This window comes from Magnolia sinica, chromosome 16, assembly GCF_029962835.1.
Source record: "Magnolia sinica isolate HGM2019 chromosome 16, MsV1, whole genome shotgun sequence".
In the NCBI taxonomy this organism is placed as follows: domain Eukaryota; kingdom Viridiplantae; phylum Streptophyta; class Magnoliopsida; order Magnoliales; family Magnoliaceae; genus Magnolia; species Magnolia sinica.
The window spans coordinates 72,697,142-72,825,129 of record NC_080588.1 but is presented as its reverse complement, the minus strand read 5'-3'; the positions used below and the strand labels follow the sequence as shown (position 1 = coordinate 72,825,129).

At 40.4% G+C, this 127,988-nt stretch overlaps 7 protein-coding genes, 1 long non-coding RNA gene and 4 other non-coding genes across 14 annotated transcripts; 5 read left to right on the top strand and 7 right to left on the bottom strand.

Moving 5' to 3' along the window:
• Positions 1 to 10,647: 10,647 nt before the first annotated feature.
• On the top strand, positions 10,648 to 11,190 carry LOC131228938 (SKP1-like protein 1A). The gene has a single exon (XM_058224772.1). It carries the CDS (start codon positions 10,648 to 10,650, stop codon positions 11,188 to 11,190), a length of 543 nt encoding a protein of 180 aa, XP_058080755.1.
• Positions 11,191 to 35,176: 23,986 nt separating this feature from the next.
• LOC131229535 (BURP domain-containing protein BNM2A-like) lies at positions 35,177 to 36,057 on the bottom strand. Its single transcript, XM_058225524.1, has one exon. The coding sequence runs from the start codon at positions 36,019 to 36,021 to the stop codon at positions 35,224 to 35,226; it is 798 nt and encodes a 265-aa protein (XP_058081507.1). The 5' UTR covers positions 36,022 to 36,057; the 3' UTR covers positions 35,177 to 35,223.
• Positions 36,058 to 44,081: 8,024 nt separating this feature from the next.
• LOC131229182 (uncharacterized) lies at positions 44,082 to 50,228 on the top strand. The gene is made up of 3 exons (XM_058225071.1): positions 44,082 to 44,421; positions 44,519 to 44,734; positions 49,838 to 50,228. Exons 1-3 carry the CDS (start codon positions 44,194 to 44,196, stop codon positions 49,904 to 49,906), a joined length of 513 nt encoding a protein of 170 aa, XP_058081054.1. The 5' UTR covers positions 44,082 to 44,193; the 3' UTR covers positions 49,907 to 50,228.
• Positions 50,229 to 59,447: 9,219 nt separating this feature from the next.
• On the top strand, positions 59,448 to 61,034 carry LOC131229730 (uncharacterized). The gene has a single exon (XM_058225728.1). The coding sequence runs from the start codon at positions 59,609 to 59,611 to the stop codon at positions 60,626 to 60,628; it is 1,020 nt and encodes a 339-aa protein (XP_058081711.1). The 5' UTR covers positions 59,448 to 59,608; the 3' UTR covers positions 60,629 to 61,034.
• A 9,282-nt stretch (positions 61,035 to 70,316) lies between these two features.
• On the top strand, positions 70,317 to 71,174 carry LOC131228937 (uncharacterized). The gene has a single exon (XM_058224771.1). The coding sequence runs from the start codon at positions 70,317 to 70,319 to the stop codon at positions 71,172 to 71,174; it is 858 nt and encodes a 285-aa protein (XP_058080754.1).
• An 8,411-nt stretch (positions 71,175 to 79,585) lies between these two features.
• On the bottom strand, positions 79,586 to 79,669 carry LOC131230138 (small nucleolar RNA R16). Its single transcript, XR_009163861.1, has one exon. It is a non-coding gene; the product is annotated as a small nucleolar RNA R16 (small nucleolar RNA).
• Positions 79,670 to 80,537: 868 nt separating this feature from the next.
• On the bottom strand, positions 80,538 to 80,622 carry LOC131230140 (small nucleolar RNA R16). Its single transcript, XR_009163863.1, has one exon. It is a non-coding gene; the product is annotated as a small nucleolar RNA R16 (small nucleolar RNA).
• A 4,842-nt stretch (positions 80,623 to 85,464) lies between these two features.
• Positions 85,465 to 90,397, bottom strand: LOC131229337 (uncharacterized). 2 transcript variants are annotated; one of them, XR_009163265.1, is made up of 2 exons: positions 89,079 to 90,397; positions 85,465 to 86,665 (listed from the first exon to the last, which is right to left on the bottom strand). It is a non-coding gene; the product is annotated as an uncharacterized LOC131229337 (long non-coding RNA). The 2 variants fall into 2 exon arrangements; XR_009163266.1 differs by having other exon boundaries at positions 85,465 to 86,338.
• LOC131230136 (small nucleolar RNA R16) lies at positions 89,299 to 89,382 on the bottom strand. The gene has a single exon (XR_009163860.1). It is a non-coding gene; the product is annotated as a small nucleolar RNA R16 (small nucleolar RNA).
• On the bottom strand, positions 90,253 to 90,337 carry LOC131230139 (small nucleolar RNA R16). The gene has a single exon (XR_009163862.1). It is a non-coding gene; the product is annotated as a small nucleolar RNA R16 (small nucleolar RNA).
• A 6,886-nt stretch (positions 90,398 to 97,283) lies between the features above and the next one.
• On the bottom strand, positions 97,284 to 103,004 carry LOC131229564 (probable polyol transporter 6). Of its 2 annotated transcripts, none has more exons than XM_058225568.1 (2): positions 102,724 to 103,004; positions 97,284 to 98,676 (listed from the first exon to the last, which is right to left on the bottom strand). In XM_058225568.1, the coding sequence occupies exons 1-2, from the start codon at positions 102,878 to 102,880 to the stop codon at positions 97,397 to 97,399; spliced, it is 1,437 nt and encodes a 478-aa protein (XP_058081551.1). In that variant the 5' UTR covers positions 102,881 to 103,004; the 3' UTR covers positions 97,284 to 97,396. The 2 variants fall into 2 exon arrangements, with proteins under 2 accessions (XP_058081551.1, XP_058081550.1); XM_058225567.1 differs by having other exon boundaries at positions 97,284 to 98,796; positions 102,724 to 103,000.
• Positions 103,005 to 120,410: 17,406 nt separating this feature from the next.
• Positions 120,411 to 123,712, top strand: LOC131228962 (probable polyol transporter 6). The gene is made up of 2 exons (XM_058224802.1): positions 120,411 to 120,569; positions 122,227 to 123,712. Exons 1-2 carry the CDS (start codon positions 120,425 to 120,427, stop codon positions 123,624 to 123,626), a joined length of 1,545 nt encoding a protein of 514 aa, XP_058080785.1. The 5' UTR covers positions 120,411 to 120,424; the 3' UTR covers positions 123,627 to 123,712.
• The last annotated feature ends 4,276 nt before the right edge of the window (positions 123,713 to 127,988 follow it).

Here is a 127,988-nt window from a genome sequence, read left to right as displayed (position 1 = left end):
ATGTTTCCGTTGATAGTACGAGTAGAATGATTCATGAAGGGGATGCAGTGTGAGTGGAAGAAATTGATGAAATTCTACCGTATGGAAAGATGCCTTATTGTGTTTTCTATATGGTGTGTTGATGATATATGCTGCTATTACAGAGTTTATTTGGTCGTTGAGAAAGTAAACAATGATAGTTTAATCTGTGGAATTGTAATGGTGGTGAGTTTTATGTAGACATGGCTTTAGGATTTCATTTAATTTATTAATTTATTTATTTTGGTATTTGTCTCTATTGAAATGCATGAAGTATGTTATATTTAGGAGTTGAAGTTTTTTTAAAATTTTCAATGGAATGTTGGGGGACATTATTTTATTAGTAATAACTTCCTTTTGATTAATATAGTCCGTGGTTCGTAAATTTGTCTTTTTCTGCCACTTGAAATATTTTATTATTTTTTTACATTCTTTTGTCAATAAGAAGTAATTTGGAGTATGCGTTATTACTCATGGTCATAATATAAACATGTTACACGATATGATGGTTTTGGACGATGCAACTCTCGAAAGTGAACTTATACAACAAAGCCGTATACTTCTCAGCCAAATGTTCATTAGTAATTCGAGATTATTTACTCTTTTATAGGGTAATTTGATTAAACCATCGCCTCTCATTCATCAAATTAGAAGGATGCAGAGGTTGTCACGAAGGTTGCGCTTAGTTGTCCTACCTAAGCGAGTCAGGCCGACACATTCGGCTTAGAATAGTGAGCTTTGTGAAGCCCACACGTGTGCAAATAAAGCTCATGTGCACGCCACACACTTGCCATCACTTCACGATTTATCCAAGATCCATTCTATTCATCCAAGCGAAATCACTATATTGATGCTCTATAACAAGAATTAGTTTGATCCATTATTCATGTGGGCCATAATTCATAAAACAAACGCACATCTCTTAAAAACTCTGCTGAAGTTTTCTAACTCATCCAACTGTTTCCAAAATTGGGGCCCATATGATTTGACCCTCTCACTTTTAATAAATACAAACACAAGGTTGGACCAACATGATGGATGGATTAAATCTCATACTTATTTGCAGGCTAGCAAATGTATGCCGTGTGCATAAGCTTTACTGTAAACGGCCATGCTATTAATAAAGCATTTCAAAGCTCGCGGCGTAGATATCTGAGAGGGATATATTAGGATTACGTGATGTAGTAAACAGAACTGACTTTCGTACTGGTTGGTGCTTGAAAGCTCTGTGAGTCCCATGATTAGGGGTGTACATCGAGTTGAATCGAGTTGAGCTGGCCTCAGCTCGACTCGGCTCGGTCACTGGTTGACTTTAGCTCAAACTCGGGTCGGTTCGGTCAGTAGCTCGGGCCAGCTCGGGCGGAGTTCGAGCCAAGATCAAGCCGAGTTCACCTGAACTACATTTCCACAAACACTTGAACTGCAACTTCAAAATCCCACTGTTTTACAAATAGAGGCAATGGTTTTACATGTGTTTTATCAAATACCTTCTAAGTAATATAAAAACCAAGAAAAACAAAGAGAAGAAAGAGAAAAGGGATATTTGTTTCATGTACATACCTTCCTTGCCACTAGCCACATTCTGTTGAGTCATTTTATCAAACAGTTAGTGAGCAACATCAATGACAAAGTAACTGAGTCACCAAACTGGTTTGATCCGAGTTCGATTCGATCTGAGTCGAGTCAAGCTAGGGACTGCTCGAACTCGGGTCGAACTCATTTTCGAGCTCAAAAAATCAGCTTGACTCGGCTTGAACTCAGCTTCGAATTGAGTCGAATCAAGCTTTTTCGAGTCGAGTCGAGCGAGCTAACCGAGCTAGCTCGGTTCATATACACCCCTAATCATGATGTATGTATTTTATCAACGCCATCCATCCATTTTTCTAGCTCATTATAAAGGATGATAGTAAAAGCCATGCAGATCCAAATCTCATATACACCAGCTGTAGGAAACAGTGGTGAATGGTGATTGAACCCCACAACTGAAAGTTTCTTGGGGACTCAGAAAGTTTTTGATCAATCTTATATTTCTGCCTTCAAGTACGTGTGATGTAATATACAGTTTGAATGGCAAATAAAATTTTTTAATGGTTGGTGTTCAATCCCCACCTTTTCCTATGATGTGGTCCACCTGAGATTTATAGGCTAATTCCATAAAATCAGCTGTCAAAATCGATGGACAGCATGGATGAAAGACACATAGTATTTCCAAGGAGCTTTTCAAACACCAACCACGTGCTGTGTCCGACACTAGGCAATCCGGTACGAGAGGGGCGCAGATTAGATATTGACCGGTTGAATAGCGAGACTAGATACGGAAGTGATGTCACCAAGTTCTGTGGGCCCACCATGATATATATTTTGTATCCACACCTTCCATCCATTTGGAGAGATCATTTTAGGGCAATATCCAAAGAATGAGTTAAATCCCATGCTCCAGTGAACCCTAGCATAGAAAACAGTGGGGACAATAACACTCATCATTAAAAACTTCTAAAGGCCACAAAAGTTTTAGATCAAGCTAATATTTGTGTTTTCCCTTATTTCATGTCTTTTTTAACTTTTGAACAGGTTGGATTTCAAATAAACATTATGGTGGGCCTTAGGATAGTTTCAATGGTGGGAATCAATCTTCCCATTGTTCTCTGTGGTAGGGTCCACTACAGATTTTTATTTGGCTCATTCTCTGGTTCTTGTCCTAAAATGATATCTCAAAATGGATGGACGGTATGGATACAACACATACATCATAGCAGGCCCACAGATCTTAGTGACGTCACTTCAGTATCCCACTTACTAGTTGCTGCTCACTCTGGCAGTGTCTAATCCGTGTCAGTCCGAGAGAGCCAAAGCCAATCATAAATAGACGAATGCGGATGGTCAAATGTTGAATGTGCAGGAAATTGGACGCGGATTAGCCACTGCAGCAATAATCGCTACTGAAGTGACGGCACCAAGTTTTGTAGCCCCATGTTAACGTATGTTTTATATCACGGCGTCTACCCACCTGTGGATATCATTTTAGGGCAAGAGCTAACGAATAAGTCAAATCGAAATTCCTAATGGACCACAGCACAGAAAACAGTGGGAAGAGTGCGCTTACCATTAAAAACTACTGACACCAATATAAGTTTTCAATCAAGCTAATACTTGTGTTACACCTTAATCCATAACTCAAGTGGTAGACTAAGTGAAAGATACCTCATTTCAACAGTGAGGTCTTGGTATTGATCCCTGGTGGGGTGGCTAACAGTCAAGTGTCAAGTGATTGTGTACAAACAAGCTAACGAAATAAAAAAAATAAAAAAAAGTTAATAATTGTGTTTTCCCTTCTTTCATGTCTTAGTAAACTTGTGAACAGTTTGGCTTACAAATAAACATCAGGGCAGGCCTTGGAGTTATAGCTTCTCATTAGTCCACGTCATTTCTGATGGTTCTGGCTAACAAGGTATAACCGATGTGTCACTCTCCCAATTAGATTGCTAACTACACAACACATCTTACATCTTGTGAAACTTTTGCAGATCCCACCATAAGTCTTGTGTTGGATCTATACTCTCCATCAATTTTTCTAAATAATTCTAAAGCACGGAGCCCAAAAATCAAATACATCCAAAGCTTAAGTAGATCACACCTTAGAAAGCAGTGGGGATTGAATAAACTACCATGAAGACTTTCTTAGAGCTAACCATGAGACTTGTTTTCCATTTGGCATGTTCATAAGATCACTCGTACTAAATAAAGCACATATTATCTTAACTAGAGTCTTATGTGGGCCAATAAGTTTTCAACGGTATCATCAATTCCTACGGAATTCAAGAGCATTGTCTACTTTAGATCTGTGGATGTACTTTTTATTGTTTGAAAAAAATTTGGTATGATAAATACATTATAGGCAAACGCGGATCGGCTATTGACCGGAAACTGGCTACTGAAGTGATGTCACCAAGTGCGGGTCTCACAATGATATATGTGTTGTATCCACACTGTCCATCCATTTGGAAATATCATTTTAGCTTGCATAACTGGAAGAATGAGGCAGATGCAAAGCTATAGTAGACCACACCGTGGAAATTGGTAGAGAGAGTGACACCCACCGTTAAAACCTTCTTAAGGTCCACCGTGATGTTTATTTGAGATCTAACCTATTCATAACTTAAAACAGACATTAATGAAGGAAAAAAACAAATATCAACTTGATCAAAAACTTTTGTGGCCCTTGGAAGTTTTTAATGATGGGCGTAATTCTCTCCACTGTTTTCTATAGTGGGGTCCGCTTGAGCTTTGGATTTGACTCGTTCTTTGGATCATGCTCTAAAATATACTCTCCAATTGCATGGACGGTGTGATTACAAAACATACATCACTGTGGGACCTATAGAACTTGGTGATGGAACGTGTCTCGCGACTCAACCTGTCAATAGCTAATCCGCGTCCATTATAGTGGGGCTCACCTAAATTTCACTCTTCAATAAAATCCCTTGTTTGCTGCGTGTTGCAGGAAGTAAATTAATCCGCATCTATTATAGTCGGGCTCACCAAAATTTCACACCTCAATAAATTCCCTTGCTTGCTGTGTGTTGCAGTGAAGTAGATTAGGTGAGACTCCGACCTCGCCCTTACTGTGGGGCCCAACTTGATGTGTTTATTATATATCCACTACATTCATCTCTTTTTAAGAGCATTTTAGAGCATCATACCAAATATTAAAAAAGATCCAAGTATCAGGTATACCATGCTTTAGGAAACAGTGTTGATTGAATATCGTACCATTAAAAACTTCTTAGGGCTCACCTTAATGTTTCTAGCTTTTATTTACCATCGCATCTGTTGATAAATTCATAAAATCATGGATTAAGAGAAAAAACAAATATCATCTTGGTCCAAAACTTTCGTAGTCCATTAAAAGTGAATCACCATTGTATCCTATGGTATGGTACACCTGATAATTGAATCTGCTTCAAATATATATTTTTTTAAAAATAACGCCTTAAAATGATTGTAAAAATGGATGGACGGTGTGTATATAAAATATACACGTCGAGGTGCGCACTAAAGTATAGGTAACTCAACGTCTTGGGTGAGGCCGGGGTCTCACCTAATCCGTGTGCGGTGCACCATATTCCGGGTCGAGAGAGAAAACCGGAAGTGTTTGACATGTGGAACTTATGTGGGCTACTTCATGAGATATGTATCCTATCTACACGGTCCATCCATTTTTTCATATCATTTTATGTAATTTTACAAAAAGAGAGGAAGATCAAAGCCTCAAGTGGGCCACATTACAGAAACAGTGATAATCGGATGCCTTCTGTTGAAAACTTCTTAGGGGCTAAAGATGGCTATGATCAAGCTATTATTTGTGTTTTCCTTGGATGCCTTCTGTTGAAAACTTCTCAGGGGCCAAAGAAAGCTATGATCAAAGCTATTATTTGTGTTTTCCTTTCGTACGTGTCTGAGTGAACTTATGAAAATGTTAGATGGCAAATAAAGCTCACGGTGGACCTTAAGAAGGTTTCAACGGTAGTCGTTCAATCCCTCCTGCTTTCTGTGGTGTGGTCCACTTGAGCTTTGAATGTACCTAATTTTTGGGTTAGTGCTATATAAAGACTTTTAAAAATTGACGGACGGTGTGGATCAAAAACATAGATCATTGTTAGGTCCCGTGAAAAGTTATGTTGTGTGGTACCTGATCTAGAGATAGAAATCCGGCGCATCTTGATAGGCGGAGTTAGCCGCAATGACGTGGACCCATGAGAAGCGACGGCAGTTGAGAGATAGAGAAAAATGGGTGAAGAGTCCTCCACAGAGAAGGCGATTACTCTTGAAAGCTCCGACGGAGTAGTGTTCGAGCAAGAACAGACGGTCGCATCCCAAATGCCAGATGATCATGCAAATGGTAGAAGATAACTGCGCCAACGACATAACGGGAAGAGTCCTGGTCAAGGTTATAGAGTTGCAAGAAACACGCCGGATTGCCAGTACGTGGCTGACTGCATTAAGCATATGACTCCCAATGAAGTGCGTAAGATCTTCAATTAAATTTGGATTTAGATATTTATGATGATTTAAGTTTCTTGAGTTAGGGTTAGGCTTTTGCAATCTCTCTTATTTATTTATTTATGTATTTATTTATTGTTATTGAGTATGAACAAGTGAGGCCAGAGCTTTTATCTGATGGGACCCACCATCATAGTCCCTAAAACAATCCATATTGTACGATTGTGGACCGTCCATAAGCGGCCTGCAAATAGAAGGTTAATTAGAACAGCGTTGGACGCGGATTTCCTGCCCAGGAAGCTTAGGTGGGGCCACCTGTCCCATCCGTTTTTTGAGCTCATTTCAGGGAATGAGACCAAAAGTGAGCAGTATCCAAGACTAAGTAGGCCCTACTAAAGGAAAAAGTGGTTAGGAGAATTGCTACCGTTGGAACCTTCATGGGTGGCCAGTGATGCTTACGTGCCATCCGTACCATTCATAACGTCGTTACTACTAGGATGAACTGAAAACCAACATATTAGCATGATGCAAAACTTCTATATCCCCACTAATATTTCGACGGTGGATGTTCAATCATCACGTTTTCGGCACATTTGAGTATTGAATAGGGCCCTATTTTTGTTCTCATGCCCTGAAGTGAGCTCAAAAAGCAGGTGGACGTATGGATTTCTCACATACATCACAAAGGGCTTCGCCAAGTTTCCAAGCATAGGAACTTCATGCGACAGGCTTTTCTCAGGAAAACCGCGTCCAGGATACTGTGGTTGGGGAGGTTTCACTCCCTTATTGTGTCTTATGTCAGGATGATCCGATAGGATGAGATCTGTTGAACAGCTGTAGATGAATTTGAAATCTGAAGTTTTAATTTTTTTATTTATTTAAATTGTTGTTATTCAAATTCAAAGAGTCAAAGGTCAAGTCATCAATGAAGCATGATTATAATATCGCAGGTTCGTTAAGGCAGTAATGAACGATTTAGATCAGCTGCAATCCGTAGTGTAAATCCATATCCTATTAGAACCTCTCCACCCGTATCAAATTTCACATCCCGAGTGGGGGGAGAACATTTTAAGGATGTTGATCCCTTGTGGCCCACTTTTACAAGTTCATGTCCTGAGAAATAATATGATCCTTGGCTCCTCCTTACAGGTTTTTGACAGGCCACTTCATCTGTCGGCTTTGATATGACGATCTCACATGGGAAATCTCCCCTACACATCTTTTAGGCCTGAACTCCGCGGGGCCCACCCTATTGCGCACGCGGGCATCTGCTTAGTCCATCAGATGCACACCCAACCCGCCGCACCCTACCTAGTAACTCATCCGGATAGACCCGACTTGATCCGAAACCCGACTCTCTAACCCTATCCGCTGCACCATACCCCGATCGGGTCTCAAAATCTCTCTCCCTCTCTCATCCCCCTCATCTTCCAAGTCCGACCTCTCCCTCTCCCTCTCCCTCTCCCTCTCCCTCTCTCCCTATTTTCCAAGCCTGGCAACCACCCACCACCATCACCCTCATCCTCCTCCTCTCCAATCTCTTGGTCTCTCCCTCCCTCATCTCTCATGAATCCGACTCAGTGCAAACTTGACCCGACTCGGTACTTTCGACTGCATGGGACTCGGTCCGGATGAGTTTAGGCCAGACCGGACCTAGATCGAGTCAGGCATATTAGACTTGGTATCAAGCCGGATCGAGTTCAGGTTAGGCCTGTTTCAAAACCAGAGCAAGTCAAATTAGCCCTAACTCAGTGGAACTTGATTCAATGCCCAGCTCTATTTAGGTATAATTGCCTGGTGATCCACCTCAGTTTTGAATTAGACTGATTTTTGAAATAAAGCTAAAAAGGTCGTGTCCTACTTGCCAGATGGTTAGGATATCATGCTAAGTCTTTTTTTTTTGAATGTGGGTTCCAACCCTATCATTCCATGGCATGCATGTTACAGATCTGGTGGGCCATTTATCAGGTGCTGAATGCTGTGAACGGAAAGAAAGTCCGCTTAATTAGTAGGAAGACTGTGAATAATAACAATAGACGGTTAAAAGAAGTCCAAATATCAAAATTCAATATACACGTGCGGCTCACCAACGAATGTGCTGCCCTGAATTTTGTCACATGGTATGTCTGCAGTGCGCAACTACCTGATGAATGGCCCAGATTTCTAACATGTGTTTGGTAGGATGCAGGTAGGAACCGGTTTTGCATTCTAGCTGCAACGCGGGTCCCACTGTTTCCTACGGTACGGTCCACTAGTGCTTTGGATGTGCTTAAATTTCGGGATGCCCAGCCCTTAAATGAGCTGAAAAACAGATGGACGGTATGGATAAACCACATACATTCATGGGTGGGCCTAAAAGAGTTTACTTACTGCAATAAAAGCGTTCGGAGTAACTCAGTACGCAATCCCATTTACTCAATGTCGGGATCACATTCGGACATGATTTTGAAACTGATGAACGGAGTGGATGCCACGCGGACGTACTTGTGGGCCCGACAGAGCTTTGGGTTACAGGATCTCCCTGCAACAGGTGTGACAGAAAAATCTCGTCGGAGCTTCAGCGTTTCCTTTCCCGAGTCATGAAGCGCCTGGGAGGGCGCGGCGGGAGATCCACCAAGGTCCGTGGATCCCTTCCTATGGGTCCCACTGTGATGTATGTGTCTTATATCAACACCGTCCATACGTTTCTCCGTATCATTTTGTCACATGGTATGTCTGCAGTGCGCAACTACCTGATGAATGGCCCAGATTTCTAACATGTGTGTGGTAGGATGCAGGTAGGAACCGGTTTTGCATTCTAGCTGCAACGCGGGTCCCACTGTTTCCTATGGTACAGTCCACTTGAGCTTTGGATGTGCTTAAATTTCGGGATGCCCAGCCCTTAAATGAGCTGAAAAACAGATGGACGGTATGGATAAACCACATACATTCAAATGAAAAGACCACATAAATATCAAATTGATCCAACTTTTTTGTGGTCCTAAGAGTTTTTGTTTCCTAGGGTGCACACCTGAAATTTGGATCAGCTGCCTTTTTGGGCTTTTAGCCTAAAATGATCCGGAAAAACGGATGAACAGCGTGGATATAATTACACATACATCAGAGTGGCTCCGCAGTCCACCGACCTATCCGGGTATCAGCGGATTTCGTGCGAAAGCCTTTTGCAGGAAGTTCCTGCGCTGGGAACCTAGGTTGGGTCACTACGATGATTTTGATAAATCTTCTCCGTCCATATATTTTGTGAGTTCATTTTAAGACATGAGACCAAAAAATGGACCGTACCCAATTCTCAAATGGGCCGAAAATGTGAGAATTGAATTTTGACAGTTGAAATATTCGTAGGTCACAGAAGTTTTGAATCATTCTAATATATATATTTTTCAGTTCATCCTAGAAGGAATGACATTATTAACGGTATGGATGGCATATAAACATCACTTTAGAATCCAGGAAGGTTTCAATGGCATGAATTTCCCTAACGACCTTTTCCTTTAGTACAGCCCACTTGGGTCGTGTATCCTGCTATATTTTGGTCTCATGGCCTAAAATGAGCTCACAAAACGAATAGACAGGATGGATTCAATACAACATCACGGTGTGCCCCACCTGGTTCCCGTGCAGGAACATCATGCGAAAGCCTTTAGCAGGGAATCCGCATCCGTCCCACTGGAGAATGGATTAGGTGAGATCCCGGCCTCACTCAGGACAGTGTGGCCCTTACCGTATAGTTACCGTGGGACCACCTTGATGTATGTATCATGCATTGACTCTGTCTATATGTTTTTTCAAATCTTTTCATGGCATTATTACAAAAATTATACAAATCTGAATATTGTGTGTACCAGGTTATAAGAAACAGTGGTGATTGACTGTCCTACCATTAAAAACTTCTTAGGGCGAAGCTTAATGTTTTTGTAGTGTTTATTTACCATCCAATCTGTTGATAAGATCACGTAATCCTGGATTAAGGTAAAAAAGCAAATACAAGTTTGGTACAAAACTTTTGTAGCCCATCAATGGTCAATCACCCCTGTTTCTTATGTTATGGCCTAACTGATATATAATTGGATCTGTTTCATTTTTGTAATAATGTCCTAAAATGATAGGGAAAAACGGATGGACGGAGTGGATACATAATACATAAATAAAGGTGGGCCCCACCGTAACCTCAGGGTAAGGGCCGCACCGTTTTGGGTGAGGCCGAGGTCTCACTTAATCCGCTCTCGTCCCACTTGGCTTAACAATTCAAGCAAGGTTTCCTACCGTTGAAACCTTCATGGGCTCCACTTTGATGTTTATATTCCATCCAAACCGTTCATAAGATCATTTCCACTGGGATGAAGTGAAGACAAAAAAAAAATTTAGTCTCGTGCGGCCCACTTGAGTGTTGGATCCACCTCATTTTTAATCACATTTAATAAAATGATCTATAAAAGCGGATGTACGGGGTGGATATCTGACAAACATCACGGTGGGCCACCAGCGCAGGAACTTCCTGCGAAAGGCTTTGACAGGAAATCCGCGTCCGCGATCCGATACGAGAAAGCGAAAACCAAGTATGAATATATAACAGCAGGAGTTACAGAAATAAAATTCTTTTAAGAGAAAGAGAGAGAGAGATAGAAAAGAATGGGTGAAGAGTCCGAGAAGGTGATTCTCCAAAGTTTCAATGGAGAAACGAAGAAGGTGACTCTACAAACCTCCCATGGAGAAGTGTTCGAGCTCGAACAGACGGTTGTATCCCAATCCCAATCGCAAATGATCAAGTACATGGTGGAAGATAACTGCGCCAACGATGTTATACCGCTCCCTACCGTAACGGCCAAAGTCCTGGTGAAGGTGATAGAGTACTGCAACAAACACGCCAAAGGCAGAGGACGAGGATCCGATGCCTCCTCCTCCTCCTCAGATCAGAAAGACAATAACGAGTTGAAAGGCTGGGATAAGCAGTTCGTGAGCGGCATGGACATCAACTTCGTTTTCGAGCTCGTCCTGGCTGCTAAGTACCTGGACATCAGTGGTCTGCTGGACCTAACTTGCCAGTACATCGCCGACCACATTAAGCATATGACCCCTGAGGAGGTACGCAAGGTCTTCAATATCAAGAATGATCATACTCCGGAGGAGGAAGCCAAGCTCCGCAAGGAGATTGAATGGGCCTTTGATTATTAGGATTTTCTATTTTCTATTTTTATGTTATTAGATGATACAGTAAAAAATAAATTAAAAAAAAAGATAAAGAAATTAGTAGAGTAGATTGCAATTCGTTGATTGTTTGATAGATACTTCCAATTTCTCTATTTTTAGTAATAAAAATATTGCAAATTCATACTATTTCGTTGTGAAAAGCATGCATCTGATATGAGTTTCTTTGTTTTTTGGTGGTTATTAACTGTTATTATTTTTCTTTTTTGAATTTTTGAATATTTACAGATAGGGTTATGCAATTGTTTGTAGTTGGTATTTGTCTTGAATTGTTTTCTACAATACAGTTGGGTGAGCACTTCGCTCTTGAGTCTGTACAAGTGGGGCCTGTGATTCGGTCATCTATAGCTTTTATCTGATGTCATAGCTCCCAAAACAATTCAGATTGTAAGATGGTGGACCATCGATCAGTGGCCTCCAAATAGATGGTTAAGATAGAAGTATAGCTATGGTTCACATTGGCGGAAAAGAAAGTGGATGTATAGGATCTTCAAGTCGGGTTCAGGTTTTAAGACGAACTAAAGACGAATTTGGAAATTTGAAAAAGTAATTTCTATTAATTGCTAATATCCAAATTCAAGATTCGAAGCATGATTGTAATATCGCAGGTTCGTTAAGGTAGTTCAGATTAGATGCAATCCAAGTGTAAATCCACAGCCTGGAGGACATAAATTTATGGGTATTGATCTCTTGTAGCTAGAGCTGTACATAAATCGACTTAACTTTTAGTCGCTTGACTCGATTGGGCTCACATCAAAACTACGTTCAAGCAAAGTTGAGCTGATTTTTGAGCTTGGAAAATTTTAAAGCCAATTTCAAACTCAAACTAGACCAAGCTCTACTCTGCTCGTAATTTGACTTGAACTTTATTCGGTCTGAATGGATTCAACTCGAATTGAGTTCACCTAATACAAATATTTTATAAATTTTATTTATTTAACTAATAACTTAAATATTATAATATATATTATATATTTTGTTATGGGAAAATTTAAGGCCAATCGCATCTAAGGAAGTCGTAGTACGATTAAGTGAACAACCTTGCCGAGTAGTAAGGCTCATCGAACTGACACTCAATTTGGCATGTCCAAACTGAGCTCAGACTCAGCCTCAACTCTTAGTGTCAACGTTAAATCTACCTATCAGTTTAGGCAGTAAGAGCTTGGCTCGGATAGATACGTGACTTGCGATCATACTAAGGAATCATCTCCAGTAACGCACGAGGAGTAACTGCCGGCACATGATCTCGGAATAACTGCCAATACTAGCATGCACGTCGTTCGTGATTAGAGGGCGAGATCGTGTCGAGAATGACGGACACGTTCACTTCAGTTGAAAGGTACAAGTAGAAATCAAATCCACAGGAACATGTATGCAAAATCTCTTATCCGAAACCTATGTATCCACACTATTTAGACCCAGATTCCTAGCCTGAGTTTGACATCGGAGGGTCCCCTGCTCTAGCTAGGGTCTCCTTTATCCTTCTCTTGTGCAAGAAGTATAGGACTCAACACAAGTGCTCGGAGCTCGGCGAGGGTGAATCAGATTTTTGCATCAACATATGTTAAAAACTCTAAAATCTAAACTTATATTCAACCTTTGAGATTGAGTTCAAGCTCAACTTGAACTTGGCTTAAGCTGACCCAAGCTTTTGACTGAGCCAAGCCAAGCACCAATCAATCTTAAAGACCGAACTGAGTCAGTCTTGGTCCCTAGTGGGGGTGGCTAACATGGAGTGTGTGTACTGACATGGGCGTGTACTGACAAGCTAACCCAAACAAAAAAGAAGAAGAAGAAGCTGGGTAGCCTGCTGGTGCTGGCTACGCTGAGCCGAATGGAGCCAAGCTCAACTGGTAAGTTTTAGGGCCGGGCTCCATGTGGCCCACCAGATTGTGTGTATGTGCATCTGCTCAGTCCATCAGGTGCAAAACTCGGTATTAGATCCTGGGGCCAACAATTAGCCCCATTCACCACTCTTGTGGGCCCCAACATAGGAGACAAATGGTGAGAGAACCCTAACCATAGGTTTGCGTTTGGGCCCAACATGGTTTTTTATACTCCATGGATCCAACCCGTTCATCAGGTGTGCATAGTTCATGAGGATGAACTGAGACTCCAAAAAATCAGACTGATCTGATATTCACGCGGGTCGCACAAAAGAAGTTTTAGGCGTGAATTTACATTGTTTCCCATTGTTTGGCCCTCTGGATCTGATTTTTGGGATGCAGGGTGGAAACGGGAAGAAAGACCTGATGGACGGAGTGGATGTCCATGCCTCATGCCTCCAGAACAACATGAGTGGACCCAATAGAACTTGTGTTCTACACAAGTGTTGTAGAGGATTCCGATCCTTGCAAACAATGGGTTAATAACCAAACACAACAATGGTCCACTTCAATGTACGGACAAGGGTGAAAGGTTAGATTTTTAGTTCCGTAAAAGCTTTCATGCACCGTCCAACCGCGTTTAAGTCCAACCCAGACCCCACACGTATCAACGAAATGGATGCAAGATCTAAGCCATCCATCAGGTGGATCCTACCGTCTAGATGATCCGGCTAAAAGCTAGCATGGTCGACCATCATGTTGGTCGCAATGTTAGACATCTTCGAAATCCTTCCATGATAAGGGACAGACCTAATGAACAGCTTGGATTTCATAGCTTTGATTAGGTTCCAAGGGATAGATGGCTGACTCTCGCAGCTATGGTATCCAAGGGATAGATCAAACTTTCCTTTATTGAGATCAAACACCAACGGTAAGACCACAAGTTAGAGTTCACCCAGCCAATAGCTTCCAGCCTGTTAAGTTAATGTAAAATCTAACTTTCCAATTGATTGTTCCCACCATGAGGATTTCCCAATGCAAATATCAACCTCTTGTAGTCATCATGTGGGCCACACAATAGAGTTTGTTTTTAGAAACTGATACATAGCAAATAGTGTGGTCCATTAGAAGATCAGATGTGGCTGATCTTTATCCAAGTTGATCCTCATGTTGAGTTTAACCTATTAGATGGGTTAGATATTGCACAAACATGCAAACATGAAAGGTTGGATGTTATCTTCTTGGTGGACCATAACTTATAGCACAACCAATTCGGATTTTGACCTTATTTCAACATCAACATACTCAATTCCACTCCATACTTATAAGCTCAGGCCCTGTCTGGTTGCCACTTAAACAATATTCATCTCATTTTAATTAATAGTAATTATGTATTAGAAATTTTGGTAGATCACCTTAATAACTTATTTAAACTATGATATCGGCTGGTGCCTTTTGGTTGCACCAAATTTCATGATTTTCACACTAAATTGGAGTAATTAATCATGGGATACCATGAAATTTTATGATATTTGATGCAATCAAATGTACCCTAATACATAATTACCGAGTTAACATGGATTTGTTAGTCCTAGTTTTTCCTTAATCATGGTAAATGGAAATGTTGGGCCTAGGCTCAAACTCCTTACGGAAGGACTCTTCTTCTTTTTATTTCGCCATCATCGCGGTAGACTAAAATGTTGAGCCTTGGCCCGAACTCTTTAGCGAAGGTCATGATAGGCAGAAATGTTGGGCTGAGGTTCAAAATCCTCAACAAAGTCGTCATTGTCTATCTTAACACAGATTTGTCATGATAAGAGGATTTGTTGGGCCGAGGTTTAAAATCCTTCACAAAATTATCTTTGTTTCCAGAATTGGAAGTAGACATTCCGTTAATTTTCTTGACAGCTGGGCCTTTACTTCGACGGTTGGGGACTTGGTCGATCTCCTTTGGTTCCAAAGAACCCTCTCCCCGCTTCATTCAAGAGTGAGAAAGCCCTCTCCTTCCCTTGATTCGTTAGTGTCCAACATTGGTTAGTCCCGAAAGAATTGAATGGATAAGTATTTCATGATTTTTTTTTTTTCGTGATGCTGTAATTGCTTTCTCTCCCTTCTTATTCCCACCCAACCCCCAATCGGTTGCTTTGGTCGGTATCCCTACAAGCCATCCTTCTTTGCACGCCCTGCTAAGTACCTTGTCGGATCCTCCCAGGATTAGGTGAGACCCCGGCGTCAACCAGGACAGTGCGGCCCTTACCGTGGGGTTACTGTAGGGCCCACCTTGATATATGTATTATGTATCCACTCTGTCCATATGTTTTTCCAGATCATTTTAGGATGTTATTCCAAAAATTATGCAGATTCAAATATCATGTGGACCTTATTATAACAAACAGTGGTAATTGACCTTCCTACCATTAAAAACTTCTTAGGGAGAAACTTAATGTTTTGTAGTGTTTATTTACTGTCAATCTATAGATCACATATTCATGGATGAAGGTAAAAAGAACAAATACTAGCTTGATCCAAAACTTTTGTAGCCCATTAATGGTCGATCACCACTGTTTCTTATGTAACTGATAATTGGATCTGTTTCATTTTTGTAATTATGTCCTAAAATGATATGGTAAAACGGAAGGACAAAGTAGATACATAATGCATACATCAATGTGGGCCCTACAGTAACCTAACGGTAAGGGTAACACCATATTGGGCGACGCGGATTTCCTGCTAAGTTACTGCACTGGGAACCTATGTAGGGCCCACCATGATGTTTTTGGTAAATCCACCATGTCCATACATTTTGTGAGCTCATTTTAGGACAAGATTCCAAAAATGATCTGAATCCAAGACTCAAGTGGGCCAAAAAGGGAAGAATTGAACGTCTACAGTTGAAATATTTGTGAGGCCACAGAAGTTTTGAATCAGGCTAATATTTTTATTTTCAGCTCATCCCATTAGTTCATCCCAATAGGAATGACATTATGAATGGTATGGATGTAATGTAAGCATCACTTTTGACCCTAGGAAGGTTTCAAAATCCAAGACTCAAGTGGGCCAAAAAGGGAAGAATTGAAATATTTGTGGGCCACGAAGTTTTGAATCAGGCTAGTATTTTTATTTTCAGTTCATCCCATTAGTTCATCTTAGTAGGAATGACATTATGAACTGTATGGATGGCATGTAAGAATCACTTTCGACCCTAGGAAGGTTTCAACTGTAGGAATTTTCCTACACACCTTTACTACGGCCCAAATGAGTCTTGGATCCGGCTTATTTTTGGCTTCTTGTCATAAAATGAGCTCAAAATAAGGATGGACGTGGTTGATTTATCAAAAAATTATGGTGGCCCCACCTAGGTTACCAGCGCAGGACCTTCCAGCGAACGCCTTTTGCAGGCAATCCACGTCTTGGGTGAGGACAGGGAGAACGGATTAGCCACTCCCCTGCCACCAGCCCCGTGGCTGATGGTTGGTGATCCGTGGGCTCCAACATGATGTTTCTGTTTCATCCATTCCATTCATCCATTTTTACAGATAATTTTATGGCTTGTGCCAAAAATGAGAGGAATATATATCTCAGGTGGACCACACTATAGGAAAACAATAGCGATTGGATATCCACCGTTAAAATCCTCCTCAGGCCCAATGTACAGTTTATTTGACATCCAATCTGTTGATTAGGTAACACAGACCTAGATGAAGGGAAAAAAAAACAAAGATCAGCTTGATTCAAAACTTTTATGGCCCCTAAAAAGTTTTTAATGGTTGACGTTCATTCACACTATTTCCTTTAATGTGGTCCACTTGAGATTGGGATATACCTAATTTTTGGTCTCATTTCATAAAATGATCTAGCAAAATAGATGGACGGCATGGATGAAACACATGGCACATGAGGGCGTGACTTTTGGTTAGGTGGACGGAAAGTAACAACTAATTCGGATAAAATCAGCCCGTGCATCAGGTGCGCCACCATTTTTTTAGATGAGGGCTCAAAAATACGTTGATTCAACGGTCAGGTGGGCCCACATGATGATTTGACCACATCTATTTTGGAAAGAAAAATGTACAAAGTCGGATCAACCTGATGGATGTATTAGATATCGTACCTATTTGCTATTAGCACATGTGTGGCATGTACTTGAGCATTACTGCACACGCGTGTGAGCTCACCAATGTCTTCAAAACTTGTGGAATAGATACATTAGGGAAGCGGACTGCGTGGTGTGCGACACACCACCGACCAAACTTCTGTGGGCCCACCTTGATGAATGTGTTATATCACACCGTACATCCATTTTGAGGGATCATTTCTTGCCAAGGTACATCAACACCCAAGCAGAATACCCAAGCATAACACAACATTTTTTTTTTTTTTTTTATATACACGCACACACACCCCACACACGCACGCCGTGGGATTTCACATGACACAACATAAAAAGTAGTGGGGATAACGACTTGAAACCTTTTTAAGGCCCACCCGGATGTTGATTTCCATTCAACCCGTTCACAAGGTCAGCCTCAGTGATGCTTATTTGTCATCCAATCTGTTCATGAGAGTAAAAAGACGGGGATAAAGGGAAAAAACAAATATCAGCTTGGTCTAAAACTTCTTTGGCCCACAATAATTTTTCAACGATAGATGTTATCACACTGTTTCGAGTGGTGTGCTCCACTTGAGGATTGGATACACTCCATTTTTTGGATAAGACCCTATAGTTATTTGTTAAAAAGGATGGACAGACGGGATAAATGACATGAATGACAGTTGGGCCCACTGAGTTTACTCAGTACTTGTAATCTGCTTCAGTGTTCACCAGCCAATTCGCTTCGAGTTTAAGGACTGGGCTTGTGTGAATTGCACTCACTTGTTGCGACCTATGTTATCATAGGGTTGCACTGATAGAGCATGACTATATGCAATAAATATTCATAAGAATCACTCCAGATCAGATTTATTCGGTTCGGATCGGTCCGGATTGGCCACGATCAGAACTCGATCTGATGAACAATCGGATTTGATTGGCCTTACTCGAACCGTACCGATCCAGGCCAACCGTTTGGTTCGGATCGGGTCAGATTGGGTTGGATCCTCTAGATCAGACAGAAATGCCCAACTCTCTGGACGGACTCGGATTACGTAGTGTATCACACATTATCGTTGATGCTAGAAAAGCTCTATGGGCCCATGTATATGTTTGATCCACACTGTCTATCCATTTTTCCAACTAATTTTATGGCATTATATTGAGGCAGATTCAAATCCTAGGTAGAACATGTCATAGGAATAAGTAGTGATTGAATGACACCATTAAAAACTTCTTAGCCGCTACAGATGTTTTTGATCAAGCTTTTGTTTTCCCTTTATCTATATGGAGAATAAATATTACAGTGACCTCTAGGAAGTTTTTAATGGTGAGCATTCAATTACCACTGTTTTCTGTAGTGTGGTCCACCTAAGATTTAAATCAACCACATTTTGGGCCGGCACCGACCAGTACCAATGTTGGGGAAGCGGATTGCATAGTAATTCAATACGCTCAGTGCACTAAGTAAGCTTTGTGAGGTCCACCATGATTTATGTATTTTATCTGCTCCGTCCATCAATTTTAATGGATAATTTTAGGGCTTGAGCCCAAAAATTAAGCATGTTCAACTTTCAAATGGATCACACCACATGAAACAGTTGAATTGAATGTTTAACAGGTTGGATGACAAATAAACATCACTGTGGGGCCTAGCAATGTTTCAATTGTGGAAATCATTATCCCCATTGTTTCTTATGGTATGATCCACTTGATCTTTGGATATACTTCAATTTTGGGCTCAACCCCTTATATAAGATTGGAAAATGGATGGATGGCGTGGATACATCACATACATTCAAGGTGAGCCCAATTAGGACTGTACATCGAGCCGAGCCGAGTCGAGGTGGGACAAGCTCGGCTTGACTCGTCCATGTTATCAGCGAGCTCGAGCTCACCCTCGAGCTCAACATTGAAGCTTGGCTTGTTTGTCAAAGCTTTCGAGTCAAGTTTGAGTCGAGCTAGTGGTTAAAGTCGAGTCAAGTTTATCTCGAGTTAAGTCAAGTTTACCTCGGTAGGGTAAAGGAAAGAAAAAGAGAGAATGGGGATGAATAAGATTTTTTAGTAAAAACTTTTAAGTTTTAACTTTTTTTTAAAAAAACTTATATATATATATATATATATATAATATTTAATAGTAATATAATATATATAATATATATTATTAAAATATATTACTCGAATCGAGTCGAGTTAAAATACACCATGGTCGAACTAGGCTTGAACTCAACTCGAGCTTTAGTAAACAAGCTTGACTCGCCTTGAGTCGCCTTTCAAGCCAAGTCAATCTGAGTTGAGTTAAGCCGAGTCGAGCGAGCTTTTTGAGCTAGCTTGACTTGTGTACCACCCTAAGCCCAATAGAGTTTACTCGGTACGATAAGAGCGTTCTGAGTTATCCGATTTCTAACGTTAGTGCTGTGTTCTGCTCATGGATTTCCTGTGAAAGCCTTTAGGAGGAAGTTCCTGCGCTGGGAACCAGGTGAGGCCCATTGTGATGTCAAAACTGAACCTGAACCGTATCCAAAGCTCAAATGAGCAATACTAAAGGAAAATGTGGTTAGGAAAATTCTTACATTATTCCTATTGGGCTGAACTGAAAACAAAAACATTACCATAAATAAAAACTTCCGTGGCCAGTGAATATTTCAATTGTGGGCATATAATTATTACACTTTGGGCTCACTTGCACTTCGGATATGGTTAATTTTTACATGTCTTAAAATAAACTCACAAAATGGATGGAAGGAGAAGATTTTTCACAAACATAACAGTGGGCCCCACCTAGGTTCCAGCACAGTAACTTCCTGCGAAAGCCTTTAGCAGAAAATCCGCCTCCTTCTGCCTTGCGTAAGCCGAGGATGCGGATTTCTTGCAGAAGCCTTTCGCAAGAAGTTCCTGTGGTAGGGTGTTAGGTGGGGCCTACCTTGATGTTTGTAAGAAATCTACCCCATCCATCCGCTTTGAGAAATCATGCGGGGTAAAATGATGGGAGAAAAAAACCCATGTGGGCATATGAGAAGGAAAATTGGGAAAGAGTTTCTCACCGTTGAAACCTTCCTGGGCTCCACTTTGACGTTTATGTTCCATCAAAACCGTTTATAAGGTCATTCCCATTGGGATGAAGTGAAAACACAAAAAAGAAAAATAAAAATTAGTCTCATACGGAACTTTTGTGACCGTAAAAATGTTTTAACGATGCTCACTGAATTTCTTCTTGTGCGGCGCCCTTGAGTGTTGGATCCAACTCAGTTTTGGCCACATGCCGTAAAATGATCTCTAAAAGCGGATGTACGGTTGGTTATCTCACAAACATCAAGGTGGGCCCCACCTAGCATCCTAGCACAGGAACTTCCTGCGAAAAGGCTTTCGCAGCAAATCCGCGTTCGCAATCCGATGCGAGAAAGCTAAAACCAATTTATTTATAAATACTGAGTAGCACGAGTCATAGAAATAAAATTCGTTTGAAAGAAAGAGAGAGAGATAGAAAAGAATGGGTGAAGAGTCGTCCTCCACAGATAAGGTGATTCGCCAAAGCTTCAATGGAGAAACGAAGAAGGTGACTCCAAACTTCCGATGGAGAAGTGTTCGAGCTCGAACAAACGGTCGCATCTCAATCGCAAATGATCAGGTACATGGTGGAAGACAACGTCGCCAACGACCTTATATCGCTCTCTGACATCACGGCCAGAGTCCTGGTGAAGGTGATAGAGTACTGTAACAAACACGCCAAAGGCAGAAGACGAGGAGATCCACCATCATAAGTGGTGCCTGGGATTCGGTCATCTGATGAGATCCACCATCATAACTCCCAAAACAATTCAGATTGTAAGAAGCTGGACCATCAATCAGTGGCCTTCAAATAGATGGTTAAGATATATGTATATATGCCCACACACACGAGAGTAGGGATTTCCTGCGAAAGCCTTTCACGGATGGTGGGTGGGACCCACCGCTATGTTTATGAGAAATCCACTCTGTCCATCCAATCTATGAGCTGATTTCATGACATGTGACAAAAAATCAGGAGAACATGATTTGAGGTTGTGAAAGCCATTTACAACTATACAGTCGTGAAAGCCCTTCACGGAAGGGGTGGTCCACCTCCGTTGTGTCCCACCATTACGCATTTAAAAAATCTACTCTAATTATCAAGTAAATGCTTTAGTTTTAGGTCCATGGGTGAAAAATCAACCCCAACCATGGTTCAAATGGACCATAAGAATGGAAATAGTATGAGGGTGACACTTACCCCGCATGTATCATGGAGGGGCCTGATTTTTAAGTTGCTGATCTGAATTTGTGTCATCTAATGGTTTGTTTGGATGACAAATAAACATTATGATGGGCTCTAGGAAGTTTTTAATGGTGGGCGTTCAACCACCAATGTTTCCTGTGGTGTGGTCCACTTGAGATTTGGATCTAGTTCATTTTTGGGTCAATGCCCTACAATGAGTTGGTAATATGGATGGACGGAATGGATATATAGCACATACATACTCAATTATGATAGAGACATCTTCGGTTAAGTCTTTTAATAACACAACTTTAGCCTCATGTGGAGCTAGGAATTTTCCTTGGAATGACTTATTTGAATTAAAGATTGCGCAGATTTTTGGGCCATACAATTAAAACAGGGTGACTCACATGATGATCGGGATGGATTTCACCAAAACATTACGGTCAGCCCCACTTCAGCTAACCCCACCTTAAGACCGTAGATAACGTTTGTGGACTAGTGTGCAGGAGACAACGACTTATATCTACCTGTTATCTTAGCCCTACGGATAAATTTCTAATAGTTACCTAATGGTCGGAGCAGATTTCACGTACCCATCACTATACGGCCCACTCTATTTAAGTTCCCAAGAGGATAGGGAGGTGGAGTGCACATCGGAGGGACGCGGATTAGATACGGTTGAGTAGCAAGACTCGCTACGGAAGTGTGATGTCACCTGCAGACCCACTATGATGTATGTGTTGTATACATGGTGTCCATCCATCTGGAGAAATTATTTTAAGCCATGAGACAGATCCAAAGCTTTAGTGGACCCCACCACAGAAAACAGCGGGAAGATTGATGACCACCATTGAAACCTTTTTAAGGATCATCATGATGTTTTTTCAAAATCTAACCGATTCAAAGGTAAAAAAAGACATTAAAGAAGGGAAAATACAAATAAAAGCTTGATCGAAAACTTTTGTAGCCGGTGACATTACTCTCTCCACTGTTTTCTGTGGTGGGGTTCATTGGATCGAGCTTTAGATGTGACTCATTCTTTAGATATTACCCTAAAATGATCTCTCCAGATGGATGGACGGGCCGGGTTGATATAAAACATATATCATGGTGTAGAATTTGGTGACGTCACTTCAGTAGCAGTCTCACTTTCGGTAGCCAATCTGCGCCCCCACATAAGGAGACGGATTGGCTACTCCCCCAGTCACCAGCTGGTGTTCGGTGCTTGTGGACTCCACAATGATGTATGTGTTTCATCCATGTCGTCCATCTATTTTTATAGATCATTTTATGTTTTGAGAGAAAAAATGAGGTATATCGAGATCTAAATTGGACCACATTACAGGAAACAGTGTTGAATGAACGTTGACCATTAAAATTGTTTTGGGGCCATAAAAACTTTGGATCAAGATGATATTTATTTTTTCCCTTTCATCTGGGTCTTTATGACCCAATCAATAGATTGGATGTAAAATAAACAGTACAGTAGGCCTTAGGAGGATTTTAATGGTGGATATCCAATCGTTATTGTTTTTATGTGGTGTGGTTCACCTGAGATTTATATCCCTATCACTTTTTGGATTGTGAGACCCGACCCAAGTTCGCATGTGTGTATATGTGTGTAAGTATACATTTCGTCCACCTTGGTCCCGCGGTCCTACCGGTCGAGTCCCGACGACCCGTGACCTTTGGACAGTGTTTGCGGTCATCCGTAAGTCCAGTTATGAAGACCTGACTCAGATCAAGTTGAGACCTATGCCATCGCGACCGCTTCGTCGTTGCGGTTCCGACGCCGTGTCTTGTGCGTCCATTCGGCGTGTAGATCATAAGTTGTGTGCATTTCATTTTCTTAACCCTTGATCATGATCATATGGCCAACCTAGGGGTGGTATGCATGAATTTCTAGGTAGGTCCCATCTCTTGGCACTATCTCCAACACACTACACAAACACACACTACCTAGGCCCTATCCCTACACCACCCATCCTCAAAACACCACCCACTAACCTAAAAAGCCTACTAACCCTACAACATTGTTTCTAACTCTCTATTGCTATGATTGCTCTTCTCTATCCAAGGCAAGAGAGAGATGATTGCTTGCCTTGAAATTCCCATTCTCTCTTTTTACCTCTCATTTTCTCTCTCTATCTCTCCCTCCCTCTCTCTCTCTCTCTCCCTCTCTCTTCTCTTCTTCTCTAGCAATTTTTTACCCAATTTTCAGCCCTTCATCCTTCCTTCTACCTCATAATCCAGCCCTTAGTTTAGCATCTTGACCATTAAACCTCTTTCCTTGGAGCTCGAAGACCATTTTGGAGGTGTTTGCTTGAAGACTTTATAGGTGGGTGTGCATGTAATTGTAAATTTAGATTTCTTTCATTTTTTTTTACTTGTTCTTCCCTTTTTCTTTCATGTTGAAGCTTGTGGGGCCATCAAATGATGGTGGTGGCCCCCAAGATTTCATGGATGGGGCTCATAGCCTATCTTACTTGCATGCATGTTCCATGCAAAAGGCTATTCTTTATGGACCCCTACATAGCTTTTTTTCTCTTTGATCAGGGATCTTTGGGTCATCTAGACCCTTGATCCTTGGTGGAGATTGCATCTCTACCATAGAGCTCAAGTAGAAATCCTATGATCATGTATAACTTGTGATAGTGGAATGTGTATACATGAGTGATGAGGGGAAAAGCCTCGATGTGGCGGAGACCCTTCCCTTGTGGCCGAATCCTTATTTTTCCTTTATAGATAAACTTCTTATCATGAGTGTGTGACCCACCTTGTGGACCACAAATATCCAGACCATCCATGGAGGGTGGACGTCCATGACAGTCCACCATTGGACATTAAAGCCCCCTAATCCACTTATATGGGGCACATGAAAGGGGTATTTTGTAATGGGAAGAGTCTGGATGTTTATGGGGCCCACTGGGGTGGTCCATACCATGATTTTCTTAGATTAAATCCCTTTTTAAATAGTGTTTATATTTATTGTTTTCAGTTATATGTTGCTGTCCAGAACTGTCTGGACAGATTTTTGGGTCATCTTGAGGCTAGATTTTTGGATATTTAGAGTGGTGTTTGGTCCCATGTAATATATGTTTCTTAAAGGTGTGGACCCTACCTATAAGCATGTCAAATTTCAGCCCCATCTGACTCCATTTGGTTATCCAAGAGGGTGGGCTAAGAGAGGTGGTTAGCTTGATTTTCTGCTGTGCAATCCAGCAATGTAGACTGTTGTAAACTGAAATTCATAAATTATTTTGATAATGGTGGGCCACTTTTGTGGACTCCATCTTGTTGTATACCTGATGAGGGACCTTGGGTCCAAATTTCAGGAATTTTGGAGGCCCAAAAGCCCACCCATTAGATGGCCCAAATTCAGGCCAGTCACATTTCAGCAATACTTCACACTAGACAGATTGTTTTATTTAAATTAATTAAAATATTTATAAATGTTTAAAAAATTTGAAATTTTTTGAACGTGTGGTCCACTCATGGTAGGACCTATCTACCAAGTTTCAGGTCCAATGGACCCCTGTGCACACCGTGACGAGGGCCGGACTGGCCCACCACGTTGGGACGTCCAGGTCTGTTCGATTTTTCTGGACAGACTATTTTGTTTAAATTAATTAAAATACTTAAAAAAATTCAAAAATCTTAAAATTTTGTGGGGGTGTGTCCCACATATGGAAGTGTGACCCCACAAAATTTCAGACCCAACGGACAATTGAGCTGGTCGTGGTGTGGCCGGGAGTGGCCCAATAGGTAGGGACTCCCAGGCTGGAGCGTCCAGCCTTGGCTGGCCCTCCAGCTTGCCTTGTGGGCCCACCTAGATGTGTTGCATATCCCACCACATTATGAGAATCTTAAAGGGAATAAATTATACCTTTAGTCCCTTAAATGTTGGGCTTAATAAATGCACTTTTGAGGCCCACCACAATTGGATTCAATTGGGTCTATGAATGTAGCTAGTTGTTAAACTTTTTAGGCCCAATTGGGCTGGAACTTTCTGGATAGGCCTATTGAATTCTTGGGCCATTTTTACCATACTATTGTGTTGGGTTAGTGGGCCGGATTACACACATAGATAGGCCCTTGGTTGCCCACCAAATCAACTTTATACTTGGGTCAGGTTGTAGGCCCAATATTACTTGACTAAGAGCATGACATTTGCCTATGTGGTTTGAGCAATGGGCTGCCCACTAGGCCACCAAAATATAAGGGATTAGTGGCCTTTATGTTGGGCTCTAACCTTTCCCCTATGGGCCCATAGTGGTATATATGGGTTGGGTTATATGTATTTTTCTTGGACTCATATTTTGGGTAGGCCTTGAGCTGCCTTTCTGAAGCCCAACATGAGTGTATGTGGTATGATTATGCCTGCCCATTTCTTATTTCTAATGTTGCGTGGGCCTTGGGCTTTGATCCGTGATCAATTAGAGATGAGCTACCTCTTGAGGACCAATTGTGGTTGGATGTCCACATTGGTGGCCCTAAGGTAGGTTCATGAGTTTCTATGAGTGGTTAAAGGCCCACCATAAACCCTTGCTAGGCTTGTTTCATCTATTTAGGTCCATACCATTGTTTTCTTTAGTCTCGTGGGCTACCCCAGGTAAATGGGCCCCCACTAGAGGTTGTATTCCTTATGAGAAATTGGTTAAGTACTTAGACCCTTTATAGTTAGGTAGAGAGTTCATCTTCACCTCATTAGCACCCCTAATCATCTTCATGACCCACTCTCATACGCATCATATGCATGCTTGGTTGAGGTATGATTGGTCATGGTTGTGCCATTGTGTAGGACATGTTGGAATCTCCTCGAGGGGTGGATTTTTTTCTTCTGGAGCACGATGGATGCTTGGGATTAATGCATGAGTGATTGTGTGATTCATGTATCCAGCATTTACAGAGCATGTGGATATCCGCCCTTGCTTCATCAGGGCCTTGCCTCCATAGGGATATTTGTGAATGACCATATGTGTGGACACCAGAAATATTAGTTGAGATACTGGGTGCATAGGATGCCCATGGGTGAAATTTTCAAAACTTTCATGATACCAAGGATTTGCTCCAACGCCGTGACCGGGTGGAATACATGAGTGCACGAGGGCCTTATACCGTTAGGCCGCGACTCCCACTGTCGTGTAGTCGGTTGGATATGGGTGTGGCCTTACCTACCTGGAGTGAGGAGGCATTGTTAAGCTGAGTCTGACCAGCTCGTAAATGGGTCCGCTACTGTCAGGCCTTGCTGGTGATTGGCTGTCCACAGGCGGGTAGTGAGGTCTCTTACGCTCGTTTAACTGTGTGGGGTCTGTAGAGCGGCAGTCATTCAGCAGTGTAATGGACCCAGTGATTTCCTTATGATTGAAAATGTACTTGACTTATGGTTTGGATATGAGCATTGGCATTACTTACATCGCATTAGCATTGGCTATACAAGCCCCTTCATGCATTGTCTTGGTATGGCGTCTAGTACTCATTGCATCATATTCATGGTAAGCCTGGGTAAGGCTAGTAATATTCTCATTGATCATGCTTCTCTCCTTGTATCTCCTACTATTCTTCTGTGCACCATTATTACACACCTACACACCCTCTAAGCTTCTATAAGCTTATGCACGATTGATGCGTGCAGGAGATTCTAGGCAGGCGTCGTAGCAGTAGAGCGTGGAGTAGAGCTGAGCATTTGAGGACTCCAGTGTTGCCGACCTTTCTCTCTTTTCCTTTTTATCTCATGTATGTCCTTTTGGACCTTATGGATGATTGTAAAAGTTCAAATTTATAGTGAATTTTGCGATGTGTGCCTTTGTTATTCTCAGATGTACTTGCTGAAATCTTGGGTATGCTCGCATAAAAAATGATTATACTATTATGAAAATCCTCCTTGTAGGATCTCAGGATCGGAACCTGCCTTAGGAGCCGAGAATGGGGTATTACGGAGGTTGTTGCGGCCAGAATCGGCCATCGGGTTTCTTATGAGTCCGGTTACCGAGTCTGGGGCGTGACATGTATCAATTGCTAAAATGATCCGTAAAAATGGATGAACGGAATAGATGAAACAAATACATTATCGTAGGGCCCACAGAGCACCGACCACCATGAGTAGCCAATCCGTCTCCCTCGCAAAGGTCTCTTGGGGGGACGCGGATTTCCTGCAAGTTCTTGTACAAGGATGGTGGGTGGGACCCACCGCTATGTTTGTGAGAAATCCACTCTGTCCATTCGTTTTTCGAGCTCATTTAATGACATGCAATAAAAAAATCAGGAGGATTCAAGACTCAAGTGGGTCACATGAGAGGAAACATTGGGTTTTCAGCGAGCACTACTGAAACATTCTACTGGCCATAAAAGTACTGTATCAGCCTAAATTTACTGTGTTTTTACTTCATCCCAGTGGGAATAACCTTATAAGCGGTTTTGATGACATATAAACATCAAGGTGGAGTCTAGAAAGGTTTCAACGGTAGGAATTTCTTTTCCCAAGTTTCCATCACGTGAGACCCACTTGAGTTTTTAATTCTCTTGATTTTTTATCGCATGTCATGAAATGAGCTTACAAAATGGATGGACGGAGTGAATTTCTCACAAACATAGCTGTGGGTCCCACCCACCATCCTTGCGTAGGAACTCCCCGTGTAAGGCTTTCTCACGAAAATCTGTCTCCCTCTTGCGGTGGGAATTTGGACCGCAACAAGGTATCTTGCGGTATGGTTCGTAGGAGACCGTTACTCATCTAGAAAGGGTTAACAACGAAACACAACAATGGTCCACTTCAATGGAAGGAGAAGGATGAAATGCTAGATTTTTAGTTTGGAAAAAGCTATCATTCACTGGTCTACGGCCCACAAATCAGCCGTCTCCATTTGCTAACTGATGTAAGATGTGGCATCAATAAATTCCTAGCATGGTTGGATCAAAAGAAGGTGGACTATAAATTGATCATAACTTTTGATCTAGGTGTCGTTATGAGGCGCATAACCTATCAATTTTTATTGAAACCGGCTATCCGAGGTGAACCATCTCACAAAGTGGGTGTGTTCATCCGTTTCGTCAGAAAACGCACACTTTCAACTCAAAAATAATTTTTTGAGAAAAAAATTACTATTTTAAGTAATTTTAATTTTTTAATATTTTTTAATTTTAGAGTTTTAGATATTCTTCTTCTTTAGAAATAACTTTCAATCACGATAATACTCTTCTAAAGAAAGTTTATTTGAAATTTTTATTTTTAGAAGAGTGTTATTAGAAATTAAATTTTTTATTAGAGTTAGAATTTTCCTATTTTTGATAATTACGATTTTTTTTTTCTATATTAATGGTGTGACAGACATATACACATTAAATTAATTTACGAATTTTTATAAATATTATTTTTATTTTCTTGCTTTTTTCTCACGGATTATTCAAGAAGTCCTGTGAGGAGTTTAGAGAAACTTCGTGGATTTAAAGTAATTATCTTTGAGGAAGATGCTGATCAACCTCAACACGTTCATCTTGCATAACTAACCATGCCCTCTTCCTTCTTTAATGGCTTGGATCTCATAGCTTGGATTAGGTTCCAAGGGATAGATGGCTGACTCTTGCAGCTATGGTATCCATGATAAAGCAACTTGACGGACGTCTCTCAAAGTTGCTTTGCCAATGTTAAAGGAAATTCAGGGGTAGGATTGTTTTATAGATGTGATTTTTGGGACATGTACGACCATCCAAGGCCTAATTGATTGATGGACCCGATTGATACATCGCCCCTCCACATGTGCTGAGAGATGGTTGGAGTCTTACCTTAAATTTCTTTGAGAATATCTCCCATTTTAAAAGAATTGCAAGAGACAAGTCTTATCGAGTGTATCATAGCCAAATCTATAACATAATTCTTTCCCTCAGCAGGTCTTTTAGAGATATGCTGGGCACACCATCTCATTAAAATAGTATACTAATCACGGCCACGTGACATTCATCGTTTTAATGGACAGTGGAAAAACTATCGATAGGTCACTTGTTTGTGATTCTTACATTTATGGCCCACCCAAGGCTCAAAATTCCCACATTTTTACTAAAGTATATATTTCAATAGACTTATTACAATCACTTTATCAACTATCATATGTACAAACTAATTTTAGATATTAAAGCTAATTTAGTTAATCAAATTCAGGTTCATAGAATTTTCATGCGTGCAATCCAAGCACAATTTTCAGATTTCATTGAATTTCAATTATAAGCTATTAAACATAATTATATATTACAATCACATCAATTCTATGATTATTGTGATTTGATTTCCAATTCTTTCTTAATACAAGCTCTCAATCGAATCCTTATATATAAAAATAAATAAATAAATTAGAAAAAAAAAATAGCACAAGATGTTTCACGTTGGTGACCATGGAAGTCCACACGCATCATTTTTTTACTAAGTTTGTTTAAAAAATAAAACCCACATACTGTTTGTTGATTAGTTACTTGCTTTCATGGTCATTAAATCTAGATCATCCATCTTGTCGGTTGTTTTGTTGATTAGTTACTTCCAAAAGATGGATCAATTTCCAAATTTGGAGTGTTGATGGTTTTTATGGTTAATCAGTCACTTGAAGGATGTCAATCTTCAGATCAACCGACCACTTGCCCATCTAATGCAGGGCCCACCAAGTGGACAATTTGGATCATCCATCCATTCAACAATTTGGTTCAAAGATGGTGAAAAATGCATATAACCAACTCGGAAGTGGATTGTGTTGTCAAAAGTTTTAAATCTGACTTTGGGTTGCTCGACCGGTCGTGGGAGCCGCTCGACTCAAAGTCCAGTGACTTAGGATTTTTGGTGTTTGGGTTGCTCGACCGATCGTGGGGATGTCTCGACCAGTCATAGGGGTCCTACGACCAGTCGTAGCCTCGGCTCGACTAGTCGAAGTTACGCAGATTCGTTTCCGAATCTGATGCGGACTGCGGAAATTTGAGTTAGTCTTTCGCAAGGTGCGAAAGGAAGTTGCCTAAACTATAAATAGGGGTCCCTAGGGCTTTTCTAAATAATGGAGAAATTATTCTAAAGCATTCTAAAGGGGTTCTAGGGAAATCAAAAGGTGTAGCAAGGGTGAGATTCGAGGTTGTTCGAATCAGGTAAGTCCTCTCTCTTGTAAGTTTCTTTTCATAGTGGATTTCTGTCGCTTTGTACCATGGTTTTTTCCCACAAGGGTTTTCCATGTTAAAACTCTGTGTTCTTCTGTGATTGCTTGTTACTATTGAATTGTTATCCTAGATTTAGATCTGTGTGGTTCCGCAGAGCAAATCTCCAACAAGGAAAAGCTATGAGAAAGTTAAACGGTGACATGGGGGCATCTTCCGATGCACTGATTACGAGGGGCAGAGATTCTGAAAGAGGTACAGGATCCTCAAGACCTAGATCCAAATCCAAGGGCAAAGGCAAAGAAAAATTAAAGTGTTGGAATTGTGGGTTGTCTGGACACATGAAGAAGGATTGTAGAAATCCTAAAACGAAGAAAGAAAATTCAACGGCTTCTTCCAAGGAAGCCAATGTGGTCACATCTGATGAAGAATCAAGTGGTGATGATGTTCTGTCTGTTTCCATGATTGGTCACTTACACGATAATCATAAAGACGCGTGGATACTTGACACAGGAGCATCTTATCACATGACTCCTCATTGAAGTTGGTTTGCCAGTTACAAGGAATGCGATGGTGGACAGATTTTTATGAGTAATGACAATGCCTATAATGTTGTGGCTATTGGCACAGTGAGTATCAAGATGTTTGATGGGATGGAATATAACTTGACTGACGTCAGGCACATTCCTGATATGAAGAAAAGTCTGATTTCTTTCAGTGCATTGGAGGCTATAGGGTGCAAGTTCACCGGTATTGATGGTGTCCTTAAAGTTTCAAAATGGGCACTCGTGGTTATGAGAGCGCAGAGCATGAAAATCTTTACAAGTTGATTGGGAGCACTTCAGCAGGTGGAGCGGCAACAGTTATTGCAGATTCCACGTCTCTACGTATGTGGCATGCTTGTTTGGGCCACATGAGCGAGCGGGGCATAAAGGTACTTTCTGATCGGTGTTTGATTCTAGTTTTTAAAAATTCTGATTTAGATATATGCGAGCATTGTATATATGGTAAACAATCTAGATTGTCTTTTAAATCTGAAAAACATGTTTGTAAGGGAGTGCTTGATTATGTGCACTCTGACGTATGGGGGCCATCGCCAGAAGTTTCCATTGGGGGGTCGTCATGGTTTGTTTCATTCATTGACGACTACTCCAGGAAAGTTTGAGTTTACTTCATGAAACGTAAATCTGAAGTTTTTACCATATTCAAGCAATGGTAGAAAAACAGTCAAGGCGGAAAATAAAGGTTTTAAGGACTGACAATGGTAGAGAATTTACTTCAATTGAGTTTAATGATTATTGCAAGCATGAAGGGATCATCAGGCACAACACAGTGCGCCACACGCTCGAGCAAAATGGTGTGGCTGAGCGAATGAATCGGACTCTCTTGGAGAGGGCCAGATGCATGTTAAGTAATGCTGCGTTGGGCAAGGACCTATGGACTGAGGCTGTTAACACGGCTTGTTATTTGGTGAACCGTTCTCCTTCAACGACAATTGAATGTAAAATCCCAGAGGAAGTATGGAGTGGTCAGAAACTCGACTACTCAGATCTACGCATATTTGGTTGTGAGGCTTACTCTCATATACCGTCAGTTGAGAGAGAGAAGCTAGACCATAGGGCTAAAAAGTATATCTTTGTTGGCTACGACATTAGCGTGAAAGGTTATAGGTTATTCGACAAGGTCACACGCAAGGTCATCACTAGCCGTGACGTCAAATTCAATGAAAGCTCCCTATTTCGCAAGAATGATCAAAAGGAGCAAGGGGAATCGGAAAAGGTGATCGTAGACGTCCAGATTGATACAGATGATACACAGATAGAGACAGATGCGAAGACAGAGGTACAAGGTCTGGTGGAGCAGCCACCTATGAGAAGGAACCCATCGCGTGATCGCAAGTTACCGGCAAGATACAAGGACGACTCTAATATTGCATATGCCCTCATTACAGATGAGGGGGACCCGTCTACTATTCAGGAGGCTCTTGATGAGCCTGATGCAGAAAAGTGGAAGGCGGCGATGGATGATGAGATGGACTCGTTGCACAAAAATCATACATGGGAGCTAGTGGAGCTTCATGTGGACTGAAAAGCGATCGAATGCAAGTAGTTATTAAAAAGAAAATAGGATAGATACAAAGCAAGGTTGGTAGCGAAGGGTTATGCTCAGAGAGAAAGAATCGACTTCACAGAGATATTCGCGTCGGTGGTTAAGCAAGTATCTATCAGATTCGTGTTGGCGCTGGTTGCCCAATACGATCTCGAGTTAGAACAGATGGATGTGAAGACTGCATTCCTACATAGGGAATTGGAAGAGTAGATCTACATGAAGCAACCAGAGAGCTACGAAGTTAAAGGGGCAGAGAAAAAAGTTTGCAGGTTAATGAGGTCGTTATACAACCTGAAACAGTCGCCTAGGCAGTGGTATAAAAAATTTGATTCTTTCATGGTGAGTCAGAAATTTACTCGGAGTGAATACGATCACAGTATTTATTACAAGACATTGAGTGATGAAAAATTCATCATCCTAGTATTGTATGTTGATGATATGTTGATCAACTGTTATGATATGTCTGAAATCAACGTATTGAAGACTTAGTTATCAGGGACATTCAAGATGAAATATCTGGGGGCTACAAAGAGAATTTTCGGCATAGATATTCATAGAGACAGGAAGAGGAGCAGACTTTGGTTGCCATAGGCAGAATACCTTGAAAAAGTATTGATCAAGTATAGGATGGACCAGGCAAAGTCGGTAAGCGTTCCCCATGTGGCTCATGTGCCCTATTCGAATGCGGTTGACAGTTTAATATATGTTATGGTTTGTACGAGACCGGATATTTCACACGCAGTTGGTGTTGTGAGCAGATACATGTTAAACCCCGGCAAACAACATTGGGAGGTGGTGAAATGGCTACTTCGATACATTCAAGGTACGAAAGACTACGTTTTAACTTTTGAGAAAATAGGGACAAAGTTGGTAGGGTATGTGGATTCCGACTACGCAAGCAGTATAGATTCCAGGAAGTCTACTTCAGGATACTCGTTTATACTAGCGGGTGGAGCAATTAGTTGGATGTCGAAGCTTCTGTCTGTGGTAGCTTTTTCCATGACCGAAGTAGAATATATGGCAGTGACGGAAGCGTTTAAAGAAGGTGTTTGGCTCAGAGGCATGATAAATCAGTTGGGACTTCAGTATGAGGCCGTGCCGATTAACTGTGATAGCGAGAACGCTATCAATTTGGCTAAAAATTCTGTTTATCACTCTCATACTAAACACATTGCTGTTCGTCACCACTTTATCAGACAGGTGCTCGAGGAAGGAGGCGTTACATTGGAAAAGATTGACACCAGGTTGAATCCAGCAGACATGCTCACCAAGGTCGTTCATACAGAGAAGTTTGAGTTCTATGCAACTTTTCTGGGCTTGGCGATAATGTAAAAGAAGGACGGAGTGTGCACGAAAAGCGTTGATTGAAGCTATGATGCAATGAAGAGATAAGGGAAGAGATCAAGGAGCTACACGGTTTAAGATTGAAGACTTGGTGGAGATTGTTGTCAAAAGTCTTAAATCTAACTTTGGGTTGCTTGACCGGTCGTGGGTCAGCCACGACTGGTCGTGGGAGCTGCTCGACTCAAAGTCTAGCGACTTGGGATTTTTAGTGTCCAGACTGCTCGACCGATCGTGGGGATGTCTCGACCAGTCATAGGGGTCCTACGACTAGTCGTAGCCTCGGCTCGACTAGTCGTAGTTACGCAGATTCGTTTTCGAATCTGATGCGGACTGCAGAAATTTGAGTCAGCCTTTCGCAAGGTGCGAAAGGAAGTTGCCTAAACTATAAATAGGGGTCCCTAGGGCTTTTCTAAATAATGGAAAAATTATTCTAAAGTATTCTAAAGGGGTTCTAGGGAAATCAAAGGGTGTAGCAAGGGTGAGATTCGAGGTTGTTCGAATCGGGTAAGTCCTTTCTCTTGTAAGTTTCTTTTCATAATGGATTTCTATCGCTTTGTGCCGTGGTTTTTTCCCACAAGGGTTTTCCAAGTTAAAACTCTGTGTTCTTCTGTGATCGCTTGTTACTATTGAATTGCTATCCTAGATCTAGATCTGTGTGGTTCTGTAGAGCAAATCCCCAACAAATTGCTTCTTGGCCCCTCCTCCGCGATAATCCGTTTAGGCAGGTCTCTATGGGGCCACTGTGATGCATGAGGCAGATCCAAGGCTCAAGTGGACTAGAATTGAACTCCTGCCATTCTGGTGAGCAACAGATACGATATTTGTGTTTTCCCTTCATCCAAGTCTATATTACCTTATGAAGGTTGGATGGCAAATAAACATCACGGTGGCATCTAGGAAGGTTTCAACGGTGAGTTTCCTTATCGCTGTTGCTTCCTGTGGTATGGACCACTTGGGCATTAGACCTGCCTAATTTTTAGAATGATCATACTCTAAAATGATCTTAAAAAAAAGGATGAACGGCGTGTATAAAACCCATTCATCACGGTGGGTCCCACAGAACCCGCATTAAGCATTTTAATGCGTCCAGGCAAGGGCAGTACACAATCCACTTCCAATCAACTCACGTTACAATAATCACAACAAGCTTTACATATTTACCTCTTCCATGTCAATCACAATCTATAGATAGAGGGTGTCTTGGTGTCTAGGCCAATTAAAACAATCTCCCTCTTAGAGTACCACAACAAACACAAATATGAAATACATGGCTAGATTGAAGCAAGAGTAGGAACCAAGACCAGATGATCCTCAGGGAAGAAATGGCATACTGGAACTGTGCCTGGTTTGATCCCAAGCACACGAAATGATACATGGTTGTGGGCCCAGTCGGATGTGTCCAAGTGGCAAACAGCAACGGCATCCACCTTATCTCCATCCTCACCTTCCAATGAAACTATGAAGACCTTGCTCTTGCTTACATGTTGGTGACAGTAGAAAACCACATAAGGGTAAGGCATGGTTTGGCATGCCACCATACTAGGAGCTGATATCTCTTGGGGCACTTCCAAGATGATATACTTCTGTAGGAGGGGATTTTGTGATGTGGGTGTCGATTTTTTACAGTGGGCTGTGGCCAGGATCTGGAAGTGGGACCCCATGCCGAAGATGGCACGTGTGAAGTCGAGCATGGATTCTAGAGATGTTGCAGATATCTTTTTTTCACCTTTAATGGGTGGGAGTCCACATTGTCTAAGGGTATCTTGCATGGCTTGAGCTTGGGGAGAGTCCTTTCGAAAGGAGAACATCTCAAGGAGAAATGGGAGTTGGGTGGATGAAAATGGTATTGTGTTGGCCTTTTCCTTTGGAAAGAAAGGAGTAGATGATGAGAAATCTCTGTTTGGAAAGTAGATAAGCATTTCCTTTCCCCTCATCTCTAAGTCCTCTATCTTGAAGAACACGTTTAGTGAAGGGTGATCCATGTGGTCCACATGAGGTGATGGTTGATCATGGTCATGCTTAACATCAACATCCATGATATGGAGCTGTTCATGGCCATGAATGGCCATCACTACATCATTGTCATGGGACCATTCATGGTCGTTCGTGGGGCGTACATGCGTACGGCTGTCCTTGACACCGTCCATCACATCTAGTGATTGTTGGATACCATCCAAAACATGTACATGATTATGGTCAACCTCAGAATACATCTGCAGATGGTCACCGTTATCATCATCATCCATGGCATGTAGTTGTTCATGATCTTCAATTGCTCTTTGCATGGGAATATCATGGCCTCTCAACTCATCCAAATAGCCTTTGGGTGTGACGTCCCTTGCACCACTCGTACACTGCAATTGGATTAAAAAACTAATAGAATTTAAATGTTTTATTTTTCAAAATTATAACTATCATTTATTTGAGAACCTTGGCCGTTGATCTGAACCATCCGATCCACATCCACAGAAGTGACTGATGGGCCATGTCTTTAATGAGGATGATCCTAACCATCCGATTGATGGACTGTTTTATAGGCCATTGCCAATCAGTTTGGCTCATTAATTATCCAATAGAGCACAATTGATCAGACGGTTCGCGTCATCTGACCATCATGTGCACATCCATAAGAAAAATACTCTGGCACCAAAAAATCATTAGCTGTTTTTGTAAATCAGGAAAAAAAAGGATCACAAGCACAGATCCAAATCCAACGGCTTGGATCTTCCAGTTATAGAGGACCATGGAAATCATGGTCATGACTTATAAGCGAGTAAAAACATCAGAAACTGAATCAACGGCTCGGATCTTCACGTTCTACTCTGCTAACATTTCAAACTCTAATTAGGAGCAAGAGAAGAAAATATACCATCAGAAGTAGAACAAGGCATGTAAAGCTCCAAGCTGTTTCCATATTCTTCTTTCCTGGAAGTAAGCTCTTTCTTGTATTCTCCCTCTATTTATAGCTGCAAAGCTCTCCCACCAAGAGAAATGCCCCTGCACATGCCAACACGGTTCCCGTGCGAGATCCAGGCTGTTCATCTCGTGGGCCCCCATGTTTACGTGCTGTTACCCAAAACTCAGGCTCACCTGGTCATCACGTGCGCCACACTTGTACGAAAAGAAAAATAAAATAATGGACGTTATAAAAAAATGACCAGCACTCCACATTAACTCACAGCGACACTTAGTTCCTGCAACATAAAGCCCTGTGGGGCCACCATACGTGTGAAATCCACTCCGTCCATCAATTTTTCCAGAATAAGAACCAATAAATAAAGCAGATACAGGACCAAATTGGACCACATCATAGGAAAGACTGAGGATTGAAACGGCCACCGTTGAAATCTTCCAGAGGTTCGCCGTGATGTTTATATATCATCTAATCCGTTCGTAAGATAATTCCCACTAGGATGAAAGGTAAAAAAAATAATCAGCCTGATCTAAAACTTCTTTGAGCCCTAATAAGGTTCAATGGTGGGCGTTGAGTCGCTGCTGTTTCTTGTGGTGTGGCCCACTTGAGTCTTGTATCTAATTCATTTTTGGGTTCTCATTCTAAAATAAGCTGCCACAATCACGTGTTTCAGTGATTGGACGACGGGTCTGATTTTCCGGCCACGGAGTGATGGGCCCACCCAATGAGAGTACCTGATCTAGCGTACAAACACCGCTTGACATGAGTGGAGAGGGTAGGACTCATGATAGCTACTAAAATGAGGGGTCGTTTGGCACCTTGGATTGGAGGGGATTGGAGAGGATTAGAGGGGGTTTCAAATCCCCATGGTTGTTTGGCAGTATATAGCGACTGGGGATTGCCAATCCAGGGGGTTTCCAATCCTCTCTTTGAGGGGGTCTGTAATCCAAGGTGAGAGCTTGGATTACACCTAAAATCATTTGAATAGTTGCATGTATAAATGCATGCCACTGTACACTATCATTCTACTGGGCACATGGCCCACTAATGATGATCAGCACCGTCCAAACATTGTTCATGTAGATCAGCACCGTCCAAATGTTGTCCAGCACCGTCCAAACATTGTCCATATCAATCAACGATTAAAAATCATTGGTTAGTCACTCAGACATGATCTTGTGCTTGCGGTCCATCTAAGACTTGGAATTTCATCACTTTTAGACAAAACATATATTTTAGCGGGCTTATCACAACCATAGTGTCAAAAATTATATATCTCACTAATTGGGGATATTAAAGTTGATTTAGTAATTAAATTCAAACCCCCGAGAATATACCATGTATAGGTATTTTTGAATTAAAGTTGATTCACAGTCAAGGGTACCAAACACACCCAGAGGATTGCCAATCCAGGGGGTTTCCAATCCTGGGGGTTGCGAATCCAGGGGGTTCCAAATCCACGCTCCCAAACAGGCCCTGACACTCCATCTAAGGCAAGATAAGAATGGTGGATTATATTTTATTATTATTTTTATTTTAGAAGATATGGAGAACGATACACGTTATCTACACATAGTAGAATAACATTATTATCTGACCTCTACTACGACATGAGTCCAAGTACAACTAGCTAGAGCTAGTTGTTCCCATCTCAGTTCAAAGCTAGGTTGGGTGCGTTGGGTCCCATTGCCACCCTTAAGTTGAGGGCTGTGGATTGGATTGGGTCTTAGGTTAAGGCCCACCAATTAATTAGTCTTCATCTTGGCTTTCATTCATCTAGAGGACTGGACGCCGCACAGCTCGGCTGGCCCTAAGACTGGCTAGGCTAGCCCAGAAATCAGGTTCTTAGCAAATGGGGTGGACTTGGGCATTCTTCAGACTAGTCCATTTGTCACCAAGTATCACTATCCTCCGAAAGGGGAGAAATGGTGCCAATCGATCTGAACCACTGATCTGATAAGAGGAGTTAAGTGAACCCCACCTCAAGGATAACACCGTATACTTGAGCCTTGACTTTGGAGAAGTGGTTCCCATCCATTGATGATCTGATTAATTACAAAAAGGTGAGAGCGACATTGGTTCATCATATGTGATTACTTGACTGGGCAAGAATATCAAATTTAACCATCTTGGACGAACTTGGCCATTTTAATTGAAAATCATCAAATTCAACTATCCTGGTCGAAAAACATCAAAGTTAATCATTTTGGTCGAACTCGGCTATGTTGGTCGAAAAACATTAAAGTCAGCCATGTTAGTCGAAAAACATTAAAGTCAGTCATCTTGGTTAAACTCAACTATGTTGGTTGAAGAACATCAAATTCGGCAATCTTTGTGAAACTTGACCATCTTGGTTGAAAAATATCAGAGTTGATTATCTTAGTTGAACTCGACTATCTTAATCGAAAAATATCAAATTCAATCGTAGCAATGGAGACTGTCGGTCAATCCATTCCGGATAAGGCTTATGGTAAACTGGGATAGTAATATAGCTGAGAACTTGACCTGCTACTTCTTAGACCAGTTGTAAGACTTGGTTGTGATCCAAATGGTGAGGTTTGACCATAAGAGGTGACTTAGGACTGATTGGATATTGTTCCCCATTGTGAGGGATATTCTTAGGGAAAGACTACCACCCAAGTATTCCCTAATTCTTGACCCCCGGGAACAAAAATCTTATTCTCTCATTCAAACCGTCTGATCTCAACAAGAATGAGAACATTCCGTACTTCCTGCATTAGAGTAGGATGATTGTTCCAACATAAAAGAAGTGTTGTTGGTACTGGCTGTGCTGGTGCCAAGTTTCTAACGGAGCTTATCTCAATAGTTTGTTGAGGCACAGGGGGTACCCTTTCAACGAAAATGGCTATCATCCGAATTAAGCTCTTAGTTTGACTAACCATCCTCCAATTGAAAGTTTCAATTGAAATTCGAGATTACTCGGCTTGAGCTTGTGACTGTTTTACAATATGCTGAATCCCCATTTGCATATCACGTAGCTTAGCTGACATTATCTTAAGATGATCTATTCGAGATGACAATGCCTTTCCTTGATTTGAAGGATTGGGTACCACCGTACAGGGTTCAACAACAACCTAAGCACTGACTACTTCCTTATCTAGTGCAAGAGGTTCATTAGTGTTAGAAGAGTTACGACCTCTTCAGCTCATATTGCACCGGTATGGATAACACAATAGTCAGTAACTAATATATTTATGGTGATTAGATAATGTTTGGTCCCAATAGGCATGCCAAAAATTGTTGGCACTCAGTTTGGTTTTGGTCATGTGTGGTGTGTGTAGGCATGTCAAAACTGAGTGTTCGGCTTGATTCAAACTGAATAACTTGACCCCAAGCGCCAAGATAGACAGATATGTAAATGTGAGCATATGCGACTGAGATTTGAGAAGATCGGTTGCCTATTTAGCTACTTATGATGGAATTGTTAAATGATCAGGTGATATTAAGAGGGTGAGGTTCTTCCTCTGATGATGAGTTGATTATCGACTCCTGTATGAAATGACTTTAATATACTAGTGTGATCGAAAGAACAAAAGAAAATACTTACAATCGGTCATAGGAAACAACTGTAAGAAGACTTTCTGAAAGATGAACTTGTATTGAGAATGAAAATAATCTAGTGCAAAAGCATAAACTTGAATTATAATTAAAGATTATCACTACTCCTAGGATAAAATTAAGTTATAATAAGGAAAGATAAATATAATTTGATTGGATTATTGGATTGTTACAAAACCTTTTTACTTTGCTGAATTTCTTACTATTTATAAATTTGTTCTGCACCCTGCATATACTTTTTTCTTTATTTAAATGGTTATGATAGTAGGATTGTTGCCAGGTTGGTCTCCCATATCTTTTTGTCTTTTCTCGATATGTGTTCATCTAGCTGTTATTTTTTGCTTCACCACTTTCCATTTCTTGGTCTTTTTAGCTACGCTTAATCATTATATGACATATATTATCTAGCTTAGCACAAGCTGTACTTCATTAAAAAGTGCTTTAAATATTTTTGCAAATCTTTTGCACGCTATTTCTTCTCTACAATAACATGTCATTCTTTGATTGGCTGTTTTAAGATTGGTAAGAAATATGGTAGAACAATATAAATGTACCATAGGATCCTCACCACAAGGATAATCTTCTTGTGTTGATTGTGTTACCAGGGTGACCCTTTGAACAGATTGGATGTGTACGATAGGTTTCTAACGGTGCTTAATTGAATTTACATGGTTCTTTTAATGGTAACATTTGTATTTTTGTTGAGATCACAAATTAAAGAGCACTAAATAATGAATTAAAATAATTCTAACAAGAAACTTCATGAGGATTTTTAGAATCCTAAGTGGTGAAAATTTGAGTTATTACAATTGTTGGACATACTAATCTTCCATCTAGAGTATCACTATAACGTAAGCTTTGATTTAGAATCCATCTAAGTTGTATCCCACAGTGAGGAATCCACTCGATCCATTAGTTTCCCAAGCTCATAACAGGATAAGTAAAAAAACAAAAAAAACACACAGTTAGGAAACTTAAGTGGAGCAAGCCACAGGAAACAATAGAGATCAAATACCCACCGTTGGAAACTTTGTGGGGGCGACAAAAGTTTTGGATCGGGATTATATTAGCCTACAAAATTTTATCTCCATGATAACAACTTTATGAACAGTTTGGGCATTGTGATCAGCTCCATGAATGTTTCAATTTACCTCTTCTCCTGTTGTGTACCCCACCTGGGATTTGGATGTCTCCGCCTAAAATGACCCGTAAAAACGTATGGATGGGGTGGATAAAACACATACGTTATGGTGGGCCCTACAAAGCTTTCCAACACCAGCCACTGTCGAATTGGAGCCCCATCTAAATAAGACCAAAGATTGGACTAGTTACTAATAGCAATGCATGTAATTTTCTTTTAATGAGTATGTAGCATCCATGACTTTCTCTCTGCGAGAGTATATACCAATCCAGCTCATTTTCAATAGGGACCCAATCCTAGCATGAATGGGAAATTGGGTGGTGACTTGCCATGGGCCACCATAGTGCTTGTGTTTTATTTGTCATCCATTCGCTTTGTGAGCTCATTTTAGAGTATGAGCTCAAATAAGGCACAATGGCACCCATAATCCAAACCTTCTTGGAGCACACCACAATGTTTATTTGGCGTTTAACTTGCTTACAACATCAATGAATGGAAAACACAAGTATTAGCTTGATCGAAGACTTTCATAAGCTCCCATAATTACTTTTAATGGTGGGTGTTCAATCATTTCTAATGTATGGGTTTTATCCACACTGCCATTTCACTCGGGATATAGGCTGAAAAATGAGCAGATCCAAGGCTCAAGTGGGCCATTCAGTTGTCATAATGACCCCCACAAGAGCAGATTAGGTGAGACCCAGCCTAATCCAAGATAGTGTGGCCCTTACCATGGGGCCTACTTCATGTATGTAACATGTATTCTTATTTTTTCATATCATTTTAAGATAATATTTCCAAAATAAAGTAGACCAATAATTAGGTGGACCATGCCATAAGAAAAAAGTGGTGATTGACCATTAATGAGCCAAAAAAGTTTTGCATCAGGCCAATATTTGTTTTTCCCTTCATCCACGATTACGTGACTTTATCAACAAATTGGATGGTAAATAAGCACTTGGGAAACATGTGCGCCCTGAGAAGCTTTCAATGGGATGGTCAATCAGCAGTGTTTCTTACTGTATGGTCCACTTAATAATTGGATCTGCTTTAAGACCTCAATGTTGAAACGAGGTATCTTTCCCTCAGTCTACCACTTGAGCTATGGATCAGAGCCATGACGGTCTCACATAATCTGCGGTCTTTCTTGTTCACAAGGCCTTGTGTTTAGTTGCCTTCCAGCCTAATTATAATGTAACGTAGACCTGGATTAAGGGAAAATACAAATATCAAATCAACTTGATCAAAAGCTTCTATGACTTCAAGAAGTTTTCAACGGTGGTAGTTAAGTTTTCAACGGTGATAGTTTAATCATCATTGTGTGGCCTACTTGATCCTCAGATCTGCCTTATTTTTGGGTTCCACACTAAAATAATACGTCAAAATGGAAGGACGGTGTGGATAAAATCCATACACAAAAGTAGCCCCTCATAGCCCCTGCCTGTGCTGATCTCGGGACAGGTGGGGTTCTCACCCAATCCGCGTCCCCCAATCTGCTTCCGTATCAAGATGTCGGTTAGGAAACAACCCCCGAACGAAACCATTGATACGGTGATCCACACCTCCGTTGGTCGTCTAGATTTTAATTGCTCACTTTACTTTCACGGTCTGTGGGCCACCCCCCACCCTTCCTCCATTGTATACTGTCCTGTCCTCCGGAACAACTTCAACGGTACTCTTACTGGCCCTTCACTCTACCCCAGGATCTGGCTTCGGTAATCAGAACGGTTCAAGAGATGGGTCTAAGGTGAATGGCTCAAAATGAAAACTCTAAAATCCTATGGACCTCACAGTCGCCCTCAAACGTAGTTAAAAAGAAGAAGATCAATATTCAACTGTTGAAAGTTTATTACACTGATGGTTAGGATCACCGACCGATGCAATTTTAACATTTTAACCCACCAGAAAAAAAAACGGTTTATAACATGAGGGCTGGATGTAAGTTAAGAGTTCCTTCAACACAAAGCTCTATGGGGTCCACCACGATGTCTGTGTGGAATCCACTCGGTCCATCAGTTTCGCCAGCTCATGCTACATTGAGAACCATAAAATGAACTAGATCGAATTCAAAAGTGGGCCACACCAAAAGAAACAGTGGGGACTGAACTCCCACCTCTGAAACCGAAGTAAATTGTGGTGATTGAATATCCACCTTTAAAAGTTTCTTAGGTCCACTGTAATGTTTATTTGACATCCAAATTGTTGATATGGTCATACAGATCTGGATGAAATGAAAACACAAGTATCAGCTTGATAGAAAACTTTTGTGGCCCACTAACTTTTTAATGGCAATCACCACTGTTTTATGTGGTGTGGTTTTCCTGAGATTTTGATCTGATTTATTTTTTAGCTCCTAAGCTAAAATGATCTTAACAAGCGTATGGACGGCATAGATATACAAAAAATTCATCGAGGTGGGCCCCACGGTCGCGGCCTGACCGAAGTCGGTGTTACCCTGACCTGACCGAATCCGCTTCCACAAAAGTCCTTTGTGACCTTCTTCCCTCTGTCTTTCTATCTCTCGTATTAATAACTCCAACCAAGCTCCCCCAAATCTCACTCCAACATTACAAAGATAATATTACCAATCTACCCCTTTATCTTGAAATGAAAGACGACGATCTCCCCACGACGAAGAAAGACGGTGCTGCTTCTGCGACGGACTCAGCTCTATTCGGCAGAGGACGGTACAAATTCTGGGCTCTGGCAGCGATCCTCCTCCTCGCCTTCTGGTCCATGTTCACAGGCACCGTCACCCTCAAATGGTCCGCTGGAAACCTAAACCGGCTCTCCGACGACATCGATGCTCCTATCCACGATGATCTCGATGTCCTTGTACGTCTCCCTCTCTCTGTATATGGCCCTTTCGATTCAGATAAGATCCTGGCCTTCTATCTGTCGCATCGGTGTCATTATTGTGATCTGCGTGCAGGAAATTGAAGAGAGGGAGAAGGTGGTGAAGCACATGTGGGACGTGTACACTCACAGCCGTCGGATCCGATTGCCGAGATTCTGGCAAGAGGCGTTCGAGGCCGCGTACGAGGAGCTGGCTAGCGATGCTCCGGGTGTTCGGGAGGCGGCGATCTCTGAGATTGCGAAGATGTCGATGCGGATGATCGATCTGGAACCGCCGCCCCGGCAATCGACGGTGTGTATTTTTCTTCAAATTCTCTTCATATTCGAAATAGATTTCGTTTCTTATCCTGTAATTTGAGGCAATTTTCCTGTGCAAACCCTCACTTGCAAACCCTCACTTGGGAGGAGATGAGGTTGATTTTCACTTTAGAGGAAAATGACCATTTTGCCCCTGCCGATCTTTTTTAGTCCCTTTTCGGATCTGTTTCATATTCCGTTGATTTTGCGTTCCTTTTTTCCGGATCTGCGACTGTTTCGCTATTCGTTGCCTTGGAGTCGGTTGGAGTTTTTCCACCTGCGGAGATTTACCGTTTTGCCCCTAGTCTTTTGCACAATGACCAGTCGGTTTTTATTTTTATTTTTATTTATTTTATTTTTAAACTTTTCGATTAACTCATGGAATTTCTTTTTATGGTTTTTCGCCTTCTGGCTCTCTCTGCGTGCAAGGATTATGCTAAATTTCACCTTTTAGAAAATTGCTATTTTAGCCCTGCGATTTCCCCACCATTTTTTGCCATGTTAAAGGTGTTACTAATAGCATGAAATTACAGTTTTGCCCATGTAGACTTGATAAGGACAATGGCAGCTTAAGTTATATTATTGGCTTTGGTCAGATGTTGCTTTCTCCAGACAGGAGAGGACTATTAGTGATGGAGCACTTATATGATACTCAGGCTGCGTAGGATGCTTGATATGCAGCCACTTAGAAATTATACACGTAGCATATATTAACTGAAAATTAGAACTGACAAGATTGTGCATCCAACTGTTGTGAAGTCACAATACTAATATGAGATTGGTTGAACGTTCCTATCCTCCTATTTGTGGACACTTGTTTGCGGAAATAGAACCGTTGATGTTTTCATTTCTAACCATCCAATAAATTCCCAACAATCTGATAGTCAGATAATCAAATAAGCGTAATTCTTGGTTCATGATGCATCTAAATGGGTTGAAATAATTTGGACGGTTTGATTTGACTACTTGGATGTGAGATGTACAATTTCTAAGTGCCTGTTTATCATCCATCACACACTGGCCACTGTCAAAGTATCAAAAAGTTTTTCTCATACTGATATTTAAGTTTTGAAGCTCTGGTGTGTCACATCCACCATTCATGTTCCATACATGGTGCTGAAAATCAGACTGTCCACATTGTAGTGTCCTTTGTGGGTGGAGCATAGGCACCGATCAAATGATTCCAACCATCAAGTGGTGGCTTTCAAATGGATGATTTAAATAAAATGGTCAACTGTCTGGATTCACCAATCATAATCAGATAGTTGAGCTTGTTTGATCAGTGTGAATTTCAGGCTGTTGGCCCTTCCAACAACAGGGCTACCGGTTTGGATTGTCTTGTATTAATGTCACATTATATGGGGGATGGGGGTGGCAATGGACCTAGTCCCCCCAGGTCCTGGCCCTAGCCTTAATCATGTTGAAAAAGCCCTGGCCTACAAGGCCGGATCAGGCTTGAGAACAGCCCTATTAAAAAATATAGAAGTAATCAAATGTTTGAGATAGTTCAATCCAAGATTTTTTTTTTTTGGTTTCTGGATATCCTTTATCTCCAAGTCCCATCATATAAGGGTCCGGCTCCATGTCTTAGTGGGAGACAAACTCTGTTTCAACATTGAGACCAGGGATGAGTGCCCATCTGGTGTGGGTGTGTGTGTGGGGGTGTAGGAGTGTGTTAAAAAAAAAGAGGAAAAAGTCCCATCATATAAATGGTTTGAATCATTGAAACATGCCACACATTCAACAATTGTCTTTAAGCTACAAGTATGGTGAATGGGAGCCACTTGCAAGTATGGTGGATGGGAACCACTCGCAAGTGTCTTCAAACTACACATACAGTGGTGGCCCACTTGATGATTGAGCCCGGTCAATGAGGCAGGGCAGGCCATTCATCATTGGTACACAAGGCCTATATTTCAAGCCAAAACCTGGTCCTCAGGGGCCAAGTTTGGAGCCTAAACCCTGGATGTGAGATGTACAATTTCTAAGTGCTTGTTTATCATCATTCACACACTGGCCTCTGTCAAAGTATCAAAAGGTTTTTCTCATACTGATATTTAAGTTTTGAAGCTCTGGTGTGTCACATCCACCATTCATGTTCCATGCATGGTGCTGAAAATCAGACTGTCCACATTGTAGTGTCCTTTGTGGGTGGAGCATAGACACCGATCAAATGATTCTAACCATCAAGTGGTGGCTTTCAAATGGATGATTTAAATAAAATGGTCAACTGTCTGGATTCACCAATCATAATCAGATAGTTAAGCTTGTTTGATCAGTGTGAATTTCAGGCTGTTGACCCTTCCAACAACAGGGCTACTGGTTTGGATTGTCTTGTATCAATGTCACATTATATGGGGGATGGGGGTGGCAATGGACCTAGTCCCCCCAGGTCCTGGCCCTAGCCCTAATCATGTTGAAAAGGTCCTGGCCTACAAGGCTGGATTAGGCTTGAGAACAGCCCTATAAAAAAAAAAGATAGAAGTAATCAAATGTTTGAGATAGTTCAATCCAAGATTATTATTTTTTTGGTTTCTGGATATCCTTTATCTCCAAGTCCCATCATATAAGGGTCCAGCTCCATGTCTTAGTGGGAGACAAACTTTGTTTCAACATTGAGACCAGGGATGAGTGCCCATCTGGTGTGGGTGTGCGTGGGGGTGTAGGAGCGTGTTAAAAAAAAAAAAGAGAGGAAAAAGTCCCATCATATAAATGGTTTGAATCATTGAAACATGCCACACATTCAACAATTGTCTTTAAGCTACGAGTATGGTGAATGGGGTATGGTGGATGGGAACCACTCGCAAGTGTCTTCAAACTACACATTCGGTGGTGGCTCACTTGATGATTGAGCCCGGTCAATGAGGCAGGGCAGGCCATTCATCATCGGTACACAAGGCCTACATTTAAAGCCCAAACCTGGTCCTCAGGGGCCAAGTTTGGAGCCTAAACCCTATACCGGGCTGGGCCAACTGGCCCGTTGCCATCCCTAATTGTGCATGATGGACCCCAACTTAAATGATGCTGGTTAACTGTGATGTGGTGAAGCCCCTAAAAACAATATATTCTCAGTTTTCTCCTATTTTTGTTCTTTTTTTTTGTAGTTTCTTGTCCTAATTGTCTTATTTTGCTTAAGATTAGGGTAACTCTTAATTAATAATCTTGGGATTGCCTATATTTAGAGAAAACCCATTAATGCTAGTGTGGGGAAAGGGAAGAACTCAGTAGGAATTGGAACAAGTCAAAAGATCTTTTGGGAATTGATATACCCATATGATAAATGCTCTCTTCTTTTTATGCTTTTGGTAATACAACACTACAACTTTTTATCATTCGGTGTATTATGTCAATAATATTGGTGACTAAGTAGTTGTTCCCTATCGTTCCTTGTCCCCTTTTCTTTTGAGGTTTGCTACAATGCATCCCCATGCATTGCAATATGATACTTCTGGCTTCAGCTTTTGGATGTGGGGTCACCTTTAATTATCCAAACTGTTCATATGATGGGGCCTCACTTTGGGTGGGGATCAGACAAAACCTAAAATCTCCTCGACTGGAATATTTCAATGATTTGATAATTTGACTTATTTCCTTTGAATATGAACAGTCTAGTCAGCCTTTGAAAATAATCAAACATTGTAAATCTTTCACTATGAGAGTTTTTATGGAAAACCCCCATTCACAGAATGAGGTCTATGGTATGAACGGTTTGGGTCACCGAATAAAACACGGGTCAACAGCTGAAGTCCTGATGTATCTATTCGCAATGTGTTGGTATGTGTTCTAGCAAACTTCCTTTGGGCTGTGGGCTTGTTTCTACTTTTCTCTATGGCCTTCCCTTAGTTCTTTGGTTTTCTTGGCTTCACTGGCTTCCTCTCTCTTTGGAATAAGCTTGCTTAATTTCTAAGAAGGAGAGAAAAATACCTCTTTTTTTTAGTTTATTCAAGACCCCACACATCCAACCCAATAATTAATGTTCTGTTCCTATTTAGTGTTCAAAAGGCCTGATTTTACTAGAGCAATTCATATAGAATCAAATTATCAAGGGATGATACAAAAAAGCAAGTATTTTGAACAACCATGGTTTTAAATCTCAGTTTCGAAGCATGTAATTGACAACTCCAGAAGTTATATGTGTTGATAAATGATATACATGGGATATTGAGTAGTGATCTAGTGGATTAAGTGTACAGGAACTTTTCCATGCACATAGTTTCATTTGGACTCGGTAGCATCTAGATCAGCTATCTGGACCGTCCATTAGGTACAGTGCACTCTTCATAGGCTGGCTTTAAAAAATTCACAAGGATCAGATGATCCAAACTGTGCAGTTAGTGGCATGTAGAATGGATGCAGAAGATTGTTTATGGAAGATAGGCACAGTCACAGATATTAAGAACCATATGATTGCTGTGATATTTGTCCAGTAGTGGGAGAAGAGGAGACAGGCTTTAATGGACTATTCAGATATGTGATGTAAATGCTGACAAGTCGAAATGCAGCTGTTCATTGCACTTGCATGCTAGAGCATTATTCTGGGTGCTGGTACCTTTGAATTTTGGACAATTTCTATAGAGTTGAAGATAGAGTGGGCCCCACATAATCAGTAAATACGTGTAAACACCATGCAGATTCCATACACAAGCTGTACTCATCATCCTTATGGTCAGTACAGGTTTGTCATTGGTATCTGCCCATATTTACTGATTTCATGACCTCCAACACCATCTTTATAGTTACATTGGTCACATTGTCAATGTACACCTATGCAGCGTTGGTAGAACTTCTGACAATTTGGATCGCGTTGTAAATGCAGTCCTAGTAGCATTGTGTCATTGTTTGGAGCCCAATAAGATTTATCAATACGCCATTGTACATAAGGAACTATATGAATACATAAGGTCTCTGTATTTTCAAGGTAGCGGTGAATTTCGAATGATTTGGTGTCCAATTTCCAGTATATACTTGTATTGCACTGTTGCGTGGGGCCCTAATCCAATTCCTGTGATATTTATAATCATGCAATCAACTTAAATAGTCAGATTATGCTAGTATTTGAAAATTTTCTGATGAATGGCGATTCTTTGATCATTCCCAGAACTCTAGAGTAAAGAATCCCAAGGGAGAGGAAGGCAAGAAGGCATTGATAGCAGTAGATAATCGATGACAGGCAATGTGAGGCCTGCCCACGTGTTTCCCACAGTGCCCATTGAGTTCTCATCAGTTTTCATGTGCTATTGCAAGGGTGATTAGTACATGTATTTTGCATATTACTGTTAAAAAGCTTCAAACCTTTTCATTTTCTGCCTTTCTTCATTCTCTATATGTTTTGTTTTGGTGGGACTTCGCTCTTCACCTTTATGTAACCCCTTTTTGACAGGGAATGGGGAAAGTTCCTTTTAAGAGAGACTTCCAAGTGCATGGTAGAAGTTATGTTTTGCTCCCCTTACTTTTTAAGGTCTGTTTATCCAAATTCACCATATTGACTATGTATTGAAAATGTTCTGGTTTCATATTTCTTATGCACATATGCACATATATATAATCTTTTAACAGAACGAATTGAGCAATGAACAAGCTGAAATTAGAGATGGTAAGAGTTCTTCGGGTGCAATCTAGAAAAATGTATCCCGGCAGTTTAACAATATACCTATAAGAGAGGTCCCTTGTGAGCTAGTCCAACCTTGATGCTACTGTTGCTCTTCTTCTTCTTCTTCATTTTTATTTTATTTTATTTTTTATTATTTTTATTTTGGGTCCGTTCTTATCATCCTCTGGCACACCTGAGGATCGTCCAGGGCCTGTTCATGGTGGGAGAGAAGAGATGAATGGTCCAGATTCCACACGTGGCGTGATGTCACGGGTCTCCTGTTTCATGTTTCCTTGCGTTGGATGCCTTGGTATTTCTCTATTTCATCAGCGGCGATACTGAAATCGATTGACGATTTATCATCTGTGTACCAGCCCACTTAGGCCCTGCTACCTAGCGTGACTCAAGGTAGGAATAGGGGGCGTGCCTGCAACTAATTCAGCCCTGCATGGGGCGCAAGTTGCATGAGATCCACACCATCCATCAGGTGTGCTGCCTTGTGTTCATCCTGAAATCCAAAAATCAGGTCAATCCAAAACTCAGGTGTCCACAACGTCTGAAACAAATGGATGGCATCATGGTCCACAATCTCTGAAATAAATGGATGGTCCAAAATTTTTTGGTATAGTTTTTTATTTTAAACCACCGATTTGTTTTTAAATTATGGACCGCCTGATCAACAGATCGCCTTCATGCCTTATGCTCGTATACGAGGCCCACACGCTAGCTGGGTATATTTAAAAAAAGTTAATGGAAAGTGATAGTAGAAATAAAAAATCACACGAAACTTGAAAAAGGACTCTTTGGTAATTATTGTAATACTCCATAAACTGTACGGAAGGTGCTAAACATACCCTTGCCCAAAAATAAAATGGGAACAATGGTTGGTGGCCTAATTCTATCGTAGGGATCAACGTCTTTTCATAAAATTGTAGCTTCGCCTTATTAGTGGACATGAATAATTTCCCCCAAAAGCATCTAAAAAGTGGGCCAAAATCTGATGGATTGCTCGGATCTCACACATGGCATCCACTTGTGGACATAAATTTGCATGGTGACTTATGTGCCTCTGTCACCCTTATATGGCAATTGGTAGGGTTTAAGTGGTAAACTCCTTCAAATTTTTTTTCAGGTGTAAAGTGTTTACGTGCTATTTTGTTTGGCTTTCAAATGGTAATATGTTTATTGGTAAATAAATTATGTATTTAGCTAATTTGTAAAGTGTTACAATTTATAAGTAGGTATTTATATCGAATTACAGAAAAATGAAGTAATTTTTTAAGGCCCTAAGAAAGTATCAAAGCATGAATGCAATGGATGGATAGGATGTTCTCCACTCATCACAGTGGCCCCCAAATGCAATTTGAAAGTTTTAATGGTGGATGTCCCATAATTCCCCCTTGTGTACTCCAGTTGATGATCATTATTTTTATTTTATTTTTTGTTATCGGAGAGTACCAAGGGATGCACACGATAGATAAGATGGATGTACCATATACATTACGGTGGGTCCCAGAAATTACTGAGTGTATATCAACATTTGTGTTCTAATATATATAATATATACAATATCAACGATTATGTTCGAACATATATAATGCCGTTTTAGCTATAATCTCAAACAGGTTTCAGAGTTGTGATGTGTTTCCAAGCTTTAAAGCATTTATAGGCAATTGTAGCAATCCAAATAACCTCTGTAATCCCTTTGCAACTAAATTTTTTTATAATCCTTTAAAAAAGATTATTTGGTCAGACGATGGTTTCTCTAGGAGTCCTATTAGAATAAGCTTTACAAGTCCTAAAATAAGTTTATTTTATAAGGATGCATGTGGGGCTTGCTCTGATATGTGTATGGCATCAGGGATTGTCTCATGATGAATGTTGGATGGCCCAAAAATTTTAAAATGCAACTATCATCCAAACTATCTATGCCATGGACTACAAAATTTTTAGATCAAGGTGAAAGTTGGCCCCTTGGGATTTCATGGGGTGCTACATCACATGAACGATTAAGATTTTGTGCTCATATCATGAGAGATGGTTTTGAAAAAGTTCTCGTGAATTCTCATGAGAACTATTACGCATGTGTGAGCTTTCCTCTGTATTATATATATGCATTTACATATTATATACATTTCTCTCTTTAAACGTTCGCCTATGCACGAGTATACGTGGCAGAATAAAGCCCTCACTTTCTTGGCTTTTTTCGTTAACCAATTTTGATTTTGATTTGATTTAAATGTAGGGTTGACTCAAATATAAAAATATATTTGATTTAGAATCTCCACTAACCAAATGAAATTTGAAATCTATGGCTAACTACAAACCGTAGAATCGCTTGAGGGTCGGGGAACCATAAGATTCCCCAACTCTAGTGATGCCGGTGGTTGGGTTACAATCGTAGATTTTGAGTAAGAGTTTCAGTTATAAGACAAGAAGGGATTAGACACTCTCTTACCAGCATTGAGTATGGTTTCTACTTTAAAGGATGTGTGATTATTAGGAGAATTATGGAAGCTTCTTTGACCAATTATCATATGTTTTTACTATCTTTTTGAGAAAGTGAATAAGCGTCTTGTTGTTAGCTTCAATCCCTCCATTCATCTATGGTCAATAGGGGCTTAGTTGGTGCCTATTGACTTTGAATTGTTCAAATACTACCAGGATATACTCATGGCCATTAGATATCTTAGGGCTGATTTTGCCGACGATATTGATATTCGACAGTGAGAAGGGCCACGATGTTGTCAGGTTGTATAATTCAGAAGCAGGTGTGTGAATCTAATTCACGCACACTTGACATTTGAACCATGTCTTAATGTGCTGGCAGCTATCTGTCTTCATAGCCAATCAGTAGTATCTTAGGCATATGATCTTTTTAGCCATCATGTGATTGTTCATATGTGGATCATGGATTCCATCGTGGACTTTAGACATGAATTTTGTAGCTTCTATCCCGTCCACGCATCATAGTAAGACTTGGTTGAAGAACCATTGGTACAGGATGTTGCCATTCATTATGAATTGTACAACCAGTCGTTGAATAGATTGATTATAAACTAGACACAAGATCTAGCCATCCTCTTAACCACCGCCAGTGATCAACAATCATGCATTTTGTGAAAGGATAAAGGTTAGTCATTCCTTACGGATCCTTTTTGCCTTATGTATAAAGATTGATTCTTTCACCAATAAAAACAATAAATTCCTTAAAAAATAAAGATGAACATATAAATAAAAGAAATGTCGAAAATTGCCAATTTTATTAATTGAATGTGGTCCATTACAATCGACAAAGTATAAATAACTTAAAGAAATAAACAAATAAGAGATAAATATATAATTGATTTATAAGAACATATGATTGAAGCTAATGGTTAGCCGGTTGTGACTAGATAGATGTGATCATGTAAGTAAGAACTCAATTGATCGGAATCGAGTAACTTAGGGTTGTTGCCATTTAATCTAATCCTACTGTATTATAGCGGTGGATGCTATACAGTAATGATATATACTATAATTAGGCTATGATATGCTAAGATAAAAGTAAAGAAAGAAGAAAAATAAATTGAAAAGTAGATAGATGTGTTTGACATTGGGCATCGAGCTCTTCTTCGAGTGCTCGTTTTATACCTTTTCGTGTCGGCTAAATCCTTGACGAGTTTCCTTGCTAATCCTGGATCTTCTGTATTTTTTATAGCATGTGTTGTGAATAAGGTCTTTGGATAGATCCAAAACTAGTGGCTTTTCAAATATTCTTCTCGTAGTTGATCCCTTTATGGGAGATCTTGGTGGCTCCCTAATCAAATTCGGGATCGATCTGGGAGCATCTATCAGGAATCCCATAACTCATATCGATTATGAATATGCATCTAGATGACCCAATAAAAACACCTTTGCATTTAACTCATTGCTCCATGATGGTTTGTTGGAGGGATTAGATGGCTGGGATCCACATGATACTAATATGTTATTGGATGGGTTAGATCGGATCTTCTATTGAGTTCTTCCATTCTCTTTATTCTGATTATTGTACTATTTGGAACTCGATTTGTTCAATGTTTGCTTCATCTTGAGTTGGGTTTGAACCACATCCGGATTCACTTGGAAACCGATTCAATCGAACACTCAAGATTTTCAAGGCCTTTAGGAATTCTCCAAATGTTTTTTGAAAATTCTCTTCTTTTAGAAAGACTTCATGATAGGATTTATTCTCTCTCAGTGGGTCTTTAAAAATGTGCTGGGCACCCGCATTAATTGGCTTGTTAATCATGGCCATGTGGCATGCTCTAATTTGCTCATTTTAAAAGCATGAGTAAGAGTATGTGTCATCGTATTTAAAAATGCATATCATTAAAGGAAGATTCGCCGAACATATTTATGAACGTCAGTAGAATTTTCATGAACACCAAACCTGTAATGTCAAAACATGGCTGATTTTCTTTGTCAAATTCGAGGTGCTGAAAATGGATGTAAGCACAGTTAGAAAATTAGCACTTTAAATAGTAACTTTTGTTTTGACTCACAACATTTGTTCAACCGTCCATCGGATTGCCACCTATTAGATAGGTAGGATCTTCTGATTAGTTTGGATTTCTTCATGTGCTACATCCATTGTTGGACCCCACAATTTGTACGGGTCGGTTCATTTACATGAATACCACGTACAGCCAGTAGTGAAACTGACCATGGAGCATCTACAATACCCGGCTCGAAGGCCCACCATGTTTGAAGTAGGACGGACATCCGGTCGGAAGGCGCTGTGGTCAGTCCCATCAATAACCCAGGTGGGCCGAACCATAGGGAAAGGGGTGTGGGGTGGACGCGGTTTGGCTGGTGTCAAAGATCTGTGGGCCCCATGATTTTTGTGTTTTATCCACACCGTCCATCCATTTTTCCAAAGCTCATTTCAGGATATGAGCCCAAAAATGAGGCAGATCCAAAACTCATCTGGACCACTCTACATGAAACAGTATGTATTTTGGGGCTTAAAAGTTTTGGATGAAGCTGATATTTGTGTTTTCCCTTCAACCAGGTTTATGCGACTTTATGGACAGATTAGATGGCAAATAAAAACTACACTGGGTCCTCAAGAAGAAGTTTTCATTGGTAACTAATCAATCCTCACTGTTTCCTATGATATGGTCCACTTGCTCTTTCCATCTCCCTCATTTTTAGACTCATGCCTTAAAATGAACAGTCAAACGCACAGAGCTTTCACAACAGCCAAACGGAGTCCGTGTGGGTGTCTTGATTAAGACACCCCATCCTCAATGGTGTGGCAGTTGTGATTTCGTCAGGACATAGACGGTCCATATCCAACCATCTCTTAGCAATGCATCATGGCTTCTCCTCTCAATCTTACAGGGATTTACTGAAACTCTATTGGTTTCGAATTAACGTAGAGTAGGCTATAAGTTCTCAACCATAAGGGGTCCTTGTTCATCTATGGTTTTTATTATTTTTAGTCCACATGGTAGGCTTTACCTTGAACATGTTTTGTTCATCATCAGGTGGGCCACACCATTTAGAGTTGATGGACAACCGATGGTCTGACTCAAAATACAGTAATGGCTCACTCAGCTTGATTTTCAGCAGAATGATCCTCCAGGTGGGGCCCATCGATTTCAGCGTACATTTCATACGTAATTGACATGTTGGTTTGAAAGATGATATAGTAATACAACTGGTAATGTTGCAAGAAGCGGATTGGCTGGTCTAACACACACCACCGACCTGGCTAGTGTGGGTTCGTGTCATGCGAAGACGAAAGCTGACGCTCTAGTTGTAGGAATGGTTCCAAGGAGATCAAAGTTACATGGGACCAAAAATGATGTATTTATCATATTCATACCGTTCATCCATTTGACGAGATCATTTTAGATCATGATCCCAAAAATAAGTCATGTACAAATCTCAAGTGAACCACACCACAAATAACAGTGAGACAATGATTCTCACCGTCAAAACATTCGTAGGGCCGGTAATAACGTTTGTTTTCCATCCAATCTATTCATAATGTCAAACAGACCTGGATGAAGGGGAAAAACAAGTATAATATTGATCCAAAACTTCTGTGACCCATAAGGGTTTCGATGGTAAACATTCAATCCCACTCTGGTTTTTTGCAGTGTGGTCCACTTGATCTTTAGATCTGTCTTATTTTTCGGCTCATGCATTAAGACGAGCTCACTAAATGGATGGACGGTTTGGATATAACACATACCTTATGATGGGACTCAAAGAACTTGGTGACCTCAAAACACTAGCCAAGTCGGTGGTGTGTGATACACCACCCAATCCGCTTCCACTGTTGCATATGGTTCATCATTTCTTTGTGCAGTATCACTGGTCATTCAATGCCCACCATTACAAATTTCCTAGGGCCCACCGTAATGTTTATTTTCCATCTAACCTGTTGATAAGTTCACACAGACCTGGATATAGGAAAAAAAACAACCTATATGAGCTTGATCCAAACCTTTTTTTGCCCCCAAGAAGTTTTTAATTATCAATCATCACTGTTTCCAGCGGTATGGTCCACCTAAGAGTTAGATCTGCTTTAATTTTGGGCTTCTACACTAAAATGAGCTGGAAAAACGGATGGATGGTGTGGATTTGCAAAAGAAAAAGTACATCAAGATGGCCCCACGCTCATCAACCATCCACTGCGTTATAGATAACACCGAATCCGCTCCGCTCCTGCAGATATAAGCGTGACATTTAAATTTTAAAATAAAATAAAAGAAAGAAAGAAAAAAAATAATAAAATCAATTGTCTATGCTCATTTTGGGGGCCACCTATACATTGAATGTGAGCCGTTGTTAAATTTCTGTTAACGGTACACGTGGCTCACCCTGAAAAGCGGACTACCCTAATTTGTGGTTACAGGCATTTACTGGAAGGGCGCGGATTAGCTACTGACAGGTTGAGTAGCGAGACTCGCTACTGAGGTGACGTCACCAAGTTACGTGGTCCCCACCGTGATGTATGTCCTGTATCCACACCTTCCATCCATTTTGAGAGATCATTTTAGGACAACATACAAAGAATGAGTTAAGTCCGAAGCTTAATTGGACCCCAGTACAGAAAAGAGTGGGGATAGTGACGCCCACCATTAAAATTTTCTAAAGGCCACAAAAGTTATAGATCAAGCTGAAATTTGTGTTTTCCCTTGTTTGATGTCTTTTTAAACTTTTTAACGGGTTGGATTTCAAATAAACATTATGGTGGTCCTTAGGATAGTTTCAACGATAAGAATCACTCTCCCCACTGTTTTCTGTGGTGGGTCCACTACAGATTTCGATCTGCCTCATTCTTTTGATCATGACCTAAAATGATATTTCAAAATGGATGGACGGTGTGGATACAACACATACATCATATTGGGGCCCACAAAATTTGGTGACGTCACTTCAGTAGCAAGTCTAGCTACTCAACCTGTCAGTAGCTTATCCGCAAGAAGCTGAATACGGTAGTGCAATCCTTCAACCTAGAAGTGTCAATGGGCCGGGCTCGGTCGTCAAAATCCGGGCAGAGAGCTACCTCAGGCCCGGCCCATTGACAGTGTCTCTACCGTATACGTGGAAGAGTAATCCATTAATGAGGACTGTCCAACTAATGACCCCGCATTATGGATGGACGATATTTTGAAAATCATAGCCGTCACTTATCTTTCCTTTCCACCGTCAATTTGAAGGCATGCATCAGTTTAGATGGTTAGGATAATCCGATCTACGCATATCTTGAACCGATTTCGTTCACCGTGGTCCCACTAGATGGGCGATCCTGATTTCCCGATTTCCTGATTGAATGACACTTGTAATGTAATACTGTGGATGTACAATGTTAGCGGTTTTTCTGGTGATGTCTCCAACGAGAAACTTTGATCTTGTGCCGACTTAAAAGGAGGCAAGAGAAATCCGGGGATTCAGATAGACCATAGATCATGGAACTCGTTGTTTCGAATTCGTTTCGCGTCCGTTGCGACTAATACACATCTTTTGCATCCATCGCGACTGCTACCGGGCCACATGGGACTTGTACCATCCATGTTCTCGTCACTAGGCTCTGTCGGGCCCACCGTGATCTGTATATTATATCCATTCCGTTCATCTTTTTTGCTAGCTGATAGTAGGAGAAGAGCATAAATGTTAGGGATATTGAAAGATAAACGCCACCACACCAAAGGAAACAGTGGTTTTGAACGTTCACCGTTAAAAAATTCATGGGAGCTAAAGAAATTTGGGATCAATCTGATGTTTGTGTTCTCCCTTCATCCAGATCGGGGTCACCTTAAGAACGGGTTGAATGGCATATAAATATTACGGTGGTGGGACTTAGGAAGGTTTCAACGGTGGCCGTCTATATCCCTGCTGTTTCTTGTAGTAAGATCCACTTAAAAGCCTTTTGCGTTAATGCCCTAAATTGAGTTGGCGAAATGGATAGACAGAGTTAAAATGACAGATACAAAACGGTGGGCCCACGGAGAGTCCGGCTGCAGGCAATACGCATCCCTCCCTCCCTCCCTCATCAAGGACTCCTAATCGCCTATCTTTCTCTACGTTCGAATTAGTGCCCTCAGACGCGTCCCGGACCTCGACGCGGCTTTCACGTGAAAGCCTTTGTGGAAGCTAGTGGGGCCCACCGTGATTTTTTTCAGAAATCTACCCCGTCCATGTGTTTTTTGAGATCAGTTTAGGACGTATTACAAAAAATGAGACGGATCCAAAACTCAAGTGTAATACAACAGAGGGAAAACTGGGGGAAAAACGTCTACTGTTGAAACCTTCCTGGGATCCACCTTAATGTTTATATCCAATCTAAACCGTTTATAACGTCATTCCCACTAGGATGAACTGAAAACACAAAAGATATATCATGATAAAAAACATTTGTGGCCATACCAATGTTTCAACTGTGTTCGTTCAATCCACAGTGTTTCCTCTCATATAGCACACCTGATTTTTGGATACCCAGATCCTAAAATTAGCTCACAAAACGGATGAACGGAGTAGATTTCTCATAAACATCATGGTGGATCCCACTATCTTCCCAGCCCAGGCCTTGATACGAAAGGAAATCCCCATTCCCTCACCCTCCCTCTCTAGGTTGCATTCCGAAAAGAGAGGAGTCCTGAAACTACCCACGTACTCTAGCAAGACTCCTCATTTGTCCGATCTCTCCACGTCTCCAATAACTTCCGTCTCCCTTCTTCTTCTCTCTTAAAATCACTACTTATCCTTGAAAAACAAAAGCCTGAAGATGTTACACTAGGTATGGATGGAGAAAGAGAACCAGGTTCCGATAGAAAGCGAAAACACATGGAATCCACGGTTCAAAACCATGAAGATGAACCAAACGGATTGAATCTTAATCTCTCTCTTAGGCCTAGTACTTTTTCTAATGCAAGACCCCGTATTCAATCCTCCATATCTCCACCACCACCTTTCCTCTCTGACGGTTTCCCCGATTTCGGCCTATCCCCGCCTGCCAACGTAGCTACGCTGCAAGAACCTTCCAACTACGCCTCTTCTTTCGGAATACGGCAAGAAATATCCAACTACAACCCTCCTTCAACACCACAGGAACAATTATTCAACTACAACCCTCCTTTGTCAGTAGACTATTCTCAGATCACATCCATCGGACGGCTCTTACAACAGCAAGAACCACTACCTCCTTCTGCGGAATTTTTTCATGAAGCTCAATCCAAACCCAATGTAGTAGACCAGCAACACCGCCTACCGCGCAGAAGCTCTGTACGCACCCACCGCAACTCTACACAGCCTCCACACGGCAACAAGGATGAGCACGTGCCTCCTCCATTCGAATGGGCTACCGACCGAAGGGCTACCGTTCATCGCCTCGACCACCTTAGGTCTCTTGGTCTCACTACAATACAAGGCGAGGTGCAATGCAAGCGATGCGAGGGTCGATATGAGATTGAGTTTGATCTGAATAACAAGTTTGAAGAGATTTCAGATTATTTAATAAATAATAAGGTCTTTTTGTCTGAACGAGCTCCTAATGAGTGGATGAATCCGAAGTTGCCTGATTGCAACCAATGCCAACAGACTGATTGTTTGAAGCCTGTTATCTCTCGAAAGAAGCGTTCTATTAACTGGCTATTCTTGCTGTTGGGGAAGATGCTTGGTTGCTGCACTCTTGAACAGTTGAAATACTTTTGTAAGCATACAAAGAACCATCGTACGGGTGCAAAAGATCGAGTACTCTTCCTAACCTATCTTACCCTCTGCAGACAGCTCAATCCAGAAGGCCCGTTCGAACGCGAATAAGGTGGCATTATTTATTCTTATTATTATTCTCACTTCACTCTCTTTAAATTTGTTTTTCTTTTGAAGATTTATTTGGGTGTTTTAGGTAAGCTTAGGTAATTAAGAGAAGCTGTAGCAAGTATTGCAAATAATGGCAAGTGGTTGGTGGAGTTGCATGGATTATAGCCAGGTGGCTATGGTCAGTGCTTTGCGGGTCCCACTATGAAGTATGTCTTTTATCCATGCCGTTAATCCATTTTTACAGATTATTTTAGGACTTCATAGTAAAAATGAGAGGGATATAAATCTCAAATGGACCACACCACAGGAAACAATAGTGATTGGATATCCACCATTAAGGCCCACTGTTCTGTTTATTTGACATCCAATCTGTTGATTAGGTCATACAGACGTAGATGAAGAGAAAAAACAAATATCAGCTTGATCCAAAACTTTTATGGCCCCCCAAAAAGTTTTCAATGGTGGACATTCAATCAACACTATTTCCTGTAATTTGGTCCAGTTGAGATTAGGATATACCTTATTTTTGGGTTCATATCATAAAATGATCTAGAAAAATAGATGGACAGCATGGATGAAACACATACATCATGGCGAGGCCCACTGAGCACCGACAGCTAGCCATTAGTGGCAGGTGGAGTAGCCAATACGTTTTCCCTCTAAGTAGGTGCTAGCTCCTGTTCTTCGTACGACTATAGGGCTGGCTTTATGGTAGGTTTTCTAGCATCCCGTCTTTGATGCAAAAGATTCCGACGACAAATTAACCCAGTTGGTGGTTGACCAACTGATCAGGTAGCAAATCAGGCCCATCTATGGGTGTTAATTAATGATCAAACCATCCAATTCGAAGATCTGAACAATGGATAGAGATCCAATTGTCCAGATTTATTTTTCATCATCTAACCGTCTAGATTGAAGATCTGGACGAAATCCAAGTTCTAGAAAGGAGAATCGTTCACAAAGCAATGTACCCATTGGGTTGGGTCGACACTTAGACAGGATAATACATTCATCCAGACCGTTCATTATATCCAACACACATTTCACACCAATCTGACAAATATTAACCATTTGATTGATGGATTCGCTTCAACGTAGGTCAAGGTTTCCTGCCCAAAAATAGGATCAGTCAACACCGTCTCTTCTATTTTTAAAGAATCACGTTTTGTTTGGGTCGCCGCTTCGGTTAGTGTAATGTATCTGCCTTAAATCTACGCCGCCCATACGTTTTGACATATCATTTTAGGGTATGATCTAAAAATGAATCAGATCCAAAAATCAGGTGGACCAAACCATAGAACACAGTGTTGATGGAATAACCACCATTAAAAACTTCTTGGGAGCCACCGGAATGTTTATTTGCTATCCAACCCATTGATAAGGTTACAAAGACATAGATGAAGGCATCATACAAATATCAGATTGATCCAAAACTTTTGTGGCCCACAAGTTTTTAATGGTCAATAACCACTGTTTATTATAGTGTGGTTCACATGATATTTATACCTGCTTCATTTTTGGGATCATGCACTTAGGGAGCTGTAAAAAAGATGGACAGCGTGGATTTTAGTCAAATACGTCATTGTGTGCCCGATATTTCAGGGATCTAACCCCTCTGGGGATCCGGGGATCTACTGAAGCCACGCCGATTTGTTTGGCAATCCCATCCATGGACGCTTCCCTAGCTAGGAATCGACTGGGCAATGAGGGGCCACCATGATGTTTGAGTTTTATCCACACTTTCCATCCATTTTCTATATAAATTAAAGGGTACAAGCCCAAAAATGAGTCGGATGTAAGGCTCAAGTGGATCACACTGCGAGAAGCAACGATGATGGTTGAAAATGACACTCACAGTTGAAACCTTCCTAATGTCTACTGTGATGGTTGATTGTCATCCAATCTGTTTATAATGGGTAAAACACAAATGTCAACTTGATCCTTAACTTATGTGGCTTCTAAGAAGTTTTCAACGGTTGGTTTTTAATCCTACCGAGAGATCCACTTGAGATTTGGAGCTGCCTCATTTTTGGGTTGGTATCATAAAATGATATCACAAACTAAATGAACGGTGTGGATGAAACCCATACATCATGGTGGCCCTCAAAGCCCTTGTCCCCTCGTAGTTAACGAGGAACGAGGGAGTCCACAACCCGTGTCCTGTTAGAATCGATGGTGAAAATAAGGCTATTTAATGATTTTAGAATGTCCAGTAATGTTGTTTAATGTCTTAAATATGTTTGTAATAGATTCTCTTAAAATCATCGATATACCACTTGATTCAGTTGATGCTATTGACATATGTTCGATCTCATTAAAATAAATTTTAAAAAATTCTTGTTAATTACTGGATAATTTTAAAAGTGTTACTCGATGGCTTGGAAAGTTCTTCAATGTCACTGACCGGTTCTCGATGACTTTCGATGCCATCAAAGGTTCTATAAAAAACGGGCATAGAAGTAAGTACCTGATTTATTTCCTATTCTAGTCACGATAGTATATATATCACGTCTAATTGAGATTAGAGAAATGATAATGGTTCTCTAATTATGCTTAAGGGTTTAATTGTGTTTTAAAAGTCAAATGCTAAGACTTTTCCTCTTGGGGTTGTGATGGGTAAGGTTTATGTACTATAACTTTGTTTTTCATAATGCATTTTGTGCAGTAGTTTTTCTCATAAGGGTTTTTTATGTATTCTAAATGTTGATTTGTAGCCTATTTTGATAGCAGCAAACAGTTTTTATTATTGCAGTTTCAGATTTTCATGGTGGGTGTTGATTACAGACTCTTGATGAAGTTGTGTGGTTTTTGGATGCAGTTGTGCCATTTCATCTATCAGTCCAGTTTTTGGTGGGCTCAGCAGCTGTAGTAGACATCGATTTCAAAAACCCATAACTCAGTTCCAGCATCAGCAGCAGCTTCGGCACCTTCAGCATCACCCTTATTGGAATCAGCAACATTTGCAACCTCAGATCATCAACCTTGAATTAGCAGCGCAGGATGCTAGTGGGAGCTGAGTGAAGGTTTGAGTAAAATCTCAAACGACTCGGTGGAAGTTTATTGGTGGCAGAGCCTAGCTGTGCTAGGACCTTTTTCTTAATTAGTAAGTCTTCATCTGTTTATTAAGAGATATTTCACCTTTGATTTTGAAAGATCTTTGGAGACATTTACTTCTACTGTGTAGTGGAATTGGATTATTATTATTATTATTTAATTATTACCTCTAGCACATCTTCTGCTCATTCTATTGAAGGCATGCCAATGCCTTTGCATACGATGCGCTGGACCATCTCTTCCTGCTTCTTTTCTATGCTGAAATGAACATCTCCCCTGCCTTTTTGTAAGGAAGCTGCTTTGGTGGATTCTTGACTGTGGGACATGCCGAGATGTATGTGCCTTACATCTACGCTGTCCATTTGTTTTGACAGATCATCGTTAAATACTTCTTTGGGAGCCACATTCCCTTCTTGATATGATTACAAAGACCTGGATTAAGGGCCCACACAAATATCAGCTTGATCCAAAACTTTTGTGGGCACTGTTTCCTGTAGTGTGGTCCACCTGAAATTTGGATCTACTTCATTTTTTTGTATTATGCATTAAAATGATATTTCTAAACAGATGGACAGCCTGGATTTAAGGAACATAATCACGGTGGGCTCCACCGAAGCCACACCGTGGATAGCTATTTTAGCAAGACTGCTATTAGTGCGTTTCGCAGGGAGATGAGGACGTGACTTACACTTACGTGGATGGAACGTATGCTTTTGGATGAGATCCATCCCGTCCATCAGGTACTCCACCCCATGTTCATGTCTATTAAGCACTAAGATGGGCCACACCATGAGAAATAGTTGAGATGGGATGTCTCACCATTAAAATCATCCGAATGTGTGGTCACCAGAGTGGTGTACATATTACATCCAATCCACTCATCTGATGCGCCACTCACCAAACTGGTATATATACTTCTGTTGGATGTATAGTGTCGTCCCTGAATCAGGGCTGTTAATAGGCCGGCCCCACACGCTTGGCCCGCATTGGGCAGGCTTGAGCTGAAATGGTAGGACTCCGATCTCCTGCAGAAAGCTAGGTGGGGCCACCATGATGTTCCTGATAATTAAATCTACCTGTCCATCTGTTTCTTCGTATCATTTTGGGGGCCTGAGCTAAAAATGACGCAAATCCAAAGCTCAAGTGAGCCGTGTGTCACAAAAAGTGAGTAGGTAAATGCTTATCATCCCTAAATCTACCATTATGTTTATATGCCATTCATACCCCTTATAAGGTGGTTTTTATTGGGATGAGCTGAAAACGCAAAAACTAGCCCGAACTCATACTTATGTGGAACTTTGAATGTTTCAACAGTGGACATTCAATACTCTATTGTTATTTTATCTTGATTTCTCGCTTCTTTATATGCCATCAATACCTTCATAAGGTCGTTCCTATTGAGATGAACTGAAATCACAAAAACATAGCCTGAACAAATACTTATGTGGACTTATACATGTCTCAACGGTGGACGTTCAACACTCTATTGTTATTTTATCTAGATTTCTCACAAACATCATAATATGCCCGACTTATCTTTATGCAAAAGTCCCTTGTCAAAATAGGGTACGACCCATTTATTAATTAGTCCAGGCTCGGCTCAACTCTCTCTGCTCAGCCGGTTTATCGGGTCAAGGGCATTGTTGTCAGTTACGACCAAGGTCATGCATAATCATCATGGGCCGGGCTCGGGCCTGTAGTCGGATTACATCCTAATAATTAGGTTATTAGATAAGATAGTAACGAAGATTCTGTTTATCTTGGAAAATCCTATTTAGTAATTGTTGGGAAGAAATGTTAAAGTATAAAAATTAAGTATTGAATTTTAAACAACTTGTTTATCAACAAACATCTGAATTGCATGAAATCACATCCCACAGGGAACATTGGTGATTGAATCCCTACCATTAAAAACTTCGATGCCATCCAAATGGTTCATAAGGACATAAAACCTAGGTGTTATTGTGTTGATCCAAATCTTTTGCGGCCCACTGTAAATTTTTAATGGTCAATTATTATTATTTCCTGTACTATAGTCCATATGAGATTTGGATTTGTTTATTTATTAGGTCATGGTTAAAATGAACTTTTAATATGGATGGACAAGATGGAAGTAGTCACGTACATAATGGTGGGCCCCAAAATCAAGGTCCACCTACCTCAATGGATCCGGAAATGTTAATTGTCTACTGACGATAGACAGTGTTGTGTTGCCCCACCATGATATGTGTTTTATCCACACCCTGTATTCATTTTATCAGGATAATTTTAGGGAATGATTTTAAAAAGGAAGATCCAAATTGCATGTGGACCACACCATAGGAAACAGTGGTGGTTGAATTCCCACCATTAAAAGCTTCTTAGCGACCTCAAAAATTTTGAATGAAGCCAATATTTGTGTTTACCCTTCATCAACAGGTTAGATGGTAAATAAGCATTAGGAAGTTCTTAACGGTGGATGTTCAATCAACACTATTTTCTTATGGGTGTGGTCAACTTGAGATTTAGATCTCTCATTTTTTAGCGCATGCCTGAAGATGATCTGGAAAAATAGATAGACGGTTTGGATAAAACACATATATCATGGTGGGCCACGTAGCACCGTCCAGTAGCCACCAGGCTGCTAGATTCGAGATCCACCTAACTCGCACCCCATATCCGGAATGGATTGCGTGGTGTGCTCGTGTAGAGCCACACCACACCATAATGTATGTGTTATATCCACACCGTACATCCATTTGGAGACATCATTTTAGGACATGAGACAATAAATGAAGCATATCCAAAACTCATGTGGACCACAAAACAGAAAGTACTGGGATGATGATTCCTATCGTTGAAGCATTCTTATGGCCCACCGCTATGTTTATTTGTCATCCAACTTGTTCACGAGGTCACAAAGACGAGAATGATGGGAAAAAAACAAATATCATATTGATTCAAAACTTTCGCGGCCCTAAGAAGTTTTTAATGATAGACATTAAATCCACCTTGCTTTTTGTGGTGTGGTCCACTTGAGCTTTAGATCTACCTTGTTTTTGGGCCATGCTCTAAAATTATTTCTTAAAATGGGCAGACAATGTGGATATAACACATAGATCATGGTGTAGCCTAAAAAAAACTTGGTGACATTAAAAAAACTTGGTGACATTAACACACCAAGGAAGTGGCCGCACAATCCGTTTGCCAAACACGGATAAGGGGTTCAGTGGGGCCTATATATATATATGTATATATATATATATATGTATATATATATATATATATATGTGTGTGTGTGTGTGTGTGTGGAAAAGGTACTATGCGCTCCAGCTCACATAAGCTCCCATGAGGTCGAGCTGTGCGGGCCTCACTGTGATGCGTGTTGACCATCAACACCATGCATTTGATGGGTCCCCTTTAAATTATGGGATATCTCAAAAATCAGCCGTATACGGAACTTAGGTGGGCCATACCATCTAAAAAAATGTGAAGACATGCCAAAAACATATAAAAGCACTTGGTGGGGCCCTCCTAAAATTTGCATGCATTTGAAACTTGGTCTGAACCCTCATCCAAGTGGGACACACATAATGGATGGGCTGGATTTGCAAACCACATCTCGGTGGGCCCAAAAAATGATTATGAATGTTTTAATGGTGCACGATCCCTCTTAACTTCTGTATGTGGTGTGGCCCACACAAGTCACGGATTGACTTGATTTTTTAGAACTAGGCCCATGATGGAATGATGCATCTGACTGATGGGGTAGATGATCGAAACGCATCACGGTGGGGTCCACAGAGCTCGACATCATGTGATGTTCCCATCAGCTTGAGCGCATAGTACCTTTTCCCACACACACACACACACACACACACACACACACACACACATATATATATATATATATATATATATATATATATCATCCCCGCCATTCATTTTTTCATACCATTGTAGGGCATAAGCTAAAAAACAAATTAGATTTAAGGCTCACGGTGTCACACTACCATAAACAATAGAAATTGAGAGCATACTATTAAAAACTAAAAACTTCTTAGGCTGGAAAAGGCTTTGACCAAGCTGATATTTGTGTTTTCCCTTCGTCTCACTGGTGTGACCTAACTAAATGGTTAGATGACAAATAAACATCATAGCAGACTCTTGGAAGGTTTCGAGGCTAATTGTTCAATTCCCGATGCTCTCCATGGTGTGGTCCACTTGTGCCTTGGATGTGCCTCATTTTTAGAGCTCATGCTCTAGAATGATTTAGAAAAGTTGATGGACAATATATGGATCTAATATATAAATCATGGAGGGCTAGAGAAGTTCCGCACGTTAAAAGTTGTGTGGTATACTATCAGCATTGTGCAATGGGGTTAATAAACCCGCCCTTAGTTGCATGGGGTTTTGAAGTGATTTTATATTTTACCCCATGATGTGGCCCAATAGATTACTGAATCGGGCTGTTTTCTTGTTTGATCTTCTAACATGTGAAGGCTCACCTGATGGACGGAGTAGATTTTATTGGCGAAGTAAGGTGAGCTTTAAAAAGCGCTCAATAGATGGACCAACTATCTCCTATCAGTGCATCGTTTCTTCTCTTAACTTCACTAATCCTTATCCCTGTCTATTTTGTTGGGAGTCCTGAGTAAAGAGACTCCGGCAGCAGACAATCCTGGTTGGGTGCAACTTCCACCAGAAGGCTGTTAGAGACGGATGGTCACGACGTCAGGAGTTATGTGGGGCCACCGTTATCTATATGTTTTATACACGCCGTCCATCTAATTTGATATGTTATTTTAGAGTATTAGCCAAAAAAGAAGTCATATATAAGGCTCAAGTAAACCACTGTTTACAAAATCTTGGACTATAGAAGTTTTGGATCAAGCTAATATTTATGTTTGTGCTTCTTACAAGTCTATTAAACCTTATGAACACGTTGGATTATAAACAAACATTATGGTAGGTTCTAGGATGTTTTCAACTGTAAGATTTCAATCCCCACTCTTTAATTTGGTGTGGTCCACTTGAGCCTTTGATATGATTCCTTTTTGGGCTAATGCCATAAAATGGTCTATAAAAATAATTAATGTACGGCGTGGATAAAACATATAGATGATGATGGGCCCCACAGAGCCGTTGATAAGACTATCCATCTCTAGCTACTGGTCAATCCACATCCCTCCATGGCTAACGTATTCTGCTGAGAGTCCTAACTGGCGTCATCTTTCTAAACGTTCGAATAACTTCTCAGAGAGTGCGACTTGCTGCGACCCAGTAGGGGCAACCTTGATGTATTCGTTAAATATCCACGCCGTTCATCTGTTTTTCCAGCTTATTTTAGGCAATAGTCCGAAAAATAACGTAGATGCAAATTTCAGTCGAACCACACCACACCAATCAGTAGTTATTGACCATTAAAAACCTTTTGTGGGCCACAAAAGTTTTGTATTTTTTCCTTTTATCCAGGTCTGTGTTACCTTATCTACTGGTTGGATGGTCAGTGGACACTAGTTAGTTTTTAACTGTGGGTGTTCAATAATCAACAACCACTGTTTCCTGTGGTGTGGTCCACCTGAAATTTTTATATCCTTTATTTTTTGTACCTTGTACTAAAATAATCCGAAAAAACAGATGGACTGCGTAGACATACAATGAATATACCGAGGTGGGCCCTACAGTCAGGTCTCAACCACATCGCTGGTTCCGGGATGGCAGGCAAGTAGCGCTTGTTTTATCCACGCTATCCATCGTTTTTCCATCTCAATTTTAGCATAAGCCTAAAAACGATCAGTAGCCAAAACTCAAGTGGATCAACCCACAGAAAAAAACAGTGGGGATTCAATGCCTACCGTTAAAAACTCGTTAGTGGCAACGTAAGTTCTGGATCCCCTTTATATAGATCGGGGTCATCTTATCAAAATGCCATATAGACATCAAGGTGGACCATCCATAGGAAGGTTTCAACGGTGGGCGTCTTTATCTATGGTGTTTTCTCTGGTGGGGTCCACCTGAACTTTTAATATGCTTCATGTTAATGAACGGAAAGGGTGTGCCGCATAAAGATTCCTCCTGCAGGCATCCCTCCCTTCTGCGAAAGACTTTCACTGCGATAAAATAGTGGGGAAAGGAATGCCTACCTTGGAAGCCTCCCTAGGCTCCACCTTGAGGTTTATATTCCATCCAAACCATTTATAAGTTCATTTTCACTGCGATGAAGTGAAAATACCAAAAATTAGACAGGTACAAAACTATTATGGCCATATTAATGTTTCAACGGTGGTCACTAAATCCCCACTGTTTCCTCTCGTGTGGCCCATTTGAGTTTTACATACACCTTATTTTTAGCCGCATGTCCTAAAATGAGCTCTAAAAACGGATGGACGGAGTTTCTTTCTCACAAACATCGCAGTGGGCCCCACCCGGATGGAAATACCTGAGAAATGCTTTCGCATGAAATCCGCCTCCCCTCCCTAATCGCACACGCAACTTCCCAAGAGTCATGGTCTTGAATTCCCAAAAAAAAAATGAGTCTTGAAACCACCCACGTATTCCAAAAAAAACTCCTCATTCGTTCAATCTCTCCACGACTCCTTTAACTTCCATCTCTCCCCTCTCCTTTCAAATCACTGAAGATCCTGCACTAAGTATGACTGGAAATAGAGAACCGAATCATGAAAAGCTAGGCCAATTGATTCTTCAACTCTATCTTTCTCAATGTTCTAATGTAATTCCCCCCAATCTATCCTTCCAACTTCCACCACCACCTCTTCCCTCTTTCAGCACATCCTCGTATGCCACTGCAGTTGCCTTGCAAGAACCACCCATCTACATCCCTCCTTTCGCAGTAGACTATGGCCAGACCACATCCATCCCAGTCTCCAATCATCACCCAACTACTATCTTCAAAGCCACAGTGGTGCAGCAGCAGGACCCACCACCCAATGTAGTGGCCCAGCAAAACCTCTCACCGGTCCGACGCCACAGACCTACCAATGCTCCACACGGGAACAAAGATGAGCATGTGGTTCCACCATTCGAGTGGGCTACCGACCACCGTGCCACCGTTCACAGTCTCGACTACCTTAGATCGCATGACATTACCAGGATCAAGGGCGATGTAGAATGCGAGCGGTGTGAGAGTCGATATCAGATCGAGTTTGACCTGAACATCAGCTTTGGGGAGATTTCAGAAGATATAATAAAGAAAAAGATCTCTTTCTCGACAGCGCCCAACGAGTGGATGAATCCGAAGCTGCTTGATTGCATCGTATGTCAACAGACTGAATGTTTGAAGCCTGTTATCTCTGAAAAGAAGCGTTCTATCAACTGGCTTTTCTTGCTATTTGGGAAGATGCTTGGCTGCTGTAGTCTTGAACAGTTGAAGTACTTCTGTAAGCATACAAGGAACCATCGGACGGGTGCAAAAGATCGGCTTCTCTACCTTACTTATCTTGCCCTATGCAAACAGCTCGATCCTCACGGCCCGGTCGGACGCTTTTATTAAGGTGGCAGTGTTTATTATTATTATTATTTCTTTTTTCTCACTTCACTTTCTTTAAACTTGTTTTTGCTCGAAAGATTTATTGGGTGTTTTAGGTAAGCTTTATGTAATTAAGAGACAGTCTACTAATAAAATCTAGTATGGATCAGATCATCTGATCAATGTGATTTCGGCATGTGCGGAGAATGCTATTAATGTGACAAAATTAAATCTCTAAGAAAATTACAGCTATTGGATTCAATTGCGTTCAAATCATGGCCTCTTTTAATGTAGAGCTTCTATTCAATTTAATCCAAAAACTACATGGACACCCAAATGTCTGGAATGTCTCCTGCTCTTGTGAAAATCTGCAGTAACATAATGAGAATGTGATCAATGAGCTATTGTAAACACACATAACAAAAATTCCAATTGGGTTCAAATCATGGCATGTTTTCATATAGAGCTTCTATTCAACTAAACCCAAAAACCATATGGACAACGGAATGTCGAAAATCTGCAGTAACAAACATGAGAATGTGATCAATGAGCTTTGGTGATCACACATAAAAAAATATATAATGAAGTAGAAACCTACTCAAAACAACCATTTCTAAGAAAAACATATAAACATCAATGGTTACAAACTAATACTGTCGTTGGTGGTGATTTATATTGTTGCAGTTTTAGAGCTTCCTAGTGGGTGTTGATTATGGAGTCTTGAAGTTGTGGGGTTGTTGGTTGCAGTTGTGCTATTTGATTGCATATTTCTGAAATGCTGCATCTGTTGCTTGTTTCATATAACATTCCAGTTTTTGGTGGGCTCAGCGTTTCGGTAGATTCTTTATTTCAGCAGCCTTTATTCAGTTCCAGCAGCAGTCTCATATCATTAACGTTGAAGCTGGAGTTGAGTGAAGGTCGTGATTTGACAGATGGTTTTTGGTTGAAGCCTTGGCAAGCTAAGCTCCCACCTTTTTTTTTTTTTTTTTTTATTCTAGGAATTTTTTCTAGGAAGTCTATTTATTAGACATTTAATTCTACCGCGGTACAATTTAAGTTTTTTTTTTTTTTTTTTTCATTATCTCTATCATGTCTTTTGATCGAAGGTACCATTTTCATTGCATACTATAGGCTAGTCCATCTCTTACGGTCCAATAAAACATCTCCCTAGCCTTCCCTTAAGGGATCGGCTTCGGTGGATTCCTCATTTTGGCCCTATTTTAATATATGTGACATACATCCACACCGTCCATACATTTTTATAGCTCATTTTAGGCATGACCTAAAATTTCAAGTAGATTGAAACCTTAGGTGGACCACAAAACTTCTTGGGAGCTACTGGAATGTTTGTTTGCCATCCAACCTGTTGATGAGGTAAAAAAGAGAAGGATGAATAGACCGTACAAATATTGGTATGATCCAAAACTTTTGTGACCCACAAGAAGTGTTTAATGGTCAGTAACCACTTTCCAATGGTGTAGTCCGCCTGAGATTTGAATCTACTTCATTGTTTAAATGATCTTTCAAAGCAGATGGACGGCCTGGATGTAAAGATGCCTCACCATTAAAATCATCCGAATGTGTGTGGTCACCAAAGTGGTGTACATATGCCATCCAATCGCCACTCACCAAAGTGGTGTATTACTTCCGTGGGTGGGAAGTAATATTATCGTCTCAGAATTATGAGCCAGGCCCATGTCCTTGGGCCGCATTGGCAGGCTTTGGGCTGAAATACTACGCCGAATGGCAGGACTCCATTTATTAACCAGCCCAAGCTCGTGGTGCATCTAGAGGTTCGTCAGCACAGCCCCAAACTGACCCACATCGGCCTGTTTAATGCTTCAAGGGCATTGTTGTCCGCCATCGTGCATGATTCGGTATGCCTAGGTTTTGTGGGCTCAGGATCGAGCCGGATTGGACCCTTAAGGCCCATTTCCCTTTTGCCCACCGGGACCAGACTCAGGGCTAGGTAGTTTTATTTAGCGGGCTGGGTTGGACAGAACCCGGCCCTGCCCTCTGACAACCCTATCTGAATGGCAGGCCTCGAGATGCTACACCAGAGGTTTGCAAATTCCACACACGTGTAATAGCCGCACACATCCATATATAGAAGTACGTCTCAGGTGATCTACATTGGTTCTATGGTCACTCACGGGTAGAGTTGGGTAGAATCCGACCTGATCCGACGGATCTGACCCGATCCAATCTAAACCGAAGGCTATGATCGGGTTGGTTCGAATAGACCCACTCAAATATGAACATATCCAATGCAATCCGATTCGATCGGTACTATATAACTAATATTTACTTTTTTACTACTTGCCTCACCTGAATGAAGCCTTAATCCCTTCGAGCACACCCATCCATCTCTCCTCCTTTCTCTCTTGATTTACCTGCTCTTCTCATTTCTCTTCCTCTCTCTCCCAATCTTGATTCAGCCCAGTCCGAATCAATTGGATAGACTTAACTCGATGCTATGACTCCCCTATCCATACAAGTGGCTGTATCTCCATCCAGACAGCACAAATTACAGGAGTTGCTGTGGACAAAGTTCATCCTAATAATTACGCTGATCAAACGATAGTAAATTAGTTAGGTGGGGTTCACAATGGTGAGTGACTTTCATCCAACAGTCAGGATCACGTGCGGCTCTCCAAGATGAACAGACACCCAAAACAACGTCCTGATCCAAAGCTAATGCATTACACAGCCAGTGAAGGGATTTTATATATATTTTTCACGTGATGTGGCCCAACAGAATAACTCCGTGCTACCTTCACACAGGGGTTCAATTTGAGGATTGCCACACCTTGTCACTGTCAGTGGTGTTGAACTGGGGACCCAGCCCTCCATCAGAACTCCTCTCCTCAAGGCTACACATGAATTAGTAATCCACGTTCCTCTAAAACACTGTGAGAATTTCTGAATGTATCACAACTTAGTGGGGTGCAGTGGTACACCTGATCACATTATCCAACTCTTAGGATAATCCGGACCATTGATCAATAAGGCCCACCTTATAGGATTCTTACACTGTATTTATTATGAGCATATCCTTATTAAAATCTAGACATCTATGAACTTCAAAAACCTCCAAATCCTTGATTTCATATGATGAGAATGCATCCTAAATTTAAGCAAATTTTGAGGAAACGTTTTCTTCATGAGTCAACCCAACACTTTGAGAACTTAAATCAATTCCTTCAGCGAAATTTTCAATGTGGTGATTACATAATCTTGGTGGGCCATGCAACCGTGCGGCCATCAGCATTACACTTTGCAAATGAAGGAGTAGAGAATCTTTTCATATTTGCCAAATGTTGGGAGAAACACACGGCTTGAACTGATGGCTTCCATTGAGGAGAGGTTACAATTTTTAGAAAATGTAGGATGTAAAATAAATTAGCATGTTGAGACACTTTAGGCGTCTTGCTCGATGCCATTCGATCACATCATTTTAAGCATTGGTTATGGGCAATGGTTAAGATTAAAATTTAAATAAAATAATCAAATTTGAAAATGAAATAGAATTTTAAAATTTTGAATTTCAATTATAATACCATCATTTAAATAAACCCAATAATAATCACAAGGATAATAGCTTATACATTCACACCAGTAGAAAATCAATTTATTGTTTTAGGCTCCGGATCCCGAACATTACCTTATAAAATACAGTCTCATCAAGCTGAATGAGGATCTGATCTTGTCGGTTCGTCGGTGATACTATCTCAGATCTTCACGGCTTGGGAAAACCTGAATCCAGTCCACCCATCTGACTTGCCAGTTCATTTTAGGACATGAGACCAAAAAAGAGGTGGATTCAAAACTCAACTGGGTCACATGAGAGAAAAAAGTGGTGTGTGTCAGGTGGGATTAAGGTGCAGGAAGCGGATTGCGCACTGAGTAAACTGTGTGGGGTCCACCATATTACCAACAAAGCATGACATTAATCTTATCCCATGGCAACAGGGGACAATCCCTGCCATGGGTAATAATTATGTTTTTTGAATCCCATCCCACCTAATCCCTTCTAATTCCACCGCCCAAACACGCCCTTATATTGATTATTTTAATCCTTCTATCATGCAAAGGTTGTAGTGCCCATCCATATAAGGCGCGAGTCGTATCAATGGACACAAAAGGGAAGAAAATCTAACCTATTGATATGGTCACATGGACCTGGATAAGGGACAAAAACAAATATTAATGGTCAATAACCACTGTTTCGTATGGTATGGTCCACCTGAAAATTGTAACTAGAAAAATGGAAGGCCAGCATGGATACAGAAAAATTACATAAAGGTGAGTCCCATAGAAGGACCACACCATATTGGGTGAGGAAAACACATACATCAAGAAGCACCATGCAAGGGCCGCACTATCTTGGATGAGGACAACACATACATCAAGGTGAACATCATGTAAGGGCCGGACCATCTTCGTTGACGGGGGATGCACCTAATCCGCTCACCACACAGGACAATAAGGGCATTGCCACCGCAAATCCAAATGATATAAATACAATTGGTAGGGCCAGCCATTATAGGATGGTTGAACAACAGCAAACGCTCACTATGGCACTAAAATCCAAGCCGTTGATTTGAGTGGGGGCAGTCCAGAAGATGCAATCACAAAACCTTCTATCATTAAAAGATCCCAACATATAGTAGGACAGCCAGCAAATTAATGAGAAAATGCAGCAAAAGACTTGTACGCCCAATCCTAGCATCTACAGTCGTCTGCATTTGAGCACAACGAACCACATCAAACAGGTAGTCCAACCATCAGAACAGAGGGCCGAAATAGTTCAGAGAAGCAGAAACCAACTTATAGGCAGAGGAACAGAAACCTCACTTTGGATAATTCCGCACAATTTTGCTACAAAGCAAATTGTACTTCCAATTCAATGAGATTTATTAAATCTTATTGGGTTCCAGCTGCCTGTTTGGCAGACCACTTGAAACAAGTACACAAGATCACGTTTGTTAGTTATCAAGATTTATCTTTAATCCTGCTTACAAAATAGAAACTTATCATAAAAACAGAAATGGTGACAAAAACACAATTTTATTTAGGGGGGAGTTTGGCATTTGATTGCACTATCATGAAATTTCATAAATCATTCCAATTAGGAGCAAATTTTCGTGATATTTCAGAACTTCAGTGCCACCAAACAGCACACCAAAAAAATAGATGAATTTAAATAAATAAAAAAAATAAAATAAAATAAAACAACAAAAAAAAAAAACATAGAAAAGAACTGGGAAAAAGAACGGTAACAAGTAGAAATTGCTCAGAAGAAGCATTTTGCCAATCATAGACGTGTCTCAGATGTCCAGACATAAATTTCAGCATCTTCATCACTGCATTTTTTTTTATATGAATGGAGGATTCAATTATCACCAAAGCAAAATATGCATTGATACCATTGTAACAAAAAATGGGTTAACAAATTGACAAAAAAAAAAAAAAAAACCATTGCTTGAATAAATCACAAGACAGGTGAGTTCCCCAACACTTAATCACATTGCTCAGCAAACAGTGAAAATATAAAAAGAAATCATAAGATCATTTGACGCCATGCATGCTGCCACATGAACGGCGTCTACGTGAGTTGTATTGCACATGCATGTGTGCTTGGCAAAGCTCTTGGTAAAATATGAGCAATTTAGACAATTCATATGTCAGTCAGACCATTTGACGCCAATACAATAGCTGATTGTATTAGGTTGGTAAGCCAACTTATAGTTTCAGTACTGCATTTAACCCTTGAGCAATGCTATGACCGCTAAAGGGGTGATAGACAATGCTTTTTGAAACAACTCTATAATCAATAGTAGTGCACACCACAACTCAGTTTGAGCACAAGTCTGGGAACACTTTTATCAGGGTCCTAAAGGCAAAAGACTTGCCAAAAGGATTATGCAGGGCACAACAATGATTTGCATAAAAGCTAGTATGGGTTTGAGATAAGGATGGTTTTGGGTTTGAGCAAATTCGGGTTGGGTAAGGTGAGGTTTGGTGAAATCACAAGTATTTAGGTAGAGTATACAGAAATTCATGTTGGGTCCTCTTGAGGTCGGGTCAGGCTGAGGTTGACCTAGCCAAGATGAGGTTTGGTGGAATATGGGTATGTATACTCCTACAGCTAATCTTTTTGGTAACATCTTCATGGAGTGAACCAAAGGCATGCATGTTACAGTACAAAAAAAATAATTATGCACCAACAAAAAATATCTTTGACTTTGTTTTCCTTTGATTTTCCAATGGTAAGGAAACACTAGCAAATCACAAGCCTGAACAAATGAAGGTGATGCAAACATTAGAGGTGCACCCTTTAAAGTGTACCAAAGGACGTGTTGCTTATAGAGTTCCGAAGCAGATGGGTTGAAGTGGATGGCTGGGTCCATCAGAGCCATTTTTTGAGCCGATACGAGTATAGGAGCGACATGACCGCCCATGGTGCGGATTTCACACCCTATCGCACAGGTGTTTTAGTTTTAGACACTTTTTTGTTATTTTTCTTATTTTCAGGGGGCTATGGTGTACTTTTACTTTTTCCATTGCTTACATATATATTGTGAGAAACCATATTTTATTATTATTGAATGAATATAAATTCGTATCTTTTCTTCCTCTTTTCTCAATAGATTAGAGTTTAATGATTGACCATTAGGTGTTAAGGATTCCATTCCAATTTCAATTTTAATTTTTCCCAGGTATTTGAGACGTAGGTAAAGGTAAGAAATCCACCCTTTTTTCTTTTGATAAAAAAAAAAAAAAAAGACCCGTAATTTCCTCTCGAACCATCTATGTTTATCCCTTTCGTTCTTCTGAAAATTCCCTTTTGATTTAAAGGGGCAAGAGTGATAACTAGTCAATAGAATCATAGTCAAACTTAACTGTAGATTTGAGTTATGATAGATCTGGAATATCCTCATATCCTTAGGTCCTTTTTTACTGTTAATGTAATTTTATGCCAAGGGACATGTTCGTGACGAAATGATCTCATATCTGTGTTGAAATTTGCTAATTCCTTTGATTAAAAAAGAATTGGTTGATTAACTTATTTATTTGAATCTCGTCATCTTAATTATACATGCATATAGGGTTAGGCCATCACATGCCCCTACATCAGAGCAACTGTTGTGGGAATTCATATCTAGTATTAACAAATACTAAAATCAAGATTCATGACAACTAAGGTAGCTGGGACAAGACAATGAGAATGATGGTGAAGGTGGTGTCTTTTCGATATCACAAAAATGGCTGCAACTTAGGTTTAGGTCATAATAGAGCCAATTAACCGTAACTAAGTATAGTCAGGTTGGATCAAGTCGTCAAGGTCCTTGGGTTGTGTTCAAGTTTGAAAAATCTAACCCGATTTTGGGTTGAGCAAAATCACATGCATTTAGGTTGGGTCGAGTGTAGAAGAATTCAGGTTGGTTTGGGTTAAGCACCATGGTTTGGAATTTGGGTTGGGTTGGGTTGCATTGTGGGTTGTGTCCTCTTCCGGTCGAGTCGGGCTCAGGTCAACCACCAAAACAAACAACTCCACCTAAGTTGCACAACTAATTACTAACACAACTTCATCCTACCAATAACCCTTATCCTGGACATGTTGTAACTACAGCTACACTTGCCCCACTTACTAACAGTCTATCAATGGCGTCTATTATTAAACACATTTAGCAGATATAGTAATAGGATTACATGCATAGAACCCTGTAAATTTCTGAATGTCGCACAAGAAGATACCTTTCTAAAATCCATGAAGCAGTATTCCTGATCACATATATAAGATTTACACATGGGGACATGGAAAAACATTCATGATCAAAGAAATGTGTTAATATGATCATTGAAGTATGAGAATCACATCTTTGCATGGAAGTAAACTAGTAAAAGATCAAATGCCAAAACCAGAAACCAAAAGGTCCATTTGGGTGGGGGCTACTAAAAAATAGGATTAAGCATAACCCTCATTTCGGCAGAGGAAAACATGATTTTAATGCGGCGAATCTTACAGAAAAGACATTGGATACACTGAAATTGTGATTAGACATAATAACAATCATGCAGGATCCCCAACCCAAACTTAAAGAACAGATATAACAGATATAATATCTGATACAAAGGCTAGCAAAGTCCAGATGCACGCAGATGTGAGAATTTGATGTCTATAATATCCTCAAGGTATTATGTATTCTACCTCTCAGATGTTCCAAATGGAAATTTGCAGACATTCAACATGGCATCAGATTCTGACCGCCCGTCTGCTTTTCTCATCACAGAGTTTATAAAACAATATCAATGACTCTACAACCAGCATGTAAATATAATTCCACCTTCAACTACATATACCATCATTCAAATATCGATTAAACACGAATGTGAAAATAACACACATCTTATAAATAGGCTTGATTTAAGAAGGCATCAGATAATAAGCGGAGTTTGTAGTCCACATGATAATTCGGTGTGTAGGATAAGATTGTATATCATCACTTGCCTCCTCAAATATGCTTTCAACATTTCCAAATAAAATATAATAGCACTTAATTTCAATGTCAATAAAGAACGGAGAGATGCTTCAATCAATTGATCAGACCATCCATTGATATAAACCACTTGATTAAAGTTATTTAACATGGACAGTTAAGATCATCTACAGAAAAATATGGGCTGAAACAATCTACGTACAGAGTGGATACAACACATACATCACACAGTAGGCCCCACAGCTTTTACAGAGCGGCTTCAGTGGATCGTCAGATCCACCAAGGTGGCTGGATCCCTGACTGTGAGGCTACTGTGATGTATGTGCATTAAATCCATGCCATCCATCAGTTTTGATGGCTCAATTTAGGGCATGATCCCAAAAATGAAGATCCAAGTATCAGGTGGACCACACCAAAGGAAACAGGTGATTGACCATTAAAAACTTCTTGTGGACCACAAACATTTTGGATCAAGCTGACATTTGTGTGGTCCATTCATCCAGGTCTTTGATACCTTATCAACAGGTTAGATGGCAAATAAGCATTCAGGAAGCCACCAAGAGGTTTTCAGTTGTGCATTCAATCACCACTGTTTCCTGTGGCATGGTCCACCTAAGATTTGGATCTGCTTTATGTTTGGGATCTTGCCTTAAAAAGGAGCTGCCAAAACAGATGGACAGTGTGGATGTAAGGCACATACATTACGGAGATCCCAACAGTAATGGATCCACTGAAGCCACGCCCATTTTACAAGGGATTCTTGCAAGTCAGGTCCAAAAATCAGAATACACTATGCATTGGAGAGCAGACCCGCCTAGTGTGAAGACGGATCATCGATTTAAAGTGGGACTCACTTGAAAACGGCTTAGACCATGACAGTGGAAATGGCATCAGATAATAAGCGGAGTTTGAAGTCCACACATGGTATTTCAGTGTGTAGGATAAGATTATCTACACCATCTGCCCCTTATCATTTTCTATAGGAGATTTAATGATTTTCTTATAATTTACACACAAAAAAAAAAAAAAAAAGATATGAAAGATTTGAGAAATATCCATAGGATCATTCGACACCAATGCAACCACTTGTATGCAATGGGTTGGTTGGCCTACCCTTTTAACTCTCCGCATCCGTTACATCTCCTCACCTTTTCTTTTAATTAAAAAAAAAAAAACCGTGTGATAAGAAGAGGTAACCGATGCGATTTCTCAAGAAATATCCTAACCATTTGATCACTGGCCTAGAAATTGACAATTATAAATAACTACATGCAGGTGAGATTCTTCATTTAGAAGGCTGGCCGCATCAGGGCACTATTCAAGCGCTCTGTTTGGGATGTGACTCAATCAATACTTATACATTAACTAAATCATGCATCGTTTTTTTATAAAAGCAACGGGAATAAATTTAAAACTAAATCATGCATCATTGTGAACATATGAAGAACATAAGCATAACTAGATAAATGTACTCAAAGCAATCCCAAACACAATCAAGTATAGTGGTTCGGCTACTTGCCTACTCTACTTCCGGCGGACGCACTCTCTCCTAAAGTGTACTGGATTTCACTATTGGTGCTACTCTTAAGTTCCCTTAAATGCATACATATCCAATTCTATTATTCTTCATATTTGCACTCATCCCTATCAACATCCCCATTTCAACTACACTCATCCTAAGAACACATTGTTCCTTAATAGCTCAGCATTTTGTCCCATAAGACAAACCTGGCCTTTTAGTTATCCTATAAAATTTCCCTTCAGTGTAATTAGTACAAAACAATCACATAAAACTCAAACGGCCAAAGGCTATCTCCATTTATTCCACATAACTTAAATTTTGTGGGCAGCATCCTATCAATCTCTCCAGCCTCATGAATTATCAACCCAAGATATCGAAATAGATATTTTGGGAAAACTTCTTCAGTAATCTTAACTAATTCCTCATTTCCTCTCCTATCGTAACAAAAAGAGCACTCCATATACTCGATTGACTATTTTTCTTTTTTCTTGATTACTGGATAATTTGGATCCGGAAGTTCATTTGTGATGTGATTATTGACAATTTTCTTGATTATTTATTTATTTATTTATTTTGGTGCAGATGATTGATCCATATCTCGCGTCATATGCCACCCAAAAACTTGTCGAAGTATTGATTGACCTGTTGTATTCAGAGGTTCGCAAGAATTTAGTGGAGTTTCCTTTCGACGGGACGTTAAGGAAGATGACTGCACTCAACAAAAGTATAATGGTATGTTTAATCTTTCCAGGCCACTGATTGAATCTCCACCCAAACACCGTAAGTCGCATCCAAACAGGCCCTAAAGAGAAGAACGGTAAATGATCGACTGAGTTGGAATCGAAGGCGGAACCTTACCTCTCACGCTACACGGTCAGGTCGGGAGATTCTATGCGAAGAAAAGCGATATGGAGCGAGGACTCTCGTTTTCTGCTGAGAAGAGTACAAATAGGGAATTCCCTTTGGAAACCCTAAATACGAAGAGAAATTTACCATTGTAGAAGCCACCTTTTATCCAGCGGTTTTTATAAAGAAAACGAAACTTAACTTACCAAGTTAGACCTTGCACGTACGGACGTCGAATTTGAGGACGAAAATACCCCTCCTCACTGCCATTCTCTTCCTTTCCCTTTAACGGAAAACCCACGCCCGCTAGACTTCTCGGCGGCGGCCCGCCGAACGGGCAGTGTCACCGCTGCCCGCTGGGTAGTTCGGCGGCGGCCCGTTCAAAAGTTAAAAAGACATTAAATAAGGGAAAACACAAATATCAGCTTATCTAAAACTTTATGGCCTTTGGAAGTTTTTAATGGTGGGCGTCACTGTCCCACTGTTTTCTGTGTTGGGGTCCACTGGAGATTTGGATTTAACTCGTTCTTTGGATATTGCCCTAAAATGATCTCTCCAAATGGATGAAAGGTGTGGATACAAAACATACATCATGGTGGGCCCTACGAGCGTCACCGCTCGTTTTCACACACCGGCCAATCCGCTTCCGAAAGGAAGGCAGGGGTATTTTGGTCCTCAAATGCTCGTCCGTACGTGCATGGTCTAAGTTGGTAAGTTAAGATTCGTATGTTTCATAAAAAAAAACGCTGGATAAAAGGTGGCGTCTACAGTGGTAAATTTCTCAAAACGAAACTAGGATTTTGGATGCGATGATCGTTTCGGTACTAAGCGGGATGAGTGGACTTTGTAGCGTTGCGGCCACATCAGTGCAGAAAGGAATCATCTTAGTGATCGAGACCGTTCATCAGATTAGCATCATTGTGGATTTTCCGAAGCTTGAAACGTACTTCGATTGGATGCTCCTTCCTGTGGAATCAGTACATTTCTATTGTGGAATTTCAAAGTTGATATCTATGGTTTTGGCCGTTAGTTCGTTGGGCGCGTTCTTAGTTTAAATCTCCACACTATGGGCCAACCTTCGAGGGGTCCACCAAATGGATGGTTGGATCATGAAGCATGATCATCAGAGAGGAACTTTATGACGCGTGGTCCTACATCTTTTTCAGAGTCGCGTATTTACTTCGACAAGTGGGGCCCTTCGTAAAGACAATCCAGACCATTGGATAGCTGGGTCCCGCGGTGGATGGATGGACTATGCTTCAAATATCTTCTTGAAAAGTCAATCTCAACCTTCCAATTTGTGGCACACAGATTACTGTAAAGAGGAAAATCAATGGTCTGGATTACCAACCACTTGTCAAAACGAGTTCCTTTTGCCTCCGTCGCCAGTCCGGAACCAGCCACTTTGGCCATCAACTGGGGGCCGCATGCTGATTCGTCCGACGATCAGAACCGTCCATGCTTTGGAGTCTCTACGCTACGGGCCACCCTAAGAATCTTAAGCTGAACGAATGACTGCGTCCATCACTGTCTGCAGATGAATTTAGAATAATGCAAAAGAAAATTTTCAATGGCTCACAATCAACTCTAAAAATCAAAGCTCAGGATAGATATTCGGTGGTGAAGCGTGATTTTGGGAAAATAGCTTATATGCTGTAGTTACGTTAATATAGACGGTTCAAATCATCGCACCATCTCATCCCGTGGGCCCTAGCAGCTAGATCCTGTCCGTGGTCAATAGCAACAAATCTGGGTTGGGCCGGCTGAGTGGGCCATTCCATCATTCTTCTGGTCTCTCCTTTAAAGAGGTCCAAACAGCTTGGCTTTGAAGATGATATGGGCTAGGATCAGGTAAGCCCAAGCCTAACCCATTTACTAAACGGATTGCATTTTTATCCCAAGCCAAGCTCGCTATCCATTTAGCTGGGCCTAAGCTCGCCTCAAAATCAGTTTGAGTCATTTACCCGCGGGCCAAACGGACCCATTTCCACCCCTATTGAGTATGATGGAAAAATGGGCAGGGCGGATCCTGCTATGGCCTGGCCGTTGGATGAAGGCCAGACTTTTAGACCCAATAAAAAATCAGGTAGAATATGAGTTTTATTTTATATCAGACAGTAGAGCCAGTAATGTATGGGAATCATTTGATACTCTGGCAAGGCATTATGCTTGATATGCAGGCACTCAGAAATTGTAAAATTACATCAAATTAAACTAGACCCACTAAATTTTGGAACCCATTGTAGCTAATTCAAAGTCCAAGATCAGATTAGTTCAGAAATCCTAACCCGTGATTTGTGGACGCTTGTTTGCTGATATAGGACCTGATATTTCTCATTCTTAACCGTCCAATAAAATCTCCACCAATCTAATAATGAGATAATTAAATAATCTTAATTTTTAGTTCAAAATACATTTAAACTGGGACAGTGATATGGACGGTTTATTTTGAATTACCTGTTTGCCACTTATGTAATCTCTAATTAATTTCCAAGTCCTGTGTATCATCCTTCACACTTGTCAGTGTACGAATGGTACATATGATCATGAATAAGGTTACCATGGTAATGTAACGAAAGTGTGTCATTATTTTGATTTTCCCACTGCTCAAAGTAATTAAAATAAAAATAAATAAATAAATAAATAAATAAATAAATAAAAAACTCAAAGCTAAAACAAAAGTTTACAATTCCACTTTTCTATTATATTACTGTGTTAATCCTGACGTGCAAGATGAGAAACCCTTGTAACCTCAACATGCTCTATGATCACATGTGAAGTGGGCCCTACAGTAAGAAGTAAATATTTCTTTAGGTGAAATAATGTTTTTGTCCTTTCCACTTTAGATTTCACTTCTGATACGTGCAAATGGAGCTTTTTCATCAGCCCTGTTAGTGGTTATAAGGTTACATGCAATTCATGCCACTCCTTGGATGGGGAATGCCTCCAAAAATTCTTATATTGATTATTTTAATCCTTCTATTATGAAAAGGTTGAGGTGCCCATCCATACAAGGCGCAATGCATATCTCGGAAACTTGTATGAGTCATACAACCCTTCATGTCTGGCCCACCATGTTGAATGTGTAAATGGTAGCTCATTAGGTCCAACGAGGGAAAACAAATATGGGCAACCTTTGATGCCTGGGCCACAAATATTGAATTGTCCCATATGTGTTTTCCCGTGAAGGAGAAAACACAGAATTTTCACCACAAATCCTACATTGAGAGATGGGGATTGCTTTGACCTGACTGGTTGTTTGCTTTTATCCATGCAGGAAAACCAAGCAATGGCCTGAGGTACCGGTTGCTTCAGTTTCTATAGTTATGGCACATTACAGTACAGATCCACCTAATTTTTAAACTAAAACTACCAAATATTCGAGTACAGGTCCACATGATTTATGTACAATTTCACACTAATCATGCTAAAATACATAAAAGAAGTGGAACCAAATAAATTTCATTAAAATTTTACCTTAAATATGAATAGTTTCTATGACTTCCAAAGCAACAGATGGGGTTGACAGCCTCAAGCTGGTCCTGGTTAAAATTGCAATATTACACAAAAATTGGAACTAGAAAAATGGAAGTACAGAACACATGCATAAAGGTGAGTCCCATGGAAGGACCACACCATGTAATGGCCACACTCTATCTTGGATGAGGACAACACATACAGCTAGGTGGGCAACACGCAAGGGCAGGACCATTCTGGTTGGGGACGGGAATTAAGAACGGACCATCTTGGTTGAGGACGGGGATGCACCTAATCCGTTCCCCTCTTTTGTCCCATAAGAGCATTGCCACCACTAATCCAAATGAAATATATAAAGTTGGCAGAGCCAGCCATGGATGTGTCCACATGAACGGAATTACAGGGTCACTGAACACCAGCAAACGCTCACTATGGGACTTAATCCAAGCCGTTGATTTGAGTGGGCGCATTCCAGAAGATGCATTCACATAACCTTCTATCATTAAAAGATCCCACCATATTGTAGGACACCCTGAAAATTATTGAGAAAATGCAGCAAAAGACTTGTCAGCCCAATCCTATCATCTACCGTCGTCTGCATTTGACCACGATGGACCACATCAAACAGGTAGCCCAACCATCAGAACAGAGGGCAGAAATATTTCAGAGGTACAGAAACCTCACTTTGGAAAATTCAGCCAAAATTTCGCTACTAGGGCACGCACTTCCAATTCACTGAGATTTATAAAATCTTATTGGGATCCAGCAGCCTGTTTGGCAGAACACTTGAAATGAGTACACGAGATCATGTTGGTTGGCTATCAAGATTATCTTTAATCCTGCTTACAAAATAGAACTTTATCATAAAATCAGATATGGTGACAAAAAACACACAATTTTATTTAGGGGGGAGTTTGGCATTTGATTGCACTATCAAGAAATTTCATGAATCTTTCTATTTAGGAGCAAATTTTCATGATATTTCACGAACTTCAGTGCCACAAAACAGAACACGAAAAAAGAAGACGATGAAATTAAAATAAATAAATAAAGAGAAAAGAACTGGGAAAAGGAAACATTAAAATCTTGAAATTGCTCAGAAGAAGCATTTTGCCAATCATAGACGGGTCTCAGATGTCCAGACATAAATTTCAGCATCTTCATCACTGCATTTTTTTTATATGAAAAGAGGACTCATCTATCACCAAAGCAAAATATTCATTGATAGCATCGTAACAAAAAATGGTTTACCAAATTGACAAAAAAAAAAAAAACAATTGCTTGAATAAATCACAAGACAGATGAGTTGCTGGACACTTAATCACATTGATAAGCAAACAGTGAAAATATAAAAAGAAATCATAAGATATCTTAACATATGTGTTTAATTGACGCGTGTCAGCAAACCCAATACATAGATGGATTGGATATTTCACCTATGTGCCATGCTGCCACATGAACAGCGTCTACGTGAGTTGTATTGCGCACACATGTGTGCTTGGCAAAGCTCTTGGTAGAATATGAGCAATTTAGACAATTCATGTCAGTCAGACCATTTGACGCCAATGCAATAGCTGATTGCATTAGGTTGGTAAGCCAACTTATAGTTTCAGCACTGCATTTAACCCTTGCGCAATGCTGTGACCGCTAAAGGGGTGATAGACAATGCTTTTTGAAACAACCATATAATCAATGGTAGTGCATACCTCGAATCCGTTGGACCACAAGTCTGGGAACACTTTTATAAGGGTCCTAAAGGCAAAATACTTGCCAAAAGGATTATGCAGGGCACAACAATGATTTGTTCTGATCGATGCACGGCATACAAAATGGTTGCATAAAAGCTAGTTTGGGTTGTCAAGATCCTCTGTTCAGGTTCAGGTGGGAAAAAAGGCAACCTGATTTGAAATAAGGATGGTCTTGGGTTTGAGCTAATTCAGGTTGGAAAAGGTGAGGTTTGCTGAAATCACAAGCACTTGGGTAGAGTATACAGAAATTCATGTTGGGTCCTCTTGAGGTCGGGTCGGGCTGAGGTTGACCTAGCATAGATGAGGTTTGGTGAATATGCGCATGTATACTCATACAGCTAATCTTTTTAGTAACATCTTCACCAAAGGCATGCACATTACAGTACCAAAAATAAATAAAAATGATGCACCACAAAAATTCTTTGACTTTGGTTTCTTTGATTTTCCAATGGTAAGGAAACACTAGCAAACCACAAGCCTGGACAAATGAAGGTGATGTGGATAATAGCGACGCACCCTTTAGCATGTACTAGAGGAGGTGTTGTTGATAGAGTACCTAAGTAGATAAGTTGATGTGGATGGATGCCGGGTCCATCGGAGCCATTTTTTGACAAGATAGAGCAGCATGACCGCCAATGGAGCGGATTTCACACCCTTTCATGTGGGTGTTTTAGTTTTAGACACTTCTTTATTATTTGCAATGACTTCAGCATGATTTTATTTTTTTCCATGGCTTATATATACATTGTGAGAAATGTTATTTTATCATTATTGAATGAATAGAAATTCATATCTTTTCTTCTTCGATTGACCATTGAGTGTTAAGGATTTCATCCCGATTTCAAGTTTACTTCTTCCCGGATATTTGAGGTAAGAAATCTGACTCTTTTTTTTTTTCTTTTGATGACAAACTTAACCGTAAAGTGACTTATGCTAGATCTGGGAAATCCCCATATCCATAAGTCCTCATTTTTTAGCAACTGTTGTGGGAATTCATATCAAGTATTAACAAATACTAGAATCAAGATTCATGAGAACTAAGGTAGCCGAGACAAGACAATGAGAATGGTGGTGAAGGTGGTGTTGGGTTGGGTTGGGTTGCGGGTTATGTCCTCTTACAGTGGAGTCGGGCCCAGGTCAACCACCAAACCAAACAACTCCACCTAAGTTGCACAACTAATTACTAACACAACTCCATCCTGTAGGCGATAACCCTTTTCTTGGACATGTTGTAACTACAGCTACACTTGCCTCCCTTACTAACAGTCTATCAATGGGGTGTATTATTAAACACATTTAGCAGATATAGTAATACGATTACATGTATAGAACCCTGTAAGATTGTATTTATAGCACAATATTCTGAATGTCGCACTAGAAGATACCTCTCTAAAATCCATGAAGCAGCATTCCTGATCACATATATAAGATTTACACATGAGGACATGGAAAAAACATTCATGATCAAAGAAATGTGTTAATAAGATCATTGAAGTATGAGAATCACATCTTTGCATGGAAGCAAACTAATAAAAGATCACATGCCCAGACCAGAAACCAAAAGGTCCGTTTGGGTGGGGGCTACTAAAAAATAGGATTAAGCATAATCCTCATTTTGGCAGAGGAAAGCATGGTTATAATGCGGCAAATCTTACATGGAAAACATCAGATACACTGAAATTGTGATTAGACATAATAACAATCATGCAGGATCCCCAACCCAACCTTAAAGAACAGAAATAACATCCGGAATATAGGCTAGCAAAGTCCAGTTGCATGCAGATGTGAGAATTTGATGTCTATAAAATCCTATAATTAATATGCATTCTACCTCTCAGATGTTCCAAATGGAAATTTGCAGACATTCAACATGGCATCAGATTCTGACCGCCCGTCTGCTTTTCTCATCACAGAGTTTACAAAACAATATCGATGACTCTACAACCAGCATGTAAATATAATTCCACCTTCAACTACATATACCATCATCCAAATATCGATTAAACACAAATGTGAAAATAACACACATCTTATAAATAGGCTTGATTTAAGAAGGCATCAGATAATAAGCGGAGTTTGTAGTCCACATGATAATTCGGTGTGTAGGATAAGATTGTATATCATCACTTGCCTCCTCAAAATACGCTTTCAAAATTTCCAAATAAAATCAAATAGCACTTAATTTCAATGTCAATAAAGAAATGAGAGATGCTTCAATCAATTGATCAGACTGTCCATTGATATAAACCACTTAATTAGTGTTATTTAATATGGACGGTTAAGATCATCTACAGAAAAATATGGGCCGAAACAATCTATGTACAAAGTGGATACGACACATACATCAAGGTAGGCCCCACAGCTTTTACAGGGAGGCTTCAGTGGATCCTCAGATCCACCAAGGTGGCTGGATCCCTGACTGTGGGGCTACTGTGATGTATGTGCATTACATCCACACCATCCTCAGTTTTGATGGCTCTATTTAGGGCATGATCCCAAAAATGAAGAAGATCCAAGTATCAGGTGGACCACACCAAAGAAAACAGGTGATTGACCATTAAAAACTTCTTGTGGACCACAACTGTTTTGGATCAAGCTGACATTTGTGTGGTACATTCATCCAGGTCTTTGATACCTTATCAACAGGTTAGATGGCAAATAAGCATTCAGCCAGCCACCAAGACGCTTCTAGTCTTGTATTCAATCACCACTGTTTCCTGTGGTGTGGTCCACCTAAGATTTGGATCTGCTTTATTTTTGGGATCTTGCCTTAAAAAGGAGCTGCCAAAACAGATGGACAGTGTGGATGTAAGGCACATACATTAGGGAGAGCCCAACAGTCAGGGATCCACCGAAGCCGCACACATTTTACAGGGGATTCTTGCAAATCGGGTCCACAAATCAGAATACAGTATGCATTGGAGAGCAGACCCGCCTAGTCTGAAGACGGGTCATCGATTTAAAGTGGGACCCACTTGATAAACGGCTTAGACCATGACAGTAGAAATGGCATCAGATAATAAGCGGAGTTTAAAGTCCACACATGGTATTTCAGTGTGTAGGATAAGATTATCTACATCGTCTGCCCCTTCCATTTTCTATAAGAGATTTAAAGATTTTTTTTATAATTTACAAAAAAAAAGAAAAAAAAAAAGAAAAACGATATGAAGGATGAGAGAAATATCGGGAAAAATCGGAAAATATCGGTAGGACCATTTGACACCAATGCAACCATTTGTATGCAATGGGTTGGTTGGCCTACCCTTTTAACTCTCCGCATCCGTTACATCTCCTCACCTTTTCTTTTAATTAAAAAAAAATGAATTTGATAAGAAGAGGTAACCGATGCGATTTCTTAAGAAAGATCCTAACCATTCGATCACTGGCCTAGAAACTGACGGTTATAAATAACTACACGCAGGTGAGATTCTTCATTTCGAAGGCTTCGATCACCATATGCCAACTGGCCTCATCAGGGTAGTATTGAAGTGCTCTGGTGAAGAATGAAGGGGTAAAGAAAAGAACGGTAAATGGCTAGGAGAGTTGGAATCGAAGGCGAGGATTGGATCGATGTACAGGAATCTTACCTCTCTCGCCACACGATCAGGACGGGAGATTATATACGAAGATGAGGGAAATGGAGCGAGGATTCTCGATTTCTGCTGAGAAGAGTATAAATAGGAAATTCCCTTTGGAAACCCTAAAAACGATACTAGGGTTTTAGATGCGATGACCGTTTCGGTACTACGCGGGATGACTGGACTTCGTAGCTTTTCGGCCACACCAGCGCAGAAAAAAATCATCTTAGTGATCGGGACCGTTCATCTGATGACCATCATTGTTGATTTCCCCCATGTATGAAAATTACTTCGATTGGATGATCTTTCCTGTGGAATCAGTACATTTCTATTGTGGAATTTCAAAGTTGGTATCTATAGTTTTAGCCGTTAGTTCGTTGGGAGCTTTCTTAGTTTAAATCTCCGCACTATGGGCCAACGTTAGAGGGGTCCACTAAATGGATGGTTGGATCATATCTTTATGACTCGTAGCCCTGCATCTTTTTCATATCTTTATGACTCGTAACCGAACAAGATGGACTATGCTTCAAATATCTTCTTGAAAAGTTAATCTCAACCTTCCAACTTGTGGCACACAAATGACTATAAAGAGGGGAATCAATGGTCTGGATTACCAACCAATCGTCGAAACGAGTTCCTTTTGCCTCCGTCGCCACTCAGGAACCTACCACTTTGGCCATCAACTGGGGGCCGCATGTTGATTTGTCCGACGATCAGAACCGTCCATGCTTTGGAGTCTCTATGCTGCGGGCTACCCTAAGAAACTTAAGCTGAACGAATGACTGCGCCCATCACTGTCTGCAAATGAATTTAGAACAATGAAAGGAAAATTTTCAATGGCTCGCATTTAACTATTAAAATCAAAGCTCAGGATAGATATTCGGTGGTGAAGCGTGATTTTGGGAAAATAGCTTATATACTGTAGTTACGTTAATATAGACGGTTCAAATCATCGCACCATCTCATCCCGTGGGCTCCAGCAGCTAGATCCTGTATTCCTGTATGTGGTCAAAAGCAACAAATTGGGTTAGCCCAGCTGAGTGGGCCATTCCATCATTCTTCTGGGCTCTCCTTCAAAGAGGTCCAAACAACTAGGCTCTGAAGATGACATGGGCCAGGATCAGGTAAGCGCAAGCCCACACCATTTTCTAAACGCATTGCATTTTTAGCCCAAGCCCAGCTTGCTACCCTTTTAGCTGGGTCTAAGGCTCTAAGCTCGCCTCAAAATCAGTTTGGGCCATTTAACCCACGGGCCAAACAGACCCATTTCCACCCCTATTGAGTATGGTGGAAAAATGGGCTGGGCTGATCCTGCTATGGCCTGGCCGTTGGATGAAGGATAGACTTTTAGACCCAATAAAAAATCAGGTAGAATATGAGTTTTATATCAGACAGTAGAGCCAGTAATGTATGGGAGTTATTTGATACTCTGGCAAGGTATTATGCTTGATATCCAGGCACTCAGAAATTGTATAATTACATCAAATTAAACTAGACCCACTAAATTTTGGAACCCATTAATTGTAGCTAATTCAAAGTCCAAGATCAGATTAGTTCAGAAATCCTAACCCGTGATTTGTGGACGCTTGTTTGCTGATATAGGACCTGATATTTCTCATTCTTAACCGTCCAATAAAATCTCATTCTTAACCGTCCAATAAAATCTCCAACAATCTAATAATGAGATAATTAAATAATCTTAATTTTTAGTTCAAAATACATTTAAACTAGGACAGTGATATGGACGGTTTATTTTGAATTACTTGTTTGCCACTTATGTAATCTCTAATTAATTTCCAAGTCCTGTGTATCATCCTTCACACTTGTCAAAGTACGAATGGTACATCTGATCATGAATAAGGTATACCTCGACTGTGAATGAACTAGTGCAAAAATCAGCCCATCCCCCTCATCAGCACCCCATCCAAGCATAGAAGAATGGATAGTTTGAGAAACTTGCCATGGGTCCACATTCAACTGTAAGTGAGTGGCCAGCTTAGAATTGGACCGGCTTGATTCCCGCGATCTAAACAGCTCATAGGATTATTTTGGTTTCTAACAAATGGACCCTTACATTAGCTGGATCGAAATGCATTTGCAGTGTGTTTACAATCGTGCATTGACACTAGAATTCCACATTTTCTTTCACTTCTAAGGTACCATCATTTAGGCTGTTATAATAGATCCGTCTGGATGTGAACCTACTCTCATATCTTATAGATATAGGGCTGTTAATGAACTGGCCCGAGCAAGCCGGCTTCATATTGCCCAGTCTTTAAACATTTGAAATGTTGGATTTAACTGTGGAGTTAAATTTGTATTTTTAATTTTATTTTTAATATGAGGCGCATGATAGATTATATGCATGCATGGTGTTCTACAAAAGATGATTAGAAATTATATTAACATGCTCATGTGTTTCTAAAGGTCTTTATAAGAATGCGCGGAGTTTTTATTCAGTAAGTAAATACTCTACTGTAAATTTATTTTTTAAGATTAAAAAATCTCTATTAAAAAGTGTCATCACTGGTGCAGATTTTCTACATGCAATGGCTGAAGGTATACAAGCAAATTTTATAAAACACTGGTGTGAATGTCATTTGTTAATGGGCATGATTGTTGTTCTTGATCCAAGAGGTAAGATAACGATGTTTAATTACATTTTCAAGAAAAATTAGTCAACTGAAAACGTAGCAAGGGAAACCGCCAATGTTGGTGAAGCGCTTGTAGAATTGTGCAATTCGTATCTTACTAAATTGGCCAAAAGACAACCTGAAAATGGTTATAGTTTATTGGCAATTAGCAATGATGTATTTGATAAATTCTTCTTAGCCTATGAGAAAGAAAGATTAAACAAGAATAGTATCGAGTAAAAAATAAACATATACCTCAACGAACCAATTTTGAAGGTCACAAGTGCAGATTTCGAAATATTTGACTGATGAAAGGCATGAGCTCGTGAAAAAAAATACCCTACAATATTAATTGATAATTGAAGCCCTCTTACACCAAAAATAATTGAAGCACTTGTCCATACACAAGATCGGTTGTGACTGATTTAGAGTGATAACAGTTTCAAAGTTGAGAAAGATGAAGAGAACGCAACGAGGGTCTGGGAGAGACTGCACCTCCATCTGTTTAAGGTTAAATTTTCATATTATTATTAGTATTATTGAGCAGTTTAATATTAAGTTTATTATTATTGGCAGTGGTGTTGACTCGTGAATGGATATGATGGATTAAAGTCATGAATTTACTATTCTTTAAATTCCATGTGAAGTGTTATTCATTTCCTGCTTTTCATTTATATATTATTTTTTGTCTTTTAATTGTTACGTTAAATTTTCATTTTTATTTTTTAATTTATGTAATTCTATTTATCTTTTATTTATTTTTCATACAAATACCTCTCTTATAATAAAAGGGTGTGTGTCAATTTCTTCAAATAATTCATCCATCAACATTTCATATTACGATTCCCAAGTGTACTCCTTAGACTTTGAAAGAATGAAAATTCAATACAATTTGTGTGTGAATAGATTTGTAAGCAAAACAAACCAGCCTAGACTACACTTATCAGGTTAGTGAGGTAGGGGAGAGACGCAAAACCGTGTCCTGGAGCATCATGGGAGGTATTAGTTTTATTCCAAATTAACTCCCATGAATACAACTACCCATAAGATATACTATAATATGTCTATTATAATTAATAAAAAAAATTTGAAATAGAAAGAGTGAAGAGAATTAATATGAAAGAAGAATATGAGAATACAACTAATTGAAACTTTAGAAGGAGTGCAATTAAAAATTGCCTTGAAGGTAAGCAAGGAAAAGGCAGAAGCATTAAATATCAACCATGTCTTTTTCAACAACATGACGCAGAAGCAAGGGCCGAACATAAGAATAAAAAAGACATCAAAGTTTATCTCAAGACTCCCTCATTATACAAGATCATCTCAAAAAAAAAACCTAGCTAAATGTACGCAATAACACGATGAAAAAGGTCTCCCCACCTTCTAATTTAAGGAAAGCTAATCAGCATCTTGAATAAGATATCAGCTCGAGTACATACAGAGAAAATGATAGATCTACTCTTAGTTCAGATGGAGGAGATGAGTATTATGGATGCATTGTACGCAGCTATGAAATTATGTCAAGAAGACATTTAACATATGAAGAATATTAAATTTATAAAAGATGTATTAAGTTTGTTACTTATAGACTATAAATACATTAACTTAACTTAGTTGTTCATTTTAAAAAATGAAAAAAAACAGAAGACAAAACTCACCTGGACTTGCCTCGGCTCAACACAACTCACTCAGCTTAAATAGTCAAGCCAAGTTAAGATAGGGTTTTGTGCTGGAAAGTCGAGTTGAGTTCAAGCTGAAATAATCATGAGAATAAGCCGAGCCAAGCAAGTAAGAGCTCAGCTTGACTGGACCCAATGTACAACTCTAGCCCTACCTGTTATCTAATCCCTTTGTCAGTGTCATATGCATGTAAACCCGTACACTTGCACATCCAAGCACACAAGTAAATATGATACACATGTGTGAGATCAGATCCATCCATAAGGTTGGGACTTGTCACTGGCCTACTTGATGAAAGAATAGTTAACAAAGACGGTCAAGGTGGGGCCACCCATTTTCAGCGGGTGGATGTAAACATTTACATTCTTAATTTCCCATAATACATATGAGACCCTGACAAATGAATAATGACAAGAAAGAAAGAGCAGGATATTAATTTCTTTAGAGAATTATTCCAATGCTTCTAATTAAGAGCACTAGATGCATATTTTGGACAGTTCATTCGTTGGTAGATTCGTACCGTGAATTACGTCCAGAATAGAACAAATTTCATTGACGACCATTTAAAAATCAGGTTGATCTGAGGATCCAATATATCTTTGATTTGGACTTATTTTTTATTACCATCCCTTTCCAAGCAATGGCTGGAATGGTTATATTTTGACTAACAATAGTGATTCCTTCGGGGCTGTTTGGATATATACCACAGAAGTGCTTAGCTTTTTAAGCTTTTTGCAGCAAATAAGCTACCCTTTTTTAAGGATGTGGATCACCACTAGACAGTGCTCTATGGGCCCCACCATGATGTATGTGTTTTATCTATGCCATCCATCTTTTTGGATCATTATTACAGGGCATGAACCCAAAAATGAAGATCCAAATCTCAAGTGGACCACACTATAGGAAAACAATGATGATTGAAAGCCCACCATTAAAAACTTCCTAAGCCCTTCTGTAATGTTTATTTGTCACCCCACCTTTTGATTAGGTCACACCGACCTGTATGAAAGGAAAACATAGATTTCAGCTTGATCCAAAGATTTTAATGGTATGCATTCAATTACCATGGTTTCCTATGGTGTAGTCGACCTGAGATTTGGATCCACCTAATTTCGGGCTCATGCCCTAAAACAAGGGGCTAAATGGAAGGAAGTCATGGATAAAAGACAAATATCATGGAGCCCATAAGCAATCCTCCTCTCTTTTTTAATAAATGTTTACTAACCACGTCAGCCCGCCATAAAGGTAGCCACCACATGATAGGCAATGGACATTTGAAGGTGGACCCATGTGATGGACAATTAATAGTGATGGTGGGTCCCATATAATTGATGACTCACATTAAGGTGGGGTCACATATTGGATGATCCACATCAAATGTCAGCCCATAATGATGAATGACCTATATTTAAGGCAAGCCTCACATGATGGATGACCCACATTGAAGGTGGGCCTGGCCACACGATGGACAGTCCACATCAAAGGTGGGCTCCACATGATGGGCAGTGGACATTGAAGGTGGGTGACACATAATGGACAATTAACATTGATGGTGGGCCTCAGATGATAGATGACCGATATGATCAATATGTGGTCCCCACATATTAGACAATACACATCAAAAGGTAGGCCCTTCATGATGGATGATCCACATCCAATGTTTGACATGATAGACAGCCCACATCTAAGGAGGGCCCCACATGATCAATAGGCTTCACAAGGTAAATGGTTCACTTTAAAGATAGGCCCCAAATGATGGATGGTTCATATCGAAGACAGGGCCAAGGTGGGCCCAAGATAATGAACTATCCACATCAAAACTTAGCCCCACATTGATGCATGGTGAATATTAAAGGTGGATCACAAAGGAATAAGAAATGATAGTAGAAATTTTTTTAAAATGACCAAAAAAGAGAAAAGAAAAAGATTAATGGAAGAATTTAAAAATTATTCATGTGATTTTAGAAACTAAATAAAATTCACAACTTTTTTTTTTACTGATAAGTATACTATTTACCAAAAATACTTATTCACTAAATTAAATGGAAACCAAGATAAGTTAGTTAACGCATAAATAGCTTAAGCAAAATGACTTAATCCAAATGGGCCATTAGAAACATGAGAACTTTATGATAGACCTTAATCAACATACTAACTACATTCTTGGTCAGACCTAGATAGAGGCCCATGGATGAGATTTCAATTACCACACATAGAAACAAAATTATATTAATTTCTACCCCTTATTCAGCCACTCTTCACGCACTTCTATTTGCCATCTCTAATCCTCCCTTTTCAATCTCATCTCCAGAACTCGTCCTGCTACCAAAAATCTCCTCCATCTCTTCCAAAGACCTTCCTTTTGTCTCAGGCAAGAAGAAGTAGAAAAACAACCATGCCAAGACAGACATACCAGCAAAGAGAAAGAAACTCCCACCAATGGTAATAGCCTTGTATAACGATATAAACGTCATAGATATTGTCCCATTCATCAACCTATTCACACCCACTCCAATACTAGCTCCTTGAGCCCTTAATCTCAACGGGAAGATCTCAGAGCTATAAACCCATGTGATGGGCCCCAGCCCAATAGAGAAAAACGCCACAAAAGACAAGATACCCCCAATACAAAGCGAGATGGCCCACATCAACTTCTGTTTTGAATGCTCCACCATAGTCAACCCAAACCCTAATCCAGATAGAGAGACAAACATCCCCGCAGTACTTGTTAGCAACAAAGGTCTTCTTCCCACCTTGTCTAATAAGCATGTAGCTACCAAAATAAAACAAGTTTTTGTAAATCCAACAGCTACAGTTACAATCAGGAGCTTGCTCTTGCTATGAATTCCTGCCTTCTTGAATATCCTTGGGCTGTACAAAACAACAGCTTCAATCCCAGTAGCATGCTCGAAGAAATGGATCCCAATTGCAGCGACCAAGATCCGTTTGACAGTAGGAGTAGGTCTCAAGATCAGCTCTTTCCAAACACCCTCCCCTTTAAGTCTCGGTAGCTTCACGAAGTCATCTGTGCAGCTCGCGTCTATCCCCACCGCAGCTTTCATATCCTGAAGCCGCAGTTCAGATTCTTCCTTAGTGTTGGAAACTTTCAATAGAACCTTCTTCGCATCTCCTACACGACCTTGCATTACAAGCCATCTCGGTGACTCGGGCATTGTCAAAATGCCTACGGCCAAGGCAAGTGAAGGGATTGCACCAATGCCGAGCATCAAACGCCACCCGAGTTTTAGTGAAAGTTTAGAGAATATATAGTTTGATAGGTAGCCTAGTAAGATCCCTAGACTGATACATACTTCGGGTAGAGATGTTAGGAAGCCTCGATGAGATGAAGATGAGATTTCTGCTGAATAGACGGGTGCGATCATGAGAGCGTAGCCAACTCCAACACCAGCAATACAACGTCCGGTCATTAAGACTGCGTAAGAAGATCCAATTCCCATTAGAATTGAACCGAGGAAGAAGATGATTGAAGCGAGGACGATGGTGTAACGACGTCCAATCCAATCGGAGATTCGACCTGCTGTTAAAGATCCAACCAATGCACATATGTTCAGAATCCCAGCAAGGACTTCGACTTGGACATCGTTTATTTTAAGATCTTCTTTGATGAAGAGCATAGCTCCACTCATTACACCTGTATCTGCAAGAAAGAAAGATTCTTCTTTTTAGGTTTTGGCGATTTCTACATCTACGATTTTATGCTACATGCAATAGGGGCTATCTCCATGTGCTAAAACGTATCACTTAACACGTGTCACACTTCAAGAGGAAGCGGATTTCGTACTGAGTAAACTATGTGGGACCCACCATGACGTATGTATTTTATCCACTCCGTCCATACATTTTTTTTTTTTTTAATATTAGCTTGTGGTACTAAAAATCAACATATTCATCGCTCAAATGAGCCACACCACAGGAAATTGTGTGAATTGAACATCTACCCTTCAAAAATTCTTTGGGCGACAGAAGTTTTGGATAAGCTGATGTTTGTGTTTTCCCTTCATTCATGTAGTTTTGATATTATGAACAGGTAGAATGACAAATCAAAGTCACTGTGGGCCTTTAGGAAGGTTTCAACGGTGGAAATCATTATTCCCACTGTTTCCTGTGGCGTGGTCCACTTGAGGTTTGGATATGTTTCAATTTTGGGCTCAACTACTAAAATGATATATAAAAGTGGATGAACGGCGTGGATGAACAACGTGAATTTACAGTGGGCCCAACAGATTTTACTCAGTAGGATAAAAGCGTACTGAGTCGCCTGAGCCTCGTACAAAGATGGCAAGAAATTCTTTACATCAAAGAAATTTACAGGAGTGTTTAAAAAAAAAATAAAAAAAAATACTTAGTACGCAATTCGATTTGACTTCAAGATCCTCGCCATAAATCAGGGAAACGGATTGGCTACTCCCTCATCCACCGAAATTGGATTGCATACGGAGTCACTATGCTTTTATCCTACTGAGTAAACTTAGTTGGGCCTACCGTGAATGTGTGTGGATTATCCAAGTCGTACATCCGTTTTTCCAGCTAATTTTAATGGTTGAGCCGAAAATTGAAGCATGCCCAAAGCTAAAGTAGACCACACTACAGAAACAGTGGAAATAATGACTTCCACCGTTGAAACCTTGGTAGGCCCCACAATGATGTTTATTTCTCATCCAAACTGTTCATAAGATCACACGGACATGTATGAAAGGAAAACACAAATAACAGATTGATCTGAAACTTCTGCGGCCCCTAAGAAATTTTCACCAGTGTAATTTCAATTCACATTGTATCCCTTGGTGCGGTCCACTTGAGATTTAAATATACTTCGTTTTTGGTCTCAAGCCCTCAAATTATCTTTTAAAATGGATGGACGGAGTAGATAAAATATATAAATCATGGTGGACCTGTAGAGATTACTCAGTAAACTCTAGCATGCTGAGTTACTTAGTACACAATCTGCGTCCCCATCCACCAGCCAATGGCTGGTGGTAGGCGCTCTGTGGGCCTCACACAATGATATTTTTATTTCATCCATGCTGTCCATCTATTTTTTTAGATCATTTTAGGCATGAGATAAAAAGTGAGGTATACAACAATCTCAAGTGTACCACATTACACGAGACATGATGAATGAACATCAACCACTAAAATTATTTTAAAGGCCATAAAAGTTTTGGATCGAGCTAATATTTGTTTGTTCCCTTCATCTCTAGATCTGTATGACCTAATCAACAGATTGGATGTCAAATAAACAGTACAGTAAGCCTTATGAGGATTTTAATGGTGGATATCCAATCACCTTTGTTTTCCTATAGTGTGGTCCACCTGAGATTTATATCCATCTCATTTTTGGGATCAAGCCATAGAATGATCTGTAAAAATGGATGGACGGCATGGATGAAACATATACATCATGGTAGGGCCAATAGAACACCGACCACCAGCCATCGGGCTAGGGGCACTATCCGTTTCCCCATAGTGAAAAAAATCAGGAAACGTATTGGCTACTCCCCTGCCACCAGCCCCGGGGCTGATGGTCGGTCCTATGCGGTCCCCACTATGATGTATATGTTTCATCCATTCCGTTAATCCATTTTTAGAGTTCAATTTATGGCTTTAACCCCAAAAATGATATAGATAGAAATCTCATGTGGACCACACTACAGGAAAGCAATAGTGACTGGATATCCACCATTAAAATTCTCCTAAGGCCTACTGTACTGTTTAATTGACATCCAATCTGTTGATTAGGTCATGCAGGCCCAGATGAAGGTAAAAAACAAAAATCAGCTTGATCCAAAACTTTTATGGCCTCCAAAAGGTTTTTAATGGTCGACGCTCATTCAACACTCTTTCCTGTAATGTGGTCTACTTGAGATTGGAATATATCTCATTTATTGTCTCATCTCATAAAATGATCTGAAAAAATAGATGGACGGCATGGATGAAACACATACATCATTGTGGGGCCCACGGAGCACCGACAACCAGCCATTGGCTGGTGGCAGGGGAGTAGCCAATCCGTTCCCAAAAATCAGAACCCACGTGTCATCTATTTATTTTTTTCCAAAAGAGAGAAGCGAATATATTTATTTTTTTAAGAGATCCGCAGGCTCTCGGGAAGACCGTCACCACAAAAAATGACGGACCCATCTATCATTTACTCCACAATTATTCAATTAGACGTGTGGATGTTATGTTGGGCCCTTAAGAGACCTTTAAAAAATAATAATAAGAGACCTTTAAAAATAATAATAATAAAAATAAATAAATTCACACACCCTCAGACCCATACATGCTACAACCCAAGCGAGACCTAATGTTTATGGATTTTGAAGGAAACTAATCACAGCTAAAAGTAGAAGGAAATCAACATATATTATATTATTGAATTTCTACCTCTCTTTTTTTGTTATACACTAAATAATCTTTACTTTTTTCAGTATTTCCAAATAACCCATTCACTTTTCTTATACTGTCATAAAATACTTTTTGTTTAATTACTTTAGTAAGAGTAGTTAATCACGTGAATGATGCTTTTGCACTGGACCTTTGTAAAGATAAAAAAGTTCTTATTCTTGTTTCTATGTAAACATAAAAATTTAATCGGTGGCATTAATTTAAGTAGCTTTGATCTACTAATTGGTTGGTTTAGATCAAACGTCATAAATAATACACCAATAAATTGTCAAGATCACACAAAATGAGAATATATCTCATCTTTACAAAGTCAACGATAAAAGCATAATTTTATGTAATTAACTGTCAAATTTAAATATCGCAACCCTCTTTAATGATTAAGTTTTACAAAAGTTTACCAAATAGTATTTTTATGATTGTGTATGAAAAATAGAGGTTTTATCGGACGATATTGAAAATGAGGGGGGTTTTTGTCATATAACAACAAAGGAGGTACTATACATATAAACTCTATATTATTGTAAGAAATATATATATATATATATTCAATTCTCAATTCTCAATGAAAAATCTAAAATGTTTAAGATCTATACGATAAACCCACATGGAGTAGGAATATTTATATGAAAGATTTGCAGATCATTTGCAAAAGGGTGCTTTGAAAGCCCTAATGGGATGGAAATCAAAGATACAAATCCAATAAAACTTGTAATCTTTACATATAAGCCATAAGTATAAGATCTCTCTTACACTAATCCAATAAAAAACTTGCGGTCTTCATGCTAAAGGAACATCTCACATCCATGGATAGAGAAAGCGAGAAGGTCGAAAGCGTAATTAAGATCTGTATATAAAAAAATAAAATAAAATAAAATAAAATAAAGAAAAAAAAAACCCACGATAGTTTTGCAATCTTTCATACCAAATTAATATTTCAACTATTGACATTTGGATGTCATTGCAACACGACCAACCCTATAAGAAATGGAGATCTTTAGAAAATAAAAATCATCATGCTTATGATATAAGTTTAAAAAATAATAATCATAATAATAATATAAAAAAAAAAACCGCAAGAGTTTTCTAATCTTCATGTCAAAAGAACATTTCAACTGGATACAAAACACAATTGAGAGAGAGAGAGAGAGAGAGATACCATAACCCATCAAAATAGAGATCATAGATGCGACTATGGCACAAGCAAAAGCATATTTATTCCGCTTTTCCACGATGACCGTTGAAACCTGAAAATGGTTTTCTACCCTTGGATCTGTTTTCTCTTCATTCTGTATTTCTTCTTTCATCTCTCCCATCCACTCTACACTCACTCTAACAAAGAGGTATTCTTTATATCCGTCCTAAGCTCTTACAAAACACGACCCTTTTCCTGACTCACAAACAAGGATAGTTCTCCTACGAGTCCGTGTAAATTCTCAATATATATAGGATATAGAAGAGGATAAGATCAAAAGCCATGTCTTCTAATTATGGAGATGATGGATGAAATGACCAAAATCTCCCTCTTTTTTCTTTTTTTCTTTTTTTAAAAGATGTGGTAAAGTTAAGAATTATGAAATTCATATGCTATGTGTATGACATCCAACCTATTCAAAAAATGCAACCCATCATTTATAATCCAGACAGTAGAGCCAGTAATGCAGGGGAGTCATTTGATACTCTGGCAAGGCATCATGCTTGATATGCAGGCACTCCGAAATTGTAAACTTACATCAAATCAAACTAGACCCACTAAAATTTGGAACCCATTTAGCTAATTCAAAGTCCAAGATCAGATTAGTTCAGAAATCCAAACCCTGATTTGTAGACACTTGTTTGCTGATATAGGACCTGATATTTCTCATTCTTAACCATCCAATAAATCTCCAACAATCTAATAGTGAGATAATTAAATAATCTTAAGACACTTGTTTGCTGATATAGGACCTGATATTTCTCATTCTTAACCATCCAATAAATCTCCAACAATCTAATAGTGAGATAATTAAATAACCGTAATTTTTAGTTAAAATACATCTAAACTGGCCCAGTGATATGGACATTTTATTTTGAATTACTTGTGTGCCACTTACGTAATCTAATTAATTTCCAAGTCCAGTGTATCATCCCTCACACTTGTCAGAGTACGAATTTTTTTATAAAAATTTATTCACTTAGACCAAAAGGAAGGAAAGACATGCTTAAATAAGCTCACGGGCTAACTTGGACATGCTTCGCCCCAGCCCAAGTGGAACCCAACGGCGACTTTGAGCCCTGGTTTTCAGTGGGCCTACCAATTGGATGGTTTCCATAGGCCGACCTTTCAGCGATGGGAGCTCCACCTATAGCTATTAATGCAGTCCAACTTCCAACCAAGGAATTGCAGACGTACATGAGGTGCATAACTGTAACTGACGGTCCATTATGGATGGGGCCAAATTGGATGGTTTGAATCAAAGGATGGGGGAGACTCTTGGGTACATCTTGTTGGAATGTGCAAATCAAACTGTCCAGATCCAGCAAATCCATCTTCCTGGTATTTCCAGATTCATCTAGCAGATCCATCTTTCCATGAATTTTCAAATTCATCTAGCAGACGCATTGTCCCTGGAATTTCAGATTCATCCAGAGAGATGCATTCTCCCTGTTTAATACAGGCTGTCTAATGCTATTTATTATTTTAAAAAATGTGTAGTGCATTTACTCCCAGTGAATGTATCATACAGGGGCAGCAATGTCTTTTGTAAACACCGGCTAATCTTATAAATAGCTGTGTTGTGATGTGTAGAAAGATCAGAGAAAAACAGCAAGTGTTTTCTTTTTACAGCAGTAGCTTGGTTTTGAAAAATATAAGTTAGTATATTTTCTCTCTCCCTTGCAAATGGAGCTGCACTTGTCACCATTTGGGCTTTGTAAAGCCAACACATCTCATGATCTTGAGTAGAGTTGTACACGAGTTGAACCGAGTCGAGCTTGGCACAGCTTGACTCAGCTCAGCCACTAGCTGGGTTCAGCTTGAACTCGGCTCAGCTCGGTCCTCGAGCCTGACTGGCCAGCTCAGCTTGGTACGGTCAGCAACTTGGGCCAGTTCGAGCCGAGTTTGAGCCTGTGTGGCATTTTCTCAAATACATGGAGTGCATCTTCAGTTTCTCACGGTATATAAAATAAAAGCAGCAGTTTACAGGTATTTCATCAAGCACTCCGTGGGCAGCATCAAAATCAAGATGCAAGGGTATTTGTTTCATATCCATACCTTCCTCTCCACCAGCTGACACTTCGTTGAGTCATTTCATCAAAAACTTGACGAGCAATATGAAATAACAAGAGGGCTTTAGTGGTTGTTGGCAATGAGGTGATAAAATAACAATAGGGCAATATCAGCAGAAAGACGTGACACACATGAGAACATGGCACTCGAATGGTACATATGATCACGAATAAGGTAGACCTGGACTGTGAATGAACTAGTGTAAAAATCAGCCCATTCCCCTCATCAGCACCCCCATCCAACCATAGAACAATGTATAGTTTGAGAAAGTTGCCATGGGTCCACATTCAACTATAAGTGAGTGGCCAGCTTAGAATTGGACCGGCTTGATTCCCGTGATCTAAATAGACCATTGGATTATTTTGGTTTCTAACAAATAGACCGTTACCTTAGCTGGATCGAAATGCGTTTACACTGTTTGCAATCGTGCATTAACATTTGGAATTCCACATTTTCTTCACTTCTAAGGTACCATCATTTAGGCTGATAGAATAGATCAGGATGAACCTACACTCATATCTATTGTAGATATAGGGCTGTTAATGGACCGGCCGAGCCAGTTGACTTCATATTGCCCAATCTCAATTTGAAAATTTCAAGGTTAGATGTATGCATGTGTTGAAATTTAATATTTGAAATGTTAAATTCAGCTCTGAAGTTAAAACTTGCGTTTTTAGAATATAAGGCACATGATAGATTATATGTCTAGTGTTCTCTAGAAGATGATTGGACATTAAATGAACATGCTCACGGCTTTCTAAAGGTTTTTTTGTTCGAAAAAAAGGCAAGTCAATGAGTCGGCTTATGAAATGAACCAACTCTACAGACATGGCCCGGACTCACTAGGCGCTAAACTTGACTGAGGTCCACATGTCTAGATCGCCAAAAGGAAAGATACAGCCCGAACCCACTAGGCGCTGAGCCTGACCGAGGCTTACATGTTCGGAGCCATGAGGCAAGACCTCCAAGAAGGTCGAGACACCCTGGGGACCCTCAAAGCGCCTCATAGCCCCTCAGTGGCTACATGATGCCGACCTAACCCTAGGCCGGCTACATATCAGATACGAACTAATCATACCTTGACTCGGCTCCAGTCCGACTTAAATTCTGAGTCAGCCACAGGGCAATCTCTGGTCAACAAATAGGTTAATCACAGATCGACCGCGCCTTAGTTGATTAAGGATCGGCCATCATGAGTCGACCATAGTAAATTCGACAAGCGAATCGGCCAGTAAAAGCCATCTGAGAACGCCAATGCTCCGAGGTCGGTTAATGGCTAGCCGAGCTCCGTTACTTGGTTCTCATTTGGATGCTCATCATCATATCTCGCCCTAAGCCAAATCAGGGAGTCGATTCGATATATAAAGATCTCCTTCCGAGATCCTCGGAAGATAATCCACAATCTCGAGAATCTATGGATCGAAGATCTCGGGATTGTCCAAGATAATGATCAATCCTCTTCAGGGAAGATCCCAAAGCCATCGGATCACATCTCCTCTATAAATAGAGACGTCGAAAGGTGAATGGTACACACACATTCTCATCCCCAAGCCATTATCATATTATTAGACCCAGATTCCAGGCCTGACTTTGACATCAGAGGGTCCCTTGTATAAGTCATGGTCTCCTTTGTCCTCTTCCTGTGTAGGTGTACGAGTAGCAGAAGGGGGTGAGCCGGAAACAGTATCAACAGTTTGGCGACATCTGTGGGAATTCGACATTATAAGTCGTTTTCTGCTCTATCAAAAGCATTGCAACACTTACCATGGCTAGAGGGAAAAAGAAAGCCCGGACCTCTCCTGAAGAAGTTCCAGTTGCAGCCCTGCCTGCGGCAGATCGTGCCCCTGATCCAGCAGAGCAACAAGGGAGCCACTAGGGAACACCAACCCGCCAGGCGACCTCTGGTTCGACCAGGCACCCTCAACAGAACCGAGGAGGGAATAGGTGACGGGATACATTGAAAAGAGAGGTTGGAGACATTAGAGCCAATCTGAACTATATGAGGGAAATGTTGGAGCAAATGCAGCCTCGGCGCATGCAGGAGCCCGACCAAAAGGAGGAACAGTCGAGCGGTGTTCGATAATTCACCAATCCTCAGCCGTCTACCCCGCGAACCGCTCCTCAGCTGACCCTGCATCATGATCCGGCCAAGCCCGCTCCGACACATGTCTCGGGAACAGCCCCTTTACCTGCTTCTGATCTACGACATGAAATAGATCGGAGGAGGCGCAGTCGACTATCGACCGAAGGAACAGCCGATAGTGAAGAACCATGGAAGACTGAGATCCAAAATATGCAGAAACAGATTGCAAACTTGATGCAGAGTCGTCCGGTTAATCCATCGGGATTGGAGGAGACAGAATCCCCATTCGTGGCCGATATCATGCAAGTTTGGCTACCAGACCGGTTTCGCCTACCTCAGATCGTTCCTTACACCAGTAAAGCCGATCCAATGGAGCATATAGAATCCTTTCAGACCTATATGGAATTGCACAATGCCTTGGACGCTGTGATGTGGTAAGCCTTTTAACTCACCACGGCCAACGTTGATCGGCTTTGGTTCAAACAATTGAAGCCGAGATCCATCGGCTCATTTGCCGAGCTCAGTGAGGCGTTCATCACGAACTTTATTGGGGGTAAGAAAAGGCTCAAGGCCTCGGCGCATCTGAACAACATAGTCCAGAAGGAAGGAAAGCTCCTTAAGGACTACATTAACCGCTTCAATCTTGAAGCCTTGCAAGTCTGGAAGCATTCGAACGAAACAACTCTCAACTCCATCATGCAAGGGGTAAGAGATAAGCAATTCCTCTTATCCCTAGACAAGAACCCCCCATCGACGCTGGCCGACTTCATGGCCTGATCACAGAAATACGCCAATGTCGAGGAAACTAGGATCCTGCGTGAAGCAGCCCAAAACAGGGATGCCTCGACAAAGGAATCAACAAAGAAAGAGGCTAGCTCGAACAGTGCCGGTAAAAAGCGAAAAGACGATCGGCCTCGGGATGAGCAAAGGTTGAATAAACGACCCGACAACAAATTAACCAACTACACTTCGCTCAATAAACCTCAGGAACAAATCCTGATGGAAATAAAGGGCAAATGCTTTGTCAACTAGCCAACAAGCTGCAAGGAAATCCCGATCGTCGAAGCAGGAACAAGTATTATCATTTCCATCATGATCATGGACACAATACTAGTGACTGTTACAATTTAAAGTAAGAGATCGAAAGGCTCATTCGTGAAGTCCACCTTAATGAGCACGTAAACCAAGGAGCCGATAGAACCACGACTACGGAAGAATACCCGAACGATAACTGACCTACGAAGGAAATCTGAACCATCGTCGGGGGTCATAAGGGCGGAGGTGACTCGAACAATACTCGAAAAAATCACGCAAGGAGCATCAGTTGGTCTAAGTTCCAGTCCTAACTCGACCCTCAAAAGAGAGAAACTAGAAAAACACTGCGTAACGTTTACGAAAGAAGACGCCCGAGGCATCTATCATCCACGTAACAATGCCTTGGTCATGACCATCACCATTGAGAACTGCAAAGCTTTCAAGGTCCTCTTCGCCACAAGGTCGTTCGTAGACGTGCTTTTCACCCAGGCGTTTGATAAGATGAGCATCGAATGGTCCGCATTACGGCCCCATGAGAACTCCCCTAATTGGTTTCTCGGGCGGACAGATCCTCCCCGAGGGAACTATCTAACTCCCCCTCATTGCTAGGGATGCGCCGAGCCAAGTGACGGTTATAGTCGATTTCCTCGTAGTCGACTAGTATTCTGTTTACAACGCTCTCCTCGGCCGACCCACATTATGCCTTCTTTGAGCCATTGTCTCGACGTATCATCTTTCTATGAAATTTTTGACCGAGTTAGGAGTCGGGATCATCAAAGGAGATCAGCGCGATACTCGACGATGTTACGCTACATCTCTGAAAGCCTCATCCGAGGTAGTGACGATCGAGTCCCTGAATCCTTGCGACGAGTCACCTGAATGAGGCCAGCTGGTAGAAGACCTCATCCAAATACCATTAGATGAGTCCGACGTCTCCAAAACCATCTGAATTGGCTCCTCCTTAACACCGCTGTTGAAGGACAAGCTGATCTCTCTGCTACGACGATATGCCGACATTTTTACATGGTCTCACGAAGACATGCCAGGGATTGACCCTTCAGTCATCACTCATCGCCACAACATCAATCCGACCTACAAGCCAATCTGATAGAAGCGACCCGCCCTTGGCCCTGAGAGATATGCAGTGATCGAAGAGGAGGTCAACAAGCTCCTTAAGGCCAAGTTTGTTGAGAAAATGTACTACCCCGACTGGGTAGCTAACATCGTGCTAGTCAAAAAGGCCAATGGGAAGTGGCAAGTCTGCATAGACTATACCGACCTAAATAAAGTCTGCCCAAATGACAGTTTCCCTCTTCGTAGGATCGACCAGTTAGTCGACAGTATAGCAGGCCACGAGTTACTTAATTTTTTGGATGCTTATTCAGGTTATTACCAAATTGTAATGCAGTACTCATCCGATAAATCGAAAACCACCTTTGTCATCAACAAAGGTCTTTATTGTTACCGAGTGATGCCATATGGGTTAAAGAATATAGGGGAGACCTACCAAATGTTGGTCAACAAGATGTTCGCTTGCTAGATCGAGTGAGCAATGGAAGTGTATATCGACGACATGCTCGTCAAGAGCATCAAAGCGACAAATTATATAGTTGATCTTAAGGAAATGTTTCTCGTCCTTCGAAAATACCATATGAGGTTGAACCCGAGTAAGTACACATTCGGCATAAGCTTGGGCAAGTTTCTTAGTTTTTTGGTCAGCCAGCGAGGAATCGAGGCAAATCTCGAGAAGATTCAAGCTTTGCTCAACATGGACTCACCGAGGACGATCAAAGACATTCAAAAGCTGACTAGAAGAGTTGTTGCGCTTAACTGTTTCGTGTCCCGAGCCACAGATAAATGCCTCCCCTTCTTCAAGTAGTTGAAGGGTCAGCAGATGGTAAACTGGACAGAAGAGTGTGAGACAGCCTTCCAACAGCTGAAGAAGTACTTAGGATTGCCACCTTTGCTTTCCAAGCCTGAATCAGGCGAGCCGCTGCTGATCTACTTAGCAGTGTCTAACGCAACAATAAGCTTGGTCCTAATTCGTGAATATGAAGGAAAGTAATTCCCAATTTATTACGTCAGCAAAGGCCTCGTCCCACCATAAACGAGGTATCTGACCTAAGAAAACGTGGCCCTAGTGCTGGTCATCTCCACCCGACGTCTGCAGCCATACTTCCAAGCTCATTCGATTGTCGTCCTGATTGACCAATTGCTACGGCAAATACTACATAAACCGAAAGCCTCAGGACGCCTCACTAAATGGGCGATCGAACCGAGCAATTTTGACATCTAGTAGAAGCTCAGAGTGGCGTTCAAAGGCCAAGTCATGACCAATTTCATTGTTGAAGTCACACGACAATTTGAGCCAGTTGCAGCCGACTCTCCCAGAGAGTCAGGTCGTTCGCAAAATACAGAGAAATCCGAGGTAGTCGCAGCTGACCCTCCCAAAGAGCTCGCTTCACTGCCCGCCCTACCCCACTGGCAACTTTACATCGATGGCTCATCCAACTCTAAGGCAAGTGGGGCAAGGGTTGTCTTAGAAAGTACACCCGATCACACCCACAAGCAGTATGCCTTAAGACTTGAATTTCAAGCCTCCAATAATATGGCAAAGTATGAAGCGCTGCTCCTCGGGCTTCGCTTGACAGCTAGTTTGGAAGTCACTAACCTCGACGTATATAGTGATTCATAGCTGGTTGTCAACCAAATAGCCGACATCTACTAGACCAGAAAAGAGCGATTAAAAGCTTATCTTAAAAAAGCAAGAGAGTTGATCGGAGGTTTTCAACATTGCACCGTTGTCTGAATCCCTCGAGCTGAGAGTGCCAAAGCCGACCTTCTGGCACAACTCGCCTCAGCCGATGAAGATGATATCCCCAAATTTGTCCCGATCGAGTATGTCACCAAGCCGAGCGTTGATGAAACTGACTCCATAGCCATGCTCCCCATTAACTCGGGGCCAACTTAGGTCGATCATATCATTTGGTATCTCGAGACCGGCGAGCTGCCTGAGGATTGAGCCGAAGCCCGATGACTGAAAATCTGAGCCACTCGGTACATTATGCTCAACAGGATACTATACAAGAAAGGATTCTTTACACTCCCCTGAGATGTTTGTGACCCGACGAAGTTGAATGTGTCCTAAGGGAGATTCATGAAGTTATCAGTGGAAATTCCTAGCTCATAAGGTTATATGACAAGGCTATTACTAGTCGACCATCCAGCATGACACTCGAAAGCTCGTCCAGATCTATGACAAATGCCAAAGGTTCGTAACTATTCCTTGACAACCGCCACAGGAGCTTACCCCCATGGGCCTTTGCGTAATGGGAGATCGACATCATCGGACCTTTCCCCACAGGGAAAGGTCAGGCCAAGTTTGTTGTCATCGCTGTAGACTACTTCACCAAATGGGCCGAGGCCGAGCTATTGGCAAAGATAACCGAGCAAAAAATTATAGACTTTGTTTAGAAAAATATTATCTGCCGTTTTGGGGTGCCTCGGACTATCATTTCTGATAATGGAAAGCAGTTCGATAACAGGCAATACCAAGAGATGTACAAGAATATCGGGATCAGAAACGTATATTTGTCTCCGCATCATCCCCGGGCGAACGGACAAGTTAAGGTAGTCAATAAAATTATTAAGCAACATCTCCAAACCAAACTCGACAAAGTGAAAGGAGCTTTGGCCGAAGAACTCCCCAAAGTTTTGTGGACCTACCAAACAACAGCTAGGACCGAGACAAGAGAAGCTCCGTTCTTCCTAATGTATGGGTCGCTGGCAATCACCCCGTGGAGATCGGATTGCCGACCGCTCGAGTAAACTCGTTCAACGAGCAAGACAACGAGGAGCTATTGACGCTCAACCTCGACCTTCTGGAAGAACAGAGAGAACAAGCTCGTCTTCAAACGATCGTCCATTAGCAGCAAGTGTCTCGATTCTACAACACCTGAGTCAAAGTCAGAAGATTCCGAGTTGGGGACTTAGTCCTTCGGAAGACATTTCAAAATACCAAGGAGGTCGGTGCAGGTACGTTAGGGCCTAACTAGGAAGGACCCTACGTGATAGCAAGCACCGTCCGACCTGGCACATATCGGTTGCAATATCTAATCGACCAACTATTACCTCATCCTTGAAATGCTGAGCATCTCAAGATCTACTATCTATAAGTCGGTTCACAAAAATTATTACTCGATAAACATGCCAGGATCCATGACAAATAATGTAAATCGAACAATGGATTACGAGAAAAAATATATTCATTAATCAGATAAGAAATGTTACAATGGTATTGTTCCAGCATTTACATCGGTATTACATTAGCAAAAATAAAAATAAAAGTACATAATGCCGAGGGTGGACGATGCTTGCTTCTGCAGATGCTCTCGAGTTTGGCGCTCGGCGTGCTTGAAATGCCTAAGTAGATGTGGGAAGCAGAAAGGAATTTTGCTCCGCGAAGCTAACTTCAAAGCTCAATTGCCTCATCAGGAGCTAACTTAGTAGCCGCCGAAGGACCTGCCTCAGGAGAAGCATCGGGAGTCGCCTCAATGTATGCCTCGGGATCAACCGCGACTCCCTCGCCCGGACCGTCGGACCCCGACTCACTCTCATCAAAGGTGGAGAGGTCGAGCTCGGGGAAGCTCTCTCTCATCACCTTCACGCAGTCGGCATAGCCGAGATAATAGAGAGAATCTCTCTCGTCCTTGAATGCCTGGGATGACTAGTAAGCCTCCACACCCTCCTTCCACACAATGGCAAGAGCGGCCTTAGTCTCTGCCTCAATCCAGTTCGCCACCTTATAGGCCTCAATGCACTCCCTATGACTCCTATCATATGTATTTCTGGCCTTTTCCAATCGCGAGGCTAGGCGGACTCTCTCCGTTGCAGACTCCTTAAGGGTGACCCTCCTTGCCTCTAGCTTGGCCTTTGCAGAGGCGGCCCAAGCCTTGGTCGATGCCAGCCGAGCCACGACCTCCTCTGCCCGCCTATTGGCCCTGCCTAGCTCAGCGCGGGCCTTCAACGAGGTGACATGTCCTGATATTCATGCTGGCCGCCGTACCGGTAATAAATGCTCCATCATAAGCTCGGTCCAAATATAATCTAACCCAATCCCGATCTACTCCTCGGCCTCCATAGGTCAGCACAAAGAATAGGGGGGCTCACTGTTGGGGGAAAAAGGACAAGTCGATGAGTTGGCTTATGGATGGACAAACTCTATAGACATGGCCTGGACTCACTAGGCACTGAGCTTAACCAAGGCCCGCATGTCTAGATTGCTAAAAGAAGAGACATGGCCCCGACCCCCTAAGCGTTGAGCTTGACCGAGGCCTACATGTCCAGAGCCATGAGGCGAGACCTCCAAGAAGGTCGAGACACCCTGGGGACCCTCAAAGGGACTCATAGCCCCTCAGTGGCTACATGATGCCAACCTAACCCTAAGTCGACTAAAAATCGGATATGAACCGATCATACCTTGACATAGCCCCAGTCTGACCTAAATTCTGAGTCGGCCACAGGGCGATCTTTGGTCAGCAAATAGGTCAATCATGGATCGACCGTGACTTAGCCGATTAAGGATCGGCCATCATCAGTCGACCATAGTATAGTCGACGAGCGAATCGGCCAGTAAAAGCCATTTGAAAACGCCAATGATCTGAGGTCAGTCGATGACCAGCCGAGCTCCGTTACTTGCTTCTCATTTGGATGCTCATCATCGTATCTTGCCTTAAGCTGAACGAGGGAGTCAGTTCGGTATTAAAGATCTCCTTCCGAGATCCTCGGAAGATAATCCCCAATCCCGAGAATTTGGGGATCGAAGATCTCGGAATCATCTAAGATAATGATCAATCCTCTTCAGGGAAGATCCCGAAGCCATTGGATCACATCTCCTCTATAAATAGAGACACCGAAAGGTGAATGGTACACACACATTCACACCCCTAAGCCATTATCATATTATTAGACACAGATTCCGGGCTTGACTTTGGCATCAGAGGGTCCCCTGTATAAGCCAGGGTCTCCTTTGTCCTCTTCCTATGCTGGTGTACGAGTAGCATAAGGGGGTGAGCCGGAAACAGTATCAACATTTTTTATGAATACACAAAATATTTTTTGGTAAGTAATACCCTATCGAAAATTCATTTCTTCTATTCCTTTCGAAGATTAAAGAAACTCTACATAAAATTTTCATCACTGGTCCATATTTTCTACATACAATGGTTGAAGGTATGCAAATAAAATTTGAAAAGTATTTGTTTGAATGCAATTTGTTAATAGGCATGGTTGTTATTCATGATCTGTGAGATAAGATGACAATGCTTAATTACATTTTCAAGAAGATTTATTCGAATTAAAAAGTAGTAAGGGAAATCGCCAATGTTCGTGAAGTGGTTGTAAAATCATGCAATTCGTATATTGCTAAATTAGTCAAAAGACAATATATATGTGAAGTTAAACAATTTGAAAGTGGTTGCAGTTCATCGGCAATTAGTAATGATGTGTTTGATAAATTCTTCTTCGCTTATGAGGAAGAAAATTTATATGAGTATAGTACCGATTTAAAAAAATAGACATATACCTTAACGAACCAATTTTGAAGGTCACAAGTGCAGATTTTGCAGTGTTGGAATGATAGAAGGAACGAGCTCGTGAAGAAAAATACCCTATGCTATTGATGATGGCACGCGATATTTTATTAATTCTGATAACAATAGTAGTATTAGAATCTACATTTAAAATGCAAAGTAGGGTCGTCAGCAAGCATTGAAGCCTTCTTATAATAAAAACAATTGAAGCACTCGCTTATACATAAGATCGGTTGTGACCGATTTAGGGTGGTAGTAGTTTTGAAGTTGAGGAAGATGAAGAGAACACAACAAGGGTTTGCAGAGATATGCAAAACCATGTCCAGAGCATCATGGGAGGTATCAATTTTATTACAAGCTCCCACCGAATACAACTAACAACAAGATATGCTATAACATACCTATTATAATCGATGAAAATTTCAAAATAGAGATAGTGAAGAGAATTAGTAAGGAAGAGGAAAAGGAGAATGAAGCTAAATTTAGAGATTTGGAAGGAGTGCAATTAAAAAGTACATTCAAAGTAAGCAAGAAAGAGGCGGATGCATCTATATATCAACCATGTCTTCCTTAACAACATAATGCAGAAGCAGGCCGAACACAACAAGAAAGAAAGCATTAATCTTTATCTCTGGACTCGTCTCATTTTACAAGATCTTAGGTACTCTGTACAGATCATCTCACAAAAAAAAAAAAAAAAAGTTTAATCAAGCTAGTTGAATCTATACAATAATACGATGAAAAAGTATCCCCACCTTCTGATTTAAGAGAAGTTAACGAGCATCTTGGATAAGATACCAACTCGAGTACAAACAGCGAAAATTATATATCTGGTTTCAATTCAAATGGAGGAGATGAGTATTATTGATGCAACGGACACGGTTATGAAATTATGCCAAGTAGGCATTCAACCTATGGAGAATATTAAAATTTTGGAAGATATATTAAGTTTGTTACTTGTCGACCATAAATTCACTAACATAACTTGTTCATTTTTCAAAATGAAAAGAAAAAAAAAAAAAAAGAAGAGAGAAAGAGACAAATCTCAACCCGACTTGCCTCGTCTCAACACAGCTCACTAGGCTCAACTCGAACCTAGCTCACTCAGCTCGAACAGTCAAGCAGAGTTGAGCTAGCATTTTGAGCTTAAAAATCGAGGCGAGTTGAGCTCGAGCTGAGGTAGTCATGGGAATGTATTGAGCCGAGCAAGCCAAAGCTCAGCTTGACTCGACTCGATGTACAACTCTAGCCCCACCAAAGGGTGTATTTGAGCATAGTTTGAAATGCAGGGATTTATTCAAGAATACTTAAACACTAGTAAGGAATTTGGGTGTATAGACTAAGGAGAGCAGGGTTTACCTGTCACTGGCCCACTTCATGAAAGAATAGCCAACAACGACGGCCAAGGTGGGTTCACCCATTAATTTTAGCGGATGGAATGTCGTTGTATACACATGAGAGACATTGGGCAACTGAATGGATGGCAACGTTTTGGTCCACTGACATGGATGTGAACATTTACATTCTTAATTTCCCATAATACACATGAGACCCTGACTAATGAATAATGACAAAAAAGAAAAAGCAAGATATATTATTTTCTTTTGAGAATTATTCCAATGCTTCTCAGAGCACTAGGTGCATATTTGGGACAGTTCATTCGGTGGTAGATTCAAACGGTGAATTAGGTCCTGAACAAATTTCATTGACGACCATTTAAAAATCGGGTTAATCTGAGGATCCAATATATCTTTGATTTGGAGTTATTTTTTATTACCATCCCTTTCCAAGCCATGGCTGGAATGGTTATATTTTGACTGACAATAGTGATTCCTTCAGGGCTGTTTGGATACACCACAAAAGTGCTTAGCTTTTTAAGCTTTTTGCAACAAATAAGCTACTTTTTTTTAAAGGATGTGGATTGCCACTGGACAGTGCTCTATGTATGTGTTTTATCTATGCCATCCATACTTTTGGATCATTATTTCAAGGGCATGAGCCTAAAAATGAGGTGGATCCAAATCTCAAGTGGAAAACAGTGGCAATTGAAAGCCCACCATTAAAAACTTCCTAAGCCCTACTGAAATGTTTATTTCTCACCCCCCCTGTTGATCAGGTCACACGGACCTGGATGAAAGGAAAACACAGATTTCATCTTGATCCAAAGTTTTTAATGGTGTGCATTCAGTTACCACGGTTTCCTATGTTGTAGTTGATCTGAGATTTGGATCCACCCAATTTTGGGATCATGCCCTAAAAGATGATTGACGCATGCTTTGTTTCTGGTCTAAGTTAGGGCCTACGATTTGGACGGTCTGATGGAGTTACTTACATGCCACGTATGCAATTTCTTAGTGCCGTCTTATGAACCATCATACTCCATCAGAGCATCAAAGTATTTCACATGAAAATTAGATTTCACAGGTTTTTTGTTTGGCAGCCTTGTGATGGCATTTGGTAATGACTCTTCCTGTGGAACGCGGATTGCCTACTGAGTAAACTCTGTGGGTTCCACCATGATTTACATATTTTATCCACTCCGTCCATCCATTTTAAAAGATAATTTGAGGGATCTAAACCAACAACGAAGTATATCCAAATTTCGGTACTGGTCGTTGCTGTGGGCCCACCAATGTATGAGTTTTAGCCATGCCGCCCAACCATTTTTTCCAGCTCATTTTTGGGTATGAACCCAACGATGAGGCAATCCATATTTCAGGTAGACCCCGCCAAAGGAAACGGTGGTGATTGAACCCCCACCGTGATGTTTATCTGCCATTTAGCCTGTTGATTAGGTCACACAGATCTGGACGAATAGAGAGAAGAAAAAATCAACTTGATCCAAAGGTTTTATCGCCCCCAAGAAGTTTCTAATGGTGGATTATCAATCAACACTTTTTCCTGTGGTGTGATCCATATAAGATTTGGGTCTGGCTCAATTTTGGGCTAGTGTCCCAAAATGAGCTAAAAAAAAAATGGATGGACAGCATGGATAAAACGCATACATCATGTTGGGGCCCTTAGCACCGACCAGTACCCACCTCGGTACTGGAGGGGTCACTACCGAATAGAATCCGAATACGAGTCCCTTACCAAAGGGGGATTTATTTGATACTCCGGCAGCTTATGACACTTGATACGCAGGCACTTGGAGTTGGTTGAACAATCCTAACCTCTGATTTGTGCACATTTGTTTTTGGAAATAAGACAATTGTATATTTTCATTTTCCCACCGTCTAATAAATGTCCACCAATCCAATATTTGGATAATATAATAAAACTGATTTTGGTTCATGAAACATCTAATCTAATCCATATAAATTTTGGTTCATGACACATCTAATCTGATGCACATCTAACATCCTAAGTATCATCCATCACACTCCGCCAGAGTATCAAAAGAAGCCGATTGTTTACCATAAGTTGCTGTGGTCAGAAGTTAGATGGGGCCCACCGTGATGTTTTCCAGAAATCCACCCCATTCACCCATTTTTCCAGCTCATGCTAGGACATGAATTAAAAATTAATTCAGATTCAAAGCTCTACAAAAAAAAAAAAGAAAAAAAAGTGAGGATTTAATGTCCATCGACATTGGTTGGGCTACATAAGCATTGGATGAGACTAATATTTTTATTTTTAAGTTTAGCCCATTAGAAATGACCTTATGAACGGATTGGATGGCATGACATATGAACATTTCTGTGGATCTAGATGATCCATATTCCAACATCCTCCACATAAAGATCATCCTGGTCTTGACTTGTGAAGATGAACCAGGACAGTTAGAGAATCATTCTCAATGGTTAAAACTCATTTGTAAATATCAATGGTGATGATTGTCTGTTAAGACTGATATAAGGATTCCAAACCATCCATATGTGCACAACTGAGAATGAGGTAAGCTGGATGAGTAGAATGAAGAGGAGACGATATAGGTGGCGGTGCTTACACGTACATGGTTATTATCTATCCAACCAAAGATATTAAATAGAATAATGGATAAACACTAATTTCCTACTAATAAGCTAAATCCATACAAAAATCCCTCAAATATCGAACCGCACGTCTTTCCCGGACAGTTTTTATTATCATTTTTAAAAGAGATTTTACAAAATGGCACCCATTCTTATGTATTATTAGATATAACCACCCAACATAAATTCTTTAGATATCAACACCTATATCCATTAGCCCATTTATGGAAATAACAAAAATATCTTCATAAGTGGTCATATCATTGCATATATTAATATAAGGATTGGTCTAGATTGTTGTGTACTTACACACGAACGATCTAGATTGCAGCACACTGTTTTGAAATGGCCCATATCATTGTCTATATAATTTTGGACAGTTGAGATAGTTGGCCCGTTATTTTCGAAAACCGTCTAAATCGTAGAGCTAGAACACTGCAGTGTCTAATAATTAGAACGGTTTAGATCATTGTACTTTTGAATGGATTACGTCCATGATTATCGCTTTTTAGTAGTTTTATTACTTTTAAAAATAACTTTACGGTCATTATTTAAACATGGCAGAAAGTGGTAAAATAAAATGACTTGTCAAAATGTAAGCGGTTCATATAAAGAAAATTTGTTTGGGTGGTTTGTCTCATTTGAGAAAAGATGAGCGGCATTTCGTAAAATCCCTTAAATATGAAACTATGTGACCAGTGTATATGGAGAGTCGGTGCGCACATATCCCAACTCTCCACGATCTAGTCCATCTGAGAGCAGTTAAAGTTATGGTGCGAACAGTTGCATCTGGAGACTTGCAACGTATGATCGATCAATCAAGACTTTCTTTGAGGTCCACAGCACATTGCTTGGGTTACGATACAGAACTTACACCAATATCCAAAAAATATTGACGGTCAAGATTCCGTGGAGAGAAATATTAAGCGTTGGAGGCTCATCACTTTTCACCAGACAATCCTAACTATCCCATCCATCGCTCGAACTACGGATGGTTATGAAAATTAGGATCGACTTATGAATGGATTAGATCATTCAGTTAGTGTGATTTATTTATTTATTTATTTTTTTTGCATGCCAACCCCAGAGTATTTGTTGGACATGATGGAGGGCCTGGATTAAATGATTTGACCGTAAGTACTATAACTTATAGTGAATGAGAGTACTGGATAATTTCTATTATCTAAACTTACATATGAGTACGATAATAGCAAGCATGCGATACCATACACTTGCAAAATCCGAACGTGCCATTTTTGAGGTTCCTTGAAATTCTTTGGAAATGTATTTCCATACCACAAGTGAAAATAAGAATTTTTCCCACTTATTTCTTCCCGAGTTTTCATTTTAAGGGTGCAATTACCAAAATGAGCTTGATTATTTCATTATTTAAAAGTGGTACAGTTCATAGTTGTGGGGCCAACGTGGTATGTTTATGACATCCAATCTGTCCAACATATGGAACCATAATGATGATAGGACAAATAAAGATCTAGCTGATAAAAAATTATCAAATGGGTTGCACATGAATTCGGATAATTTTTTGGGTGGTGTACAATGTTTTTGGAAGTGTGGTCCACCTTATGAGCAGATCATCTAGATTTCTGGTTCCTACGGTTATAATTGTGGTTTGCATTTTTTGAATATGTTAGATGTCATATACATACCACATGAGTTTCATAATTCTTTACTTTACCGCATCTTAAACAAAAATAGGAGGATTTTGGTAATTTTATCCATTATCTCCATAATTAGGAGAAATGGCTTTTCATCTGATCGTCTTCTCCTGGGAGAACTAGCCTCGTTTGTTGAGTCAGGAAAAAGGTCGTGTTTTGACATATTTTGTAAGAGCTTAGGACGGATATAAAGAATACCTCTTTGTTAGAGTGCGTGTAGAGTTGGAGAGAGAGATGAATGAAGAAATACAGAATGAACAGAATCAACCAAGGGTAGAAAACCTATCTCAGGTTTCAACGGTGAGAGTGGAAAAACGGAATAAATATGCTTTTGCTTGTGCCATAGTCGCTTCTATGGTCTCTATTTTGATGGGTTATGGTATCTCTCTCTCTCTCTCTCTCTCTCTCTCTCTCTCTCTCTCTAAATTGGGTTTTGTATGTGATTGAAATGTTCTTTTGACATGATGATTACAAAACTCTTGTGGTTTTTGTGTTTTTTTTTTTAACACATATACACATATACACATATCATAAGCATGATGATTTTTATTTTCTAAAGATGGCCATATCTTATAAGGTTGTTTGTCTTGCAATGGCATCCAAATGTAAATAGTTGTTGAAATATTCATTTGGTATGAAGATTGCAAAACTTTTGTGGGTTTCTTTATACAAATCTTATTACACTTTGACCTTCTCCATTTCTCTATCCATGGACGTGAGATGTTCCTTTAGCATGAAGACTGCAGTTTTTTATTGGATTAGTGTAAAGAGATCTTATACTTATGGCTTATATGTAAAGATTACAAATTTTATTAGATTTGTATCTTTGATTTCCATCCCATTAGGGCTTTCAAAGCACCCTTTTGTAAATAATGTGCAAATCTTTCATATAAATATTCCTAATCTATGTGGGTTTGTTGTATAGATCATAAACATTTTATATTTTCATTGAAGATTGAATAAAACTTTTTTCTTACAATAATATAGAGTTTACACATATACTACCTCCTTTTTTGTTATATGACAAAATACCCCTCATTTTCAATATTGTCCAATAAAACCTCCATTTTTTATACACAATCATAAAAATAAACCTGTGTAAATATTAATCATTAAACAGGATAGAGATATTGAAATTTGACAATTGACTGCATAAAATTATGCTTTTATCATTGACTTTGTAAAGATGAGATCTGTTCTCATTTTGGGTGATCTAGACAATTTATTGGTGGATTATTTATGGTATTTGATCTAAACCAACTAATTAGTAGATCAATGCTGTTTAAATTAATGCCACTGATTAAATTTTTATGTTTACATAGAAGCAAGAATAAGAACTTTTCATCTTTAAAGGTCAAGTGCAAAAGCATCATTCACGTGATTAACTACTCTTACTAAAGTAATTTTATAGTATTAGACTAAAAATTAGATATATCCCAATCTCAAGTGGACCACATTATAGGAAACAGTGTTGAATGAGCATCGACCATTAAAAACTTTTTGGGAGCCATAAAAGTTTTGGATCAAGCTGATATTTGCTTTCCTGTGTTGTGGTCCACCTGAGGTTTACATCCCTCTCTTTTTTGGTAATAAGACCTAAAATGATCTTTAAAAATGGATGAATGGCATGGATGAAACACATACATCATGGTGGGGCCCACAGAGCACCAATCATCAGTAGCCAATCTGTTCCCGTCAAAGTGGCACAACGTGCAAGATCCAGCTTGTGCATTAGATGGCCCAACAAGAGTGGATGTACCTGATCCAAACAATCAGATATGTCATGATGATTTTGGATTTCCAAATAAATTTTACCATTTACATTTGCCCACATGATGAATAGACTGCCCTGATTTTTCAGGTGGAGCCCATTCACCATGGACCCCACCTGATTTATGGCGAGGATCTTGAAGTGTGCCACGTGTGAAGTGATGCGTTTTATCACTTGGAGATGGGCCCCATTGCATGCAGCATAAAATCGTAAATGTAGAAATTAATCGTCACAACCTAAAAACAAGAATCTTTCTTTCTTGCAGATACAGGTGTAATGAGCGGAGCTATGATATTCATCAAAGAAGATCTTAAAATAAACGACATCCAAGTTGAAATCCTTGCTGGGATTTTAAACATATGTGCATTGGTCGGATCTTTAAGTGCAGGTCGAATATCCGATTGGATCGGACGTCGTTACACCATCGTCCTCGCTTCAATCATCTTATTAATCGGTTCAGTTCTAATGGGAATTGGTTCTTCTTACGCATTCTTAATGACCGGACGTTGTGTTGCTGGTGTTGGAGTTGGCTACGCTCTAATGATTGCACCCGTCTATTCAGCAGAAATCTCATCTGCAACCCATCGAGGCTTCCTAACATCTCTACCAGAAGTATGTATTAGCATCGGGATCTTACTAGGCTACCTATCCAACTATCTATTCTCTAAACTTTCATTAAAACTCGGATGGCGTTTGATGCTCGGCATTGGTGCAATCCCTTCACTTGCCTTGGCCGTAGGCATTTTGGCAATGCCCGAGTCACCGAGATGGCTTGTAATGCAAGGTCGTGTAGGAGATGCGAAGAAGGTTCTATTGAAAGTTTCCAACACTAAGGAAGAATCTGAACTGCGGCTTCAGGATATGAAAGCTGCGGTGGGGATAGACGCGAGCTGCACAGATGACTTTGTGAAGCTACCGAGACTTAAAGGGGAGGGTGTTTGGAAGGAGCTGATCTTGCGACCTACACCTACTGTCAAACGAATCTTGGTCGCAGCAATTGGGATTCACTTCTTCGAGCATGCTACTGGGATTGAAGCTGTTGTTTTATACAGCCCAAGGATATTCAAGAAGGCAGGAATTCATAGCAAGAGCAAGCTCTTGATTGTAACTGTAGCTGTTGGATTTACAAAAACTTGTTTTATTTTGGTAGCTACATGCTTATTAGACAAGGTGGGAAGAAGACCTTTGTTGCTAACAAGTACTGCAGGGATGTTTGTCTCTCTATCTGGATTAGGGTTTGGGTTGACTATGGTGGAGCATTCAAAACAGAAGTTGATGTGGGCCATCTCGCTTTGTATTGGGGGTATCTTGTCTTTTGTGGCGTTTTTCTCTATTGGGTTGGGGCCCATCACATGGGTTTATAGCTCTGAGATCTTCCCCTTGAGATTAAGGGCTCAAGGAGCTAGTATTGGAGTGGGTGTGAATAGGTTGATGAATGGGATAATATCTATGACGTTTATATCGTTATACAAGGCTATTACCATTGGTGGGAGTTTCTTTCTCTTTGCTGGTATGTCTGTCTTGGCATGGTTGTTTTTCTACTTCTTCTTGCCTGAGACAAAGGGAAGGTCTTTGGAAGAGATGGAGGAGATTTTTGGTAGAAGGACAAGTTCTAGAGATGAGATTGAAAATGGAAGATTAGAGATGGCAAATAGAAGTGCGTGAAGAGTGGCCGAATGAGGGGTAGAAATTAATATAATTTTGTTTCTATGTGTGGTAATTGAAATGTCATCCATGCCTCTATCTGAGATAGAAATATCCATCGATGTGAACCATCCATCATGTGGGGCCTACCTTTAAAGTGGACCATTTACCTTGTGAAGCCTATTGGTCATGCGGGGCCCACCTTAAATGTGGGCCGTATATCATGTCAATATTGGATGTGGATATCATCCATCATGAAGAGCACACCTTTTGATGTGTACTGTCTAATATGTGGGGACCACCTTGATATGGGTCATCCATCATATGAGGCCCACTATCAATGTTAACTGTCCATTATGTGTGGCCCACCTTCAATGTCCACTGCCCATCATGTGGGCTCACCTTCAATGTGGGCCATCCATCATGTGACGCTCACCTTCAATGTGTGCCATCCGTCATGTGCGAGGCTCAGATATAGGTCATTCATCATTATGGGCCGACCTTGGATGTGGACCGTCCAATATGTGAGCCCCACCTTAATGTGGGTCATCCATTATATGGGGCTCACCATCAATGTTAATTAATTGTCCATCATATGGGGTCCACCTTCAATGTCCATTTCCTATCATGTGGTCTACCTTTGATGCGGCCGTCTATGATGTGGTTAGTAAACTTTTATATATTAAAAAAGAGACATGGATTTCATATAGGCTCCATGATGTATGTATTTTATCCATGACTTCCATTTAGCCCCTCTTATTATTTTTGGCCGAAAACCTTGTGTACTAGTATAAATCACAACCGTTTAAGTTTACTATTTATAGTAAGTTGCAAATTCTAGGAGTTTTAGTTGTAGTTTGATTATGATTTCTTTCTCGTTGCTTGGTACTCCTATTTAAAGGGTTGTGAACTCATTTTTATTCATTAATCAATCAATTTTGAATTTATTAGAATTTATTTCTATTTTCTTGCTTTCTTTCCTCGTGGATTTGAGAAGTCTCTGTGAGGAGTCCAAAGAAGTTCCGTGGATTTGGAATAATTATCCTATTGAGGAAGTTGGTGCTCGACCTCACGTCCTTCCCTACGTCACTGTTTCAATGGTTTAGATTTTAAACATGAATGCCACTTGTATGGTGGTGGATGAGACGCCATATGACTTACGACAGCAGTAGTGAATTATCACATAAGTTAAAAGCACAGTCAGGAAAATACTAAAATCTATTTTATTTCAATTTTTTTTTACATATGTCATTTAGTATTTATACATTTTGAGTACCTAAGAATTGAATATATATTTAATTTTTTATTCAAAAATTGAATGGAGTAATACTTTAATTAATAAAATATCAAGTAATAGTTTCTTGCAGCATGTATGAACACAATTTGGGTCTCTACTCATGGCTCAATGGTCGATGTTGCTCTTAATTCAATTAGTTAAGGTTATTCATGTGATCAGGGGTTTGGATTAGAAGTACGTGTGCTTGTATGATTGTGTAGGCATGTCGAAGTCTATTCCATTCTAGAATATTAATTGAATTGTTTAATAGTACCCCTACGCGGAGATGGGAAAATTGGAGACAAGATCCAAACCCAGAGTCATTTAGACCACCGACTGATTAATTTAATGTGTGCCATATTTAAGTGATTTGAGCAAGGAAAGAAGTTAGCCCTTACAATTTTATTTTTATTTTTATTATTTTTTTTTGTTTTTTTTGTTTTTTACTTGTGCTTACGAAATTGGACAATTTAAAGACTTTTTATTTCACCAATGCTTTTACATGGTATCCTCAATTAGTACAGAAGATTTGCACATAACAATATAAATGTTATCATAAGCATGATCAATTTTTTTAAATGTATTAACCATGTTACAATCGTCGTGCTTTAAATTCTTATTAAAGAAAGAAATAAGATAAATACCTAACGTGTCTATTGAAATAGACTATCGAGACAAATGGTCAGTAGTATATGACCGAGGTGTAAACAACTGAATCGGAACTCAGATGGGCACGAGAATCTAACAACTTAATATATTACATATATTTAACATACTATTTAGATAAATATACTGCAACGAAAGCCATTAGACAGTAATAAATTAAAATAGGAAAAGTAAAATAAGAATAAATGTAAAGTAGACATGTAAATAAATGTGTTTGGCACCGGTCCTTGAATTATTCTTCTTGTACTCTTTTAAAGCTTCCTCGAAGCACTAAGGGCCTCTCGCTGGGCTTTTGGGTCCTTCGTGCTCAGTTTTTAGATATATAATATCTTTCGTAGCAAATCAGAACTTACCTTGGAAAGAAATGACTTCAGACTCGCTAACTTTTCGGATATTTTCTCTGTAGTTAATTCTTTGCGAAGATATTCATGACCCATTAAAGAATTGGCCTGAAAGGAAGTTTAATATAGTGGCCCACTAAATCAAATATATTCACTTTAATCAAACAAAAGAAAGGCATCAGAGCCCATGTGTGTGAATTGATAGTACGACAGCATGCATGTAGAGTAAGTGCAAATGCAAATTTTATAGTCACATGGAATTTTGTCTTTAGAGTACCAAATACAAGGGTGGATTCCAATTCACATTGTAACCGTAATTTAGATTCAAATTCATATAGAATCCATGCTGCCAAACAACCTTTATATATATTTGGAGCTTTGCTAAGCGTACATGCATGCGTAATAAAAGTTGTGTAAATGCCACAAACATGCTAGCATGGCACATATGGGCAAGATCTAATCCATCCATTAGGTTGGTCTGATTGACCTTGTACATGTATTCCCAAAACTAGATTCCAGTCCAATCAACACGTGGGCCCCGATATTGGAAACGGTGGATAGGTTAGTTTTTCAGATTCGTAAATTTGTATTGTGAACTGTGGCCCACCTTACTAGTGGATCAGCCTTATACTTGAGATAGGGTATCAATATAGTGGTACCATTCTGATGGATGGATTGGATCTGATCTGCCGTGCTATGCTTGCACATTGTAGTGCATACACGGATTTATAACACACGTGTGTGTGTGGACTTAGTAAAGCTTGCATATTTTTGTGTATTTAAGGACGGGAAATGGCTCTATGCGGTCTAGCTCATGGGAACTTCATACGAGGTCAAGCTGTACGTCGAACATCGACACATTGCAATTGACTGTTCCCTTTAAATTATAAAATATCCTAAAAATCAGTCATATATGGAACTCAGATGGGCCATACCATCTAAAATCATGTGAAGACATTTCTAAAACATATAAAACCAATTGGTGGGACCCACCTGAAATTTGGATACATCTGAAACTTGGTTTGACCCCTCATCCAAGTGAGACATACATAATGGACAAGCTGAATTTGTGAACCACATATCGATGGGCCCAACAAATGATTATGAATGTTTTGATGGAGGGTAACCCCTCTCAACTTTTGTATGTGGTGTGGCCCACACAAGTCACGGATTGACTTGATTTTTAAGCTCTAGGCCCATGGAATGGTGCATTTGACTGATGGGATAGATGTTAAACACACATCACGGTGGGCCCACAAAACTCGACCCCATGTGCTTGACCGCATATAACCTTTTACCTTAAAGGACTGGGTAGGAATAACTTACCATTATCCCCGAATTTCATTCCGAAACCAGACTACACTTAAATGGGTCCGGTGCGGTCTGGTCAAGCTTGGTCTATATGAATGTGAAGTGGATCCTATCGGTCTGGTTAGGCCACATAGCAATGGGTGGCTGGTAAGGTTCGGGCTGGATTTTTTGGCCCATTTAATAAACGGTCAGGTTTGGGTTGACCCAGTAATCTATTCACCCCAAAGGATGGTTGAGCCAGCGTAATTTTTAGTAATCTTCATTGTGGGGTACCTCATGTGCTGCTCTCATTTCCCACACACTTGCCAAATTGGTACGTGTGCTGTTTTCAACCGTGCATTGTGGGGGAAGCAAACTGCAGACCCTGTTTAAACCAGGTGGGACCATCATCTTGGGTTGGGTTGGGTCCAGTTAATTTTATTATAAGTAGTGTTTTATATCTATATTAAATGTAGATTAATTAGTCTAGCAGCGTAATGGGATTTGCTATGTCCTCCACATGTAGGAGAGCCCTTTTACAAGCCATATGTCAAAGGGACATGTGTTTGTGTGATCTAATCCATTGGGTGTCTCTGGCCATGTGAAATTGCGCTTTTTGACTAAGACCCAACTTGTTCTGACCGGAAATGTGCTTTTAAACTAAGGGCCTGTTTGGGAGCGTGGATTTGGAACCTGGTGGATTTGAAACGCCTAGATTTGCAATTCTATTATTGTGTTTAGCACCTAGATTCGGAATAAACTTTAATCCAAAAATAGCTATGTATGGTATATTTACATGGTTTGAATTTA

Excerpts from the sequence above, each read along its gene's own strand:
- LOC131228938 (XM_058224772.1), top strand. The coding sequence starts at position 10,648 with ATGGGTGAAGAGTCCGAGAAGGTGATTCTCCAAAGTTTCAATGGAGAA.
- LOC131229535 (XM_058225524.1), bottom strand. The coding sequence starts at position 36,021 with ATGGCCATTCATGGCCATGAACAGCTCCATATCATGGATGTTGATGTT.
- LOC131229182 (XM_058225071.1), top strand. The coding sequence starts at position 44,194 with ATGAAAGACGACGATCTCCCCACGACGAAGAAAGACGGTGCTGCTTCT. Across the intron at positions 44,422-44,518 it reads ACGATGATCTCGATGTCCTT|GAAATTGAAGAGAGGGAGAA; the intron begins GTACGTCTCCCT and ends ATCTGCGTGCAG. Across the intron at positions 44,735-49,837 it reads CGCCGCCCCGGCAATCGACG|AACTCTAGAGTAAAGAATCC; the intron begins GTGTGTATTTTT and ends GATCATTCCCAG.
- LOC131229730 (XM_058225728.1), top strand. The coding sequence starts at position 59,609 with ATGGATGGAGAAAGAGAACCAGGTTCCGATAGAAAGCGAAAACACATG.
- LOC131228937 (XM_058224771.1), top strand. The coding sequence starts at position 70,317 with ATGACTGGAAATAGAGAACCGAATCATGAAAAGCTAGGCCAATTGATT.
- LOC131229564 (XM_058225567.1), bottom strand. The coding sequence starts at position 102,880 with ATGGGAGAGATGAAAGAAGAAATACAGAATGAAGAGAAAACAGATCCA. Across the intron at positions 98,797-102,723 it reads CTCTATTTTGATGGGTTATG|ATACAGGTGTAATGAGTGGA; the intron begins GTATCTCTCTCT and ends TCTTTCTTGCAG.
- LOC131228962 (XM_058224802.1), top strand. The coding sequence starts at position 120,425 with ATGAATGAAGAAATACAGAATGAACAGAATCAACCAAGGGTAGAAAAC. Across the intron at positions 120,570-122,226 it reads CTCTATTTTGATGGGTTATG|ATACAGGTGTAATGAGCGGA; the intron begins GTATCTCTCTCT and ends TCTTTCTTGCAG.